The 144,179-nt window shown below is 43.0% G+C and overlaps 1 protein-coding gene across 1 annotated transcript; it reads right to left on the bottom strand.

Annotated features, from left to right (window-relative positions):
- Positions 1–52,351: 52,351 nt before the first annotated feature.
- LOC126336138 (venom carboxylesterase-6-like) lies at positions 52,352–128,362 on the bottom strand. The gene is made up of 10 exons (XM_049999629.1): positions 128,273–128,362; positions 116,079–116,213; positions 98,514–98,808; positions 94,385–94,570; positions 82,664–82,863; positions 75,029–75,194; positions 67,886–68,076; positions 67,141–67,273; positions 60,074–60,203; positions 52,352–52,945 (listed from the first exon to the last, which is right to left on the bottom strand). Exons 1-10 carry the CDS (start codon positions 128,324–128,326, stop codon positions 52,795–52,797), a joined length of 1,641 nt encoding a protein of 546 aa, XP_049855586.1. The 5' UTR covers positions 128,327–128,362; the 3' UTR covers positions 52,352–52,794.
- Between the last annotated feature and the right edge of the window lie 15,817 nt (positions 128,363–144,179).

Raw genomic sequence — 144,179 nt, 5'->3', positions numbered from 1 at the left:
GAATGTGCAGTAGTATGGGACTTACTGGCAAATTAAAACTGTGTACCCGACCGAGATTCGAACTCGAGACCTTTGAAGTAGAATACTTACCTGTGAAAAGCAAAGGTCCGAAGTTCGAGTCGCGGTCGGGCATGCAGTTTTAATCTGCCAGGAAGTTTCACATGAGCGGACATTCCGCTTCAGAGTGAAAATTTCATACTGGAAACATCCCCTAGGCTGTGGCTAAGCCGTGTGTACTCAGTATCCTTTCTTCCAGGAGTGCTAGTGTTGCAAGTTTCGCAGGAGAACTTCTGTGAGGTTTGGAAGGTAGGAAACAAAATAGTGCCTGAAGTAAGCTGTGAGAAGGTATCATGTATTGTGCGCGGATAACTCAGTCGGTAGAACACTTGTTTTCCCACGAAAGGTTCGAGTCTCGGTTCAGCACACAATTTTAACCTGCCAGGGAGTTTCTTAGTAAAAGGTTTTGATGATGAATTGAAGAATACACTATTGGAATTCAATAGTAATATGGCAAATGAGTGATGATGTACAGCTGAAATGATTTTTTTTGCTACAGCAACATCAATGAATCTCTAGGTAATGTAAAAAACGCACTGTACCTAGCAGCAGCAGTTCTACAACGCACTGTGTTATGGATCATCAGGTCAGTCACATAGCCGTACTGGACTACTCTGTGGTTGCAGGCGCATCTGAGAACAGGCTCTTGCTAGCTGCCATTGAGAACACTAACGCAGCCTTTCTTCTATGCCTGTCAACTTGTTTTGTAAAGGGCGCTTCCTGAAATCAGTAATGACCTATAGTATCCCGCCGTTAGGTGCAAGGTACTTCTATGCTGTGAACTCACTCATCACCACAAAGAACGTTTTCAAACATTCAGGAAAGACCGTCCGGTAAGGCACTCAACCCTGTACCCCACCTCGATGTGTACTCACATGTTTTCGACCCTCTTAATGGTGGGTCCAGTGTCAAACCTCTTCCGAAATTTATTGCTGCTAAAAGGTGTGCATTAGTGTCCATAAACTGCTGAGGAGGACAAATATTGACTTACACGGTCACTTCTGGCTTGCGATAGACATTACCACAGTCTTGCAGTGCTTACACGTATGTACAACTCATCTAATGACTACGTGCATTATAACTTCATTGGCATCTCATTCCCCATTAAAATCCAACCTACATCGAAATTTCAGAATTGGAACCCTGACTATTCAATACATGTTTGTGGCCTGCATGTACATAAAAACAAGCCAGATAGTGAAGAACATACTGTGCAGAAAGGAGTAATAAATGAGGTAATTGAACCCCTCTACTTCTTCAAAGTAGTCGTCCAGTGTTCCAAACACGTAGATTTGTTGCTATCATCCGAGGTGAGAAGCAACACTATGCCTGGGTAAAACACATGTCCAATCTACTTTCCTCCTAATTGAGTTAAAATGATCATAAACGATCATTTTGTCACAGAAGCCTTAACTCTTTTTATGAAAAGCAAGTATCTAGAAACGCATGTGATTGGTTGCTAGAGCACGGAACTGGTACGTTTGGAAATGCCTACTGAGGATATAAAGTTCTTACCATGTAAGAATCTTCACCACCAGGATCACTGCCACATCAATGTGTATGCTGATTTTGAGTATTTACAGGCCCCTGTGGCGTACTGTGAAGGTGATCCAACTGCCTCTCGTAACACATTCGTAGAACGGCATGTACCGCACGTGGCAGTGTATCAAGTTGTATGCTCATATAACTCTACTGTCAATCAATTCGAATCATACATTAACGGTAATCCTGTGAGAGGCTTGCTCTCTGAGCTCAAAAAATTTACATGGAGTGTGGATGCTCTTTATAGCAAAACTATTTCCAAGACCAAATTGCACGAGAATGATGCCTCATACGAACAGGCTGTTGACTGTTATATTTGTGGACTGATGGTGGATACGGAGGTGAAAACTTCGCATAAAGCCCATTACCATCTAATGGGTAAGTTCTGTAGTGCAGCTCACAATGTAAGCAATTTGAAATACCAGCTGCCATGACACATATCTGATTTGTTCTATGATTTGAGTCAGTATGATTTTCACTTTCTTGTCGAGCACTTTGGCGATTGCGGCATGAAAAATGGCAAGATCACTTTCTTAGCTGACAGCGTGGAGACCTTCATTTCATTTTCCAAACGAATCATGCCAAGCATAAAGGTCTGCTTCTTGGATTCATTATGTTTCATGCATGCATCGCTTCAGAAACTTGTTGAGACATTGTGTCCGGTGCATACACATAGCATCTGAGCTGCATATCTCGATGATGCACAGTTTCAGCTTGTGACAAAGGAGGAGGTTCGTTGGAGAGGCTCAATGAATCCACCCAGTTGGCCAGTAAGCTCACAGGCACTGCCATAACAGAAGCAGAGAATAGGCACGTGTTGAATGTTTTGCAGGAGTTCAACACCTCTGATTTTGGGGGTTATGGCAGACTGTAAATGGACACTGACGTATCCCTGCTTGTCGACATTTCAAGAAATTCCAGAGTGCATACACACTGAATCCTGCCTTCTGTTAAATCGCTCCTGGATTTTTGTTGGCTCCAGTGTTAAAAACGGCACATGTCGACATCAGACTGTTGACCAATGTTGTAATGTTGCTACTTTTCTGAATATAGCGTTCGTGGAGACTTTGCCGGTGTGTGAACAAGTACGCCAAGGCGAATAGCTCGTGAACAAACGAAGAGGAGTACAAGCCATCTGACGATTTGAGTTACATCCTTTACTTCGATGTAAACTATTTTTACAAGGATTCCATGCAAAAATCCCTTCCATTCGGAGGATTTCAGTATCTGCCCCAAAAGGAAATCGTCTGACTGCAGATAAAGACAGAACATGTGGCTGCAGATTCAGGTGAAAGATGTGCCTTGGAGGTAGAACTGCCAATTTCAACCCATATGCACAATGCTTACAGTGTTTTGCCACTGTGTCTGAGGCACCTAGCCCCACGAAATGTTTCCATCCCAAAGCTGATGAAAACACTGGGAAATAAGCAGAGATACATTCTGCACTACAGGAATGTCCACCAATTTCTCATTTTGTTAATGAAATGTATTACAATCATGTGTGCCTTTCCCTTCAAGCAGCGTCCCTGGTTGACGGAGTACATTTTGGTACATACTGAAAAGAGGAATGTCATGACAGGTCACACTGAAAAGGATTTTTGTAAACTAATGAATAACTCTGTTTTCGGCAAAACTGTTGAAAACGTAAGAAACCACCATGAAATTAATTTAGTTTACCATTGTGAGAGGCGTTATGATGCAAGAGACAACATCGCCAATCCAAATTTTAAGTAGGGCTATTACTGTGGAGATGGCTACATTTTAGTACAGTTCAAGAAACATGTCTATGCCGGTATGTGTGTTATAGACCTCTCAAAATTCCACCTGCACCGATTCCACTATGAGCTTTCAAAGCCAAACATCCCCAGTCCCTAGCTGCTTTATGTGGATACAGAGTTTCATTTACTAAGTGAAAGGCTCCAATCAGTGTGAAGTAATTACGCACAGTTCAGTAATATTCGACACTTTTGGATATGTGACTGGTAATCCTTACGACATAACTTCTCAGAACAAGAGTGTTATCGGTCTCATGAGAGATGAGACAAAAGGATCGCATGTGATTCTTCAATTTCTCCAGGCGTATTTTATGACGAAATAAATCTCGGGTGAACAGCCTGGTATGAGTGTGGATAGGACACAATATTTCGACAATCGACCACGTTACTATCATCAGGTGCCCTGATGTACTGACCGGCGGTGGGCCGGCGCCATGCGTATATAGGACAATCCCCGTCCCGCCCCTCCCTCAGGCGCTTCCTATGAGTCGGTGCGGTCCGCGCCCTGCGCTGTCCAGGTACAGCGTCCGTTCTCCCACCGTCCAGGGGCTGCGTCCTAGGTCTTATCGTCACATAATTTGCGAGGTGATTCTACATGTGAAAACAAACAGGTAAGTTTCTATGAATATATGTCCGATTTTCGATCATTATGGAACTTGAGTGCATTGAAGACTACACACATCCTTGAATGGACACGAATACAAGTGTGAATATTACTTATCAAAATGCTGTGTAGGCGCAGTGGTGGACAGAATAATGGTGGCACAGGTGACTGATCCTTTCTACAAGTGTTTTAGAGTTCTCCAACAGGAGGCAACACTGTGATGTCAACTAAGGCAACAGCTGAAAGCATACCCACTATGCAATTATGGGTTGCATCAGTGCACAGTCGTGAGGCCATGTGTGTGTGTGATGCCAGAGTTATGTTCAACTAAGGAAGTCCAATGCATCCATGAATACCAACATGCCACATATGTTCACCCATGCACAATACACAGACATGCTGTTTGTGTACAGGTACTCTAGTGGCAGTTCCAATGCAGCTGTGATAGAATACCAGAGATATTTCCCTATTCAACGTACCACTTGTGCCAAGTTATTTCCAAGGGTTTCTCAAACTTTACATGAATTCAGAACAATAGCCAGTGTAATGTAACATCAGAATATGAGGCTGTCCAATCAGCCGATGAAAGGGACGACATTACTGCAATGGTACAACGGAGTCCCACCACCAGTACACAGTGAATTAGCCATCAGCTCGATATTTTACGAATGGGAGTGTGGTGTAATTTACATTCTGAGGGCTTGTACCCATTCCATGTGTAACCTGTGCAACATCTGCATCCAGGTGACTCAGTAAGCAGACAACAATTTTGTGAATGTACACAGAAATGTCGTGTAATACACTTTATTTACAGGTGAGGCTACATGTGTACGCAATTATATCATGAAAACAACTCTCATAAATTGCTTGATGGAGAATCCACATGACACTATGGAAACGAGATTCCAAGTTAGGTTCTCAGTGAATGTCTGGTGTTGTATGGTTGATGAACTGGTGCCACCAAATCACATGACAGCATCAGCATACACACATTTCCTGATAGAAGACCTACCTGCGCTTTTGGAAGACATGACATTAGAGCAATGATGGCAATTGTACCTGCAACATGATGGATCACTGATTTACTGTACCAGACAAGTATCCCAGTATCTCAATAACACAATTGCTCAATAGTGAATAGCTGTGGCGGACCCATTAACTGGGCTGGCAGATCACCTGACCTAACACCATCAGACTTCTGTTTTGGGTTTGGTTAGGGGGGATTTTTTCGCTATGAAGGTGGATACATGTGAAGAACTTGTTGCTCGTATCACCGATGCTGTTGCTCACATTAAAGCCCGATGAGATTATGTCCAATGTGCAACAACAACACACACCGTCCAACGAATGAACAAGTGGATTGAGACCGGGGGGGGGGGGGGGGACACGACTTCTTGAACACTTCTTGTAGAATGGATCAGTCATCTGTCCCACCATTATTCAGTCCACCACAGCGTTCATGTAGCAGTCTGGGATGTAATATTCACACTTATCACGTCAAAGATTATGTGACATTGCTCCTGAAGCACTCTGTATATTGTGTGCACTTTGTACAGAACTGCATATATATATATATATATATATATATATATATATATATATATATATATATATAGAGAGAGAGAGAGAGAGAGAGAATGTGTTTATTGTTTTCTTCACCTGCTGCTGTTAGTTCCTGTTTCCTGAACATTTTATATAAAAAACAATTGGAAAGTAATGATTAAATGAAGAAACTGTATAGAAAGGTACATGGATAGAAAATTAAATGGGGAAGTTGTATATAGTTGTTCTACTAGTTTTAGTATAAATATTATGTATATGTACCTGATAGTGTTAATTTAAAAATGTATATATGTCAACTTTAAAGTACAATAATATCATTTATTGTTAATTGGCATTGTAAGTATAAGGTAATACCGAAAAACTTTGACTAAATGTTAACGAAATATGCTGCAAACAAAACTTGTTAATAACAAACCATTAGTTACTTTGTAATATCACTGTTATTATTTGAAGAGACGCCAATACCTCACTGCAGAGTACAAATGCAACTGCACGAAATGAAGACGTCATCTTAACATCACATAGCTAATTATTTATAACGTGGAGTTACATCTGCATTACATGCATCTTTTCTACAATAATGGATGCATTTACGCAGCCACACATAGTGTTGCGAGGTGACATTCGATGTTAGGTAAATGTAGGTATTGGGATTAATTCTTTATCTTTATATACTATGTACAGTTACACCTGCATGACAAGCGTTTTTTTCTACAAGAATGGACGCATTTAGACATCAGACAGGTACAACAGAACATCAGTAATTCAAATTAATTATGGTCCAGTTACTACAGAGCACAGGCCTTAAATGATCCCTACTGGATGTCCTGATCTTCTCACTGTGGTACACACATGTGTCGAATTGCTCTGGAGAGAAAAATTATGGAGACTTACAAGTTATTGTTATTAAACAATATATATTAACATTTACAGATAAATACGCAAATAGAGCTTATCCTTCCACTACAGAACACAGACAGAACTGATGGTCCCTTCACTTCAGGGCACAGACCTCGAATAACTCCTACTGGTTGAGAGCAGTGGAGACTTCTAGCGATTAGCCAACAGCAAGATGATGTCGATGTTTCGTGATTGGTCTCCAGGGGTGACAATATAATAAGCACAATTGCTTCTGCTGTAACATGAGAATACTGACATTGGCGATTTTCGGACAAGAGTCGGCAGTGCTATCCTATTTATATATGGCGCACAGCTAAGACCATCTTCACACGGAGCCAATGAGAAGCGCTTCTCGGTGGCGCCTCCATTGGTTTTGATTAAATGTGTGCCTTGAGAGGCGCAGCCACTCAATGTAGGTGATGCAGAAGCGCCACTAGGCCATTGCAGGTGCAACATTGCTTCCAATAACGACCTTCACACGACACCACTCGCTCATGCTGGTGACTGGTCAAGCAGTGGGTAATGCCGTGTGTTAACAATCGGCTCGTGCCGTATTCAAATTCCTGCTTACTCGTATTTGGTAGTAAGATGGAGTGTGACGAATATTAATATAAACTGCAGAAAACTAAAGTTTTCACCAGACGTTGGAAACAAACGTTCTTCAGAGAAGACGAATAGTGGCGAGCCTCACCCGCAATTCTCCACTTATCTCGGATCTATTGACATGTTATGTAACAGACAAGTACTCAGAGCGTCTTCAAACCTGTATCTTTTCGATTAAAAAAAAAAAAAAAAACAGTGCAACACACAGCGAGTTTTCATAATATCCTCAGCAAATTCTGGAGATACATCCGAAAGCCGATCAAAATTCTGAACTCTAGCAATAATGCCAAAAATACATTCAACGTATTTGTAGCCCTTTAGACACTGTATCTGAAGACTTTGGCAATAAACTGTCTCCGTATTAACGTAGTAATGAAGATGACATATCGAAACGTTAATCAGCAACGATTACAAGAGGAAAGTCATCACAGCCTTGATACAACTGCCTGCTTTGAGAAAATTTAGTTCATTGTCAATTAATGTCTATGAAGCAATCGATTCTTGAACACAGAGTCAATCTGGCGATCTTCTATTTCAGGTCGTGGTGGGAATCACACATGGCCAGCAACAACTTCGAGAAAATGTTTTTGAATGTTGTAATAAAGGGACCCACAGTCAGCTGCTTGAAGACATGCATATTGTATTGTATTGTATGGAACTGAGGACCTGGAAACGACGGAGAGGCTTCGTCGCCGCCGCAGGCCTCAGTGGTTCACAACCCCACAACAGGCTACATCAGTCCAATCAACTCACCGCCGCCCCACACTTAATCCGGGGTTATTGTCATGTTCGGCCCCCAGTGGATGCCCCCCCCCCCTCCCCCCGGGAAAGTCTCACACCAGACGAATGTAAATTCAAATGTTGGCGTGGTAGAGTAATTATAGTGTACACGTACGTGGAGACAGTGTTTGCGCAGCAATCGCCGACATAGTGTAACTGAGGCGGAATAAGGGAAACGAGCGCGCATTCGTCGAGGCAGATGGAAAACCACCTTAGAAACCATCCACAGACTGGCCGGCACACCGGACCTCGTCACTAATTCGCCGGGCTGATTCGTGCCGGGGACCGGCACGCATTCCCGCCCGGAAAGCAGTGCGTTAGACCGCATGTCTAACCGGCCGGGCCGACATTCATATGTCTACCATTTGTAGCAAAATGGTTCAAATGGCTCTGAGTACTATGGGAATTAACTGCTGTGGTTATCAGTCCCCTAGAACTTAGAACTACTTAAACCTAACTAACCTAAAGACATCACACACAACCATGCCCGAGGCAGGATTCGAACCTGCGACCGTAGCGGTCGCACAGTTCCAGACTGTAACGCCTAGAACCGCTCGGCCACTCCGGCCGGCGATTTGTAGCAGCCATCACACAGTTGGATAAACTGACTACCTTTTTAGCGAGCCTTTAACTAATCCTCCTTCGAAGAATAGTGGCAGCCAGAATTTTACTTTTAAATTACCTGTTTTTAATTTTCTTATTCGTTTAGAGACGTGAAGGGGAGGCGTCCTACTCATCAGACTCCAGTGATGGAACCAAAATATGGAGGCGCAGCAGCAGCAGCAGATGAAAGCAGCGCATCATGGTGGGAAAGGAGCCGCTTCTCTTTCCATTAGCACTATGCAATGCCGTGTGAAGGCTCGGCGTGCTGCAGAGAAGCGCTTCCCAGTGGATCGTCGGGCTTCACCATCTTGCCCCCCCCTTAGCAAGGCCACTGCTGAGCTCAAGACACTTCTTTCAGTGCCCATTGTTGGCGGGAGCTGAATATTCACAGAGTACTACATCTGTGTATTGCAATTCAAGTGTTATTAAAAATAGTTACTAAAATGAAACCATGTAACAGCTTACAATTAGAGAAAAGTGAAATGTGAATTAGTCACCGCCAGGAAGAATGCCACACATTTAAGAACAATATCATTTGACTGACAAGCGAGGTGACATGTAGTTCGCCTAGGAGTATATGATAACAAACTCAGATTAAATCGATAATACATGCCGTAGTAAAGGACGCACAAACATTTGCATTGTATCAAAACACAGTGTACCCCCTTCTGGTGGCAATGCAGTCATGTATTTTCGCTTGTACATGATGATAAAAGTGTTGAATGTCATGCTGCAACAGATTGTCCCAAACATCTTGCAGGTTTTGTTGCAGTTCGGCTTTGGTTCTTGCAGGCCTTGGAGAATGAGTGAGTTTCCAATTCATCATGTCCTATACATGTTCAGTAGGAGAGAGATTTGGTGGTTTTCTACCCAGGGCAGTTGGATCACAGCAGTCATATGTGTATGTGCACTTTCTTGCTGTAAAAACGCGTCACCTTCCTGTTGAAGAAATAGCAACAGCATGGGAATAACGCCCACTGAAAGGAGTGACAGAATACACAAGGAGTCGAGCAGGAAACTTGCGGGAAGTGATCTCAGTTGGCGAAAAGAGCAAACGAATGATGTTAAATATAAAATTCTGCTAGATTCCTAGGAATAACGCTTTGTCAGAGTAAGGTTACATGCATCCCAGGAACGGAAGCTACAAAAATGAAGCAAGAAGTTCGACAGGGTATCTACATCCCTGAAGCATTAGTGACCATGTGAAACGAAACCTGCGTTACTAGCGTGCTGAACACTCAAAGAGAATAAATGCGGATATTAATATTTGAGGTACTCACAGAGCCAGCCAGTACCTTCCCCAAGCAGTTGTAAAATCCGATAGCTGAAAGCTAAGCCAAAAAGCTATGGTAATAGAGACATAGTATTTTAAAGGAAAACGTGTGGACATACCGTTTAAACTGAGAATATAAGAAATCCATTGAAGAGTTGTATGGTCTCCTACAGTGACGTATTCCACTTACCCAGAGATGTACTAACACATAGCACTTTGGTGGAGCACAAGATACTTCTAATACCGGAAGCAGAAGGTATGTTTATTAATCAAATACCTTACCAGACTCTTCACACCTAGAAGGACGCCAATGGAATAATATCACCCAGTAAAAGACCATGGAATTTTCCATTAATTATGAGACCCAAGAAACTAAATGATAGTGGACAGCAGCCATGGAAAGTGGTAGCCAACTACAGAAAACTAAACAATAACACATGATAAACCCGCTCCCACAGACAGATAAAATCCTGGATAACCTAGACGTAGCCAAAGGACGTTACCAACTGCTGATAGATAAACAAGATTGGAAGAAAACTGCTTTTAGCACACTCAGCGGTCACCTCAAATACAACAAAATGGCAATGCGGCTAAAGGCCACTCCTTCAACGTTTCTGAAGTTAATGAAAGCAGTGCTAATAGGATAGAGGTTAATGAGGTTTTTGCGTATCTAGATGGTGTGGTTGTTGTAGGAGCTTCACTTCAGGAGCATAGCAGCTGACTCGGAAAGGTGTTCAGTTGCTTAAGATGGGACAGTCTGAAATTTTAAGTAGACAAATGTGAATTTTTGAGGAAAGAGATCACCTTTTTTGGGGCATGTGTTGACAGCCAAGGGACTTCAGCTTGACCCTGGCAAAGTCAAAGCAATCAAATAATATTTACATTCTAAAACTCCAATACAACTAAAGGCATGTCTTGGTCTCATCGAATATTATGAAAAGTACCTAAGTAATTTTAGCAAAATTACTAAGTTATTGTATGAGGTGTTGAAGAAGGGAGTCCCATATACATGGTGAGCTCCACAAGAAGAAGCTTTTCAACAATTAAAAGAAAAACTGATAAGTCCACCGATACCACAATTACTCGACTTTAGACAAGAGTTAACAGTGAGAACGGACGCCAGTCCGTACGTAGTTGGTGCAATACTAAGACAGGCACAAATGACAACACTTTGCTGGTAACAATCATCTCGTGAATTCTCTACTAGGTGGACCAAAACACTCGCTATTGCGTGGCAGTAAAATATTTTAGACCCGATCTGTTTGGCAGGCAATTGAAAATATTAAATAGTCACAATCCTCTTACGTGGCTGAGCAGTATTTCAGATCCTTCTTCCTCTTTAAGGTTATAGTTAGAGGCATGATACTATGCAAAGAGGGCAAGCAAAATCAGGTGCCAGATACTTTATCACTCTTTAGAAACATATGTGAAATAACTAGTTAACTGACACCCTTCACAAGGGGAAGCACAGAGTGTATGGAATATTACGTTGTTGACACTAGCAGCACAGCCGAGGCAGTGGCGTCGGGCACGTGTGTCGACCCAGCTGTAACTGAAATAACAGCTGTACTCGATGACAAGGGTCGGCAGATGCAAAAATCGCAGTTAGAAGTCCCGCTGGAGAAACTATAAGTGGTGGAACAGGAACCTATATTGAGTTCCAAAGACAAATTAGCCATTCTAACACAAATGCAAATTTCTCCAATTACAGGACATTACGGATGTGTAGAGAGAGTTGTAATGAGGATGTTGTCTGTCCCCTTCCCCAAGTAATCGCTATATCATGACCTTTTAGGGCTCACTGACAAATTTTGTCGTGTCAGAACACAAACAGATAGGACGCATATACCATCACATGAAGGCTAATCGAGGTCGTTATCCTGAAATTTAGATACCTAAGTAGTGCTGAGTGACACTGTGAGCATGAATTGGAAACTGGTAAAATACAGACTAGCAGTTACCACTAGTAGAGTAAACGCACCAAACCTTAACCAAAATGCTTCGACAATACATCAACAGGGACCAAGTGCATTGGGACTGAAGGGTGCAGTATGCCACTTTAGTACATACACTGAGGTGAAAATAGTCATAATATAATATTGTGATGGACCTCCTTTTGCCAGGTGTAGCGCAGCAGCTAAATGTGGCATGGACTCAACAGGTTGTTGGAAGTCCTCGCAGAAAAATTGAGCCATGTTGCTTCTATAGCCACCCATAAATGCCAAAGTCTTGCTGATGCGGGATTTTGTACTTGAAATTACCTCTCGATTATGTCCCATAAGGCGGCCGGAGTGGCCGTCCTGTTCTAGGCGCTCGGGTCTGGAACCGAGCGACCTCTACGGTCGCAGGCTCGAATCCTGCCTCGGGCATGGATGTGTGTGATGTCCTTAGGTTAGTTAGGTTTAATTAGTTCTAAGTTCTAGGCGACTGATGACTTCAGCAGTTACGTCGCATAGTGCTCAGAGCCATTTGAACCATTTGTCCCATAAATTTTCAATGGCTGGCTCGAATAATCAAGAATGTTCTTCAAACTAGGTGTGAAAAATGGTGGCCCAGTAACATGGCGCATTATCATCCAGCCCCTGCAGCTTGCACAGTGCCTTGATTGACCTCTTGATTTCATTGCTTCATGGGGTCGGGGCCACACTTTAACCCTACCATCAGCTCTTACTAGCTGAAATTGGGACTCATCTGGACAGGCCAAGGTTTTCCAATCGTCTAGGGCCAACCGATATGGTCACAAGCCCAGGAGAGGCAGTGCAGACGATGTTGTGCTTTTAGCATAGGCAATTGCGTCTGTCGGCTGCTGCCATACCCCATTAACGCCAGATTTCGACACATTGTCTTTAACAGATACGTTCGTCACACATTTGATATTGATTTCTGTAGTTATTTCACGCAGAGTTGCTTGTCTGTTAGCACTGACAATTCTGTGCAAACGCCGCTGCTCTTGGTCGTTAAGTGAAAGCCTTGACATTGTGGATCTTGCAATACTGCATTACCTAACGATTTCCGAAATGGGACATTACATGCGTCTAGCTCAGACTACCATTTCGGGTTAAAAATCTGTTAATTCCCAACGTGCGGCCATAATCACGTTGGAAACCTTATCACATGAATCGTCTGAGTACAAATGTCAGCCCTGGCAAAGCACATCCCTTTTATACCTAGCTTAAGCGATATTACCTTTATCCTTAAAAGCGCCTATTGCTATACCATGATTTTTTTCAACTCACTGTAATATCACGCACCATAGAACAATAAGACATACAGCGCTTGAACTGTTATTTCGCAGGACATGCAATCTAGCGGGCTTACTGCAATGAAAGCCTTCGAATGTTATTTCTAATTACCAAATCTATGTCACCAAAATATGTGAGAGAATGCAGTACCTCCATCAGGAAGCCCGTGCAATAAGAAAGAAACAAAGCACTAAACTCGAAGTCCTAAAAGTCTAAAAACTTCCGGAGTACTCTTATTTAATGAAAGAGCTGACCAAGAGACTCTGATTGTCAGGGGAAAGATTCCCATGCAGTAGTCGATTTAAAAGGACCCTACGCAGAAAAATTAAAATAAAATGTTAGATATATGTAAAGGTCCATGCAAATAGACTGAAGGAATTCTTTTCATTCTACACCACAAGTGTATGGGAATTATGATGATTATTATTTATCAGATGCATGGTGGACAGCAGACCGAGTGGGATGCCGCAATACATACAGTTGCAACAATTCTAGTAAGTGCCAGAAACGTACTATGATAAACAAGGAACGGTCAGTCTATATCGTACAATGCTGTGTATTGTATCTTATTTTAATTTGTAAGGATTACATGACAAGTTTGAAAAAAAAACAACATAAGCAGCAACCCGTGCAGTGTCACACTGCATAATAAGATTGAATACAACGAAGTTAAGTATTGTCAAATGCGACGATGTGCAACGTAGTAACATGGCATGCAGAGAAAATAAAGTAAGCTAAAGAGTTGATAGGCCAGTTGGCTGGACATGAACACTCCAGACCAAGAAGGGGAGTTTTGAATTTCATTGGTGAGACGAGCAAATTTCTCTTTTGTAACCCAGACGAAGAGGACCCGTCGTGCCTAAAGGCGAAAACAGGTGTTCTGGAGCAACAGCATTCGGAATTCTTAAGGTTATCAAAGGAGCAAGTAATGATTGTAAGGGCATCCCCAGTGAGTTTCAGTCAGACGGTCAATGCTGTCAACGCTTTCACGAAGAATGAACGGATAACAGCAAACGGAATTTGGAAGCTAATCACACATACAGAGGATTTCGAGAACAGTACGAGCAAAAAGATGCAACAAGTCGTGATTTGGATGACGATGACCAAACAACCATGCAACTAACTTTGGTGAAGAGAATATGATTTAATGATCAAGACAATAGTAAAAGTAAAGAAAGGTTTGTTAGAATCTCACTTAATCCAAACCGTACAGATTTTAAGATACTTGGAATTAATCAAAGATGACCTCAAAGATAAGACGTTTCCGATCGAAGTCACTGGTCACAGGGCTACCAATTGCTACGTATTGTAGATTTAGATGTATTTTTAGCTAGCCGTACTCTAGGTTACGTGTTAAATATACCGTTAGTAGATAGGAATGAATACAGCTTGTATAAAATGAGGGAATTACCCGCTGAATTCTAGAAAACAAAATGATTGTTTACCTATATTGCTCCAGAAAAGGAATTCCTAATGATTGATCAATCCAGGAAGTGCAACTGTCCAGTCACAAATTAATCTGTAAGAGTGTCACAGCTAAGTGTCAAATACGTAAAAAATTATTTTGTATTGATATCAACTTATGACCATGAAAGATGTGAAGCACGTGGCTACAGCCAGTGAGAGAAGTACTTATAGATTGCAATCTAAAGTATATTATACCGAATGAAAATATCTGTACCTAGATATGCCACAATGAGTGGCATTTTTGGGTTCCAAGGACGAAGGTTTAGCCGTCCTATGTAATGAATTATCGTCCGCTGACTTAATCGTGAAGGGCACAGGCAAGTTGAAGTGTTTAGGGAAATGTGAAGGATATGATAATTTTTCAATCTGAACAAGTGATTCGTACAAATGTAAGTAACGAGAATATAGTACCAGAATTAAACTTAGAAATAGACTGTTGTGAAATTGAGCAATAGAAGCAGAAAATATCAGAGATACCAGTGTTTTTAACTTTAGAGCACGTGGTTCTGAAGTTGGCTTATTTGAAGACCACAGGGCACAAGCGATGAGTTGCGGAATGAAAGTATCAGCAAAGAACAATGCTCGAAGGCTGGTCTATGAGTGGGTAATCCGTATGGGAATTCTCCGGATTTGTTATTGTATGTACTGTATGTCCATGAACCATGGACCTTGCCGTTGGTGGGGAGGCTTGCGTGCCTCAGCGATACAGATGGCCGTATCGTAGGTGCAACCACAACGGAGGGGTATCTGTTGGGAGGCCAGACAAACATGTGGTTCCTGAAAAGGGGCAGCAGCTTTTTCAGTAGTTGCAGGGGCAACAGTCTGGATGATTAACTGATCTGGCCTTGCAGCATTAACCAAAACGGCCTTGCTGTGCTGGTACTGCGAACGGCTGAAAGCAAGGGGAAACTACAGCCGTAATTTTTCCCGAGGACATGCATCTTTACTGTATGATTAAATGATGATGGCCTCCTCTTGGGTAAAATATTCCGGAGGTAAAATAGTCCCCCATTCAGATATCCGGGCGGGGATTACTCAGGAGGACGTCGTTATCAGGAGAAAGAAAACTGGCGCTCTAGGGATCGGAGCGTGGAATGTCAGATCCCTTAATCGGGCAGGTAGGTTAGAAAATTTAAAAAGGGAAATGGATAGGTTAAAGTTAGATATAGTGGGAATTAGTGAAGTTCGGTGGCAGGAGGAACAAGACTTTTGGTCAGGTGAATACAGGGTTATAAATACAAAATCAAATAGGGATAATGCAGGAGTAGGTTTAATAATGAATAAAAAAATAGGAGTGCGGGTAAGCTACTACAAACAGCATAGTGAACGCATTATTGTGGCCAAGATAGACACAAAGCCCATGCCTACTACAGTAGTACAATTTTATATGCCAACTAGCTCTGCAGATGATGAAGAAATTGATGAAATGTATGATGAGATAAAAGAAATTATTCAGGTAGTGAAGGGAGACGAAAATTTAATAGTCATGGGTGACTGGAATTCGTCAGTAGGAAAAGGGAGAGAAGGAAACATAGTAGGTGATTATGGATTGGGGCTAAGAAATGAAAGAGGAAGCCGTCTGGTACAATTTTGCACAGAGCACAACTTAATCATAGCTAACACTTGGTTAAAGAATCATAAAAGAAGGTTGTATACATGGAAGAATCCTGGAGATACTAAAAGATATCAGATAGATTATATAATGGTAAGACAGAGATTTAGGAATCAGGTTTTAAATTGTAGGACATTTCCAGGGGCAGATGTGGACTCTGACCACAATCTATTGGTTATGACCTGTAGATTAAAACTGAAGAAACTGCAAAAAGGTGGGAATTTAAGGAGATGGGACCTGGATAAACTGACTAAACCAAAGGTTGTACAGAGTTTCAGGAAGAGCATAAGGGAACAATTGACAGGAATGGGGGAAAGAAATACAGTAGAAGAAGAATGGGTAGCTTTGAGGGACGAAGTAGTGAAGGCAGCAGAGGATCACGTACGTAAAAAGACAACGGCTAGTAGAAATCCTTAGGTAACAGAAGAAATTTAATTGATGAAAGGAGAAAATATAAAAATGCAGTAAAGGAAGCAGGCAAAAAGGAATACAAACGTCTCAAAAATGAGATCGACAGGAAGTGCAAAATGGCTAAGCAGGGCTGGCTAGAGGACAAATGTAAGGATGTAGAAGCTTATCTCACTAGGGGTAAGATAGAAACTGCCTACAGGAATATTAAAGAGACCTTTGGAGAGAAGGGAACCACGTGTATGAATATCAAGAGCTCAGATGGCAAATCAGTTCTAAGCAAAGAAGGGAAGGCAGAAAGGTGGAAGGAGTATATAGAAGGTTTATATAAGGGCGATGTACTTGAGGGCAATATTATGGAAATGGAAGAGGATGTAGATGAAGACGAAATGGGAGGTACGATACTGCGTGAAGAGTGTGACAGAGCACTGAAAGACCTGAGTCGAAACAAGGCCCCCGAGTAGACAACATTCCATTAGAACTACTGACGGCCTTGGGAGAGCCAGTCATGACAAAACTCTACCAGCTGGTGAGCAAGATGTATGAGACAGGTGAAATACCCTCAGACTTCAAGAAGAATATAATAATTCCAATCCCAAAGAAAGCAGGTGCTGACAGATGTGAAAATTATCGAACTATCAGTTTAATAAGTCACAGCTGCAAAATACTAACGCGAATTCTTTACAGACGAATGGAAAAACTGGTAGATGCGGACCTCGGGGAGGATCAGTTTGGATTCCGTAGAAATGTTGGAACACGTGAGGCAATACTGACCTTACGACTTATCTTAGAAGAAAGATTAAGAAAAGGCAAACCTACGTTTCTAGCATTTGTAGACTTAGAGAAAGCTTTTGGCAATGTTGACTGGAATACTCTCTTTCAAATTCTGAAGGTGGCAGGGGTAAAATACAGGGAGCGAAAGGCTATTTACAATTTGTACAGAAACCAGATGGCAGTTATTAGAGTCGAGGGGCATGAAAGGGAAGAAGTGGTTGGGAAAGGAATGAGAGAAGGTTTTAGCCTCTCCCCGATGTTATTCAATCTGTATATTGAGCAAGCAGTAAAGGAAACAAAAGAAAAATTTGGAGTGGTATTAAAATTCATGGAGAAGAAGTAAAAACTTTGAGGTTCGCCGATGACATTGTAATTCTGTCAGAGACGGCAAAGGACTTGGAAGAGCAGCTGAACGGAATGGACAGTGTCTTGAAAAGAGGATATAAGATGAACATCAACAAAAGCAAAACGAGGATAATGGAATGTAGTCAAATTAAATCGGGTGATGCTGAGGGAATTAGATTAGGAAATGAGACACTTAAAGTAGTAAAGGAGTTTTGCTATTTAGGAAGTAAAATAACTGATGATGGTCGAAGTAGAGAGGATATAAAATGTAGACTGGCAATGGCAAGCAGGCGTTTCTGAAGAAAAGAAATTTGTTAACATCGAATATAGATTTACGTATCAGGAAGTCGTTTCTGAAAGTATTTGTTTGGAGTGTAGCCATGTATGGAAGTGAAACATGGAAGATAACTAGTTTGGACAAGAAGAGAATAGAAGCTTTCGAAATGTGGTGCTACAGAGGAATGCTGAAGATTAGATGGGTAGATCACGTAGCTAATGAGGAGGTATTGAATAGGATTGGGGAGAAGAGAAGTTTGTGGCACAACTTGACTAGAAGAAGGAATCGGTTGGTAGGACATGTTTTGAGGCATCAAGGGAACACAAATTTAGCATTGGAGGGCAGCGTGGAGGGTAAAAATCGTAGAGGCAGTCCAAGATATGAAAAGACTAAGCAGATTCAGAAGGATGTAGGTTGCAGTAGGTACTGGGAGATGAAGCAGCTTGCACAGGATAGAGTAGCATGGAGAGCTGCATCAAACCAGTCTCAGGACTGAAGACAACAACAACAACAACATGTATAATAATAATAATAATAATAATAATAATAATATGTTGATTATATATATGTCGTTAAGTGTTATATGAATTGTAGGTACAGGTATGTGTAAAGTAATGAATCAAGACTGTTGTGTTAGAATCTTCCTAACAAATAACATTGTAAACAAAAGCCTCCAGATTTAGTTGTTAAGCGTACCCGCTATCACCGACCTAAAGTAAAAGACGGTGAGAACGAATTATTCGAGTGTGAACTAAGATCAGACAAGCATTCATCATTCACAAACAAAGCATGGTTCAAAGAACACAGTCTGACTTCTCAGTGAACTAGGGAAATAGATCCCATTAAGCCAGTAATGGACTCAATATACACTCCTGGAAATTGAAATAAGAACACCGTGAATTCATTGTCCCAGGAAGGGGAAACTTTATTGACACATTCCTGGGGTCAGATACATCACATGATCACACTGACAGAACCACAGGCACATAGACACAGGCAACAAAGCATGCACAATGTCGGCACTAGTACTGTGTATATCCACCTTTCTCAGCAATGCTGGCTGCTATTCTCTCATGGAGACGATCGTAGAGATGCTGGATGTAGTCCTGTGGAACGGCTTGCCATGCCATTTCCACCTGACGCCTCAGTTGGACCAGCGTTCGTGCTGGACGTGCAGACCGCGTGAGACGACGCTTCATCCAGTCCCAAACATGCTCAGTGGGGGACAGATCCGGAGATCTTGCTGGCCAGGGTAGTTGACTTACACCTTCTACAGCACGTTTGGTGGCACGGGATACATGCAGGCGTGCATTGTCCTGTTGGAACAGCAAGTTCCCTTGCCGGTCTAGGAATGGTAGAACGGTGGGTTCGATGACGGTTTGGATGTACCATGCACTATTCAGTGTCCCCTCGACGATCACCAGAGGTGTACGGCCAGTGTAGGAGATCGCTCCCCACACCATGATGCCGGGTGTTGGCCCTGTGTGCCTCGGTCGTATGCAGTCCTGATTGTGGCGCTCACCTGCACGGCGCCAAACACGCATACGACCATCATTGGCACCAAGGCAGAAGCGACTCTCATCGCTGAAGACGACACGTCTTCATTCGTCCCTCCATTCACGCCTGTCGCGACACCACTGGAGGCGGGCTGCACGATGTTGGGGCGTGAGCGGAAGACGGCCTAACGGTGTGCGGGACCGTAGCCCAGCTTCATGGAGACGGTTGCGAATGGTCCTCGCTGATACCCCAGGAGCAACAGTGTCCCTAATTTGCTGGGAAGTGGCGATGCGGTCCCCTACGGCACGCGTAGGATCCTACGGTCTTGGCGTGCATCCGTGCTTCGCTGCGGTCCGGTCCCAGGTCGACGGGCACGTGCACCTTCCGCCGACCACTGGCGACAACATCGATGTACTGTGGAGACCTCACATCCCACGTGTTGAGCAATTCGGCGGTACGTCCACCCGGCCTCCCGCATGCCCACTATACGCCCTAGCTCAAAGTCCGTCAACTGCACATACGGTTCACGTCCACGCTGTCGCGGCATGCTACCAGTGTTAAAGACTGCGGTGGAGCTCCGTATGCCACGGCAAACTGGCTGACACTGACGGCGGCGGTGCACAAATGCTGCGCAGGTAGCGCCATTCGACGGCCAACACCGCGGTTCCTGGTGTGTCCGCTGTGCCGTGCGTGTGATCATTGCTTGTACAGCCCTCTCGCAGTGTCCGGAGCAAGTATAGTGGGTCTGACACACCGGTGTCAATGTGTTCTTTTTTCCATTTCCAGGAGTGTAGTTATGCACAGATAAAAGGTAAGTCTCAATCAGAAACTGATAAAGATCTAAAAAAAAGTGCTACATCTGCTAAGTAATTTCGTTGTATATGTATAGACACTAGACTAACAGGGAAGAAAATTAAACTGTTACTTTGTTTTCAGGGATACCGCAATCACTTTTTATGCAATGTTACTTATAATCGGTCTTAATTGCAAAATATATGTTCACACGACCGGTTTCGGTTCCTCTGGAATCATCATCAGATCTGCAATTTCGGTTATAGGAGTAACCTGTCCACACGCAGCATACTTCACATGATGTGTGACGCAACATGTGAAGGTTGCGAAGTGTGGACAGGTTACTCTTGTAACCGAAATTGCAGATCTGAAGATGGTTCTAGAGGAACCGAAACCGGTCGTGTGAATAAATATTTTGCAATCAAGACGGATTATAAGTAACATTGCATAACCTTATACTGTTTAGATGTACATTTAGACAATGTTGTGGGTAACTAATTAATAGTTATGTGGAATGAACTAAAGGAAACGACATTTATGTGTGAATAGTAATCAGAATGAACTTTAATTTCAGAGGTAAGGATTAAAGTGATACTAATGTCATAATAAAGACCGGATGTATTGTTTTGTAACCTTATTGTCTACGAAGTTTTACGTAACATTACCACAGAGTTGATAACCATGAAAACTATAGAACTTGTAAGTAAGCTGTTTAGGTTTTTTTTGTTGGTAACGCCACACAGCGCTCTGTATGAAGAATCACTGGCTGTGCTGTGTGCAGTCAGTGGCTGGTTGGCATTGTTGTAATACTCGCCATTGTAGTGTTGGGCGGCTGGATGTTAACAGCGCGTAGCGTTGCGCAGTTGGAGGTGAGCCGCCAGCAGTGGTGGATGTGGGCAGAGAGATGGCGGAGTTTTAAAATTTGTAAGACTGGATGTCATGAACTGCTACATATATTTGACTATAAAGGTAAATACATTGTTTGTTCTCTATTAAAATCTTTCATTCGCTATCTATGCCTATCAGTAGTTAGTGCCTTCCGTAGTTTGAATCTTGTATTTAGCTGGCAGTAGTGGCGCTCGCTGTATTGCAGTAGTTCGAGTAACCAAGATTTTTGTGAGGTAAGCGATTTGTGAAACGTATAGGTTCATGTTAGTCAGGGCCATTCTTTTGTAGGGATTTTTGAAAGTCAGATTGCGATGCGCTAAAAATAATATGTGTCAGTTTGAGCACAGTTATGTATAATTGTTCTAAGGGGACGTATAAACTGATAATCATGACAGGATGTAACTATGCAAAGGAATTGAAATAAAAGGGATAGGACAACAAAAATTTTATAGCCTCTGAGGAAGGGGTCTGTAACAGTTTTGCCTACGTGACGCGAATCCCGATCTCGTCAGAGGATAGTAGTAACGAACTCAGTAATTGTTGCGAGAACCTAATGGCTGGCAGCCAGAGCCAGTCACGGCGTTGCGACATCGTTTGAACAGGCATTCCAGCCAGCCGACATACTGATGCTGCGGCCAGACAGGGATTCTACACACTGATGAACTGAGTCGAGCACAGAGGAATGTCAGAGGGGATGTTCCAGAAGCTGCCTATTACGGCTGCCTATTACGGTATGGTCCAAGAAAGCAACCTTTGCGAACAATATAAGTAAGGGTCCGTCCGTAACACAAGGGAGAACAGGTCTATAGTAGTGAGGAAACACTACCCCTGTGCCCCTTGTTGCTTGGTCTAGGACTTTAGACGGTTTGTTACTATCGGTATGCTGCTGTTGAGAACAAAATAAATCCTGAAAAGTAGTTACCAGACATATATCGGCACGAATTCAGAGCTAGACATGGAATCAGCTGACGTCTTAGCCACAGAGTAGTGGCTGTAGCGTGCATTTCTTTGAACCCAAATGTTTGCGACTTTAGTATTGTCAAGCGAGAACTCACTGGGGTCAGGGTGGAGGTCTGTTGTGTTTTTTGATGAAAGACGGTTCTATCTTGGTGCCAGTGACGGACTTGTGTTGGTTAGGCGGAGGCCAACTGAGGGCCAGCAACCGATCTATCTACGTGTTAGACACATTGGACCTACGCCTGTAGCTAATGTCTGGGGTGCGATTTCTTGTAACAGTAGGAACAGTCTAGTGGGTATTTCACGAACCCTAATTTGTACCTCAATCTAGCGATTCGACCTGGTGTGCTGCCATTCTTGAAAGGATTCCAGGGGGTGTTTTCCAACAGGATAACGCTCGCCCACATATCGCTGTTGTAACCCCCAATATGCTCTACAGAGTGTCGTTATGTTGCCTTGGCCTGTTCGATCACTAGATCTGTCTCCAGTCGAGCATAAATCGGACATTACCAGACGACAGCTCCAGCGTCATCCATAATCAGCATTAACCCCCCCACCCATGTATCGACCGATCAACTGCAACATACACAGAACTCAGTTTCACAAAATGACATCTGACAGGCGTTCAAGACATTGCATGCTTGTTTGCATGTCTACACTCAGCATTCTGACGCCTACACTGGTTATTAATGTACCAACATTTCAAATTTGCAATGGCCTATCTCGCGCTTACATTAACCTGTTATTCTGGAATGTTAAGCACTTAAGAATATTGCCTAGACAAATGTGTTTCCGAAATTTCATTACTATAAATTAATTATTTTTTGGTGTTGCTGTTTTTTTCCGGTCAGTCAAAAACGTTGTAGGTTTCACAATGGCATCAACGCATTAATTATGTACAAATCCACACTATAACTATGACCTGTAATGGAAGTTGTGGTCGAACTCTAGCCTTATATTACTATGTGTTTCTTAAGAAAGCATGCGATATATAGCGTATTTTACCTTTATCCCTTTGCTACTTGCTGTGTTATGTCAGTTTTGTCAACACTATTTTAACACGAAGATTATTTATATATTTTTTTAAATTGGGAAGATTTGTCAATAAATTGTGCAATTTCACTGTAGCATTTATGTAACCATTACCTACTTATGTTATATTGTATATACTTGTTTGTAGCCTTCGAAAATGATGCAATACTGAAGCTCTTAGGCAATTTTCATCCAATAAAACTGTGACTGAGAGAAGTGAAGTTTGAAGTGGAAACAGGGTCACGACGTCTTACACTACGGTTTTTCAGGACATCAGGGCCTTAAATTAGGGTAATAGGCAAAGAAAAGTTTTAAAAACATTGGAAAGCGATTTGCTGCAGCTTCCACATAAATCTGCTAAATATCGTGTTTCTACTTCACGTCGTTAGACTGCGGTTATTTGTCTAATTTCGTAACTACGCGAGGCTTATGGTATGGAGCCAATTAATTCATTTTACCTGATCTTCTTGTAGGGCTGTAACTTTGGCTTCTTGGTCCATGTTTTGAACGTTGCCTTGTTCTGTCGATGTTACTTTTTCACCAGTGACAGCCAATCTGATGTTGAAGCACCTGTAGACAGACATCGTAATAGTAAAGGTACTATCAGTACCGTTCTAGGAGTTCCAAAGACGCATGATCTCGTTCAGGTAACTGTGAACGAATTCATCTTTTAACGGATGTTATTATCCTTATTATTATAAGTCATACAATCTCCACCTAAACATTTACAACTGGAAGTGCATCACCTAACTCTCTGAAACAATATAATTCAGTCATTAAAACAAAAAAGTCCCTGAATTTCTGGAAACCTCCTGTTAAACAAAAACGCTCAAAATGGAGAAAAAAGAATGAAAAATTATTTAAAAAAATTCTCATACCAAAATGCATAGGAAGCAGTCAAGAAATCAAACAGTACTCAGATTGTCACAATAACATTAGAAAACGCAGATTAAAATTTTACAGCCATATCAAGACAATGAAATTAGAGAAACTACAGGACAAAAAGATGAAACTTTTGAAACTAGGAATAAAGCAGGAAATGAGACCATGAAATGAATCAGAGTGATTAAAATGACATGCAAGATTGACTAGGATCACAGAAGAACGCATCCAGAACAGAGAAATTGTGATGTTGACCTGGAAGAAAAACCAAAGACTAAGATCAGGGAACTTATCTAAAGCGAGGAAACAACACTAGTAAAAGACTGGAAGGAATATTTGCACAGAAGAAGGTCAAACGGATATTCTAAGTATTTTATGCCATTGTAACAAAAATTTCACACACAAAACCATGACGTTAAAATCATTATCGTTGTTTTCCCATATTATAGAGTGAAAAGTTTTATTTATATAAAAAATTGAATAAATAAATATGTAAGTGAAATAATCAATATCACCATTCTGCGCTCGTCGCAACAAGAGAAGGTTAGACTTGCACAACTCAAGGAAACAAACGCATGTGTTCTCAAAAAATAACCAAAGGCGAAACTGACAAACATTTTCTACTTTTTGTACTAATGGCTCTGTTTACAAATTCGATTTATTGCCTAACACTACCCTACACTGTGGAGAATAATTGTGAAGGTAGTTCGACGAACCCTCTGTCAGGCACTTACGTGTGATTTGCAGCGTAGCCATGTAGATGTAGAATTTCATGCACACTGATAAGACAATAAAAACAAAAATATTGCTGTTAACACTCGATAATAAAGAGTGATGATACATCAAAGCAAAAATATCTCAGTCTAAAAACGAAATAACTTACTTTATTTACTACTAAAAATGAATTTCTACCTGCCTTAGAAATAAGACTAAGAAATGCTGAAATTTTTTTTATAGATTAGAATGAAAGCAATGTATCACACGGTACACAGAAATTCTTCCGGTATAAACGTGATTCAAAAGTAAAAGACAGCGTTTTGCAGGAGTTCGAATGAAAGAATTTAGCACTTATTCCGTCATTTAAAAAAATCGACACGATTACGACGAAACAAAAAAGAAATGAAATCATAGATTGCTACAGGAAGGGCTTTTCCCGGCGAAACATGATTTAGCAAGCTGAATATTAATGAAGATTCGTTTCCCATATTTACATTTGGATTTCGTTACTGAATACGTATGTGTAGTAATGAATGTCTTAACTATGGAGACGAGATAAAAAGGTATATGGGACTCACCTACGAGGTGAAACAATTGTTGTTTCGGAATGAAAGAAGCTAACGAGGATAACAAAGAAACGTCGAGCTCTTTTTTCAGTATTATATTTGGGTATATACTGAAAGAATTGTGAAATGCAACTAAAAAAGAAATCTGAGCGTAATTTGTTTATATTGGTGGACAACAAAGTGTTTTTCAAGACAAATTTTAATGTCATTGTTTAGTTTATTTAATAAGGAATTGCAATATGTGGTACCTAATGGAAATGATGGAGTACCACATAAATACAATATGTGATAGAGATTTGTATCAAATAAAAATTTGATCTGGATGATTACAATATCTACCACTGCCAGTTTTGATCGATGCTCTGCAAAAAGACGTTGCACGTGCATGAGATTTCAAGCATTTGGTTCACCACTCTTAAGGACAGGGAACAAGCACATCCTCACAATGGTGTACATAAGCGGCCACCTGCACATGTGCACCTCTGCCTAAGGCCACATTATAATGCATAGAGATTAGCTTGGGCGCAGGAGCAGTTCCATTGGACACTTTAAAATTGAAAAAGAGTCATTTTTGCCAGATGTGCGTGCAGTTCCCACTGCATGAGGCAGGTTAACTTAGTTAATCGTTTGTACTTTTACCTGTATCGATTTCCATATTTTTCATCTGAATACCAGGGACACAATATCGTGAGAATTACAACTATCGAAAATAGAAATAAATTCTTTAAAAAATTACAAGCCTCGTTTAACACATACACGTTTCCGAGGGTAGGCAATTTGGACTGGTTTATTGAAAAACTGGTTGTGAAATAAGCAATCCTGACCTAGCAGATAGTGTCGGAAGCTCCATGCGGCTTTTCGCGGATGATGCTGTAGTATACAGAGAAGTTGCAGAATTAAAAAATTGCATCGAAATGCAGGAAGGCACTTGGTGCAGGAAGTGGCAACTGGCCCTTAACATAGACAAATGTAATGTATTGCGAATACATAGAAAGAAGGATCCTTTATTGTATGATTATATGATAGCGGAACAAACACTGGTAGCAGTTACTTCTGTAAAATATCTGGGAGTGTGCGTGCGGAACGATTTAAAGTGGAACGATAATATAAAATTAATTGTTGGTAAAGCGGGTACCAGGTTGAGATTCCTTGGGAGAGTCCTTAGAAAATGTAGTCCATCAACAAAGGAGGTGGCTTACAAAACACTCGTTCGACCTATATTTGAGTATTGCTCATCACTGTGCGATCCGTACCAGATAGGGTTGACGGAGGAGATAGAGAAGATCCAAAGAAGAGCGGCGCGTTTCGTCACAGGGTTATTTGATAAGCGTGATAGCGTTACGGAGATGTTTAGCAAACTCAAGTGGCAGACTCTGCAAGAGAGGCGTTCTGCATCGCGGTGTAGCTTGCTGTCCAGGTTTCGAGAGGGTGCGTTTCTGGATGAGGTATCGAATATATTGCTTCCCCCTACTTATACCTCCCGTGGAGATCACGAATGTGATATTAGAGAGATTCGAGCGCGCACGGAGGCTTTCCGGCAGTCGTTCTTCCCGCGAACCATACTCGACTGGAAAAGAAAAGGGATGTAATGACAGTGGCACGTAACGTGCCCTCCGCCACACACCGTTGGGTGGCTTGCGGAGTATGAATGTAGATGTAAATTTCAGACGCACATTCACCAACCGACTGTACCTGCTTCCAACAATATATTATGTTTTTCGTTAGTCCATTGACTCAACAGGGAAGGTACTAACTGAGGGAAGGCAACATAGAAGGGGAAAGATAAATGAAAGATTGATAGCCTTTAAAGCAAAGGAATTGAGAAAAGGTCACATAGAAGGGGAAAAATGGCACAGACAATAACTTCCAAAAATGTACAGAAAGTTGAGTGAAGGCAACACAGGACCGGAAAGATAACAGAAAAACGGACTGCCCTTAGAGTATAGGAAGTTGAGCGGAGGCAAAATAGAAATGGAAAGATAACAGGAGGACTGACTACCCCTGAAGTACAGGAAGTTGATGGAAGGAAACACAGAAGGAGAAACATGACAAAAAGTCTTCCCGCCCCCAGAGTAGAGGAAGTTGAGAGAGGGCAACACAAAATTGGAAAGGTAACAGGAAAAACTGGAGGCCGCTAAAATACAGGAAGATGATGGAAACCAGCACAGAGTTGGAACGGTAATAGAAAGACTGTGAGCTCCTAAAGAACGGCATGTTGAGAAAAGGAAACACAGAAGGTGAAATTTAACAGAAAGACAGACTGTCTCTAAAGTACAGGAAGTTGACGGAAGTAAACACAGAACTGAAAAGATAACAGAAATTCTGACTGCCCTTAAAGTACAGGAAGTTGAGAGAAGGCAACACTGGATTGGGAATATAACAGAAAGATTGTTTGCCGCTAAAATACAGGAAGGTGAGGGGAGGGCATTACAGAACTGGAAAGGTAACAGAAAGACTGACTGCCCCTAGTACGAGAATTTGAGGGAAGGGAACACAGAATTGGAAAAATGACAGAAAGACTGACTGCCTTAAAGTACAGGAAGTTGAGTGAAGACAACGCAGATGGTAAAAAATAATAGAGCTACCGACTGTCCCTAAAGTACAGGAAGTTGATGAGAGGCAACACAGAGGGAGAAAGATTAAAGGAAGACTGCCAATAAAGTGCAGGAAGTTGAGGGAATTTTATTGAAATAAAACTACTAGTGTTATTTGCTTGAGTTGTATAGCATTCTAAGGACGCAGCATCCCTTGGGCACCGCATACACGTCGAGTGGACAGGACCCCACATTTGCCGACGAGGTCTCAACAGTTACCACGAGCAATTATATGGAGAAAAGGCTAGTGTATAATTGTTTTTGTATGTTTTAGGTAAAGTTTTTCTGTTTGTATTCGTTGCATCTTCTAAACAGTAGTTGCAGATAACGCAAAATGCGAGACACACGTTCTGGTACTATGGGTGAGATTGTTGTGTGGCAGATCAAGTACACGCACTGTAAAATGTGAGTTCCCAGCAACAGCAGTATAATTTTGAGTTATGTAGGCAGGTTGACGCCTTAAAATGTTTTCAGAACAGTTGCAACAGCGCTTAGGGGAAGCTAAGGCAGTGAAAAGTCCATCGGCAGGTAGCTTAATAACGCCTTTCTATGGCTAAATGACCGGAGGTATAGCCACGTTCATTAACTATGTTATGGCTACCGGCGCAATGACTGATTGGTCAGAAGAGACTTGTCGCTATGTGGCTTATTTCGGTTGACTGGCGAAGCTTAAGCGTATGTTTAACATAACGAAGTAGTTAGCAGGGCTCAGACGTTTCAACACGTGGCTGACGATTTACGTCAGCGTTATCATATGCAGAATACCGCAAGGTTCTTTATTGTTTGAAAAATGTTTGTTTTCCGAGATGAATCTCAATTATCACCGCAAGAAGAGAATGTAACTTGTATTTAGATGACCTCTACCGCTGCGTACATCGAAGAATGATTCTGTCTTCTTCGGAAGTCAAAGCACCGTATTTGATTATCTGTATTCTTTCAAATTTTTATATTTATAACAGGTTGTCGAGTGATAATGTTGGGAATGTAAAAATGTAAAACGGTTTTTTCTGCCTGTCCCGTGAATCTGCCAGCACGGCATTATTTCATTCTAATTTGTCTTAAGTTTCAACAATGAAAATGGTCAATGCAGTGATTCGTGAAGAAGAACCAATTTCACTTTCGGTGCAAGGAGTAAATGATCAAACCACAATGGATTGAACTTACAGTTACAAATAAAAATAAGAGTACTGTTACTACTTTGACGATTTCCATGATACAGTATTTTCGCAGTGACGTGGACGTTAATACTTGGTCAACGCTCTACACCGATCTGTAAATAAACAAGTTCGGAGTGGCGTCAGGCTCCTGGTGAACTCCAATATAGAATTTACAAAAAAACAAGAAAAAGGAGACGTACGTGCTTTAGGATGTATCTGAGTATCGCTATAATTTTACAGCACATAAAGTAATAGGAAAAAATAACAGTTTTTGAAACAAAGTTTGATTCCTCTGCCACATTTTTCTCACGAACATCGTAGATAACTTTATACACTGTATCGTTAAAGTTGATGTAATAACATTAATAATCAAGTTGAAAGCAACAAGGCTATTGGTTAATAAACGATTTCTGAACAACATTTTTTATTTAAAAATAATTAAGATTTCTAGTTTTCGTTAAATGTGGGAACCGAGGTTCATTCTTTTCCATTTCACAAAACTCAGTTTTTGTGAAGTGGAACGCGATTTGGAGTAATGCAAGGAAAAATCAAACTTGATAAATCAGTCTCTCTCCCATCCTAAGCATGTGTTTCTGGTAGACTGTTCTAAATAACATCTCAGTTTGGATTCATTTAGGCCATTCTTTCTGGATCTCGCAGTTATCACCAACGTTGTGTTTACTATGACTGTCGTCCAAATTATAACTGCTGTATGATATAGCTGGCTAGGGTGTTGGAAATTTCTCTATGCTTGCAGCTGTTAAGTATTTTCGCGCCTTGTGTGTTTTTTGTTTTTATAGATAAGCCATAAAGATGACTTCGCTGAGAGTACGTAAAGGGTAGTGTCTGAGGGATTGATGACAATTTGAGGAAGATGGGAGTAGATGAAAACCCCTGCCTTCCGAATAGGACCGGTGGAGCCTCCATATATGGCGCCCCCACCCGACGGACAGATCGTTAACAATGCTTCCAGAGCCCGCTCACTAACAGACTGTAGAGAGGTGTGCAGTCCAGTGATCACGCGGCCATCACATCTTCTTCCTTTGTGGACAAAAACTAGTGATGACAATTTCTTGTTCAACCAAGATTCGAGTAAACAACCTCTGGTCGTCATCGTCTTTGAAAATGGAGACGAGCTGTAAATGATAGGCTACAGATCGTAAATGGAACTGATGACAGATTTCTAAGTCTGCAACATTACTAATCAAACGTGTTTGGCAAGGATATTAAGTTGATGGTGGTTGGAGAAAGATAGGATGACGAAATAATCCACTACGATACGTATTTCAAAAGAGTTTCATTCTATTTGTAGAAGTTCTTCGTAGCTACTTATACGACATACTCGTTTCAGCTCATTTGGGGGATCTTATGATCTCTGGCCAAAGGAGGTCAGCCACTTAATTCGTATTCTGACAGAGTTTCAAATCCCCTTATGAGCTTTAAATAGGCTAAACGGGGAACTGTAATATAAGGTCGTGCTGATATTAACCGTCGGTTCTGAATAGCGACGCACTTCATATACGACAGACGTTGTAAGCAACATGGTAACTGTATACTATTAGTATGAGATTGGTGCACCAAGTTTGTACCGTTACTGTTTTCCACGTTAGTAATCCGGTTGTTTTGGATTTATTTACGTATTGTCACTTCTTATTTGAGTTTACGAATTACCATTTCGTCATTTGGAGGTAGTGAGTGGAGCCGTGGACGCTATAAAATCAAGTGTCAATTGGAGAAATCGGAATATTTACGACATGTTCTTGAGCCGGACGCGGTGGCCGCGCGGTTCTAGGCGCTTAAGTCCGGAACCGGGCGACTGCTACGGTTGCAGGTTCGAATCCTGCCTCGGGCATGGATGTGTGTAATGTCCTTCGGTCAGTTAGGTTTAAGTAGTTCTAAGTTCTAGGGGACTGATGACCTCTGATGTTAAGTCCCACAGTGCTCAGAGCCATTTGAACCATTTTTGAACATGTTCTTGAGTTTGAGTTCAATAAAGGGGAGACAGCAGAGGAGGCAACCAGAAACATTTGCGCCGTGTGTGGGGCAATGCTACAGCGCAGAGCACGGCAAGAAAATCGTTTTCTCGTTTTAAGGAGCATCTTTTTGACTTTCGTGACTCTCCACGTTCACGTGGGGTTTGATAAAGGTCGTTTATAAGCATTAATCTGCAATGATTCACGTCAGAATATTCGAGAACTGGCAAATGTGATGAACTGTGATCGTTCCACCACCATGCGACATTTGCATGGGGAAGGTAGAGAAACCGTGTGTATGGGTGCCGTATGCTCTAAGCCAAAATCACAAAATCCAGCGGGTGGCCATATATGTATCTCAACAGCTACTATAAAATAATAGCGTGGTGTGTCACTAGTAGATTGTAGCAGGTAACGCCAAAGGTTCCCAACCAATACTAGACGTGTGCGGTACAGAACACTGTTTTGGTGTACACAGACTATCTCGCACGTGTCAAAAGTGGATGAGAAACGCAGCGACTTTAATTAACGGCTTTCAAAATTCATTTGACAGAATTAGTCTCGCTTATCAGAAGAAGGCAATAATGATGATGATGTCTGGTTTGTGGAGTGCTCAACTGCGCGCTCATCAGCGCCCGTACAAAATGCCAGTTTTTTTCACAGTCCAATTTTGCCACTGTCACAAATGATGATGATTATGAAGTGATGAAGAGGACACAAACATCCAGTTCCCGCGCAGAGAAAATCCCCAACCCTGCCGGGAATCGAACCCGGGAACCCGTGATCTAGAGGTAGCAACGGTAGCCTCTAGACCACGAGCTGCAGACTGAAAAATGCAATGATCAGAATGAGATTTGGTACCAAGTTTACGACCATCATTCAGAACAGACTCGGAAATGCCACATCGAGGGTCATTATCAATAGCTGCCTGAGCGACAAAATCGTGGGTCGTTACTTGTTTGTCACATGGAAAAATAAATATTCACTGGTCCCTGTACTAAACCATCAATCCGTATCGAAGCGCTTCGTCGAAAACGTTTTTCTGTGGATAACAAAATAGTCGACTTCTAAATCGAAAGCTCATGACAGAAATATGGAATACAAAATAATTTAACTTGACACCCGAGATAAATTTTCACCTCGAGAGGTTTACATCCTGCTTGGAAATCGAATGAATCTTAAATAAAGGAAGTAGAAGTTTTCTTCCAGCTGTCCTACAGGTCGAGTCTTAGGCAATGTCATTCAGTAGACCAGCCGCTTGTCCCCAGTAAACAAAGAGATATGTATCTGAGTGTTCACCACACTAAACAACGACGGAACACTTTTGAGACAAGTTGCCTGCGTCTATTTTTATGACAGAACTCTTCCAATTGAGTGTTAAATAATGAAAAAAAAATAGACCACATGGAGCATAAAAAAAGTAAAGAGGAACGTCGGACAGCACAGTAGATCACGAAATGACATTAAACGAAGCGAAAAGCGATCACGAAAGAAATGGTTCAAATTTCTCTGAGCTCTATGGGACTTAACGTCTGAGGTCATCAGTCCCCTAGAACTTAGAACTACCTAAACCTAACTAACCTAAGGACATCACACACATCCATGCCCGGGACAGGATTCGAACCTGCGACCGTATCGGTCACGCGGTTCCAGACCGTAGCGCCTAGAACCGCACTGCCACTCCGGCCGGCGATCACGAAAGAAAAATTAGTACAAATAAATTATAGTCCCATATCCCCATACGCTTTTTGCAAGAAATTTGCAAAGGTTTCGTTTTACTTTCTTTCTTGTTTGTTCCATACCGTCCTCATTCCACAAATATTCGAAGAAATCCAATTTATCAGACATTTGGGGGAGAATATGGGGTGAATTGTGTGTTCCATAATTCAGATTGTAGCATTTTTCTTTGTTTTTGGGTATGGGTTCCACTGCGGCACGATACCCCTCTGGCACTGTGATGTGATTCATTGCGACTCTGTTTATAAATCTCAGCATGTTTCTTGCGTGTCCCAGATAATACGAAATTTACAACATACAAAGCTATGTTCGATTGTATCCTCTCCTGTACACATGTCGCAGTCACTTGATCAGAGTAAGTGATTTGAATAGAGTTTAGAGTTTGTTGGAATAAAGCGATTTACGACCTTGTACCACGTTGCACGCACGTTCCCAAATAGAACCTTGGAGTCTAGATTTTTCCACACAGTTTTGTGCTTGTGCTCTGGCAGTCGCAACTTCTTTTTGTTCCCGACAGGATATCCACGAAGTGCGGTAGCGATGTCGCTCACTCTGTTCCCTCTCGGGTCACTATGTAGAAGATAGTTGGAGTCGAGATAAAATCGACGCACGAAGTTGAGTGCATAGGGTATGTTGCTGATTTGTGGCCGGAATTTATGAAATAATGTTGCTGTTGGACTGCAAGAACCGTTTTCGATCAAGGCTTTGATGCGTTTGATGAAAAGCGACGCACATTTGACTTGGAAGTCTATTAACCCCAGACCACCGTCTTCAAGACTCAGTCAGGGTGCAAGTCTGCATAGAGACCTTAAAGATGTTCCCCCTCCACAGCAACTAATATGTGGTCTGTTTAATCACACGTGCTAGTTGTTTGGGCACTGGCAGAACTTGGCCGAGCGATTCTAGGCGCTACAATCTGGAACCGCACGACTGCTACGGTCGCAGGTTCGAATCCTGCCTCGAGCATGGATGTGTGTGATGCCCCTTGGTTAGTTAGGTTTAAGTAGTTCTAAGTTCTAGGTGACTGATGATCTAAGATGCTGAGTCCCATAGTGCTCAGAGCCATTTGAACCATTTTGAAGTGGCAGAACTTGAGCCAGGTACCAGACCTCCGCTCGGATCTAGGTGTTAATGATCTACGCACTTCCGTGAAGTTCCTAGGTCCTGACCGAGTGTATTCTGGATTCCGCTCTGCTTTTGTGCCGAGTGGTGTGGTACGCCAGTTGAGCGCCTCCATTCTCTGAGGGTTATCCGTCACGAAGACTCCGACGACTTTGTGCTGTGCCGGGACGCAGAACCAGTTCCACTGAAAATTCCACCCTCGACGTGTGAGGGGCGTGGTGGGGTAACACTGTCTTTGTAGGACTGACAATCGCCCATGTTGCCTTCCCAGGCTGACGGAGTATAGTGTATAGCCTGTCCATATCGGCTGGCCGTTCCACGAGAACTCCGAGGTCATCGGCGTAACCCCTACAAATAAGCCGGTCGTTGCCCACCGTGATCCTCCGGCATTTGTGGGATACATGTCAGAGGATCGGATCTAATGCTATCGCGTACAAAGCCATCGGCAGTGGGCATCCTTGCCGTACTGACCTAGTGTTTTAAACTCTTATGATGGACCGCCAGTTCGTCTATCTGTTGCTAACAGTGTTTTGCCCTATGTTCTACTATCTTGCCTTAAAAAGAACAGTACGTAAAAATATTCCTAAATTTGCATTATGAAGAAATACACTTTCTGTTTTGGTATACATGATCAAGACTTCAGTCCTCAAAAAAGGAACACTCGTCACGCCACGGCACATGTGCTCTGAGGAACACTTACAATTTTATTTCATACATGTTTCATGATTTCATTTCTTATTCCTGTGAAGGCGACTAGATTATGAATCACAGTCTGTCGGAACATGATATTTACGTTTAAATTTAACTAAAGCATTGAAGTTGGCCGACGAAGACACCTTTGGAGAACGCAAGAAAGGGCTATGAGAGGAGAAAGGAGGCTCTATAAATAAATAAATAAATAATCTACTTGCTCATCATCAATTGGCGTTACTGGTGACGAGAAATGGTGTCTTGATGGCAACGCAAACAAAAGAAAGGAATGGCTGATCCCAGAACAAAGTAGCAACTCCCCATACAAAGACCTGCATGCACTCACAAAAGATAATTTTACGAACCAGGGTCCGCAGCTCGTGGTCTAGTGGCTAGCGTTGCTGCCTCTGGATCACGGGGTCTCGGGTTCGATTTCCGGCCGGGTTGGGGATTTTCTCTGTCTGGGGACCGTGTGTTTGTGTCGTCCTCATCATTTCATCTGCATCACCATCGTGATTGTGGCTAGACTGCATTGTGTAAAAATTGAACTGTGTCAAAATTGGGGCTTTGTACGGAAGCTGATGACCGTGCAGTTGAGCGCCCCACAAACCAAATATCATCGTCATTACGAATCTGATGGAAGACTGATGATGTGGTGTACTGCGAATTGTTTCCCGAGGCGTAATCATCACGGCTGACATTTATTGTCAACAACTGAGGCGTCTTGCAGGCGCAATTCAAGGAAACCAACTAGAATGACTACGTGAAGTGATGCTACTCCACTATAACTGCGTTCTGCTAGACTGACAAGAACACTATATAGGAACTGGGTTGGGAAGTCACTGCGCACCCACCTTTTTCACCTGATCTTGCGCCCTCAGATTTTCCCCTTTTTCGTTCTGTAAAGGAACTTCCTTTCTGGATGAAAATGTACTCCTCCTCAAAACGACGTGATTTCTACAGGCACGGAATCAAAAGGTTACTCCAGCGTTTTCAGATCCTTGTAAATAATAGAGAATACGTTACTGATGACAAAATTCTGTGTTATCTGTATCTGTTATGTTTACTGAACTTATGGAAAAACGCAACGAAGTAATTCACCAACCAAATGTTATTACCCTTCGTCCACACATTGGTGCCAACTCTGGCGGCAGAATTGCTCAATATTTATGGGACAGGACCCACGCAATGGAGCTAACATTAAGTTGAATTCCTACAGAGCCAACGTGGACCTGTCTGCCGCACAGGTCGCGGCCGATGCATTTGCGGTTTCGAGCGTGAATCATTTTGTTGCACTGGTCCTGAGATATTTCGACAAACGTAACCTGGAAATAAACATGACGGCGACGAACGAAAGAACGAACGAATCCGATTTCGAAGCGGCAGAGACAGAAAAGAATCAATGTTGGTGCCAATACGCGGTCGGTGTATCGATACTGGCCCACGTCGTTTCCTGTTTGGTCGGGATACCGACTGGCAAAGTAGTCGTACCATCATTGAGGCTGACATTGGTTCGAAGGGTATTACATCGATCCACGCGCTGGACGAACATTGTCGGCGCCAACGTTGGTCCCTACGTGTGGACTCGGTCTTAGCGATTTTGAAACACAAACAGTATAGACAGGTTTGATTACGGGAATCTATAACATAGAGAAAAATAGTTCTAATTATAGCTAGTATCATAAATTACGTATAAATAAAAGAAACATTTCGTGGAAAGAACTCGAATCGAGTATCGTAATAACAGATATTATAACAGCAATAGACATCACCACGAACAGTACGGATTAAAGAATAATTTGTCGAAAATGAGTCGTCGCGTATCGTAAAATGCACATTAGCGGATATTGTGAAAAAGCCATTGCAGTTAAACAGTATGAATTTAAGGAAACCATTGGTCGTAAAGAAAAAATTATAATAAATCGACTAAATAGTACAGTTCCTTTCGGAAAAGGAGAGAGAGAATTTTGTTTCTCATGCATAGTAGAGATTAAAAATATTTCTCTCAAAACCAACGAAAATATTACAGAAAATAGCGCTATAAAGATTTGCAATTAAAAATGTGCACCAAGAAGTGACGTCACTACAGTTATCACCATAACGTCAGTGGTCAAAGTGGACGTTTAGTATCGTAAATCCTCTTAATCTTTTAACTTAGGGCAACTGCGAGGATGAGTCGTTAGGAACAGACACAGCCGACCTTGTTCTCCACACTTTCCAATCCGAGTTAGTGCTTTGCCGTCAACAGGAAATTAACTCTAATATTCTTTTCTCGTGCCTGAATTTCGACCTCATTTATGTAAGCTAGGTGAAAAATTACTTGACTCTGCTAACAAAACTACCAGAGGTAGACATATAACTGTTTCTGGAGAGAGATAATAATGACAGACGGGCCTAATACTTCAGCTTTAACATAGTATAAAAGCGAAGACCAACAGAAAATCACCACTTTGTATTTCTGACACCTCCTTACCGTTGACAACTTGAACCCCGTTTTCCATTGAGAAGTATGCAGCAATATTTTTGCTGAAGTAACCTGTCGTCCCATCAATATCTCACAAAGCCGCACGGAATTGTCTACGTAGCTTACTCTAAGCATAAAATACCATCCGAGCTAAACGAACGAAAAATGTACTTGAGGTACTGAACTATTCTCATATAATTAACAGAAACAATGTGCTATGCTAAATTCATATTATTTTCTTCGTAACAACATTTAAAAATAAGCGAATGGTTTAGATGTTACACCTTTGACATGTATTAACTACAAGTAATAGTTTATGATACTGTAAGATGAAAAAGTAACTTACTTACGTAGCCAGTAATTTGAAAATCAATAACGACAATGCGCTTGGCTTTCTATTTAGTCAAACGCATGATCCTAACAAATCTCTGCGATTCCAAATAATCCGGCTATCTTCATGTGAATTTCATTGTTAGGATCCAGTACTTCCCAATAACATCAGTAGCGTTTTCTCACACTACTTATGCTGTGATCATAACCATTGTCTCACCAAAGAATTTCGTTACTAACCTTTAAGAAAGCCCCGTTAAAGATATCGTTTGAGAGTAAAGATTTTTTTGACCAGAGATACTCATGTGTTGCTAAGCTTTCCAATAACGGTATTGTTATCAGTACTATGAATAATTTAAACTTCTTTTAGGAGCTGCGGCCTTCGTTCAGCTGATAACCAGTTCGTTAACATTTCTTCTACCTAGTTGCCCAGTTGAAGAAAGACCTCACGCAGCAATGAGTTATATCTTGATCTACCTCAGTGCTTGTAAAGGCCAAATCCGCAAACCACTGTACATGGTATCGTTCATTGCATCCAGTAACGGATAGAAACAGGGAAGCGTAACTGCCAACTGCACAAGCATATTTCCAGAAAATTCGATATTGTAGTTATAACTTGCTTGTGAATGCCTTTGACTGCTTTATATCGAGTGTCTTGTAGAGCTACAAAGAGGGATTCCCAATATTGTTGATGTGGTGATGTGGTTAACTCATGTTTCTACAGTGGTGGCGCCGTTATTTATATTTCATCAATTCCACATGCCTTCAGATGGTTAAAATGGCTCTGAGCACTATGGGACTTAACATCTGAGGTCATCAGTCCCCTAGAACTTAGAACTACTTAAACCTAACTAACCTAAGGACATCACACACACCCATGCCCGAAGCAGGATTCGAACCTGCGACCTTAGCGGTCGCGCGGTTCCGGACTGAAGCGCCTAGAACCGCTCGGCCACCACGGCCGGCCCATATAGTGTTACTCAGTGCTATATAAATACTTTCTGTCACCAGCTGAATTCACTCTGACTTGAAAGCAATTTAACTGCCTATATTTTGGTCGAGCTCTTCATGTAATGGGATTATCTCGCGATTTCAGGACCAGCCATTCTCTAAATGACTTACAACATTCTGATGGCCCATACGAGCTGTCACATTTTTTATTTTGCAACTATATCTCTAGCCTCGGCTAAATTAATGCTGGAAAAACAACGGTACCTGAATGAGATTTTCACTCTGCAGCGGAGTGTGCGCTGATATGAAACTTCCTGGCAGATTAAAACTGTGTGACCGACCGAGACTAGAACTCGGGACCTTTGCCTTTCGCGGGCAAGTGCTCTACCATCTGAGCTACCGAAGCACGACTCACGCTCGGTACTCACAGCTTTACTTCTGCCAGTACCTCATCTCCTACCTTCCAAACTTTACAGAAGCTCTCCTGCGAACCATGCAGAACTAGCACTCCTGAAAGAAAGGATATTGCGGAGACATGGCTTAGCCACAGCCTGGGGGATGTTTCCAGAATGAGATTTTCCCTCTGCAGTGGAGTGTGCGCTGATATGAAACTTCCTGGCAAATTAAAACTGTGTGCCCGAACGAGACTCGAACTCGGGACCTTTGCCTTTTGCGGGCAAGTGCTCTACCATCTGAGCTACCGAAGCACGACTCACGCCCGCTACTCACAGCTTTACTTCTGCCAGTATAGAGCACTTGACCTCGAAAGACAAAGGTCCCGAGTTCGAGTCTCGGTCGGGCACACAGTTTTAATCTGCCAGGAAGTTTCACAACTGTACCTGTTTCGTATGTCCTTTGCGTTTTTCTGAGGCATTCACTGTCACTTGCAAATGCCGCACTTAATGTCCCGAACGATTCCATGAAAAGAAATGTTGACTTTGTCTTAGGAACGCCGTTACACGATCCACGCATTTATGCGTAACGTGACAACGTGTTTCTTTCCGACTGGTTATTATATTCACATTATTTCTGAAAATATTCAAATTGACGCTCTTCTGATGTGATCGATAAATAAAGATTCAATACTAGTGATCAGAGAACCATTTCTTAGAAACACCTGAGAGATTGCACCGTGGACATTTGATTTTCTTACGACATAACTAACCTCTGTTGTAAGTGCTTGTGCTTGTGCTTATGAGAATGAGGCAAACCACACATCGTTCCAGATGTTTTTTGTTCAATAGTTCACTGCCCGTGTCCACAGTTACTATCTCCTTCTCCGCCCCTCCTCCCAACCCCTCCCAAATATACACTCCTGGAAATTGAAATAAGAACACCGTGAATTCATTGTCCCAGGAAGGGGAAACATTATTGACACATTCCTTGGGTCAGATACATCACATGATCACACTGACAGAACCACAGGCACATAGACACAGGCAACAGAGCATGCACAATGTCGGCACTAGTACAGTGTATATCCACCTTTCGCAGCAATGCACGCTGCTATTCTCCCATGGAGACGATCATAGAGATGCTGGATGTAGTCCTGTGGAACGGCTTGCCATGCCATTTCCACCTGGCGCCTCAGTTGGACCAGCGTTCGTGCTGGACGTGCAGACCGCCTGAGACGACGCTTCATCCAGTCCCAAACATGCTCAATGGGGGACAGATCCGGAGATCTTGCTGGCCAGGGTAGTTGACTTACACCTTCTAGAGCACGTTGGGTGGCATGGGATACATGCGGACGTGCATTGTCCTGTTGGAACAGCAAGTTCCCTTGCCGGTCTAGGAATGGTAGAACGATGGGTTCGACGACGGTTTGGATGTACCGTGCACTATTCAGTGTCCCCTCGACGATCACCAGAGGTGTACGGCCCGTGTAGGAGATCGCTCCCCACACCATGATGCCGGGTGTTGGCCCTGTGTGCCTCGGTCGTATGCAGTCCTGATTGTGGCGCTCACCTGCACGGCGCCAAACACGCATACGACCATCATTGGCACCAAGGCAGAAGCGACTCTCATCGCTGAAGACGACACGTCTCCATTCGTCCCTCCATTCACGCCTGTCGCGACACCACTGGAGGTGAGCTGCACGATACTGGGGCGTGAGCGGAAGACGGCCTAACGGTGTGCGGGACCGTAGCCCAGCTTCATGGAGACGGTTGCGAATGGTCCTCGCCGATACCCCAGGAGCAACAGTGTCCCTAATTTGCTGGGAAGTGGCGGTGCGGTCCCCTACGGCACTGCGTAGGATCCTACGGTCCTGGCGTGCATCCGTGCGTCGCTGCGGTCCGGTCCCAGGTCGACGGGCACGTGCACCTTCCGCCGACCACTGGCGACAACATCGATGTACTGTGGAGACCTCACGCCCCACGTGTTGAGCAATTCGGTGGTACGTCCACCTGGCCTCCCGCATGCCCACTATACGCCCTCGCTCAAAGTCCGTCAACTGCACATACGGTTCACGTCCACGCTGTCGCGGCATGCTACCAGTGTTAAAGACTACGATGGAGCTCCGTATGCCACAGCAAACTGGCTGACACTGACGGCGGCGGTGCACAAATGCTGCGCGGCTAGCGCCATTCGGCGGCCAACACCGCGGTTCCTGGTGTGTCCGCTGTGCCGTGCGTGTGATCATTGCTTGTACAGCCCTCTCGCAGTGTCCGGAGCAAGTATAGTGGGTCTGACACACCGGTGTCAATGTGTTCTTTTTTCCATTTCCAGGAGTGTATATTTTTTCAAAATAATAATAAATTGTTTACAACTTATTTAGCATACTGATTTGGAACGAATGGGCTTGCTTTTGCCGCTTTGGTGATGATGTTTGTTTTGTGGGGCGTCTAACAGCGCGGTCATCATCGCCCTGCCACTTCGGTGAGTAAGCATCAGCCTGGCTGCCGACTTAATATTTTGTAGACGTGCGTTTTAAACATTGTGTAGGTATATGTTTTGTTTCTTGTAGAAACAGTTTCTTTTTTGCATTTTTTGGTGTATTAACTTGTAACGAGGAACTGTCATGTTACTCCGTAACGTTATGTAAGGTACAATTTTAATTTAATTTTCAATGCTCTTACATGAATTGTCTGTGTGGTTCTAGAAGCAGAGTAATTTGCAGAGCAGTTTAATTAATTTGTTAAAGGAGGGTCAGTTTCACGGGTGGTGAAAGGAGAATGAATCTGGAAGACATCAGGAACAGTGTCATAGAGACAGAGAACGCTGTTACTTTATCTGGAGGGGAGACTCGAACGTGGTCCATTCGTAAAGATGATTGCAGCGCCATTGTTGCTACAAAGTACTATACTTCGGGAAGAAGATTTTATTTTTTGGATACCATCATAGAAGAGGACTCGCAACCGTTGAAGATGTCGGAAAAGAGAGATGAAGTCACGAACAAGAAGATTGTAGAATATCATCACAGAATACAACGAGAAGAAGTAGTTGAAATTCGTTAACAGTTGATTGCACGAAGTAATCACATCAGTAACGCGCGAGCCTACCGTGACCTCTTGTATCAACAAACTGAACTGCGTATTTTCTTGGCATTACGACAGCAAAGAGACCGTGTGATTTTGCAGTTTTACTTGCGAGTGCAAGTCGATCCATAGTGTTCTGTGCATCGAACTGTGAACTGTTTCGATTACTCCTGTGTTTGGAACAGTGCTAGAGCCAAGGTTACGGTCAACTAATTTTGAGTGAAATAACAAACCTTCGATTTGCTATACAGGGTGAGACAGGAGGAAAGCTACGGGCCTTGAGGGGTGATAGTAATTCTGACCACAAAACTTCACATGGTCATATGCGCTAATCCAAATGGTTTCGGAGATAAAATATATTTAACGTTTTTGTACGTTTTTCTTGAATAACTCGAAAACTGCACCCTCTAGAGGAAACGTATCGCAGTACAAAATGAAACTACATTAAATTTGCTACAAAAAGGTCCTATTCACTTTTTATCTAGGACTAAACAGTTCGCGCCAATAACGAACGAGAACACTGAAAATCTCGCGCGATGCGTAAGCGCCGTAGTTAGGGAATTTTTTGTAGGCCAGTTTGAGGTAGTTCCAAGACTTGATAGATCACACATATCCTGGTTCAAACGGTTGGTCTCAACTTCCTTTACGATAATGAGGTCAGTGTTGCCAACAAGACTGAACCAAATGTCGCTAGACTCAAGGTGAAAAAGTCGGTAAAATAATTTCAAGGGATTGACGAATTGAAACACAAAAATATTTATATATACTTTCATTAATTCAGATTTTTTTCGTGTATGTGTCAATTGGGAATTTCTTTGAAAGTAAACGAAGAAAAGAACTCGAAAATATTTTATTCATCATCATCGTCGAAATTATCAATTAGACAGATTAAAGGGAGTTGAGGGCTGTTCATGAGTATCATCTTTACTCCTAAATGAGTTTGATTTGTTGGTTCCAATAATTCTTAGTACATTTGTTGGTAATCCACACTCAAATCACTTTTACTCATTCTTATTAAGGTGCTTTTTACATCAAAACAGAATTCAATGAAGTGAGACCAAGGTGATTGCGAAGTTTTGATTTGACCATATTCATGGCACTAAGAATTTGTTATAGCTTTGCCTTTGAATGTGGTAATGCCAATACAGTAAATGCAAGAGTACACAATATTGTAAACGGATTTCGATTTCCAGCGTCTTTATATGATGGAACTTCAATCCAAATATCAACTATATTCTCGATGTTTTACCATCGAATGAAACTGATATTATTCTAGATTTTTTCTAATACATTGATATCATTATATTCCAATCCTTTTGCAAGGTCAATGACCTCATGAATTGGCCTGCTTGTTTTAGATCGCAAAACTTCTCTTAAAGACAAATTGTTCAGCGTAATTAAAACTGCAATATCGTATGGAACTCTACCTTTAAATTTTTTAATAAGTTTCACAGTAAAGTCAATGCCACTTTTTGTTGCCAATTTGATACTGTCTTCAGATATATGTTCAACTTGCTAGCACAGTTTTCAAAAGCACAGCCGAGTGTAGTATAGGGATTAACGTGACTGTCTTGAAAAGATGTAATTAAGACGTTCATGCTAGTGACAGAGTCGTAAATCACTCTTTTATAAACTGATCGCAAAACTGTAAGCGTGTCCAACGATTTTGTGGGATCGAAGTTTTCACTCTCAAATGATTTCATATCTGTCTGGACTTTAGCTAAAACACTTTGTAAATAAGTTAAGTACAACCAGTTGTTTGGACCTTCGAACACGGGATGGAGAAGTTCCGTTGTGTAACAATTTTTTCTAGTCTACATGTAGAGACATGCAATTTCAGTTCATCCCATTATTGAAAAATGAGACAGACTGCTGGCTGCGTGAGAAAACATCGCATTGTACATACTTTAAATATTTTCAATGGTGCTTTGGCGCAATATATTGTTTCAAATATTTATTTACATTTTCCTTGAGGAACTGGAGATAGACAAAAGCAGTTGTAAGTTTCTCTTATCGGAATGTTTCAGGGAATAGTGTTTTCTGAGGCGTGACTCAGTGCCACAGATTTGCAGTCCATAATCAGTTTTTAAAATCTGTGTAGACTATTATTGACTCTTGTCATAACTGGCATTGTCTGTACCTATTCCAATCTTTTCTGTATCCAGGTTGCGGTCTTTTAAACTACTACGACTGCATCGGCCAGACCTTTCGCATTCGCTTTTTCGACGGAAGTTAGCTATAAAAATGTAGAACTATATTTTTTGTTACCGATATCAGCTCGCAGTACTGCCTTGAAACGTGGACCCAACACTTCACTTACTATGTTTGAACATTTCGTTGGATGCAATTGTAAGTCCGTGGTGGATTCAGAGTCAAAAACATGCTTTTACACAATTGTCCCAAATGTTCCCCAGTCATAAGGAACAATGTTAAGCAACGAACGATGAAAATGATGCTTCTGTCTTACTAGAACGTCTAATATTGTCCATTTTTTGTGCTGGTACGGTATACTGTACCGATTTTATGTCAAATCTCACACTTTTTCAGTGTGTTTCTTTTATATCGCTCAGTTTAATATAAAATCCAGTTTGGCGGTAGCGACATGCGTCTTTACTATCGTTTCCAGGAACTGGCGTCAACCATCGTTTAAATTTTATTCTGCTGTTCTTTTTTGAATTTTTGAGTGCAGCACTTTTTCTTCACTGGTAATTCCATCACATCACACTGCATTCACTCACCATACGCTCCCAACACAAAGAAAAGAATATGTGCAAAAATACACTTGAGCCTAGCCTTAGCGTTAAGAATGTCGTCCCAAGCTCCTCGAATATTTCTGAAATGACATGAGACAACTATCTATTCCAAGCTACCCGAACAGTTCCGAAGTGCCACGAGACAAATGCCGATTTCAGAGTGCCTTTCTCTAGCTTTTTGAAGTATCAGACAGCTGTTGTTTTGGAGTTTGGTTAACGTTTTCCAGTAGAACTGAGAGTTGGGGCGTATTTATTCTCCGGAAAAACTGGATAAACGCAGTTCAGAAAGTCGCCATTAAAGTAGCTAAAAAAATTTAGTCGCTAATCAGCTTTAAAATGGTTCTTTTGATGTTAAAATGTCGCTTAGTCTAGTGACAAAGTTGCTAAACTGGCAACGCTGACTGTGGTACATTGTAAACAATGGCAAAGTTTGAATAATACTGAAAATAAATGAAAAGTACGGTCAACGTGTTCTGTTTCTGAAACCATTCGAAATATGACATACACCCTTATGACGTTTTTTACTTAGAATCGCATCTACTATCACACCTCAAAACATGCACCTTTCCTTCTGACTCATCCTGTATACATCTACATCTACATCTACCTGATTACTGTGCTATTCGCAATAAAATGCCTGACAGAGTGCTGAATGAATCACCTTCATGCTGTCTCTCTACCTTTCCACTCTCTAAATCTACATCTACATCTACATCCATACTCCGCAAGCCACCTGACGCTGTGTGGCGGAGGGTACCTTGAGTACCTCTATCGGTGCTCCCTTATATTCCAGTCTCGTATTGTTCGCAGAAAGAAGGACTGTCGGTATGCCTCTGTGTGGGCTCTAATCTCTCTGATTTTATTCTTATGGTCTCTTCGCGAGATATACGTAGTAGGGAGCAATATATTGCTTGACTCCTCGGTGAAGGTATGTTCTCGAAACTTCAACAAAAGCCGGTACCGAGCTGCTGAGCGTCTCTCCTGCAGAGTCTTCCACTGGAGTTTATCTATCATCTCCGTAACGCTTTCGCGATTACTAAATGATCCTGTACCGAAGCGCGCTGCTCTCCGTTGGATCTTCTCTATCTCTTCTATCAACCCTATCTGGTACGGATCCCACACTGCTGAGCAGTATTGAAGCAGTGGGCGAACAAGCGTACTGTAACCTACTTCCTTTGTTTTCGGATTGCATTTCCTTAGGATTCTTCCAATGAATCTCAGTCTGGCATCTGCTTTACCGACGATCAACTTTATATGACCATTCCATTTTAAATCACTCATAATGCGTACTCCCAGATAATTTATGGAATTAACTGCTTCCAGTTGCTGACCTGCTATATTGTAGCTAAATGATAAAAGATCTTTCTTTCTATGTATTCACAGCACATTAGACTTGTCTACATTGAGATTCAATTGCCATTCCGTGCACCATGCGTCAATTCGCTGCAGATCCTCCTGCATTTCAGTACAATTTTCCATTGTTGCAACCTCTCGATACACCACAGCATCATCTGCAAAAAGCCTCAGTGAACTTCCGATGTCATCCACCAGGTCATTTATGTATACTGTGAATAGCAACGGTCCCATGACACTCCCCTGCGGCACACCTGAAATCACTCTTACTTCGGAAGACTTCTCTCCATTGAGAATGACATGCTGCGTTCTGTTATCTAGGAACTCCTCAATCCAATCACACAATTGGTCTGATAGTCCGTATGCTCTTACTTTGTTCATTAAACGAGTGTGGGGAACTGTATCGAACGCCTTGAGGAAGTCAAGAAACACGGCATCTACCTGGGAACCCGGATCTATGGCCCTCTGAGTCTCGTGGACGAATAGCGCGAGCTGGGTTTCACACGATCGTCTTTTTTGAAACCCATGCTGATTCGTACAGAGTAGATACTCGAACATAATACGTATTCCAAAATTCTACAACTGATCGACGTTAGAGTATAGGTCTATAGTTCTGCCCATCTGTTTGACGTCCCTTCTTGAAAACGGGGATGACCTGTGCCCTTTTCCAATCCTTTGGAACGCTACGCTCTTCTATAGAGCTACGGTACACCGAGGCAAGAAGGGGGGCAAGTTCCTTCGCGTACTCTGTGTAAAATCGAACTGGTATGCCATCAGGTCCAGCGGCCTTTCCTCTTTTGAGCGATTTTAATTGTTTCTCTACCCCTCTGTCGTCTATTTCGATATCTACCATTTTGTTATCTGTGCGACAATCTAGAGAAGGAACTACAGTGCAGTCTTCCTCTGTGAAACAGCTTTGGAAAAAGACATTTAGTATTTCGGCCTTTAGTCTATCATCCTCTGTTTCAGTACCATTTTGGTCACAGAGTGTCTGAACATTTTGTTTTGATGCACCTACCGCTTTGACATAAGACCAAAATTTCTTAGGATTTTCTGCCAAGTCAGTACACAGAACTTTACTTTCGAATTCTCGCGGGAATTCGAATGGCATGCGGGAAAAACAAGCGGGCCCTAATTTCTCTTATTTTATCGTGATGATCATTTCTCCCTATGTAGTCAGGTGCCAACAGAATGTTTTCGCAATCGGAGGAGAAAACTAGTGATTGAAATTTCATGATAAGATCCCGTCGCAACGAAAAAGCCTTTGTTTTAATGATTTCCACTCTAGTTCATGTATCATGTCTGTGACACTATCTCCTCTATTTCGCGATAATACTAAACGAGCTGCTCTTCTTTGTACTTTTTCGATGTCGTCCGTTAGTCTCACGTGATGTGGATCCCACACTGCACAGCAATACTCTAGAATACGGCTGACAAGTGTAGTGTAAGCAGTCTCTTTGGGGGATCTGTTGCACCTTCTGAGTGTTCTGACAATGAATCGCAGTGTTTGGTTTGCTTTACCCACAATAGTATCTATGTGATCGTTCCAATTAATGTTATTTGTAATCGTAATCTCTAAGTATTTAGTTGAATTTACAGCCCTCAGATTTGTGTGGCTTATTGCGTAATCGAAATTTAGCTGATTTCTTTTAGTACTCATGTGAATAACTTCACATTTTTCTTTATTCAGGGTCAATTGTCACTTTTCGCACCATACAGACATCTTATCTATATCGTTTTGCACGTCGTTTTGATCATCTGATGACTTTACAAGACGGTAAATGACAGCATCATCTGCAAACAATCTAAGACGGCTACTCAGATTGTCTCCTATGTCGTTAATGTAGATCAGGAACAACAGAATGCCTATAACACTTCCTTGGGGAACGCCGGATACTACTTCTGTTTTACTCGATGACTTTCCGTCATCTATGTTAATGTTGTGTTTCGTGATGTTCTCCAGTGACGTCAGGAAGTGTGATTTTAATCATGTCCTGGACTTGTACATAGTGTTGCTGTCTGTGACTGTTTTATGCTACTCTGCCCATCGCAACTTTTATGCTCCGGCCGTACTTCACCTTTCGTTTTTTCTAATCGTCACTGTGTGTGGTGTTTTGTGTTCGCTTTTTAGATCTTTATTACCATTTTCCAGTCACTCCCTTTTTACCCTGCCTTCCACTATGTTTCCCCTTTTTATGTCTTTTTCGCCATATTTCCTCCTTTATGTTGTTTTAAATGTTGCCTTGTTATGTACTGTCTCTTGGCCGAATAGTGGTGCCTATGCTGCTGCCAGCCCGCCCCATATGGGACACATCGAAATTCAATAAAGAAAACAAAGCTGGAGCGTCAGTCACCTGGGTTACTCTGAATATGGCTGGACGGTATACAGCAGACACATTATAAGAAGAAGGTGAATTTGTGTGACTGCACTCCCGAAATTTTATGGAACAGTCTTTGCACCACGAAAATATGAACACGCACACAATATAATTTGTTTAACGAGACCTGTATATTAACTTGTCTACAATGGCAGATTTCAGTGTGGATTCTAAGAGATGCTAGATTTGGATCGTGTATACTTCCTACTACACTATATGTACAGAATAAGGAAATTGTATAAGTGTGTGGTGTCTGTTCTTTTGGATATGTCCGGATATGTTCTTTCGCATATGCACAAACATGTGGGAATCTCGGAAGAGCGAATATTGAGAAAATGGGCAGGGGCTGTGGATATGTGGCGCTCGGTGGGAGTGTGTCGAGTTGAGATAGTCCGTGCAGTTGCTATACCACTGAGTCTCTGATAGCGCAGGAGTTAACGCACCTGCCTTCTATGCCAGAGATCCCGGGTTCGACATCCAGTCCGGTATACATTTCCATTTGTCGCCGCCGATTTTGCGTAATGTCCCACTGCGGCTGACAGTGGTGATCCCTCCCATTTCCTTTCCTTTTTTCTCCCTCTCCACTTTCAATTTAGATACAACAAGTAAAATTTCGTGTTGCAGTCCTAACTGCCAACCATGTAACACTGCATGAAAACACTTTGCCAAAAAATTAATAAAGGAATTGAAACACATCATTCGCTTAATGATAGGGTATGTTATTTTATACATATCCACATTTTACACGTGCCCACGAAGGGGCAAGGCAAGGCAGCTGTCCCTCCTCAACTCCTAGAAATGAACTATGTCCTTCGCAAAAAGCATGCACGTCTTGCCCGGCCATACTGATAAATGTTTCAGCTCTGTATTCGTTTCAAGAAACCCATATCATGTAATGGGTATTCATGGTAGCAAGTGTGCGCAAGCGAACTGAGTAAAATCGGAAAATTGTTTCATCATTCACTACTGCTCTCGTTGGAACTGATAATGTCACTGACTTTGAGTTGAAAAAGTGTGTACTTTGATTTCGCGACGTTTGTGTAATCGTTCAATGCAAAAAGCTATTAAAATACGAAGGTAGAAAAATTCACACTTATCTGAACTTTACCTGCCTGACACGAACGTACTAAGTATCATTCTCATTTGAAACTATACTGTCTCATTTCAGTATGTAATAAGTACCTATTAGATAGTGGTAGTATTTGTATTTCAGTAGTTTAAAGCTTTATTTTTTTACTATCAACTCCCCCACCCTTCCTGTCATCTCCCTCGCCTCCTGCCGTATCTGATACGTAGCCTGAATGATCTTGTACAGCGTGATTCAGCTTCCCCTACTGCTGGGTTTTATGTAGCCCACTTCGCCTTCAAATACCACACAGAAGATTTTTATGTTCTCTTGCTCCCTATGTTCACACTATTAATCATACACAAAAAAGGACATGATCTTTTTGCACGAAATGGAATTAGTTAAATTTTGTACTGGGATACGTTTTTGCTGGAGGCCGTGTTTTTAGAGTTATTCAAGAAAAACGCATTTGAAGTTTACTTTTGTGCATTTTTGTTGTATAATTCGAAGACTATGGCCTCTAGCGGAAATGCATCCCAGTATAAAGTTAGATTTCCACAAAAAGGTCCTATTCATTTTTTTATGTAGAAGTAATGGTTCACATGTAGTGCCCAAGAGAACAGGAAAATCTTGCATGTGGTTCTTGAAGGTGTTACATGTTACATAAAACCCAATAGGGGTAGCTGAGTCACTCTGTATACTGCCATATTACAATGTTTAGAATATTTGGAGTCAGGAAACACGCCACTGCGTCTTCTCTCCTTCTTTTGATGATTTATCAATGCTATTTAAATGAGGAACACACAATATCAGTGGGAATTCACTCTCACATCCACCACTACATCCTAATCGATTTAAAAAGGAAGTGTAGGAAAAATAAGCAATATAAATATTACAGACATTTGACTACACACATTAAGTGAAAATGCTTATTTTACTATTGTTTCAATTCATGTAGTAGGTTATACCAGCAGTCAGTGGTGCTTCTTAAACCATGGCAGTTCGATTAATCGCTGCTGGCCTCTTGATTTCACATAGTGATAAATTGTCGATAAATTCAATTTATCGTTTTAGTAGATGTAATTTCAGTCAAATCATTTTAGATTTACTTTTTAAAGCAATGGTTGTGTAAATAACAATTATGTGTCAGATCCTGTCATATCTTAAAAACAAGATAATAATATTTTTATTAATTGTTTACCAATCACTGCATAAGTAAATTAAAATGTTTGAAATGTTTTAAATAATTTTTTCATTCCATAAAATTAACTTTTGTACATTCAAAGTATTGTAACATATATGCAACAGACTTAAAACGAAAATTATTGTGTTTGTTAACTCATGAAAATCTTCATATTTCACTTACTTCTTGTGTTAGCTATATCTTTGAATGTAATCCTTTTGTGTCGAGACATTTGGGTGTGAATTAAATTTGTGCGGACTGTGCTGCATGCAGTATGGCATAATGGTTACTGTCGCTGGCTGACGTCCTGTCGCTTGTCAGTTCAAATCTAGCGCTGTCAATTACTTGTTACTACGTATTTTTAATTTCTGTAAGGTCCTTGAAAATCTTCATTAATGTAATATTTGTAAGTTCTGGAATATTGGACATTTATGTAAATAGCAGCACTCTCCAATCAGGACTTCAGCTCTGTTCCATTTACAACGGTAGGACAAAAGAAGGAAACACTGCAAGAAATGCATACTTGAACATATATGAAGATGCCAGCCCAGCCTGCAGCTTGCACCGTTGTACTTGACAACTAAAGGCACCTGTCCAGTGTTCTGAGTACGTTGCAAGTATTACTCGTGATCGGAACAGTGTTCTCTGTAGTTGCGAGTGCATTATGTCAGAGATAAGTGGATTAAAACATGGGCCAATTGTTAGTGCTTCCGTTTCCAAGGAAGCCTGTCTGCAGCTCATGGTCTAGTGGCTATCTTTGCTGCCCCTGGATCCCGGGATCCCGGGTTCGTTTCCCGGCCAGGTTGGGGATTTTCTCTGCCCAGGGACTGAGTGGTTGTGTTGTCCTAATCATTGCATCATCATTCGACCTAGTGGCTAGACTGGACTGCGTAAAAAATTGGGGTGCGAACAAATTGGGGCTTTGTATGGGAACTAACGACTGGGCAGTTCAGCGCCCCACAAACCAAACATTATCATCATTACCAAGGAAGCCGACCTGCTCGGTATTTCAAGAAGCATAGTATGGAAGATTTATACTGCATACCGGAAAAGCGGAAAAACATCATCAGCTAAGTCTCAAGAGTGTTGTGAGAGATCGGGACAGACGGTCAGTTTAGAAGATTAAGGAACATTATCTACAAAAGTCACTGCAGAACTGAACGTCGCACTCGCGAACCCCGTCGGCACCAAAATAGCACGAAGAGAACTCCAAAAGCAGGGTACTGCAGGGCAAGGTGGAATTCCAAAACCACTCATCAATGATGCAAATGCCCGTAACAGCCAGGTTTTGTGCCGAAGTCATAAAACCTGGACTATGGAGCAATGGGAGAGAGTCTTCTGGTTTGATGAGTCTTGTTTCACACTGCTTCCAACTTCTGGCCGAGATTACGTCCCAAGAGTGAAACATGGTGGATGTTCAGTGATGGTTTCGATAACCATACCTTAGTATTCCATGACCGCCATCAACCTCTACCACTATATGTGAACTTGCTGCTATTATCAAGAAGAATGATATAAGATTCCCTTGAAAACCATATGAGACCTGTATTTATCCATTCCGAGACGTCGATTGGAAGCTGTTTTGAATGTCAACGTTTTTCCTACGCTGTATTAGGCATGGTAATGTCTTATGTTTATAATGTTTCCATATTTTTTTGTCCACCTCCTGTATAAGTTGGTGTTTGTAAGGAATGTCCCTTCGGTAGTAAGTATTTTGCTTCACTGACAACACTGCTTTCCTATTTGGATTTAACTTTAGATGGCGCTTAATAATATGATAAGCATTGCGTGAGTTTAAGTTTTACATTAATTAATAAATGGGAATTGTAATTAATTCGTAAAATGACCAGTTCCACACAAGTAAAAAGGCTGGTGTCTGATAGAATGACTACACTCAACTCTCTAAGAGAACAGCGATAAAAAAATTATGTTTCACTTCCTTTTCTCCAATATCTTTAACAACATTAAACAAAATTCGTTTTTAGGGTAAGTTACAATTACAGCTGAAGTTTCAATAATCCAATAGTTGGAAAAGGCACTTTTTTATTCGCTCCTTAGTCAAGAAACACAATGTACATAAAGTAATAAGTGAGAAACATGCTTACACAAGTGACAAAATACTAACACATGGAGTAATTAAATTAGGGAATGATTAGTCATAATAAAATTTTCCTATCCTGCTTTCCAATGATGGATGCTACTGTGGAGGGCGACTTTCATTGCGCCGATATACACGAAAGTATTTGAATAAATACCTATTACGACGATGCAGCGCTAAAATACAGGAAGATGTATGTATTGGGAGACGATTGACATGTGTGAAATAGATCTAGTTGCAAAATGAAGGATCGAATGTTCGAAATGCAGCAGCTAAGTTAACAGCTGTATGCTGTAACGTCTCATCTCCTCATCTAATACACAGGGATATTCTGGTGCCAGAAGTCCATCCGCTCCTGGTTGACGTTCTGCTCCATTGTGAAAGTGTCCGTAATGTGCAGGTAGTTGAGGTCGGCGTTGTTGAATGGCGTCCACACAATGGGTTCTCCCTCTGGTGACGGTGTCCTGTAACAAAGGACGAGGCGTCAGCCATAGTCGAAGATGTGTCGTTTCTGCACGTTGAAAAGAAAGAGGGGGAAAAATGGTTTTCTTACAGCACAGACTAGATACACAATACTCGAGGTTGAAAGGATAAAAGTAGGAAACGTTTTCACCATTGAGTCTTAATAGAATGTTTAAGATAATTCTCATTTATTGTTCCGTCTCATTTGCATCTTTTGAATTACATTACATGTCTCGATCACTCTGGATCATCTTCAGATCCAAGCAGTTGCGTCAGCAACCCGTCTTGTCAACACAGAACCACGTATCAGAGCAGTGTCGTAACACAGCTACTTAGATCTGAAAATGATCCAGAGTGATCAAAACATGTAATTTAATCAAAACTGTCCAACTGAGACGGAACAGGAAACGATAACTATGTTAAATATCTATACAGTTGCTGAATCTCCCAATATGAGTATGTTGACTATTGCGTGAACACAATGTTTTGGTTGAGGACAGTCAATCAATTAGATTAGGGAATGAGACACTTAAAGTAGTAAAGGAGTTTTGCTATTTGGGGAGCAAAATAACTGTGATGGTCGAAGTAGAGAGGATATAAAATGTAGACTGGCAATGGCAAGGAAAGCGTTTCTGAAGAAGAGAAATTTGTTAACATCGAGTATAGATTTAAGTGTCAGGAAGTCATTTCTGAAAGTATTTGTATGGAGTGTAGCCATGTACGGAAGTGAAACATGGACGATAAATAGTTTGGACAAGAAGAGAATAGAAGCTTTCGAAATGTGGTGCTACAGAAGAATGCTGAAGATCAGATGGGTAGATCACATAACTCATGAGGAAGTATTGAATAGGATTGGGGAGAAGAGAAGTTTGTGGCACAACTTGACCAGAAGAAGGGATCGGTTGGTAGGACATGTTCTGAGGCATCAGGGGATCACCAGTTTAGTATTGGAGGGCAGCGTGGAGGGTAAAAATCGTAGAGGGAGACCAAGAAATGAACACACTAAGCAGATTCAGAAGGATGTAGGGTGCAGTAGGTACTGGGAGATGAAGAAGCTTGCACAGGATAGAGTAGCATGGAGAGCTGCATCAAACCAGTCTCAGTACTGAAGACCACAACAACAACAGTCAATCTACTTCCGTCTTTGGATTCTATGTTCCTAAGACATTCGCGGTTCTGTTAACGGAAGCGATACTTCGTGAAACGGAATGTCTGAATCACTATCTAGGACATCATTTGTATCTTTTACAATGTCTGCATCACTTGCATATCCAGGCAGTAAGCTTTGAATACTAACCAGGCATTGCTCTCCTGGGTGTCGTGGTTAGTAATTACTTTTCTCCAAAGTGTTACGAAATTCGATTTGTGTATTTATATCGTGTCGAGAGTGTGTGAATAGCATTCTGAGGTCTCTCTGTTGTTACGTAATTTGAAAGAAAAGCGAATAGCGAAACTCGATGACGGCACATTGCACAATCCTATGGAAATTTAACCTCCATAGTCCGGGGGTCCACATATGTGCACTTCGTGGTTTTTATTTCGTAAAGGTCGTTAACAGTTTTCTATCGTTTAAGGACCTCTAGTTCACGTTTGTGGAAGTTTCGTAGTTTCAGTCCATGCCATTATAATGCACCACAGTCGGCTCGCTGTGAAGGTAATTAAAAGTAATACCTTGTTCTATACGCTAAATTTACCTTCTTTCTTGATTTAATATGTAAAAAGAGTCACAAATGTTATTTATATATGTTTTTATAAAATTCTCTCTTACTGTGAATACAGTGGACATCGAAAGTCGAAGTATGCTTATGTGTACTTCAGGTATCAACCTCAAAATTTTTTTGTTTATCTTGTTGATTGTGAAGTTTTAGTTTTTATGGTATTGTGTGAGAAAATCCTCATAATTATACAATTATTATGGCAAAAATGTTATATAATTTTTAGGATATGGATTGTTTAAACATCAACAATTAATGTATGGTGTTATTTTAAGTAATCAACGATAAGAAATACTTAGGATAGTGGAGAAGAGTGAATTCAGTTCACTTTCAGACTATGGGAGTCAACTATTTTCGGATAAGGAGGATGTTTCTGAATCTGCTGTCACTACTGAATAATGCAGAAATGGAAATAGAAGACACTACGCCTGACAGGTCGCAGGTCAGTGGACGTAAACATAATTTACAATGGACTTGCTCAAAAATGGAAAACAAGGAACCTGATGAAGATAATTTCTCATATCTGACGGATGGTGTGGTCAAGGATCCTGCTGAATGCTGTTTTGAGTATTATGATAAGAATTTCCAAAAGGTTCTTGCGGAACAAACAAATCTATATTATGGGCCAAGTAATAGTACGAATTTAAACGCAGATGTGAACGGAATTCTTTCCTTTGTTGGCACTGCAATTATGATGGGTAAACTCCCATAAACCAAGATGTGCTGGAGTAGACTACTTGACCTGCCCCTCATCAATGATATTATGATTTAGGGCAGGTATTTCAAGTTACGAAATAATTTGAATTTCGTAAATGATTTACACTATCATAATAGGAGTGAAAAACTTCGGAATGTGAGGCCCGTGATTAATTTTTTTCAGGAATAAGTGTCTCGCCTTGCCACGATCTAAACATATCTCAACTGATGAGTAGATGACTCCATTCTCTGGCAGATGTGCAATGAGGACGTATGTGCCAGCTAAGCCTAATCCTCTTGGGTTGAAGAACTGTGTTTTGGCTTCTTCAGATGGTTTAGTTCTTGACTTAATAGCATATACTGGCAAAGGAACAATGCCTGACACTGAAGTAAAAGAAACAGGTTTAGCTGCAGTGTAATTAAGCTTTTGACTGTGAGAGTTCCAAATGAACAGCATGTAATATACAGGGCGTTTCAAAATGAATGTGCGGGTTCTATGGCTTTGTAACATTTATACATTCAACTTACAGTTATAAGTAATACATAAAATGAAAGAGCAGCTGAAACAGTTTTTCTTACAAGTGTTCAATGAGAGCACCATTCATCTGACATCGAGTCAGTATGGGAGTTCTTCCCAAACCTTGGTCATCATGCAGCAACGTTTCGTTTGCGAAATTGACACATAAACCGTTCGCTGCAGGCTTTTTACAGCTTGTAACAACTTTAGGTGATAATGACGTAGTTTTACGCGTCTCCTTAAAGGTCCCACAGAGACATCACGGTAAATGCTAAATCACGAGTAGCCATCCGAACTGATTTCTTTTTGCTGCGCGTGAAAGGTTCTCACTCGTTCAAAACGTTCTTCAGTCACTCTTAATCGTTCCAGTCTCTTCCCTTTACGTACACAAGACTATTTGAGTTTCTCTTTCATTTGATGTATTACTTATATTTGTAAGGTGAACGTAATGAGTGCTTAAAAGCCTTAATACCCGTATATTCATTTTGAAACATCCAGTATAGTGACAGATTTTTTACAGGCATTAAGTCAGTTGAGCTTCTCTTAGGCAACAATACATATCAAACGGGGACTGTAGTGAAAAACAGAATTTCTGACATGGTTTCATAATTCAAAACTGATTGTGATCTAAACAGAGGTGAATGGAATGAATATGTGAGGGAAGACAAAAAGGTGTGTGCACGTAAATGGAAAGATAACAAGTCTGTTATTTTGGTATCATCTTGTGTTGGGAGTGAATCGAAAGTTACTTATAAGTGATGGTAAAAGGCTCAGAAAAGATGTATTGATCTACAACAACCAGCTATTGTGAAGAGTTGAAATTGAAGCATGGGTGGTATTGACCTATGTGACTGATTCATGGCTTACTACAGGTCAGACATCAGAGCAAGAAAATGGACAATCAGACTATTTAACCATTTTACTGATTTAGTTATTATTAATTGCTGGATTATGTACAAAAGGACCTGTGCAGAAAAGACGTACCAAAGTGTAACTAAATGTTCATTATAAACTTCAGACTGAATTTGGCTAATGTACTAATCAGGTGTTCTAATGTCCGAAGTTTCTCACAACTCTCGAAACCTTGGATTAACAGATCACTGACAGTTCAGGAGAAGATGAAGAAAAGTTGTTTCCATGCCAAGGAAGCCAACTTGACTCGTGCATAGAGGCAAAAAATGCTTCTAAATGTCGATTTGAAGGTTGAAAATCCCTCACAAGAATTTTATGCAAGAAATGTAATGTTTATTTATGTATGACAATTATATCATAAAATTTCATCAACACACACTTTAATAAGTTTTTCAATGTATTATATATTTACCAGTTAAGGCCTGAAGTCCTCATATGTGTACCTCAAATATAACAAAAATTACAAGTAATGTAATCCTGAATGTAATCATGTGTAAGACTAATAAAAATTACACTGAAAACAATTTTCCTCACTTAATTTATTTACGGGACTCAAGAGGTTAAAGAAAAGGGGTCTCGTTTCTTCTTTTGGATACACCAGATCAAATTTAAACTGTAAAGTCACGGTTTCAAATAACGGAAAAATTATGGAAAGTAGATGAGAATATGACGCCTTATCGATGTGGTGAAGGTGGTAATCCAGTGCCCAGTACGTCGAACACGAGTTTAGTGTCATATCCATCATATTTTTGCTCTGTTTCTAAATGGCAGGATTCAGTGAATTATAGGGGTATAATATTATTGTGGGCGGTGTTACAGTCATTTATGCTGTATTTTCTCTTATGTGTTACCTTGCTTTTGCAAATTGACCCACAACTCTAGTTTTCTAAGTCCTGATGCGTGTGGACTAACGCGCTACAATCGTTCGTCATAACACAGTGAACTGCATTCAGTTTCAGGCCAGTAATACCTGGTAGTACATTAATGGCTGTTTCACATTTCCATTTTTACTGCATAAACCCATGCTGCGCATTTCAGTTAATGATCTATGTGAACATTAACTGCATATCTTTAACTAGTTTTATAACTGAAATATTACAAGCTTACAGCGAGGGTTTCCTATAGTTTGGACACCGAAATTTCTAGTGCAATTTGCTGCAGTCTTGTCTGAAAGCTATTCACATACCGATCAGGTACATTTGTAGACATTTTTAGATCTTGTCTCTCAAACATAAACTGAAGAAGGTGGCAGTTACGCAACAAGATTCTGTGTAAGTAACTTGTACACATGTTGAACAATAGGGGAGACAATGGAGGCCCTGACTCTATGGGTTTTCTACCACTCTTGATTTATAACTGTCAATTAGACAGGAGGAGTGGTAGATAGGGAGAAACCCTGTCAAGAACTCCATGTGTAACTACACTGCCCAGTCACTTTAATGTGACCACCTATCAAAAGCCTGAATAACCACCTTTTGAAGCGCGGACATGCAGGAAGAGAGACAGTGACGTTTTGGAAGCTACCGACAAGGATATGGAGCCATGCCGACTCCAGTTTCATGGCCAGCAGCACTAAGTTTCACAGTTGAGGACCCATTAAGCACAGGGCACGATCGAATTGGTTCCAAAAATTCTGTACTGGGTTTGAATCCAGAGAGTATGGTGGACAGGGCAGTACTGAAACTCATCCTGGCGCTCTTCGAACCACGCACGAACACTGAGCCGTATGGCACGTTGCATTGTCCTACTGGAAGAAGTCATTCTACCGAGGAGAAACAAACTGCATTTAAGGGTGGACTTATGGTAATCCATTGTGACTTCTAGAATGACGATATCACCCAGGGAGTGTCAGGAAAACATTCCCCAGACCGTAACACTCCCACCCCTGGCATGGCCCTTTCCGACGACTGTTGCAGGACCATGCACGCCAAGGGGTATCTGTGATTCATCTGAGAAGGCCACGCGTAACCACCAAGTGAAAGTCAAGTTCCGATACTGGCTTGCTAATTCCACCCTTCGTCACCTACGAACAGTAGTCAGCATGGGTGCATACACCAAATGCTTGCTGCAAAGGCCCATACGAAGCTACGTTCACTAAACGGTCGTTGAGGATACGTTGCTGGTAGCCCCATTCCTTATCTGGACTGTCAGTTGCACATCTATTCGCCTGTACACATCTTCGTAACCGCCGTGCACACCTGTCACATATGGTGACGGTACCCCACAGTTGCGTCGGCGCCGGTTTTGGATAGCGCCATTTTACCATGCACGGTATACTTTAACTACGGCGGAATGGAAACAGTTTAAAAACTTAGCCGTTTCGGAAATGCTTCCACCCTTGGCCCGAATGCCAACGATCACACGCTTTTGGACGTCAGATAAATCGCTCCGTTTCCGCATAACGACAACGATTGTATTGTTGACCACGTACCCCCGACACGCTTTACCTGTATATAGCCTCCACTACTAGCGCTGCCTGCTACATGTCGACACTGAGTAGTTATTTGACGTAGGCATCAAACACAGACGGTGGTGACATTAATGTCATTGGTTCGTGAATGTACTTTTTAGTACGGTCATACACACATCATAGACGCTCATGACATCTGAATATAGTGCCATTAAGTAGTTCTCCCTGCTGCTACATCGATGTATATTTCTCGACTGTAAGTTGAAATAAAGTTTCCTGTGCCCATATCACATCTGAAACAGATGTTTCTCAAAAGAAACCTAATACCATGTTCTGAAATAATGTTTTATTTGTGCACTAGATAGTGCCACATGTTCCTCCAAATAATCGTAACAGAAAACACACACAAATGTCATACTACCAATGTAAATCCACCTGATGGTAGAGGTTTAAACCCTTGAAACGCGTCCTGGAGTGAAATAAACAGTGGCTGGTAGCTGTAAACTTGTTGTTTCATTTAATGTTGAGTATATTTGCTTTCCTAATGACGACAGGTGTTGTAACGCACTACAATGTGTACGTTGTCTGATCTCGGTGCAGTTTCTCTCCCATGAATTTCCATGATCCTCTCCATCTCCGGAGTACCCAGAAGCTGCAATAGCTCATGATACGACATTAAGAGGTTTCACAGCACGTAGGGAATTCAAGCCATCTCATAAAGATATTTACCGCTTTTTAATAGTAGTTATTTGTATAGAATCATACTCTACGTGGTGTTTAAATCATGCCCTTGTCTCATTCTTTGTGTCAGAACATTACAAAAGTGAGTATACAAATGGAATAATCTATGAAACTAGAGGTAAGTAACACTTATGCGTACCCATACTTGATGAAGTTGCTCCAGAGTCTCACCAAATTGCTTCTCATGAGTCCAAATGTTGTGTTCGCATCTGGTGGGGACTCATCGGGGCGCAACCAGAGCAGCTCTGCGTCAGCAGCATGCGGCGTTCCTTCGGGGGGAGAAGTAGTTTATAAGCTCAATATCTCATCCAGATTTTGCAGTAAAAAGCGTCTACTTTCTAAAAAAATGAATACTTTTTCTTAAATTAGTTTTTCAGAATGCCTGCAGACTACGATACACGCACGTTGCCATATCATAAGCATCCGAATTACATTTTATGGACGATTAAATATTACAAATTCCCACTAAGTCAAAATACATTACTGGACATTAAAATTGCTACACCAGGAAGAAATACAGATGATAAACGGATATTCATTGGACAAATGTATTATACTAGAACTGACTTGTGATTACATTTTCACGCAATTTGGGTGCATAGATCCTCAGAAATCAGTACCCAGAAAAAGCACCTCTGGCCGTAATAACGGCCTTGATACGCCTGGGCATTGAGTCAAACAGAGCTTGGATGCCGTGTACAGGTACAGCTGCCCATGCAGCTTCAACACGATACCACAGTTCATGAAGAGTAGTGACTGGCGTATTGTGACGAGCCAGTTGCTTTGTGACGAGCCAGTTGCTCGGCCACCATTGACCAGACGTTTTCAATTGGCGAGAGATCTGGAGAATGTGCTGGCTAGGGCAGCAGTCGAACATTTTCTGTATACAGAAAGGCCCGTACAAGAACTCCAACACGCGGTCGTGCATTATCCTGCTGAAATGTAGGGTTTCGCAGGGATCGAATGAAGGATACAGCCACGGGTCGTAACACATCTGAAATGTAACGTGCACTATTAAAAGTGTCGTCAATGCGAGCAAGAGGTGACCGAGACGTGTAACCAATGGCAACCCATACCATCACGCCAGGTGATACGCCAGTATGGCGATGACGATTACACGCTTCCAATGTGCGTTCACCGCGATGTCGCGAAACAAGGATGCGTCCATCATGATGCTGTGAACAGAACCTGGATTCATCCGAAAAACTGACGTTTTGCCATTCGTGCACCCAAGTTCGTCGTTGCGTACACCATCGCAGGCGCTCCTGTCTGTGATGCAGCGTCAAGGTTAACGGCAGCCATGGCCTCCGAGCTGATGCAAACGTCGTCGTACTGTTCGTGCAGATGCTTGTTGTCTTGCAAACGTCCCCATCTGTTGACTCTGGGGTCGAGACGTGGCTGCACGATCCGCTACAGCTATGCGGATAAGGTGCCTGTCATCTCGACTCCTAGTGATACGAGGCCGTTGGGATCCAGCACGGCGTTCCTTATTACCCTCCTGAACCCACCGGCTCCACATTCTGCTAACAGTCAGTTGATCTCGACCAACGCGAGCAGCAATGGCACGATACTATAAACCGCAATCTCGATAGGCTACAATCCGACGTTTATCAAAGTCGGAAAGGTGATGGTAAGCATTTCTCCTCCTTACCCGAGGCATCGCAACAACGTTTCACCAGTCAACGCCGGTCAACTGCTGATTGTGTATGAGAAATCGGTTGGAATCTTTCCTCATGTCAGCACGTGGTAGGTGTCGCCACCGGCGTCAACCTTGTGTGAATGCTCTGAAAAGCTAATCATTTGCATTTCATAGCATCTTCTTCCTGTCGGTTACATTTCGCATCTGTAGCACGTAATCTTCCTGGTGTAGCAATTTTAATTGCCAGTAGTGTATATCTATTCTTAGGTACAAAGCTAAACTGAAACTTAACTGTGAGGAAAGTTGACTGGAGTTGTACAAGTTGTTGTGCCTCGTGACGGAAATAAATCGCAACGCAAAAAAAGATGTAGAATAATGAAATTTGTCTAGGTTACATACTTAAGTGATTAAAATTACAAGTTAATGGAAGCGCTAGATACGCTATTCCAAAAGTGAAATACTTTTAAATTAATAAAGTGCCGGACGTCACATTGTAGGAATGAATTGTATGCTTGTTACCCTTGGCCGGTCCATAAAGGGGCGGTTAATGATGTTTGTGGATGACGAATGAGTTGTCATCCGATGACGTCCCATATGTACTGCGGTAGAGACAGATCTGGCGGCAGATCAGGCCAAGGAAACATGTTGACACTCTGTTGAGAATATTACAACAGCGGTCTGTGCGCGAGCTTTATCCTGTTGGACAACATCCTCTGGAATGCTGGTAATGAATGGAAGCACAACAGTTCAAGTCACAAGACGTACAAATTTGCAGTCAGGGTGCGTGCGATAACCACGAGAGTGCTCCTGCTGTCATACGAAATCGCACCCCAGGCCATAACTCCAGGCGTAGGTTCATTGCGTCTAGCACGCAGACAGGTTGGTCCGGGCCCTCACCTGGCTTCCTCCTGACCAACATAAGGCACCGGGGCAGAACGAGCTTTCGTCAGGAAACACAACAGACCTCTTCCATGCCCTCCAATGAGCTCTCAGTGGACACCACAGAAGCCAAAAATGGCTGTGGAAAACATGCTACAGGGCATCCGGATGAAGCTGGCCTTGAAGTCACCGAGTTGTAGCAGTTCATTGTGTCACCGTGTCAAATATTTCTCAGTTTGCTGCTGCAGATGCAATACGATGAGCCAAGGCCATAGGTCAAACACTCTGGTCTTCCCTCACGGTAGTGCCACGTGACTGTCCGGAACCTGGTCCATTTGCGAATTGCCGGCCGGAGTGGCCGAGCGGTTCTAGGCGCTACAGCCTGGAACCGCGCGACCGCTACGGTCGCAGGTTCGAATCCTGCCTCGGGCATGGATGTGTGTGATGTCCTTAGGTTTAAGTAGTTCTAAGTTCTAGGGGACTGATGACCTCAGATGTTAAGTCCTATAGTGCTCAGAGCCATTTGAACCAAACTTGCGAACTTACATCTTCATAACAGCTGCTGCCAGCAGTCATGTACAGTAGTTACATTCCTGCCACGTCTTTCTGCAATATGTCAGAATGAACATCCTACTTTCAGAAGGCATATTACAAGACTTCGTTCAAAGTCAGTGAGGTGTTGATAATGGCATCTTTGTCGCCGTAAACGCCTTCACGGCTAACATTAGCTCACCACGTCCAGTCTGAAACATAATTAGCGTTCATGACCATTACAGTACATCCTTAAACCCAAGCTGATTTGCATCCTCATAGTGGTGCTACTGCCGCGAAATCTGAATAGACATCATCTTCCAGATGTAGAAACACGCGTCAGAACTTCCATTTATGTTACATGCCTCTTTGTCGGTGTTGTGACTTTCTTCTGTCAAATGGCTCTGAGCACTATGGTACTCAATTGCTGAGGTCATTAGTCACCTAGAACTTAGAACTAGTTAAACCTAACTAACCTAAGGACATCAGACACATCCATGCCCGAGGCAGGATTCGAACCTGCGACCGTAGCGGTCACGCGGTTCCAGACTGCAGCGCCTAGAACCACACGGCCACTTCGGCCGGCTTTCTTTTGTCAGTGTAACTCTATTTGTACAGGGTAAATCAGATCTCCAACGATATTTCGAAGCTTGTTCAGTGTTATTTTCTGTGTATTTTGTTACAACAGACCTGTGTATCGTTTTTCAGCGGCTCGTTACTGCGTAATAACGTAATTATTATTTTTCGGCTTGTTACCCCAGTTATATTTGTTTCTGTGAAAATACCTTTACAACAGAGAAGAAACATGTAATATGCAATCACCACAATGGGAAAACCAAACCATAGACTGACGCAAAAGCCCCAAGTGCTCGTTATGGCTGCCGTCGCTGTAGCAACAGTTCATCATAGCGTCCTCTTGTTGCTCTTCCACTGCAGTTAGTGGACCCACACACGAGGTGCGTATCACCCAACTCTACGCTAAACTTACCCACACTTCTGTGTCTCAGTCTTGAGGTAACAATAACACTGCGGGAGGAGCGCTGAATACAAACTTCACGACCAAGAGTAAAAACGGTATTAGCGTTGTCGCAGCATACCGCACTACCAATGCAGAGATAAACGGAGTAAGAAATCACACGAAATGAAATTACTCTGTAACGAGTCACCAGAGGCCAAGCGTCCGTTCTACCACAATAAGCGCCCCTGAACATCCTTCAAAATTTTGTCGGTGGAGGTTTGGTTCACCCTATACACAGATATATCTACACCATCTATTAGATTGTAATATTCCATTTACTTTGAATCGATGTCACCACATCTGCATACACAGATTTTCCTTTGCTCTAGAAAAATTGCGACATCATCAAGCACTTGCAAGAGATTACTCTCTAAATTTTTCTACAAGGATAAGGTATGTGAAGTGTGCATAAACCAACTAAAAAAGGCGGAAGGCGATACTGATACTAAGAGGCGCATTTTTTCAAAGCTAATATGGTATCGTAGCTCCTCGAAATATTCAGGGGGATTTCGAGATGAGGTTGCAAACTTTCACGGATGCTGGAAATGGGTGAATATATCTGTTTGAAGTAAGTGATCCAGGACCGAAAATGACCGAGTCGAAATTTATAAGCGGAAATTGTTGAGACACCTTTGATAGTGGAATACCTGTCCCTACGACTTGGGGATAGGCAACTTTCAGAGATGGTAGTATAGACCAAAACTAGATAAAATTGTGGTAAATATAGGCTCTAAGATGCATACGCCAACAGCTATGAGCACTCGTACGTCGTCTCTACTGCGGAACACATGTCTTCTACTGAGAGAGTGCTCATAGCTCTTAAAATATGCATTTAAGAGCTCAGATATACTGGATTTTTTGTTGTCGTTTTCGCCCATACTGTCATTTCTGAAAGTGGACTACCCTACAACCGTAACAACAACAATACCTATACATATATTCCACTGCCATAGGTAACTTAACTTGTAAGTTTCGACTCGGTTGTGTCCGAACCAGAGACCCTTACCTCAGATTGATACATTTACCATTCTCCATCATCCATGAAAGTCTGTACCATCATCGCGAAGTCACCTTATATATAAGGCGTGTTTCTTTTATGGTTCCCAGGAAATGAAAGACGACTACCTCATCGCCTTCGGACGAAAGAAGATAGCAGCAGCTATACATCTGCTCTAAGTTCAGCTGAGCGGGGAAAGATTGTCATGAAATAACCAGCGCATCTAAAAGGAGAGACCACTGTCTTTGATGTAGGTGTATATATCAGATGCACCCTTGTGTGAGTAATGTTTTATGGTTTGCACACGGCTGATCGCTTCCTGTGCACAGCGCACTCTTGAAGCTCTCTGTATAGTGTATGGACGACGTCACCCATGGGGCTTGTGCAGTACACTTACACTGCTGGTCGCTAAAACTGCAACACCGTGAAGGCAGTGTGCAATAAATATCAAAATGGCATGAAGTTCACTACATAATTGGATACGCAAATGATTTGCAGTTATTGGGACAGCAAAAAGTAGGTACTTATTCTACATCCAGCACATAGTGGATGAGAATTATACGCGTGTCTAATTCTGAAATAGCATTTGACTGTTGTCTGTTTGTGATGAAATTACGGTATGTCTCGTGTCAGAAGGGGAAGTGTCTATTGAAACTGGTCGGAATTACACAGCGGCAACATTACCGAGACTGTCTTTTATAGCTTGCTACCGTTTCTCTCCTTGATCGGCTTCACGCGACTGTCTTGCGCATGTGCAGTCAATGGATTCTGAAGGTTTGTACGCAACGCCATGCACGATCTCGATGTCGCCATGCGAATAGCGCCTGGCGGTGCCATGCGACGACCTGCAGAGGGACACACACACTATAGATCGGCTCTCCTGTACAGGATCGTATAGGATCGTCACGAAACTTGAGTTAGAAAATGGGTATATTTTGAGGAAGATACGTATCCGCATGGGGATGAAAGAACGGGCTGTCTGAATGGAGATAATTGGAGCGACTACTCTTGGTACAGTAGTGGCTTTCGCGCTGTAGCAGGTGAGCACTAGACTCCAGCCTTGGAGATCACTGGTTCAATCCTGAGTAGGGGGGGGGGGGGGGGGAGGGGAGATGTTGTGTCGCTTTAGTCACCTCAGAGCGGCCCCAGTTCCACCCACCCTCCTGTCAAAACGAATATAGATGATCTTTCTGGGGCAAAAGGTGGCGTAACCCCCTCCCCCCCTTCTAGTGTCGCGGCATATGTGCTACACTCTGCCTGCAGTTACGCTGATATCCCGGTCACAGGACTGCGCCACAGGCTTTACTTTACCCTACATCTTGACTCGGCAGTAGACAGAGCCGTGCCAACAGCGGTGCACCGAACATGAGCAATGGACACAGAAGCAGTACGACATCGTCTTTTCAGACGGATCCCGGTTCTGCGTACTCTATCACGATGAACTTATCCGTATGTGGAGGCACCGAGAAGAACGATCGTGGTCAGATTACATTCGTCACAGCACACAGACCTAGAATCCGGTTTGTTGGAATAGGGTGCCACTCGTTACACAACACGGTCACCTCTGGTTTGCATAGCTCGTAATTTGGACAGAAGGCGTTAAATTCATGGGATGTTAAGGCCAGTGTGCCCTATCTCCGAGGGCTCTGTGACGTCATCTCTCAATAAGATAGCACAATGCCTCACGTTGCTCGTGTTGTCGTGACTTATCTCGACAGACAGTGTTGGAGTGTGCCTCAGCTAAGATGTTCTTCAGATACCCCATCAACTGAAAACATCTGCTTGCCGAGAGAGCAGAACGCCACTGCTCACCAGCCAATGCTATTGATGAAGTCTGGCATAGACCTGGAGCAGCGTGGCGCGTCATAGCCGTCTCTGTCATTAAGTATCAGCTGGACTCGATGCTCATCCGGGTATGAGGCATTGTTTCTGCCAGGGCTGAAAGTTCTGTGTCACTTTATATACGTCTAAATGTCTTACAAATTAATCGTGTGTTTTTCCTCCCATAATGTACTCAAACAAAAGTAAAATCATATTCTTTAGCATCCTTGTCGATGTCGCAATTTAAATGACAGGCAGTGTAGTTTCTCACGGCTTTCTGACTGATATCGACCATTAGGAACACAAATTGCAATTACTTACCATATGTTGAGTTCCCTAATTCTGGACCCCGATAGTCAAACTGGTAATAATACAGAGGTCCAGCGTCGGAATGGTTGGCGATGATCCGCACGGCTGAGTCCGCTGGTTCCACAAAGAATATGTCACTTGTCATCTGTGGAAAGAGTTTCTTGCTAATGTTACATATAAAAAAATGAGAAAAATTCTGCTATGTATAAATCAATAGGAGTGGTTCTGAATGTTTCAATGCACTTGAATATCGATATACTCTGACGACAGAAGAATATTCCTCAAAATAGTTTCCTTCCCAGCGACGATGCTGAATGTTCCTTAATCCAATGAAAATTACACTAAAATTTAAGCACAGACGTATAAGTCAGTAGAATTATAGTGTGTGTATAAATATCTGGACTATTTGGTCGCCACTGTAGTGATGTCTCAGGGACAATCGTGGCGCGATCGCTAGAAAACACGTATGTAGTGTATCGTTGACAGCAAGCTGTTATCTGACGATATGGGCTATTCATGATAACAGTGAAAGCTCTAGCTGTACAGAACATCACACCAACGTCGTTGCTTTCATATGGGACATGATTTGAAAGGAATATGCGTTGAAACCAAATGATATGGGCTATGATTAAGGCAATGTTCCCGCATTCGGATAGTTAGGAGTCAAACATAGTCTGTTAGGTGTAATTTAACACGTTGATCGTCGTTACCAGTTATCGCTGGCAGTGTTACGAGGGATAGGAGGTTAGTAACTCACGTCGACGAGTGCCTGGGCGTCGTCCAGCGTGATGTTCTCGTGGCCGAAGTAGAAGTCCCGCAGCTGCAGCGCGGCCTGCTCGCGCTCCGCTGCCGTGGGCCGGTGAACCAGGGTGGACACGGCCTCCACGAAGTGGTCGCTCAGCTGCTGCAGCAGGGCCGCGTCCTCCAGGTACGCAGGCTCCAGCGGAGCTGCCAAAACGGTCACCATGCAGATCCGCATCCGTGTGGCAACGTATTTGGATAAATACATTCCCCATACTTTACGGAGACTAAGACGCACTTTTTTTTCAAAAAAAAAGCTCTCCAAAATTCAGGTGCATCTTATACTAAAAATTAACATAAGGGTGTCCAATGTTCGATTTAAAATCCCCACCAGTCTTAAAAATGGCTATATGCAGGGTGATTGACGAAGATATACAAATATTCTAATATGTCTCTAGCCGCTATAGTCTGGAGCCACGCGACCGCTACGGTCGCAGGTTCGAATCCTGCCTTGGGTATGGATGTGTGTGATGTCCTTAGGTTAGTTAGGTTGAAGTAGTTCTAAGTTCCAGGGGACTGATGACCTTAGAAATTAAGTCCGATCATGCTCAGAGCCATTTAATATGTTATTCTGCAAGTAAAAGTAAACAAAAAAGTTAATATAAACATAGGTCCGCAAATGTTTAGTTACGGTGTTACGGCTAATAAAAGATTTTGCCTGAAGTTTACCGTCTTCGCTACTAATATGAAGCCATTGTAAAACTGTAGGGAGTGAAAGTAAAGCACGATTTCCATTTATTTTGTTGTTATTCATCTGGCGAATCTAATGAAACATATCCCAGTCGTGTGTCGGCAGTAGTTTTCCAGAACACCCCGGACCCCGTGCGGGAAGTGAGAAGGGTACCGCAAGACCGCGAGCTACGGGCTTCATCAATGGGGCAAGATGAAACTACCGGGTGATCAAAAAGTCAGTATAAATTTGAAAACTGATTAAATCACGGAATAATGGAGATAGAGAGGTACAAATTGACACGCATGCTTGGAATGACATAGGGATTTACTAGAAGCAAAAAAATATAAAAGTTCAAAAAAATGTCCGACAGATGGCGCTTCATCTGATCAGAATAGCAATAATTAGCATAACAAAGTAAGACAAAGCAAAGATGATGTTCTATACAGGAAATGCTCAATATGTCCTCCATCATTCCTCAAGAATAGCTGTAGTCGAGGAATAATGTTGTGAACAGCACTGAAAGCATGTTGGGAGTTATGGTGAGGCATTGGCGTCGGATGTTGTCTTTCAGCATCCTTAGAGATGTCGGTCGATCACGATACACTTGCGACTTCAGGTAACCCCAAAGCCAATAATCGCATGGAGTGAGGTCTGGGGACCTGGGAGGCCAAGCAGGACGAAAGTGACGGCTGAGCACACGATCATCACCAAACGACGCGCGCAAGAGATCTTTCATGCCTCTAGCAATATGGGGTGGAGCGCCATCCTGCATAAACATCATACGTTCCAGCAGGTGTTTATCAGCCAGGCTTAATATGATGCGATTCTGTAACACATCGGCGTACCTCTCACCCGTCACGGTAGCAGTTAGAAAACCAGAATCACGCATTTCCTCTAAGAAAAACGGCCCGATAACTGTAGATGTGGTAAATCCAAGCCATACCGTGACTTTCTCGTCGTGCAATAGAGTTTCCACGACAGTTCTAGGATTTTCGGTAGCCCAAATTCCGCAGTTGCGGGCGTTGACAGACCCTCGGAGCGTGAAATGAGCTTCGTCGGTCCACAACACGTTACCCAACCAATCGTCATCTTCCGCCATCTTTTGAAACACCCACACCGCAGATACCTTCCACTTCACCAAATCGCCAGGTAACAGTTTATGATGCCGATGGATTTTGTACGGATAGCATCGGAGGGCACGCCTCAGTGCCAACCAAACAGTAGAGTATGGAATGCCGGTGCGACGTGCAACTGCACGAGCGCTGACTTCCCCGTGCATAGACGAACCCGCTACAGTCTCCATTTCTTCCTGAACTGTCTCAGCAGCATTACGCCTTGTGCTCGGTCGGCCACGACGGGGTCTATCGTCTACACAACCCGTGGCTTCGAACTTCGAAATCATCCTCGCCACAGCTGCATTTGTCAACGGACCTTGAAGCTTACGATAGGATCGTAACGCTGAACTAGCACATTCCCCGTTCTGCTACTACAGCTTCACTAAAACCACCTTTTCAGGTAACGTCAACATGCTGCGACTGCTGGCGCATCTGATTCTCTCTCTCATTACAGCTTCTTTTATACACGATTGTCATCCGCAATCTCTGACGTTTTGCTGTCCAGCGCCATCTGTCGGACATTTTGTGAGCTTTTTTTTTTTGGTTCTAATAAAACCCCTTGTCATTCCAAGCCTGTGTGTCAATTTTTACCTATCTACATTATTCTGTGGTCTATTAAGTTTTAAATCTATACTGACTTTTTGGTCACCCGTGATATGCGACACTGGGATTCAAACCCGGGTCTCCTGCTTACTAAGCAGATGCGCTGCCCGTACCCGATCCGGATACAGTAGTCAGGACAGTCGCACCGACTATCCTAGCATTCATCCCGTCAGACACATATTCTCAACGTAAATCACACACCACCGATGTGGTGCCCCTCCTCATTAGCCCCATAACTCCAAGCACGTCGCCAGTTTCCGTAAGCGATCAAGCTTGGTGTACACCTGCACTGAAGTGATCATTGGTCATCAATGCCGTAATTATATATGTGGATATGTCCGAAAGAACATACACTCCTGGAAATGGAAAAAAGAACACATTGACACCGGTGTGTCAGACCCACCATACTTGCTCCGGACACTGCGACAGGGCTGTACAAGCAATGATCACATGCACGGCACAGCGGACACACCAGGAACCGCGGTGTTGGCCGTCGAATGGCGCTAGCTGCGCAGCATTTGTGCACCGCCGCCGTCAGTGTCAGCCAGTTTGCCGTGGCATACGGAGCTCCATCGCAGTCTTTAACACTGGTAGCATGCCGCGACAGCGTGGACGTGAACCGTATGTGCAGTTGACGGACTTTGAGCGAGGGCGTATAGTGGGCATGCGGGAGGCCGGGTGGACGTACCGCCGAATTGCTCAACACGTGGGGCGTGAGGTCTCCACAGTACATCGATGTTGTCGCCAGTGGTCGGCGGAAGGTGCACGTGCCCGTCGACCTGGGACCGGACCGCAGCGACGCACGGATGCACGCCAAGACCGTAGGATCCTACGCAGTGCCGTAGGGGACCACACCGCCACTTTCCAGCAAATTAGGGACACTGTTGCTCCTGGGGTATCGGCGAGGATCATTCGCAACCGTCTCCATGAAGCTGGGCTACGGTCCCGCACACCGTTAGGCCGTCTTCCGCTCACGCCCCAACATCGTGCAGCCCGCCTCCAGTGGTGTCGCGACAGGCGTGAATGGAGGGACGAATGGAGACGTGTCGTCTTCAGCGATGAGAGTCGCTTCTGCCTTGGTGCCAATGATGGTCGTATGCGTGTTTGGCGCCGTGCAGGTGAGCGCCACAATCAGGACTGCATACGACCGAGGCACACAGGGCCAACACCCAGCATCATGGTGTGGGGAACGATCTCCTACACTGGCCGTACACCTCTGGTGATCGTCGAGGGGACACTGAATAGTGCACGGTACATCCAAATCGTCATCGAACCCATCGTTCTACCATTCCTAGATCGGCAAGGGAACTTGCTGTTCCAACAGGACAATGCACGTCTGCTTGTATCCCGTGCCACCCAACGTGCTCTAGAAGGTGTAAGTCAACTACCCTGGCCAGCAAGATCTCCGGATCTGTCCCCCACTGAGCATGTTTGGGACTGGATGAAGCGTCGTCTCACGCGGTCTGCACATCCAGCACGAACGCTGGTCCAACTGAGGCGCCAGGTGGAAATGGCATGGCAAGCCGTTCCACAGGACTACATCCAGCATCTCTACGATCGTCTCCATGGGAGAATAGCAGCCTGCATTGCTGCGAAAGGTGGATATACACTGTACTAGTGCCGACATTGTGCATGCTCTGTTGCCTGTGTCTATGTGCCTGTGGTTCTGTCAGTGTGATCATGTGATGCATCCGACCCCATGAATGTGTCAATAAAGTTTCCCCTTACTGGGACAATGAATTCACGGTGTTCTTATTTCAATTTCCAGGAGTGTACATCACATATATAATTACAGTGATGACGGCCAATGATCTCTTCAGTGCAGATGCACCCCAAGCTCTAACTCTTAAAGGAATCGTCGCGAGATACTGCGAGTAATGAAGCTAAAGAACTAGGGCACTACATCAGTAATGTGCAGTTTAAGTTGAGAATTTGCGTCTGACTGGCGGCATGCTCGGGTAGTCTGTGTAGGTGTGACAACCACTGTGCCCAGAAGTCGTAGTGGTAAGCACATATGCTTAGTGAGCAGAAGACCAGGGTTCGAATCGTATTCTGACGCAAATTGCCTCTTTAATATAAATCAATGCCCACAAGAAGCTTATGTCTCTAACTCCTTTGTGTCTTGATTCATAGTGGCTGCAGGATGAAATGGTGGAGACTACTCGCGGTGAAGTTGGCCACACATAATTTAAGAAACAGAATTACTTGAAACCGGAAATAGAGAGTGCGGGAAATTTCAGTGACACTAGAAACGTACATCTGACTAAGACACTAAATTTCCAAGGAGGAATAAAACTGAATTCGAATATGGTCAAGGCTGTTCGGTATCGGTGAATGTAGGTTAACTATCGAATGTTTCCAGCGGCCGCATTATTCGAAAACATCGGTCATAGCATCACTGAAATACAGCCTAAACCTGCTAGTACGGAAATACCTCGAGGATACGGCAGTAGTAGGCGGTGACATTGACTTCGCGGCAGAGAAGCGACAACCGCATATGATGGAGGTGGTAAGGGACAAAGTTTTGTGAAGTAGCTCTGAACGTGTTATCTATCCCGAGCAATCAGAAGCGAGGAAAGACAGAAAAACAAGTTTATAGAGAACAATGTGCCAGAGATCAACGACAGAGAAAGTTATAGGAACAGAGAATCACCGGCGGAGCAGTCATGAGACGAGGATACAGCAGATCTCAGTAGAAAAATAGAAGAGAGAGAAGATGATAAAAGAGGTTCTGGGAGAAAAGGGAAACGCAAGTCATGAAAGCACTATCCGTGATTCTAAAGATGCCTCAGTGAAACAAGGGGAAGATGAAAACAATCTAATTCTCACTCTTCCTGCAGGAATCTCATGATGTTTGAATGCATTTCTACTAACAGATGAGTAATCGAGGTAGTAATAGAACTCAGAAACAGTCTTTGAGAAAATCAAAGACTTAAGTATCGACAAAAGCGTAGTATGTAGTACAGTTTATTGCATATGGTGGAATTTCGTAGAAGAAGGCCGCAGTGCTGAAGGCACCAGGAGGAGAGTTGCCTCTAGCAGAATCTACTAGTCCTTACTGGATAGAATCATATTACACTACTGGCCACAAAAATTGCTACACCAAGAAGAAATGCAGATGATAAACGGGTATTCATTGGACAAATATATTATACTAGAACTGACATGTGAGGCCGGCCGCGGTGGTCTCGCGGTTAAGGCGCTCAGTCCGGAACCGCGTGACTGCTACGGTCGCAGGTTAGTTAGGTTTAAGTAGTTCTAAGTTCTAGGGGACTGATGACCACAGATGTGAAGTCCCATAGTGCTCAGAGTCATATTTTTGACATGTGAGTACATTTTCACGGAATTTGGGTGCATAGATCCTGAGAAATCAGAACCCAGAAAAACCACCACTGGCCGTAATAACGGCCTTCATACGCCTGGGAATTGACTCAAACAGAGCCCCGATGGTGTGTACAGGTACAGCTGCCCATGCAGCTTCAACACGATACCACAGTTCATCAAGAGTACTGACTGGCGTATTGTGGCGAACCAGTTGTTCGGCCACCATTGAGAAGACGTTTTCAATTGGTGAGAGATCGGGAAAAAGTGCTATCCAGGGCAGCAGGCGAACATTTTCTCTATCCAGAAAGGTCCGTACAGGACCTGCAACATGCAGTCGTGCATTATCCTGCTGAAATGTAGGGTTTCGTGGGGTTCGAATGAAGGGTAGAGCCACGGGTCACAACACATCTGTCATGTAACGTCCACTGTTCAAAGTGCCGTCAATGCGAACAAGAAGTGACCGAGACGTGTAACCAATGGCATCCCATACCGTCACGACGGATGTACGCCTGTATGGCGATGACGAATACACGCTTCCAATGTGCGTTCACCGCGATGTCGCCAAACGCGGATGCGATCTTCATGATGCTGTAAACAGAACCTGGATTCATGCGAAAAAATGACGTTTTGACATTCGTGCACCCAGGTTCGTCGTTCATTACACCATCGCAGGCGCTCCTGTCTGTGATGCAGCGTCAAGGGTAACCGCAGCCATGGTCTCCGAGCTGATAGTCCACGCTGCTGCAAACTTCGTCGAACTGTTGGTGCAGATGGTTGTTGTCTTGCAAACGTCCCCATCTGTTGACTCAGGGAACGAGACGTGGCTGCACGATCCGTTGGAGCCTTGCGGATAAGATGTCCGTCATCTCGACCACTAGTGATACGAGGCTGTTGGGATCCAGCACGGCGTTCCGTCTTACCCCTCTGAACCCACCGAGCCCATATTCTGCTAACAGTCATTGGATCTCGAACAACGCGAGCAGCAATGTCGCGATACTATAAACCGCAGTCGCGATAGACTACAATCCGACGTATATCAAAGTCAGAAACGTGATAGTACGCATTTCTCCTCCTTACACGAGGCATCACAACAACGTTTCACCAGGCAACGCCGGTCAACTGCTGTTCGTGTATGAGAAATCGGTTGGAAACTTTGCTCATGTCAGCACGTTGTAGGTGTCGCCACCGGCGCCAACCTTGTGTGAATGCTCTGAAAAGGTAATCATTTGCATATGACAGCATCTTCTTCCTGTCGGTTAAATTTCGCGTTTTTAGCACGTCATCTTCGTGGTGTAGCAATTTTAATGGCCAGCAGTGTAATTTACAGAATTAAAAACAACCCGTACACTGAGGCGCGACACAAGTACTTAAGTAAACAGCTTACGGCCTAATAAGACGGTTCCCTCTCCAGACGTTGCTCCCTCCAGCACCGGCACCTTGTTGAAGCGACCTGCCCTGAGGTTGTTGGCAGGCCTGTCTGTCATGAAAGCACCTTCCAAGTTGGGCTCAACCACTGGCAGGAACACCATCGGATTCATGGACAGCCTCTCCTGTGGACCAACACATGACATGAATAACGCTAAAAAGCGAACTCAGGTATCAGCAGATGTATCAAATTACGTCTACACATATGTTTCACAAATAGTACACACAGTACTTAGTGAGTTACTCGTCACTCCCTTGCTGTCTATGACTGAGGTGACTGATGACACGGCCGTCCATATCCAACCATAATTGCACAGGTATCTGTTCTGCTGTACTAAACTTATTAAAAAATACTATGGAGCTAGTAGAATTGATTTTCGAGGGCAAGCTGAAAACTTCGCTCGCGGCTCAGAGATAGTAGTACAGATATAATTAAAGTTCTGTTATATTTGTAGAACTAAAACTGTTGTCAACTTGAATTTCGCAATAGATTTGTTCATTTAAGTTTTTGTAGCCGATGTGGTCGTGTGTGTGTGTGTGTGTGTGTGTGTGTGTGTGTGTGTGTGTGTAAACAGTGTGTAATGCTGTGCCTTCACAAATTCCATTGTTTTAGATTTATATCGCGGACACAAATATGTACAAAGTAAATGGAGGTTAGTGGTCAGTTTGTCCTTCCGTTTTCAACAGTTAAGAAACGGGCAGCTGAAGTCAAATGTGGCAGCAGCCCGGCAATTCTGACCTCTTTCTCTACGTAATATAAAGCAGAGAAAACTAAAGCCAGGATTGATTCCTCAAGTTGAAATAAGATGTTGGAAGTCTTACTTATAGTAGTAAAAGAGATGAGGAGAAACAAGTGGTCTACATTATCTAAAATAGCGCATCTAGTGAAAGAAAGCAAAATGGCGTAAAACTCTTTGGTAGGACTACATGTGTAGGCAGAATATAGGAATAAATGAAACAAAGGCGAATAAAGAGGAGGATAAGGGGTATCTAAACTATCAGAGTATCTGAGACAATAAATCGAAGAACTCTGTTGCCTAAAATACAAATAACGTACAAGTGCCCGAAGTGCGGAATATGTCACAAGTTGATTGGTGCTGGAGAAGGAAACTTTCTTCAATCAAAGACATTTTAAGGTATCAAATATTGTCACAGAGAACGGAAGAATCCAAAGGGATGTTCTTATCTCTGATATTGACGTGTTTCTGAAGATAAAAAAATTATTGGTACAATTTCTTTATGCATGATGGAGAGTGAATTATCTGGAACGGGATTTCTAGAACATAATGTTGTATTGCAAACAAGATTTAAAAAAGTTGAGCAGAAGAAGATGGAAAAATTTTAAACGGGATATTACACCAGGATTCATTTGATTTCATGTGAGTGTTGTGGGGGAATTGATAACAGTTTTCGGAACAACGTAGTCGAATCGTGCTCTTTGCGCTTCGCTGATTTTTCTCGATTTTTGTGCTGCACATGCTGATCGTATTCGTAGGACATTATATCGTACGTTATCTGACGGCAGCGTAAAGCCTGTGCAATGGTCTGCATAGAAAACTACAGGGTGGCCCGGGAGGAACAGTCAGTATTCACGGATGTAACAGGAACGATCACTGGAAGCAAAAGTCTCTGATAAGCGTGGACTCTGAAGTGTATATCTTAAGAGGTGTGAGCATTTGTTCGTCTTCGCTACATGAAAGACATCTCTTATACTGAACAAGTGCTCATAGCTCTTAAGATATCTGTTTTAGAGGCCATGTTTACTAGACAATGTTGTATTGTTTCGATCCATACTACGTCCTCCCAGAATGTGGAAAGCATAGAGCTTGCAGTAGAAGAGCTTTGTTTCACCGTATCGAAGGTCAAGATGTGTTCATAGCTCTTACAGTACGCAATTTGGAGCCCGTGTTTAGCAGCCTTTCTTGTTTATCTTTCGTGTTGTATCCCTAAACATTGACTATGTCTCCTGCGATACCCAGATGCGCAGAGTGTTAACTCATTTGATTAATTAGTGTTGACAGTAAATCATAGCGTCGAAAGGAGGGTAAAAGTGAGTTTATCGGTCTTAGAGGTGAGTGATTAGAGAAGAGCAGTCAAATAATTCGAATTTGTATCGTCGGTAATTTATATGTTATGGACATTAGGCATTGGTCTAAGGCATATTTATGTTCCTGATATCTCCCCTCTAAAAACTAGAGATATTCCTAGAAGCTCTAAAGTTGATTTTCAAACTTAGGCAAGCTCAGCGACTCCGTTTACATATAACCAAGCAATTTTCTAGACAACCCAGATAAACCGCGAGGCGGCAGCAGATTAATCTCTGGGACCGCGAAAGCACTACATTAGATTGTCCGATACTGTTGTTATATCAGGATCCAATCACTAGTACTTTAGAATTTACAGACAGGCCACAGAAATTAAAAATACAGAAACAACTTTAATAATAGAAGAGGAATGCAGATGTTAGGCAAGTTGTGGAACCTAGTGCCAAAGAAAAGTAACAGCGGCAACACTTCTGCAATACAAAGCTGTCGTTACACCGAACGAGGCAGCTCAAGTCGACGTGAACGCGGACGGCAAATCCAACGTCACGAGAGATGGCGCCGTTGGCACATGGGACGAGCTGATCTTTCGTACCCAGCGCTCTGAAGCGGCAGTTAGAGGCTTTATTTGGCTTGCAAACCACACAGTTCGGTTAACGAAAACGGACGCGTTCAAAATATTTGCATTAGCTCTATTAAAACTTACATTTCCTCCCTTTTCCGTATGCTAGTCAAGTTGTTCTGTTTGTAGAACGCATAAATAAAACTTTCAATGTCCATGAACATGTAATAAGACGAAAAACGAAAGATACATATCCAGTCAGTAAGGACACCAGTTTATAAATGTTGACAAGATCAGGAAAACGGACTCCTGACAGAGAGTGCACTTACATTTACGCAACTTAAAATATTAAGGACATTGTGTCTATTAACTTAATAAGAAAGCGGCACAACCTTTTAGAAGGTGAAAAAGAAAGTACTGGTACAGAGGGACGCCAACCCCCTACCCACTGTTTCGTAACGTGGCAAACCTGCTATCTACGCTACGCTGAAGTTATGCAAAGGTCGACCATGTATTTTATGTTACGATCTTCTCAAGACTTCAGTCACCGATTTTTTATTAACTAACATTTAATTATGACAAGGCGCTGAAGGAGATGAGGAATAGGAAGGCATGTCGATAGTACTAGGGCCGGACACTGTGGCCGAGCGGTTCTAGGCGCTTCAGTCCGGAACGGCGCGACCGCTACGGTCGCAGGTTCGAATCCTGCCTCGGGCATGGATGTGTGTGATGTCCTTAGGTTAGTTAGGTTCAAGTAGTTCTAAGTTATAGGGGACTAATGCCACAAGAGGTTTAGCCCCATAGTGCTCAGAGCCATTTGAACCATTTGAAGGCATGTGGAATTGATGATTTGCCAGCAGAACTGTTGAAGAGTCTGGGAAACAAGGCAAGAGAAGAAATAGTCTACCTCTTTAACGAGATATATGACAAAGGGGAATGACCTGAGGACTTCCTTGCAACTGTTAAGATACAAACAGAGAAAAAGAGAAACACTAAAAAATGTGAAGAGCATAGGACCATCAGTTTAATTTCTCCTGCAGCTAATGTCTTGCTGAGAGTTGAATAGAAGGCTATATGGCAAGCTGGATAGAGCGATTGCAGAGGAGCAGTTCGAATTTAGAAGAGGAAAAGGAACAAGAGACGCTATTTGCCTGTTAAGAACTACAGGGGAAAGATATATGCGGAAAGGTAGAGAAATCTTTGCTGTTTTTATGGATTTAGAAAAGGCTTTTGACAAAGTTAAGTGGAACAAGCTGATGGATATTTTGAAGAAGAAAGGAGTAGATTGGAGACGACTGATACAGTATCTATATTTACACCAGAAATTAAGGGTAGGGACAGAAAATGAAATGTCAGAGGGAAGCAGCATGGAAGAGGTGTTATACAAGGTTGTTGCCTTTCCACACTGTTGTTTAACGCATACCTTGAAGAGATTATTGCGAAAGTCTTAGAACGGAAAAGAGGAATATGTATTCGTGGAAAGAGAATAGAATGTATAAGATTTCCTGATGACATTGTATTAGTGGCAGAAAGTGAGTGGACAGTAAATAATGTGCTGAAAGATCTGAATGAAGCTTGTGTGGAATATGGGGTGCAAATAAACACAGCAAAAACAAGGAGTATGGTCATCAGTACAAGACGGAGACTGTCCAATATTAAGATAGGACAATCTAAAATTAGCCAAGTAAGTGAATTTAAATATCTTGGAAGCACAATAACTGAAGACTTGAGATATAATCAGGAGGTGAAAACTCGAACTGCCATAGCGAAGGAGGCATTCAACAGAAAGAGGAGACTCTTATGTGGCAAATGATATAAAGGTCTAAGGAAAAGGCTTGGCAAATGTTGTGTCTGGAGTGTGGCACTATATGGGGCAGGAACATGGACGGTGAGACGAGAGGATGAAAAAAGGTTAGAAGCTTTTGAGATGTGGATGTGGAAGAGAATCGAATAATAAGCTAAATGGAAATAGTGGGTAATGAAAGAGTATTGGAAAGTGAAACCTCCGCATATCCTTTCTTTCAGGAGTGCTAGTTCTGCAAGGTTCGCAGGAGAGCTTCTGTAAAGTTAGGACCGGGGGGGGGGGGGGGGGGGGGGGCGGCGTGCTTGGGTAGCTCAGATGGTAGAGCATAGAGCACTTGCCAGCGAGAGGCAAAGGTTCCGAGTTCGAGTCTCGTTCCGGCACACAGTTTTAATCTGCCAGGATGTTTCATATCAGCACACACTCCGCTGCAGAGTGAAAATCTCATTTCAGTATTGGAAAGTGTTGGTGAGAGAAGATGTCTGTTGAAGGTTGTAAGAGAAAGTAAAAAGAACTGGTTGGGACATTCATTGAGATAGGAGTGTTTGCTAGCAGACGCTTTGGATGGATTGGCTTGTGGGAGAAGACTGAGAGGAAGAAGGAGATAAAAGATGAAAGGCGACATAAAGGAAAGAGGAAATTATGCAGACCTGAAGAGGATGGCAAGAGACCGGACAGCCTGGAGAACTACCATGTGAAAACCTGTCTTTTGGCAGACCACTGATGGTGATGCATTATAACAAAGTCTACCAAGAATGACACATTTTTGACGAGTCTCCAATGTCACGTTGGCTTAAAATGGTGCACTTTCCGAATATGCGAATTATAATACGAAACTATCTAAATTCGAAAGTTTTTTAACCACCAGTATGACGTTTCTGGTCATTTTATTACAATAAATCGTGTCAATAACACTATTGGAGAATCTTCTCCAGAGGTTCAATGTGCTGTTGCTTAGAAACAACATATATTCATAGGGTGTAAGTTATAACATAAAACACAACAAATAAGAGCGTCATCTGAACGCGACAATTACAATATTGTGTCTCACAAATTCTGCTTGTGACATAGAGAGCATTTTTGTTTCCCACTGGTTCTATGTCAGGTGGCACGTAGCCGAAATAACGTGTTTCACGTAACGAAATGTCTGCTCAACGTGGAAGAGCAAGAACTGACGTCGCAAAAATCGTAAAGCGTCACGTCAACGGTAGCTAACTCGTCGCATGTGATGACGGCATCAATTCCGTAACACTCGACGGCGCGACTCTACGATTTTTGACAGCGGTCAGATGACGTCACATTTGCGTCGTTACCTATAAACTGTACAGCTTGCTGAGCTTGTGTACGTTTGAAAATCAGCTATGGCTTAATAGTTCTGTGAAAGTCTCCAGCGTTAGGACACGAAACATGAAGCACGGAAGCATGTCTCAGAACTCGGCCTAATAACGCCAATAAAACAGAAATCATCAGAGATGTAAAGCTGCAACGTATTCTCAGTTCGATTTTGCTCTTTCAGTAACTGCTGTTATCATGCAGAACGAAAGTAGTGAGGCAGAATTGTCATGTCAAAAGGGAACTTTTGTACTACTTGTAGTTTTGCATTTTCATGAGTCCTTTGGGAGACGGGAAACTATGCTGTGACATTAAACAAGGAAGTAACGAAGGGCCGTCGTCACAACAATACAGAATAATAAACAAAGGATTTATCCTTTCATTTCAAGTAAGAAGAAGAAACACACAAAAATCAAAAGAGACTTATCCTCTTATAGAGCAAACGATCGGAAATCTCGCGACTTGTTATCCCATTCTTCACACGCCTATACAGCTGTATCCAATAGCTGTTTTAAGTTTTTGTTATGGCCAAACCAAGTAGGTGGTTATTCCATCATTACATCATACTATGATAGCGAAGTGATCGGAGTACTGTTTCAGACAGCTTTTATTACCTTGCCACAGATCGGTATTTAAAAGCGGACAGATAATGTATGACATGTGAGCTACTATAAGGGGCGATCATAAAGTTTCATTCGAGGGCGTTGCTGCACCGCGTACGCAACGTAGCATGACTTCGATGTGGGTATATAAGCATCAACTTGTAGGTAAGGTACTAGTGTGGCATTCGAATTTTTCCGAGGTGCGTGCAGTAAATGCAGAACAATGGCGACGTTATTACCAAATGCATCCAGAAGGACCAACGCGCTGTTATTCATTTCTCGGATGCCGAAGAATAAACACCGGTTGACATTCACCGGAGAATTAAGAATGTGTACAGGGCAGCTCGTCTGTCGGAAACTACCGTTGCTGAACGATGCGACAAGGAGTGTTGCTGCTTCATGATAACTCATGTCCCCAAATCGCAAATATCGTGACCCAAAAGTACTGCCAATTTTAGTGGAAGACGCGGTTCTAGGCGCTACAGTATGGAATCGCGAGACCGCTGCGGTCGCAGGTTCGAATCCTGCCTCGGGCATGGATGTGTGTGATGTCCTTAGGTTAGCTAGGTTTAAGTAGTTCTAAGTTCTAGCGGACTGATGACCTCAGAAGTTGAGCCCCATAGCGCTCAGAGCCATTCACGTGGAAGACACGCAAACATCCGCCCTGTAGCACTGATCGCTCCCCATGCGATTATCGAGCCTTCGGTCTCTTAAAAGAGGCCTTGAAGCGTCGACAATTCCTTTCTGACGAGGATGTACAGCAGAAAGACGCGGATTTTTTCACACAGCAGGACATGGTGTTTAACCAAACGGTTATCTTCAAAGTGGTGCGTCGGTGGGATGACTGGCTCAGTGCTTACGGCGTTTTTCCCTCATTGACATACCAAGTATGCACTGCACGGCATTCGAACAGAAACTTTTTGATCGCTCCTTATGCAAAGAAAATGTAAGGATAACTTAAAAATATTTACCAGGGAAGGAAATAAGTTAATGGACTATGCGTCTAATTATCTGTACGATCATAAAAATATTGCAGTCTGTGAATCAGATTATCACAACTTTGAATATAGCCGTTATGCAAAGACGAAAAGAGCACCTGAGCCTAGGTATAAGTGGTGGATACTATCAAACCACTAAAATATTGATGTCTATAAAAAATCTGAAACTAACTGAATGTAATCAGTTTAAAGCACTTGTCTGAGGTCCATGCACTGCGTATAGTGTTAGCAGGCGGCCACTTAGGCAGAGAACTCACAGCTTCTGTTTGGACGTCCGCGTCGTGGGCCACGAGTTCATGCGCATCCTGCGTCCTCAGGAAGTCCAGCAGCTCCCTGGAGTCATTGGTGGAGAATCCCAGGACCTCACCCAGGCGGAACGCCTTCTCTCTTGCTACGCTCGTCACGCCGTAAGGAGAGACTGACTCACCACTCTCTATGGTCACTGACCGGAAGAGTCCTGTTGGAAGTCGCAGTGACAGCTAAAGTACTAGTCTATTGCCTTTCCTCTGTGACACAGTTCGAATATTTCACCACACATTTGGACTAGTGTATGGTGGACAATACAGTCAGTTCCACAAGAAAGTGGCGCCGATATCTCTATGAAATAAAAGACACTATTATAAATATATGTTTACATGAAAATTCATGTTATTACCAATTGCACATTTACCTAATAGCTCAATTGCCGCCATTATCGATTATAGGTTGGTACCTTTTTGGAGTGCTTTTCACCAGATTTTCGGCACATTCTTTCGTTAAGGATCTCCATACCGTCTTGATTTTATATGACAGTTGCTTCAAAGCATATATTTTCTTTCCTTTAAGCTTCATCTTAATACACGACCAAAAATTTTCGATCGGATTCGCATTCGGAAATACTGCAGGCCAATCCATCGTGGGACACCCCATTGCCTTGTTTTCACGCTGTACGGAGACGGCTACCATGTTTCACATCGTTATCCTCTTGAAGCACCCAGTTTGCCTCGTTCTAACCAAACAGATGCATAACGGATCTCAGACGGCATTTTTGATAAACATTGCAATTTTTTGCACTGACTCGTGACGCTTCAGATTTTTTGCAGTCATTTTAAACTGCAATCTAGGAAACAAAACATTCAACTCTCAGACAGTTTATCTATTCACCGTGCAAAAACCCACTGAGTACAGATTCGAGACCACGTTACATTACAGAATTGTGACGCACACTTTATTGTGGAAATGACTGTCCATTACTGAATTCCATAAAGTAATTGTAAAAAAAATAGTCACGAGACGATCTAAAATCGTATGAAGAAAGGTTTAAGGCAACAGAACAATAACACACAGTAACAAACCCGTACGTCTTGAGGCTGCTCCACGTAGAGATTCCCGACTCTCTAGGTTCTGTTCCTGAACGACTCGCATGTTCCAACGAATCGGTATCGACATGCATTACCTTTATAAATGTTGGTTAAAAGGCAAAAACACTTACCGTCTATCAGCGAACAATGAGGGTGGGTGCCTTTTTATCATTGATGATAGAAGCATTACACAAAAATGGGAAAAGTGCTAAAAAGTTAGTGGATGATGAAGGAAGTGATATACTTTTCTTGTTGGCTATTATACAGGGTGTTTCAAAAAGAATATACGTATTTCGAATGCATATATTTATTAAATTTTAAAACGTACGAATATGAAGTTTTACGCACATATTTAGGAACCTCTGAAGTTCCTTATTCCGGATGTTCGATATGTCCTCCATCAGCGACATGAACAATATCACATCGATACTCAAATTCCTTCAGTTCTCAGGCAAGCATGTCTTTCGTCACTGATGTTATGGCAGTACGGATCCGGTTCATCAACTCTTCCAGGTTCTGTGGCAGTGGTGGTACATAAACACGATGCATTGTGCGAAAATGTTATCGTTGTCAATAGCATCAAGAATCTCGTTACAAAATGCCACACTTTTGGATTTGCCGTCAGGATGCAGACCTTGGACGGCTCCATAACCAACGGCTCCGCCACAAAACAGGCCAAATTGTTGTTGTAGGAAGTTGCACCTCCCTACTGGCACGGCGAGTTGATTTTGAAGGACTACGTTCGAAACAGTTGGAATTCGTGCAACATTTTCTTCAGGAACACGAGGGTGGCTGGGACTCTTTCCCTTACATACACATCCTGTACCTAGAAACTGTCAATACCATCTGTGAACGTTCCACCCATTCGGAGGATCAATTTGGCACCTCAACCAGAAACGTCTTTGCACTGTAATCAAGGAGTTTCACTTCGCAAACTCGAGAACGCAACATGATTTCTCCTGTGGAGTAGCCATTTTAAATATATGAGCAAAACCGAAGACAACTGACATCTATGGGCTATTAATATAAACTAGACTATGTATTCGTTTATCCAACAGCCGAGCCGCGCGCATGTATTAAATTCTCAATGGAGTGTTGTACTGTAACATGCAGTAAAAATGAGGTACCACATTATCCGGCGAGAGTGCAGCTTCAGTAGAGTTGTAACGGAGAGTTGCATTTATACAGAAAACATAATCCATTTAATCTACTGGTATTAATTTTGAAGTACCGTCACGCCACTCACTGGAACAGCATATTGTTGTATATTAGCAGCGTTTGAAACATGCGCGGCCGTCATTGTGTATTAAATAACGACTTGCGTTACTAATCAGCATTCCACTGTGTACTGGCGCGTCTAATGAGGCTTGGGATGCAGTTACATATTGTGTCAGGCATACTGCTCATTCCTTAGACCTATAATGAGAAAATTCTCGTGAATGTGGGACTTGTGAGAAAGCGTGACATAGAAGGCAAAACATTTTGTGGTTGCTTCCAAGCTACTAAAATCCAGTTTTCCTCAATAATGGAGATCTTTTTTTAGCAACATAAGTGTTCATCAGTGTTTATACGTACTATTCTCAGCGTTAGCACTGATTTCGTAAACTTAATTATTGGTTAGAACAAATGGTATATGATTTGCAACTATTTTCATTGAGTGTTCGAATCCTGAAAACCAGTTTTTGTTATATTGATGTCTTTAAACAGGTTTGTACAGGGCTTTTTTTGATGTCACATCACAAATGCTTCTGGTCTGAAGAGACATTAGCGCGGCTTGGAAACTTTCTACGAAAGATAACAGCACAAGTTAAGAAATGGTTCAAATGGCTCTGAGCACTATGGGACTTAACATCTGTGGTTATCAGTCCCCTAGAACTTAGAACTACTTAAACCTAACTAACCTAAGGACATCACACACATCCATGCTCGAAACAGGATTCGAACCCGCGACAGTAGCGGTCACGCGGTTCCAGACTGTAGCGCCTAGAACCGCTCGGCCACACCGAACAGCATAAGTCTTTACGGAATAAACAGAACTGACAGACACCACTTTTAATTTTTATTTTTGTGCCCCCTACCTTTTACGAAATTCACACTCCAAACAATACTCAAAAATAAAGTTTTGGTTCTATAACTCCTGTCTTACTCGAGTTCTGAAATAACGAATCCACCGCCTCAAGATATGTGGTATACAGGACGGTCATAAACTGATAAGCTTGCAAGCATGTTGAAGGGTAAGTTGTGCTGAGAAATAATTGTTAAGAAAAAGTTTCGATACGTTGTACCGTTTCCGAGTTAATTAACGTTGAAGTTAGCCGCAGCCCGTTGCAGGCCCAAATTCAAGCGGCCCGTCAGGTACAGTTAAATGTCAGCTGTTATCATAGCTTAGATGGTAACGCACGAGACTGTTCAGCTCGGGGTCGATCCTTACTACCATCCCATGTCCAATTTTTGAATCATACACGTTTGGTGATACCGTCTCCTACGGGCCCCTTGAATTTGACCGCCCAACACCTGATTGGCCAACTTCAGTCCTAATCAATTACGAAATGGTGCAACGTAACACATTATTTTCTTAATAATTATTTCTCAGCACAACCTACCCTGCAAAACCATCATAAGCTTTTCAGACTGTTTCTGACCACCGTGTGTATTGCAGATCGAGTGCGCAGAGTGAAAATACGAGCATGAACAGTAATTAAGGTGATACCTATGAGTATATCCGCGCTCCCTCTACATACACATCTAACTAAATAGAAAATATAGAGAACGCAGTGACGTGAAATTTTTGATGCCTGTGTACAGTGAGTCTCACCCTCAGTGAAAACGACCATTATAATGTTAAGATTTGTTCTCATCGTCTCAGCAACAGTCAATCACAGCTGCCTTTTTCTACCTGCTGAGTGTCGAATGACAACATAGTAGCAGGTACTTCCGTGGTGTAGTACTGTTGCGTTGTTGTGAATTACTACAAAATAAACTAGCAAGAAAAGAGGAGACTCGGTGAGAAGATACAAAGAAATTTGGAGCTTTACCCGGGACGCTGGTACAAGTGTCTGGCTATCGTAAACTGTACGCCACCATATCGTCATCTGAATCAGATCCGTTCAGTAGGCGGCCGCTGTGACCTAGCGATTCTAGGCACTTCACTCCGGAACCGCGCTGCTGCTACTGTGGCAGGTTCGAATCCTGCCTCGGGCATTGATGTGTGTGATGTCCTTAGGTTAGTTAGGTTTAAGCAGTTCTAACTCTAGGGGACTTATGACCTCAGGTGTTAAGTCCCATAGCGCTCAGAGCCATTTGCACCTGTTCAGGAGGAGGCTAGGAGAGCACGACTTCTCACGCTCGCTCGTCGCCTGGGTAATGAGCGCTCGCGGTGAACTGTGGCTCTCAGATGCCATTATGACGAGCAAGGTCAGTGCAAACTGTGTGCTGTCTTCAGAGGAGTGACCGTGTCTTACGTTCGCCGCTGCCTTAAACACATGGGTAGATACTTAATGGCACAGTGCTTAAAGTGAAGAGTACCTTTTTTTTTAATCTATGAAAAGCAGCGTTATGACTGGATTGGGAATTTGAAAGTGGTCATCAATCACACCAGCATCAATTTACAAGGTGCCAGTGCAGAATACCTAGCTACAGTTAGCATTACAGTGTGACAGGCACTTGAGTGATACATTTGATAATAAAGTAACATTTGTAGACACACAAGAATTTTCTCTGGCGTAAGTTTCCAGCTACGATTCTGTCGATGTTTTGACCTATATACTCCCGTGAGCAACTCTATCCGCAGTGAAGACAAAGTAACTAACTGACAATTAGTGTTTTTACGTTTAAGGTATGAATAAAATAGTCACGAAATACAGTTTGATTATAAATTAAACTTCGTCCGAAAACGACATTTGTCCTAAGGCTGGATCAGTCATACGACACTCTTGTTTCGTAATTACCTCCACCTGGTTATTCGTCTCATCAATTAAAAGAAATGCAATATTTATTTCGCTATCATTCCCCATCAACGCAACAGTCTTACTAAATAAATTTGCCATCAAAGTCAACGATATGCCTCGAAAAGCACCTCGTCGTCGTCATTCTAAAATGGCTACCGTGCAACGATTTCTCCATCCGACGAAAGTGGAGTAATGCAGGCTCCAAGTAAAATTTGATAGACCAAAGAATCGGCATGTGAGACTGTGTCCTGCGCAGCACGAGTTTGGGAGTTGTCTTGAAGCCACAACCTCGCTTGCCTTCGATAACACGGCAGGTTCAAATAACACATAACACTGTGGTTGGTTCTTCATCTTTTTCATCTGTAGTGGATCCAAATATTTCTACTACTTGTGTTTCTCCTTTGTCTCTGTGTCACTGTGGTAGGCCTCTCACTCGTCCAGGTCATCAAGCAGCTAGCAGCTAAAGACGTCGTCTGGATTGGACTCTCATATCTGCAACATTCCTGCTGCCGACTTAGTTCGTTTTTTTTTTTTTTTGTGCGTATGAGCTGTTGGTGGAATTGAGGAAGCTGTGACATCTGTCGTGCTCATAATATCTTGCAAGATGTGGGAAACTGATCCACAAGTGATTTTCAGTTTTTTCATCACTGCCTCGGTTGTGGAACATCAGTGTTCGGGCTTCAGGGTCTTCTCTAAACTTGCAGTTCCCAGGTCTTCATATAAAGATGGTCTGACACTTCGAGCTACATCTACATCCACATCTGTGAACCACTGTGAGGTGCATGGCAGAGACTACGTCTAACTCTACCAGTTATTAGTTTTTTTTCGATTCCGTTCAGGTATGAAACACAGGAAGAACGATTGTACAGAGAGGCAGTGACAGTCTTGCACTGATATCTTTGTAAATCTGAATCTCTGTCAATGTGCAAACCAAACCTTTTCTCCTTCCGTCATTCACTAACTTCACATTTTATACATAAAAATAGCACTTGCAGGCTTGTCTAAGAGCCAATTCCAGACCCACGATTCTGAACCTTGTCTTTATGTCATGATTTGTTTCTTCTGACACAGTCCCTTTCCCAAGTTTTAATTTAGATGCACTTGGAGACAAACTAATGTTTACATCTGCAGGTCCGACCCTAACTTCAACATCAGTTTCTCGCTTTACATTGGAAATATGAGACTTACTATATTATTTTTAAATACTTTACCAGGCCTAGACAATGTAAAAAACAATTAATATATTCAACCTTGCACAAAGAATGACACAATAACTGTAACTTTTCTCAAATTCCTCTAAACAGCACAAAACTTGTTTAAAAAGTAGCAAAGCCTTCTATACCACACTGCATGGACCACGAAATGGCTCCACAGCCTTCTATACAACACTGATGTCATCATCATCATCATCATCATCATCATTTAAGATTGAGTCTGGAGCATAGCCCCCTTATAAAATTCTTCCATGTTCCCTATTCAGTGCTAACATTAGTGCCTCTTCTGATGTTAAACCTATTACTTTAAAATCATTCTTAACCGAATCCAGGTACCTTCTCCTTGGTCTGCCCCGACTCCTCCTACCCTCTACTGCTGAACCTATGAGTCTCTTGGGCAACCTTGCTTCTCCCATGCGTGTAACATGACCCCATCATATAAGCCTTTTCTCGCTGACTGCTACGTCTATAGAGTTCATTCCCAGTTTTTCTTTGATTTCCTCATTGTGGACACCCTCCTGCCATTGTTCCCATCCATTAGTACCTGCAATCATCCCAGCTACTTTCATATCCGTAACCTCAACCTTGTTGATAAGGTAACCTGAATCCACCCAGCTTTCGCTCCCATACAACAAAGTTGGTCGAAAGATTGAACGGTGCACAGATAACTTAGTCTTGGTATTGACTTCCTTCTTGCAGAAGAGAATAGATCGTAGCTGAGCGCTCACTGCATTAGCTTTGCTACACCTCGCTTCCAGTTCTTTCAGTATGTTGCCATCCTGTGAGAATATGCATCCTAAGTACTTGAAACCGTCCATCTGTTCTAACTTTGTTCCTCCTATTTGGCACTCAATCTGTTTATATTTCTTTCCCACTGACATTACTTTCGTTTTGGAAACACTAATCTTCATACCATAGTCCTTACATTTCTTATCTAGTTCTGAAATATTACTTTGCAAACTATCAATCGAATCTGCCATCACAACTAAGTCATCCGCATATGCAAGACTGCTTATTTTGTGTTCACATATCTTAATCTCACCCAGCCAGTCTATTGTTTTCAACATATGATCCATAAATAATATGAACAACAGTGGAGAAAGGTTGCAGCCTTGTCTTACCCCTGAAACTACTCTGAACCATGAACTCAATTTACCGTCAACTCTAACTGCTGCCCGACTATCCATGTAAAGACCTTTAATTGCTTGCAAAAGTTTGCCTCCTATTCCATAATCTCGTAGAACAGACAATAACTTCCTCCTAGGAAATATGCCATTTCTACATCTATAAAGCATAGATACAATTCCCTGTTCCACTCATAGCACTTCTCCATAATTTGCGGTAAGCTAAAGATCTGGTCCTGACAACCTCTAAGAGGCCTAAACCCACTCTGATTTTCATCCAATTGGTCCTGAACTAATACTCGCACAATCCTTTCAACAATATCTGAGAAGATTTTACCCACAACGCTGATTAAAGAGATACCTCTGTAGTTGTTACAAACTTTTCCGTTTCCATGTGGAAACATTGGTATGATTACTGCTTTTCTCCAGTCTGGTGGAACCTGTCCGGACTCCCAGGCCATTTCAATTATCCTGTGTAGCCATTTAAGACCTGACATTCCACTGTATTTGATGAGTTCCGACTTAATTTCATCCACCCCAGCTGCTTTATTGCACTGCAATCTATTGACCATTTTCTCCACTTCCTCAAATGTGATCCTATTTCCATCATCATTCCTATCCCATTGTACATCGAAATCTGAAACATTACTGATTGTATTTTCACCTACATTGAGCAACTCTTCAAAATATTCCCTCCATCTGCCCAAGGCATCCACAGGGTACACCAACTATCCAAAATACTTGTCATTTTCTTCTTACCTCCCTTTCGAAGACTGCTAATTACACTCCAGAATGGTTTTCTAGCAGCTTGACCCCTAGTTTCCAACCTGTATCCAAAGTCTTCCCAAGATTTCTTCCTGGATGCTCCAATTATCTGTTTGGCTTTGTTTCTTTCTTCAACATCACTTTCTCCGTCTACCCGAGTTCTAGCATGTAGCCTTTTTTGATAGGCCTTCTTTTTCCTTTTACAGGCTGCCTTGATTGTGTCATTCCACCAAGCTGTTTGCAACATCCTACTTTTACACACTACTGTTCCAAGTCATTCTTTAGCCACTTCTAGTACTGTGTCCCTCTACCTTGTCCATTCCTTTTCCATTGACTGTAATTGACTACATTCAACTAACTGGTACCTTTCTGAGACCGCTGTTATGTACGTGTGCCTGATTTCCTTATCCTGAAGTTTCTCCACTCTTATCCTCCTACGTATGGACCTGACCTCCTGCACTTTCGGCCTCACAATCCCAATTTCACTGCAGATTAAATAATGATCAGTGTCATAAAAGAATTCCCTGAATACACGTGTGTCCCTCACAGCCTTCCTGAATTTCTGATCTGTTATTATATAGTCATTGACAGATCTGGTTCCCCTGCCTTCCCAAGTATACCGGTGAAAGTTCTTATGTTTAAAAAAGGAGTTTGTAATTACTAAGCCCATACTGTCTCAGAAATCCAAGAGTTGTTTCCCGTTCCTGTTGGCCTCCATATCCTCTCCAAAATTACCTATAACCTTTTCATACCCTTCTGTTCGATTTCCAATGCTGGCGTTAAAATCACCAATGAGGAGAACACTGTCCTTGTCCTTTACTCTAACAACTACATCACTGAGTGCCTTATAAAAACTATCCATCTTATTTTGAACTGTCCCTTCACAATGCGAATATACTGACACAATCCTAATTTTCTTGCTAGACACTGTCAAATCTATCCACATCAGTCGTTCGTTTACATACCTTTTTGCAACTACGCTGGGTTCCATTTCTTTCCTGATGTAAAGCCCTACACCCCATTGCGCTATTCCAGCTTTGACTCCTGACAGGTAGACCTTGTATTCTCCCACTTCCTCTTCTTTCTCACCCCTTACCCGAATGTCACTAACAGCTAAAACGTCCAGCCCCATCTTACTTGCAGCCTCTGTCAGTCTGACAAGTAGTGTTTTAGGAGTCCCTGGTTTGTCAGTTAGAGGTGGGACTCCGTCACCTCCAAAGGTCCGAGGCATTTTGCTCTGATTGTTGCCAGAATCATATTTGAAGTACGAGGGAAGCAGGTTGCTAACCTTACTTGCCCCGAGTCCCATTGGGTTTTACCCCTAACGGTTGAGGGACTAACCGGTGGATTTGGTAGTCTTTGCCGTATGAGCACGAAGGTGACCACGACTCAGAATATGTCCGAGATGCCCAGCCTTATTCCAAAGTAACTGGTATCCCGACTGTCGGGACCACTTACTTGGCCAGTCATACGTTGCCCGTGGTTCATGAACTAGGTCATGACTACAGGAACCCACACCATGAACCACTCACATTGATGTGTTGTATACAAAAAATCATAGCCTTCTAAAGCTATATTTTCCAGATTCAGGGGAACTGCTTATAGTTTAAATTTTCTTATGCCATTTGTAGGTCGAATTTTAAAGAAAAGATTTGGGATAATAATGTCAATTATATTTACTGTCAAATAAGCAGATAAATAAACATGTGAATTTTTCATTATTCCTGCCACTGTCCTCTGTAGACCACCGTGCGTGCTGGAATTAATCTGATCGTATCCTTATGAGCCCTACAGGAGTGATAAGTAAGAGGTTGTAGTATACTTCTAGAGTCACGTTTTAAAGCTGGTTCTTGAAACTTTATAAGTAGGCTTTCTCTGGACTGTGTATGTCTATCTTCAAGAATCTGCAAATTAAGCTTCTTTAGCATCTCTGTGACACTCTGCTATGGATCAAACAAACCTTAGGCCATTCGTACTGTCATTCTCTGTATGCATTCAATATCCTCTGTTAGTCCTATTTGGTATGAATCCCACATACTACAGCAATATTCGACGATGAATCACATGAGAGATTTATAAGCAATTTCCTTCGTAGGCTGATTGCATTTCCCCTGTATTCTACTAATAAAGCGAAGTGTAAGAACTGCTTTACTCACGACTGAGTTTACGTTATCACTGTTGACATATTCCAGCCCTAAATTCTTTAGTCAAAGGACCCCACGCTTTTTTTTCGTTTTCTGAAGAGCACAATTTTACATTTCTGAATATGTAGAGCAATTTGCCTATCTTTGCACCAGTTTCAAATCTTGTCAAGATCTAACTGAATATTTATGCAGGCAATACTTCATTATAGATAACTAAACAATCTGCAAAAAATCTAGTATCAATACTGACTGCAAGATCATTAATATTCAACAAAGACAGTAAGGATACGACACATTTTCCTGGGTCACAACTGACGTTAACTTCCGCATCCCTCGATGATTCTACATTCCAGATAACTACGTCATTCAAACTTGTAAAATATTTTGTTTATTTATAGACGCAATCACATTCTTATGAAACAGTAATAACCGGTTTCGGCCATACAGTGACCATCTTTAGACTCTAAAGGCGGCATAAAATGAACACAGGTTCATGCGTTTCGGCCATACAATGACCATCTTCAGATTCTAAAGGCGGCATAAAATGAACACAGGTTCATGCGTTGTTAAAAGGTAATCTAATCTAATCTAATCTAATCTAAAAACAACGCATGAACCTGTGTTCAGTGTGTTCATGCATTGTTAAACTTCTAACAACTCATGAACCTGTGTTCAGCGTATGCCGCCTTTATAATCTGAAGATGGTCACTGTATGACCGAAACAGGTTATGACTGTAATAAGAATGTGATTGCGTCTTTAAATAAACAAAATATTTTTACAAAATAATCAATCACTCGCTCCATTGACAAAATGTCGTTTTTTCATTCAAACTTGTTTGAGTACACTTTAAACTCCTGCGGCACCTAACTACTGTGTCATATGATGGTGGATTGCAGCCAAGCACTTTGACGTAACCAGTGTGGAATGTTAAAGCGTTGTTCCCCTTAAAACGCAAAGAAACGATTAGCCTACGACACCTTACTTTATCGATAAGGAACGTCATTTTGTTCTGGCTGTTACAGAGGCGTTCTGCTGTACTCTGGCGGGGAGATATCAATATATCCTACGCTCCCATGCAAGTAGCCGCAAAAAAAGCTTTATATGATATGATATGATATGATAAGTAAATTTTTATCACTATCCCGTGTACCTCCAGGAAGAGAAAGTTTAACATGCATTTAGCAACGAAGTCATTAGAAGAGACCAGTGCAGTAACGTACATTAGCAACCTCAGCTACAACAGCATTAAAATATTCGAAAACTCGTCGTGTTATCTCTGCAGCATTTACGTCGTGGATTAGATCGTGAAATATAGCTGCACCTTATTTCTTGCAGTTCTAGCAGTATTTCTAAATCGGTAAGAAAGGACAGTACGAAATACTCTATGCAGATTACTTCAGTTTCTCCTTAGTTTTAGCACGGCAGGATGGGAATGTGACTCGCCTGCGGAGCTGGGCGATATGAGGTGGTGGGCCGCCGAGCTGCCGCCAGCGCTCTCCCCGCCGACTGTCACTTTTTGCGGGTCAGCGCCGAAGGCTGCGACGTTCTGCTGCAGCCACCGCAGGGCCATCACCTGGTCCTTCAGGCCCGCGTTGCCAGGGATAACCTCGTCCTCAGTGCTGAGAAATCCTGTAGAAAAACATCTTTTCTCAAGTTGCACTTCAAATATTCATGTAATAGTTAAATCTGAAAGGCGACCAGTGTAGTGTAAGTCGATCAGTAGTTCGAGTAATTGCAGCAGCGTGCATAGACGAGCGACAAGAAGATCGAAAGAAGAATAACAACAGGGGAAATAAAATAATGGAGTCCTTAGACATGGAGGGATGTCAATTTTCACAAAGACAATTACCTGTCTGTATAGCTCATTAACTTTTTTGTTTTAAATTTTAAATACGACAGAAAGTCGTGTCTGAGGTTTGCGACCAGATTGATACTTACAAAAATTGTAACCAATGCTGATAGGTCGCTAATAACAGTCATAGGATGTTAACTGAATTTATTTATTGGTTTAAGCGTCTCGGGCGTAGCCCAAAATCAGACGATCAAAATTCGAAGTTCAGAACGAAGTTTTTCGCGACTGGACTTGTTGTGTAAAACATTCTCGGTCTTCTGGTCGAGTCAGCTCAGGGTAAAATCTCCAGCTTTCGACCATTACCTCCATCGTCTGGAACAACTACTGTCAAACTGATTCTGTGATGGCCTTGTATAGCGCAAATATGACTTGTGATTGGTTGGTAATTATGTCACGCTGTCGCAGACGGTGTCAGCGTCTACGCTCGTGGCGCCACCGCTCCCTCCGTAGAATAAACATAGCGACGAATATCTCTGGCTCTTCTCTGCACCGAGAAATCGCTTCCATGCACCTCTAATGTTAAATCCGCTATCACGACCGAAGAGTTCTCAAACATTCTCGCTTCTATCGTCTCTTCATTTACAGAGTCCCAGTGTGTAGCAACCTGGAACAAATCTTTAGTTTAATCAAACAGTATATTATGTTTGTTTGTGAGCTTATGCTAAGCAGTTGAAGGTTTCTCCAGTTCTCGACTTTTAATATGGCGCTGATGTTTTGTATAGCGACCGGAAACAGTGTGGATGGACTGACCGATGGAATTGTTTTCGGGCTCACAATGGGTGTTATAACTCCCAGGAATCCTGAGTCTGAAACTGTCCTTAACAGGTGTAGTATCTCCTTTATCTTCTTAGGATGTCGGAAAATAGATTAGATACCTTGTCTTCCCCGGAGTCTGTCTGTTTTGCAGGATGTAGCTCCGCAGAGGGGAAGGAATGCAGTCGGTGGCTCATCACGTGGATGTTCAACATTTTCACGTTTCCTTTTGTTGAGAACACTGACTTCACATCAGCGAGAGCATGACGTAAATACTGACCAATCAGAAATTTGACATTCTGTTGCTCTTGAGGAAAAAATGGTTCAAATGGCTCTGAGCACTATGGGACTTAACTTCTGAGGTCATCAGTCCCCTAGAACTTAGAACTACTGAAACCTAACTAACCTAAGGACATCACACACAGCCATGTCCGAGGCTGGATTCTAACCTGCGACCGTAGCTCCTGATGAGAGACGTTGAAGATAACTGTCGAATGCTCGAGGTTCTTCCTTGAACTGACACGACAAGAAATCTAAGAATGTTTTATACAAAATACAAAGTTCATAGGAACGTTTTAGACACAAACAATGTAGGTCAAGTCATCAACATCAACGTGAATACCTCCCACCATCAGGGATCCTCGCCCATCCCAATCCTTTATTACACCTTCTTCCCAATCAGCCCACGGCTAGGAGACCAAACTAGAAGTCAATATGAAGGAAACAAAGTACACTTACATTAGACTGACATCAGAAATCGCGAGTTAAAATGTCAGAAGGAAACACAAAGAAGAGGAGTCAGAAGGTGATACAAGTATTCGAAGATACCTGTTATGCTTCGTCTGATGGAATTATATTAGGAAATAAGACACTTAAAGTAGTAAATGAGTTTTGCGATTTGGGAACCAACATAACTGATCATGGTCGAAGTAGGGAGGATATAAAATGTAGACTGGCAATGGAAAGAAAAACTTTTCTGAAGAAGAGAAATTTTTAGACATCAAATAAAGATTTAAGTGTCAGGAAGTATTTTCTGGAAGTATTAGTATGGAGTTTAGCTTTATATGGAAGTGAAACATGGACGATAAACTATTAAGACAAGAAGAGAATAGAAGCTTTCGAAATATGGTGCTACAGAAGAATGCTCAATATTAGACGGCTAGTTCATCTAACTAATTATAAGGTACTGAACAGAACTGGGGAGAAGAAAAATTTGTGGCACAGCCTGACTAGGAGAAGGGATCGTTTGGTAGAACACATTGTGAGGCATCAAGGGGTCACCAATTTAGTACTGGAGGGAAGCGTGCGGGATAAAAATCGTAGAGGGAGACCAAGAGATGAATACAGTACGCAGATTCGGAAAGACGTAGGTTGCAGTAGTTAAACGAATCATTAACATAAATGATTAAAATGATAGGATACTCCTCAAGATGAAGACGTTCGAGATAGGACGAAAGGAAAAGTGTTTGAATACGACGGCATTTAATTAGAAATTGAAGCTGGAGGAAAAATAATTCATAACAAACATGCATATTTGTACTAACTGTGGTGTCACCGCCAGACACCACACTTACTAGGTGGTAGCCTTTAAATCGTCCGCGGTCCGGTAGTATACGTCGGACCTGCGTGTCGCCACTATCAGTGATTGCAGACCGAGCGCCGCCCAACGGCAGGTCTAGAGAGACATCCAAGCACTCGCGCCAGTTGTAGAACCGACTTTGCTAGCGATGGTTCACTGACAAAATACTCTCTCATTTGCCGAGACGATAGTTAGCATAGCCTTTAGCTACGTTATTTGCTACGACCTAGCAAGGCGCCTTATCTGTTACTATTGGTATTGTGATTCATGTAGTGTCACGAGCGACGTTCGTCATTAATGGATTAAAATTAAGTATTCCATCAGCTACGTCCGTGTTTCTCAATTCTAATTCCCTTGTCATGTTCCAGACCTCATGCCAGCCTGCGTGAGCTAAAACGCGTGCATTTCGGCCTCCTTTAGTAATACGGTGTTGGCTCTCCTGCCAACCACAACACTAACCGTTTTTGAAATATAAGGCACTGATTCAAGCAGTGGTACTGTTCTTCCTATATGGGAATAATCACAAATTCTGACTGAAAGAGGAGTCCATCAAGGACATTCTTCATTACCAACACTGTTGTTAGCAGCCTTAAATCGAAACGAATAGCCTTTCCTTCTTTCACTGGCGCCTTTATCCCACAATGTTCGCAGGGTTGGCGTGGTTACAACTGATTTAGCAAGGTTAATATTTAAAGGGGTGGCCGGATGCTCTTCCTGCTGCCACCCCATAGCCCCCCCCCCCCCCCCTCCAGGACGGAATCAGTGTACCCCAGCTGTCTGCGTCTAGTGTAAACCATGAAATAGTGCGGAAGTGTTACAAATGTCTGCGTGTCGTGTAACTGAGGCGGGATGTGGGGACCAGCTCGGTATTCACCTAGCGGGATGTGGAAAACCGCCTAAAAACCACATTCAGGCTGGCCGACACACTGGCCCACGTCGTTAATCCGCCGGGCGGATTCGATCCGGGGTCAGTGCGCCTACCCGAGTCCAGGAAGCAGCGCATCAGCGCTCTCGGCTAACGTGGCGGATTAAAACGAAACGAATAGTAATAATATAAATTTATCAATGGAACGTACCAGAACACCAACCTTTCCCTCATGAAATTATATCGTCCGCCTTTAGCGCGGATTAACAGCAGCTAATGGCAAAACTTTACACAGTAAGTTTAAAAGTAGCTTCGAAAATAATATATTATGGAAAAAATTATGTATAATCGACATATCAAAATAAAAATTGTTCATATTCGCAACGAAGTTGACAGTGTTTATAACAGTGAAGGACTGAGATTGGACGGAAATTTTGAAGATTTAACAGGAGACTAAATCTGGCATGAAGTGCATTTACACTGCCACATTGTGATTAAGCACCATAAGTGAAGGTTGTCTCACCTAGAGCTCCAAGGCGGTAGTTGACAGTGACCGCAGCGATACCTTCTTCTATGAGGAGGTCTGGCCCATACTGAGCGACGGTGCCACTGCCAACATAGTAGGCGCCTCCCGGCATCCAGACGTACACTGGGGGCGGCTCAGTGGTGTTGAGCGGCACGTACAAGTTGAGGACGAGGCAGTCCTCGTCGCCGGGGTCTCTGGCCGTTGGGACATCCGGAAGCGGCACCTGTGTGCAGGCCGGCCCCTCCTCCAGGGCGTCGCGAACGCCCGACCAGCTCGCGGCCGGCTGCGGCGCCTGCAGGACATAAAATGTGGTTCCTCATTTGCAAAGCCTAGTCTCAGTGCTGCATAAACTGTCTGACATATAATGGTCGGGTAAGAGACATGAAGATATGTTTCGTCCATATGAATAACGATCTGATCTGTCATCAATGGCCAGATAGGCGCAATTTAAACTAAATGCCAATAAGTGCCAAGTAATTATAGTGTCCCATCAGAAATTAATTAGTTCTGAATTGCGTGAATGATTGTTTCCATAGTTTCATCAACGATATCCCAATATCACATCAGTAAACAGTGAAGAACCTGAATGTACACTACTGTGTGGAAAACGTGAAACTCTCAGAGGCAATGGTCTACAGCACTCCACCATAAGGGGACGTGTAGAACAGATTGACTTAAATGGCAGAGAGGTGGGGTGCACGTAGGCCTATCAGCGCCCTCTTGTGTGAGCGGACAGGTCAGTCTTACTCAACGCCCCGCTGGTGCGGAGCCGTCGTGCGAGGTGGAAACGTGGAATCAACTGCCACTATGCCTCGCCGTCATGACGATGATGGAATATTGGCATGCTGAGTGCGTTCGAACGGGAGACCGATCTGTCGTTCCACGACACTGAGGCTTCAACAGAGAGACGTATGTGGGGCTTGTGAAGAGGCCATACACAGCGCTGAAAGGCTACTGGGCGACACAATATCACAACAGCGCCGGCCGAGGTGGCCGAGCGGTTCTAGGCGCTATAGTCTGGAACCGCACGACCGCTCCGATCGCAGGTTCGAGTCCTGCCTCGGGCATGGATGTGACTGATGTCCTTAGGTTAGTTAGGTTTAAGTAGTTCTAAATTCTAGGGGACTGATGACCTCAGATGTTAAGTCCCATAGTGTTCAGAGCCATTTGAATCATCACCACAACGCGAGGTGACCGCCATATTGTCTGCTTGGCCTTAATGGGTAAAACAGCTTCGTTAACATTGTTGGCGCGACGTTGGATCACTGCAGCGGATCTGGACATGACTGCGCCGACGTTCGACTCCGTATTTTGCTCGCTGGACTGGTGTCAGGCACGTAATTGCGTCAGCTTCCAATGACTGGAACCCACCAAAGGTAGAGACTACAATGGGCACTTGAGAGCCGACACTGCAGTGCTGTGTGGAAAAATGTGTTGGTTGTGGATGACTCCCGCTGCGACTTGTCCTGCCGTGATGACCGAGACTTTGCTGCTCCTGCAGGCCGTCCCACTTGCCATATTTCAGTAGTACAACGCCTGGAAGCAAGTGGCGAGGAATCTGCAAGCCTTCTTCGAAGAACGACGGGTACCACTGCTTCCCTCACCTGCTCATTCGCCTGACCTGCCGTCCAGCGAACATATCTGATATAGATGCCTGAATGGGAATAGTGTTTAATCAGTAGAATTTCTGATCACTATCTCGTTTGAAGTAGCTATCCGTTGGAAGAATGTTGTCTATTGGGAGAGGGTACTGTTCCTTTTTTTGTGTTTGATGGGTTATTTGAACTGATAAAGCGTCAATTGCAAAGAGATGAAACGGAAGCTACTGTCGTTGTTTACCAGATAGTTCAGTGATTGTGTAAATTAATTAATGTAGAAAAAGTCATATTACTCTCTTCTCTGATGGTATCGAGAAACTCTAGAAAAATTAGTGACAAAGCTATTTTCAACTTAAAGGAAGTGCAGTAATGGTTATCCACGGTCTAGTGTAACAAATTTCTGGGGATGGTTATTGTTCGCGAACGTCTGAAGCAGGTGAGATTTGTTACTAAAATTTGTAATTGATAGGGTTAACGTTTGGGTGGAAAGTGACTTCTTTATGGCAGAAAAGGCCAAGTTTTTATCATTGGAGAACACAGTGGGGCTGAATGGCAACGAATGGGGATAGCAGACAAGGAAAATAAATTTGAGTGTAGATTCTAGTTAGAGCTCAAACCATACAGTAAGGCAAAAAAAAAAAAGAAAAAGAAAATAAAGACTACAAGAAAGCCCTAACAACTACGCAAGTAAGAGACAGAAAAAGTGTCAACTTGGATAATGTGATACGCTGTTAACTGTGCACTTATAATTAACTCTGAGATTAAGAAAAAAAATATAAGACAAGCAGTCAAATACGCATTAACGAAAAAAATCTGCAAAGGAAAAGAAAGTGTTAATAATATTTCTTGTTTATAAAGGAATAGTGTTAACAAATAACCAGAAATTAGTGCGAGTTGTCTCTGACAGGGAAGGGATAACCTTCCAGAGTTTTGCTACGTTTTGATTCAGATTTATTCCATAATACCTGATTTTCGTAATGTTCAGTCAAATCTGAAAAGAGGATTTATTTACTACTAAACTACGGCAATGTAAACAGAAAACCTTTTCATTGGCGAAGTAAGGCCTGTAGTTTAAAATACACTCCTGGAAATGGAAAAAAGAACACATTGACACCGCTGTGTCAGACCCACCATACTTGCTCCGAACACTGCGAGAGGGCTGTACAAGCAATGATCACACGCACGGCACAGCGGACACACCAGGAACCGCGGTGTTGGCCGTCGAATGGCGCTAGCTGCGCAGCATTTGTGCACCGCCGCCGTCAGTGTCAGCCAGTTTGCCGTGGCATACGGAGCTCCATCGCAGTCTTTAACACTGGTAGCATGCCGCGACAGCGTGGACGTGAACCGTATGTGCAGTTGACGGACTTTGAGCGAGGGCGTATAGTGGGCATGCGGGAGGCCGGGTGGACGTACAGCCGAATTGCTCAACACGTGGGGCGTGAGGTCTCCACAGTACATCGACGTTGTCGCCAGTGGTCGGCGGAAGATGCACGTGCCCGTCGACCTGGGACCGGACCGCAGCGACGCACGGATGCACGCCAAGACCGTAGGATCCTACGCAGTGCCGTAGGGGACCGCACCGCCACTTCCCATCAAATTAGGGACACTGTTGCTCCTGGGGTATCGGCAAGGACCATTCGCAACCGTCTCCATGAAGCTGGGGTACGGTCCCACACACCGTTAGGCCGTCTTCCGCTCACGCCCCAACATCGTGCAGCCCGCCTCCAGTGGTGTCGCGACAGGCGTGAATGGAGGGACGAATGGAGACGTGTCGTCTTCAGCGATGAGAGTCGCTTCTGCCTTGGTGCCAATGATGGTCGTATGCGTGTTTGGCGCCGTGCAGGTGAGCGCCACAATTAGGACTGCATACGACCGAGGCACACAGGGCCAACACCCGGCATCATGGTGTGGGGACCGATCTCCTACACTGGCCGTACACCTCTGGTGATCGTCGAGGGGACACTGAATAGAGCACGGTACATCCAAACCGTCATCGAACCGATCGTTCTACCATTCCTAGACCGGCAAGGGAACTTGCTGTTCCAACAGGACAATGCACGTCCGCATGTATCCCGTGCCACCCAACGTGCTCTAGAAGGTGTAAGTCAACTACCCTGGCCAGCAAGATCTCCGGATCTGTCTCCCATTGAGCATGTTTGGGACTGGATGAAGCGTCGTCTCACGCGGTCTGCACGTCCAGCACGAACGCTGGTACAAGTGAGGTGCCAGGTGTAAATGGCATGGCAAGCCGTTCCACAGGACTACATCCAGCATCTCTACGATCGTCTCCATGGGAGAATAGCAGCCTGCATTGCTGCGAAAGGTGGATATACACTGTACTAGAGCCGACATTGTGCATGCTCTGTTGCCTGTGTCTATGTGCCTGTGGTTCTGCCAGTGTGATCATGTGATGTATCTAACCCCAGGAATGTGTCAATAAAGTTTCCCCTTCCTGGGACAATGAATTCACGGTGTTCTTATTTCAATTTCCAGGAGTGTAGTATACAGTTAGCAACATATAAGCCTACCATAGTTCCGACTATTGTGAACAAATTCACAACATTAATGTTCCTAATACTCCTGTTTCTTAAAAAATTACGCAATCGGAGCCATGTACGCGGATTAAATCAGTGGTTCAGGAAGTGTGGAATAATTTTTTTCTATTTGATCACAAAACATTTGCGTCATTTGCGATTTCGGTCAACGATGACCATCTTCAGATCTGTTTTACATCGCCTAGTATAACGTAGCCACTATGGCTTCATTATATTAGGATATGTCTGAACCCGCCCAATCCAAATAGCCCAACGTATTTACGTGAGAGCCGGCCGCGGTGGTCTCGCGGTTCTAGGCGCGCAGTCCGGAACCGTGCGACTGCTACGGTCGCAGGTTCGAATCCTGCCTCGGGCATGGATGTGTGTGATGTCCTTAGGTTAGTTAGGTTTAAGTAGTTCTAAATTCTAGGGCACTAATGACCACAGCAGTTGAGTCCCATAGTGCTCAGAGCCATTTGAACCATTTACGTGAGACGCCGAAAAAAGACGAGTTAGGCAGAATCGTAACGACGAGTAGCTCAAAGTGTAAATTATAGGTACGGGAAACGATTTGTTAGGCGAACAGCTCTTTTCTGTGAAACAGACGTAGAAGGTGATAAAACGAGAGACAAAGAAGGAGGATGGAAGGCATAGAGAAACAGGCGGTGCTCGTCTTTCGGAGATTCAAACGTTCTCTCGCGTCTTATGTAATGGGGTCGTCACTGTTGTAGCGGAATCAACAATCTGTCGAGAATCTGAAATTGCTCTTAAAGGATTTTACGTCAGCTGCAGACATCCAAAAGAAACTAGAAGAGATGCATAAATATCTTGAAAATAATCTTCTTCTAAATAGACTAGAGGACCTCAACACATTCAAAGTAGACCTGCGTCACATTACTCACATGGGATACCAAAAATATGATTGTGATTTTTCCGATCTCTGAAGTGATTGACAAAATGCAGTTGAAAGTGAACAACCTGCCAACTAACTTACGACAATCCTGAAACAAGCGTTCACCAGGAGAAAAAAAAAAGCTGCTTGACCTGGAACGAACTTCCAGACTTTGTCGTGGCGCGTGGTCAGATCTGTTTTGATACCTCCCACTGTCTGTGGAAATCTCGTGTGTTTACTCGACATTCTTGACATATGCGGTCATTAAAAATAAATGCTGTGCACTATGCGATAGTAATGACTGAAATAAGTAAGTTAATCGAAGATTGGGAGACAGCCGTTGCAAAGCACGGTAATGCTCCTCAGCTTCCAATTCACTTAAGGGCAATTGTAAGTGATCCAAATGAAAAACAGTACTTTTCAAAAAATTTGTATTCAAGAAAAAAAGTTCCAAACTTTGTGAAGAACATGCTGCAACAGTAACTCTAAGGTCCTCACACCGTAGACTAACACGAACGAGCATTTACGTGCAAAGCTCAAAAATGGTTGAAATGGCTCTGAGCACTATGTGACTGAACTGCCGAGGTCATAAGTCCCCTATAACTTAGAACCACTTAAACCTAACTAACCTAAGGACATCACACTCATCCATGCCCGAGGCAGGATTCGAACCTGTGACAGAAGCGGTCGCGAGGTTCCAGACTGTAGCGCCTAGAACCGCTCGGCCACTTCGGCCGGCCGTGCAAAGTTCACACAACATTAAACTATATATTAATAGACAGGGAAATGTGACACATTATGTACAGGGTTCGTCACAAATCTGCTTAACAGCGATGGACGCTTGCGCAAAATCCGCGCTATGGTAAAGTCGTGTGACGGATGAGCGTGGAATACAAAAGCAGGAAGCAATTAATGAAAAAAACCTCCATGTGCTGAACTGGGCAGACTCTCCAGCCGCGTACGAAAACAGTGTTGATACCGCAACCAACAACGGCATCATATCGGTCTGCAGATAACAAAATCAACTCCAGAAGAACCTCTCAGCGCCGCGCAGGATTAGCCGCACGGTCTTGGGCGCAGTTGTCATGGACTGTGCGGCTGGTCCCGGCGGAGGTTCGAGTCCTTAGGATAATTTAGGTTAAGTAGTGTGTAAGCTTAGGGACTGATGATCTTAGCAGTTAAGTCCCATAAGATTTCACACACACATTGAATCTCTCAGCATGCTACTGGAAGTGACCACCGTACGATATTGATAGATTTGTTGGTTCTGGCTTAACAAAGGAGTATGGGATAGGAACATAATCAACTTCGTTAAAATTTTTAAAAGTCTGATTGGGAAAACTTAGTGTAGAAACTGATCGTCAAATATCAGAAGATCCTGACCACGGCGTAGCCTGCATAGCATATAGACACTTACCAACTGCCTTACAAAACGCACAAAATGTGTGTATTACAGTATAGAAAACTCCTAGACATTGTAGTACATCTTGGAGTGCGGAGCTTACAGATCTGAATATATACAACAACTGCGCAAATTTTATCAAAGTGCTTTGAGACACGACGAGAGAGAGAGAGAGAGAGAGAGAGAGAGAGAGAGAGAGAGAGAGAGAGAGGCTAGACTGCTGTTGTAAAGATCAATGAAATCCGAATACGCAGCTGTCATAGATAGTACGTAGAAAAATCATTGGGAAGAATACGTTCAAAGGCAACTAGTAATAGATGCATGAGCGACTCCATTTAGAACAGAAAGAGAAAAAATAAAAGCACCAAGTGTATGGCGTGAACAGGGAGGGACTATTACAGCAGGTTGGAGAGGCTCCGCTGCGTATCTGCTGCGGTCGCTTCTTCCGGAAGACTACAGTGAAAATGGTGTCGATCTTAAAAGAGAGGCACGAGAAAATATATATGTCCCCACATGAAATTCCAGAACTCGTTGTACCATTTGTACAAGAAGAAATTGCGTTTGTTATCAATCAACTAAAGAATGGAAAGACCATGGCCCCGATTACAATCATAACGAAACGCCGAAAGCAACAATGAACAAAACTTTCCCATTCATCACACACTTATTAAATGAATCACCAAAACAAAGAAGAATTCCTGCGGTGTGGAAGTATATGCAAGCTGTAATAATCCAGAAGTGCATGGGTAGATTTCCAGTGGTCCCTAAGAGGTAAAATCCAATCAGTCTTTTTAGCGCCTTCGGAAAAGCAAAGGAGCGCTTGATGTGCAACAGATTACGGACTCAAAGGGAGCTACATGCCCTCTAACGGAGCCAGTCCGGCTTCATAAGGAGCAGATCTATAGATGACGCAGTAAGCTGCAACTGTAGCAGCTAGTATGTCGTAGGCATCAAACTTGACATTGCGGACGCGTTAGTCCAGTTATAGCGGTCCACTATCTTTGCCCGCCTTAGACAGGTACAGGTCCCAAAATGTTTGTATCAGAGCCTCCCAGGTTACTGTGAAGGATTTACTGTGGAGTGGGACACAGCATCCAGAAACTAGTGAGGCGAGTAACTAATGGTTGTGCACAGGGATCTATATGTCGACCAATTTTTTGGGAGCTTACTCTTGAGACATTGCTAACAATGAACGAAAACGCTTAATTATTTGTAGTATTGACGATGATGCGTTATGGCCACAGAGAACTCAAGAGCCAGTCTGGATGGAGACGCGAGTAATGTGCTTGCTCAGAGACAAAAATGGTGCTCAGATAATAAATTAGAAATCGTACCAAAATAAGACCATCTACATGCTACTCAAAAGCAGCCTCTCTCACCCGCAGAATCCTACTATCAGAATTGGGGGGAACTCCGGTGCGACGCAGTGAGGTTTGTAAGTATTTTGGGATACAGGGGGTATGTAAAATAACATGTACAGTGGTGGCAATGGGATGGTCAACAGCGTAGGTAAGGCACGTGTCACGTTGGACTAAGCGCGTTCAGTACGGACTAAGCACCAGTGCAAGTTGTTTACGAGTAGTTCACACTTCGTATTTACATTCAGAGGCGAGGTCGATGTGCAATGAAAGACCTAACAGAGTTCCAAAGAGGGCAGATTGTGGGGGCCAGATTAACTGGAGCATCAGCAACCAAGACAGTCAACTCTCAAGAGCAGCTGTTGCAGCATCATGACAGCCTACACAAAACATGGAAAGACATCATCGTGTAATCGTAACAGTGGGAGCATATCAAAACTAAATGACAGAGATCGTCGTATGCTAACTCGAATTGTGTCAAAAGAACACAAAACTATGGCGGCTAAAGTGGCTGCAGAGCTCAGTAGCCACCCCGTATCTCTTAATACTGTCCGCCGAGAGCGCCAAAAAGGGAATATTCATGGACGGAGTGCTATATCGAAACCATTAGCGACGTAAACCAACGCAAAGAAGCGTAAAGCATGGTGTCAGGAGCATAAATCCTGGTAACTGAACAGTGGAAACACGTCATATGGTCTGCCGAGTCAACGTTTTCGTTATTTCCAAAGTAGGGCCGGGTTTACTTCTGGAGAACGCGAAAAAAAAGCCTACAATCCTGATTGCTTGATTCCGATGGCTAAGCATGGGGGATGAAGTCTGATAGTGTGGGCAGCTATATCATGATATTCTCCTGGTCCCATCATTACTCTCAAAGGCTTCGTTGCAGCCAAAGATTATATGAACATTTTAGGTGATCAGGTGCACCCCATGATTCAAATGTTGTTCCCCAACAATGATGCCGTATTTCAGGACGATAACGAAACCATTCACACAGCCAAGACAGTACAATCGTGGTATGGGGAGCACGCAACTGAAGTTCAGCGTCGTCCCTGACCAGCACAGTCCCCGGACTTGAACATTATCTCTTGTGGACGGTATTGGAGCGCAGACATCGGAGCAGATTTCCGCCTCCCTCGATATTCCAGGAATTAGAAGAGTGGCATAACATTCCACAGTGGACTATACAATTATTGTATGCCAGTATTCCAAGAAGAATCGCAGCTGTATTACGGTCAGATGGGGGTCCAACCCTTATTAATAAACCATTCCCAAGCAAATACAGTGTTCACATTATTGTGCCTATCCCCTGTATATATGAACTAGAATTACTACTTTCACACACAATGTATTTCACATATGTCATAAAGATATTAACGTTATGCATAAATTTCCAAGACTGGACCCCACTTACTTTAAGATCTCTCTAATTTACTTAGACTCTATCATGATACAATCCTCACTGCTATATAGAATTTCTCGTCATCCCATGGAGACACAAACCGTGCTGAACCACTGCAAGTCAACGCTAAGGCACACACAAGACCGTGTGCTGCTGAGGCTATAGGAAAACATCCATAGAGGTGCTATTAGTCGTACTAGGCTTATGCTGCTCTTGGACACAGCGGCTCATGGGTCAGGAAATAACAGCCAAACGAGAGCTAAAAGCATAGAAAGCGGCAAAGAGGCTGGAAACATTTCGCAGTAGTAAAACGAGAAACCAGCCTAAAGGTCCAAATTTTACCTTTTTTTTTTATTTACTCGATGAGTAGATTCGGGCCAAGACCCACTTTCAAATCATCCTAACATAGTAAAAAATGCCATTTTCGAAGGTGTGAAAAAAACGTCAGACATTTGCAACTTACAGTTTCAGCGCATACAGCGCATACTTAGAGAATAAGAGAAACCCAACTGTAAGTGATTATGGGGAAGTGAATAATATGAGTGAGTGAGTGGCGATTGCTGAGGACAACCAGTAGCAGTGGATATGTGACCACAGTGTATCAGCTATGGGAGAAGCGGAGGAGTGAATGGGATCTTATATGTGACTTATAAAGGTGTCCCAGCAAGGGCAGGCTGGAGTGAGGTTGATGGGGTGAATCCGTTGGGGTCCACTATTTGACTTCACTGGGACTGTGGATGATGGTGCTAACTCACCAGTGGCCCCAGCTTAGGACTGACAGGTGGTGGATTCTAGACTGTTTGGGGATAATATGGGTTTCTGGAACTCAGGCCTGGAGATGTAGCATGCTGTCCACAGCAGTTGGGGACTCACTTGCGTAGACGTAAGTAATGGTAGAATGGATTATAGCTGTAGAATTCTGCAACAGGAGCTTCCTGAAGAATATACTTTTCTTGACAGTGATGTTTTCCTGTGGTTAAGATAGGTAACTGCCAGTAAGCCATCTACCGTAATAGTAGTGTAGATGACTGATAAATGTGGCATCATGGTTTAAGGGTTTTCGAAGGCTGTTTTCTTTTTTATTTAATACTTCGTAAATTTTATATTTCCTTTATAATTAATTTCACGAATTATTGAAAATTTTGAAATTGCAAATCGTAAAATAAATTTTAATATTAGCTGTATAAATCTTCCTGTAGCTATGTGAAAATACGGCCTGCATAGGTTTCCCGTAGGTAGGTGTCGAAAATGTAAGCAATAATAAACAAATAGATATATAATTACACAACCTTGCATAGTGAGGTCATGTGGCCAAGGTTAGTTATCCATGGGTGGTGTCATAACGACGTTATAGTAAAGAGGCTGTGACTTGCTGAAACATGGAGGGCAACTTTTTAAGGTTACAGGCAACTTGTTACAATTTTAGTGGAATTTATAACAATTTTGGAGAAACTTTTTACTGTTCTGGGGAATCTTCTTGCTGTTTGGAGCACTTTATTGGCTGAAAGAGGGAAGGAAACTTGTTACAGTTTCACTGTAATATGGGGCAACTTGTCAGAGTTTTGCTGTAACAGGAAGGGCAGCCCCAGCAGCTGACATTCCCGGTAGATGACCCCTCCCAGTAGTTCACACCCTCTGTAGTTGACCGCCAGTGCACGTACACATTGTCAGGTTCTGGAGTTACTGTGCAATTTTAAGATCGATTATGTGAAATGCGCTGTCAGGTTGCAGAACGTATACTGCCAAGTTAAAACACATACGTTGCCACTTTCAGGTTATAGAATACTTTTCAGTTCTGAATGCTTATTTGTTTGTGTCAACTGCCGCTGCCTTGCCCATCTAGCACTAAGAACAGAAAATGACAAGCGTTCTGTACTGCAAAATAAAATTAAAATAACCTAGTATGGAAAACTTACAGAAAAATGTAACTGCCATTTGACTGTGTGATACACTTTATTACACAATATAGATTTCAGTCTAAAGCCATTATCAAGTGGTACAAATGTCAAAAATCATCTGACCTGTGTGGATTTTTAACATTTGTGACGCTTGATGATCTTGATGATGGCCTTAGACTGAAATCAAGGTCGAGTAATAAAGTACATCACACAGTCAAATGGTGACTATACCTTCCTGTAAGTTAATACGACTGTTGCTGCATATGAAGGAAAAATCACTCTAGAATGGATTCACCATGATGTTAGGTTGACTTTTAAACTGAGTAGTTGAAAACATAGCAACACTTGTTTCTTACCATTGCAAATGTGTCTTAACACTAGTGTGTGACAGCACATGTTAACATTGTTAGCAAAGATGTTTTGTGTTGCTTGATAAAGTTGCTATCCTAACATGAGAGTGAGTATCAGGTCTGGCATTTTCAACAGAACATTGCAAACGTTTTGTACTACAAAATAAAATTAATACCCTAGTATGGAGACGCTGTAATGCATGGGTGATTTTGAAAATGTAGCAACCATAGTTTTATACCTGTGCCAACTGCCTTATTACTGTTCAGTATGCTCTTTCATCGAAGTGTCATGTAGTTTACGCTATCAAACAGCAGAAGGTAACAAAAATTTTCAGCAGAAAGACGAAGTTAATACTCAAGTATGGGATCACTATAATTTTTGTCTGACCTTGATATCGGTTTTAGAGACGAGATTGTGAAGAATTTAGATGAAGAAATAACATTGTTTACTTTGGAAATTCTCATTGACAAGTGTACTTTAAGCTGTGGCTTAGATCATTAGTATTATTGGCGAATGTAACGTGTGGTACAAAATTCGATCTATGCTTATATGCTAACCTGTGATTTATTTCTCTAGGGCAAATACCGAGCCGTTGTGGCCGAGCGGTTCTAGGCGCTTCAGTCCGGAGCCGCGCTGCTGCTACGGTCGCAGGTTCGAATCCTGCCTCGGGTATGGATGTGTGTGTTGTCCTTAGGTTAGTTAGGTTTAAGTAGTTCTATGTCCCCTAGACTTTGATCTAGGGGACTGATGATCTCAGATGTGAAGTCCCATAGTGCTCAGAGCCAAATACGCGAGCAGCGTGTGTTGTGCTTGCAAAATGTGGTACAACAGTCAAACATTCGTCGTTGACTTGTGTGCTTAACCCATCAGTTTCATCAATAGTGTTAGTAGCCAGACTATGAGTATTTTTTAAATCTTACTAAACATTTAAGTTATGACAGCAGTGGTCCATGTGTTTATTCGAAAACTTGCATATTTTGCGAAACATTACAATTTTGTTTTCCTGCAAAGGTCGAATTTTTGTTCGCAAAGAGATCTGTAATTATACTTTCATATTTCGATAAGAAACATGTAAAGTGTGTGTGTGTGTGTGTGTGTGTGTGTATGCATGTGTGTTTTCTGTACTCAAAATCGTTACTTATTAGGATGAATAATTTTAATTCCTTGGCAAAGATTGTATTTTAGAGACTTAACACTATTCATATGTATCTTATTCCACCACCATATTTGGTCATGTTGTACAGCATGTAAACTTTACATATTGTGTAGTTTTGTGTAGTTCTCCTTGTGTATTACAGTAGGATGTAGTTCAAGGGTTATATTAGAAAAAGTATCCCTTCAAAATACCTTTATTCCATCCCAAAACATGCTTGGTCGTTTTATTTGTTTTTTTTTTTCAAGTTGTGTGTTTTTACAGTGTGTATTTTTATTAGATATTTGGTAATATTTAACAGCTGATTATGGGAAATACAGTCTGTTAATATTTTACAGAGTCTTTGTATCTTAGTTCCGATTGGTAAATATTGCAGCTTTCTACGAAATTCGTTTTTGTACTTAACCTCAGTTAGACATGAATCATTTGCAATAAATGCAATAACTGCCAAACAACATCCATCGACGATTATATTTTTCTGACCTTACTACAGTAGATGTTGAAAGTGACCACCATTCATCTCTTTGCACTTTTGGGCCTTGATCAGCAAGCTGCTGAAGGTGGATCGAAGCTGGACTGCTGGAACCGCTACAATCTTGTTCGAAATGTTCTGCTGCAGTTTTTGAAGTCTATGAGGGTTGTTGCCATACACGCTTGATGGCTCCTCACATAAAGTAATCGCACGTTGACAGACCAGATGGCCTGGTTGATCAGCTACGGCGGCGACCAGACAAACATCTGCTAATATCTCTGTCAGACATGAAAACTGTGTAATTGTGCTCCAATGTTCGGTCGGACGAATGGGCAGTTGCACCATCCTTTTGGAAGTAACAGTACGTCACGGAGTGTGGTTATATGCATTGTCTGACATCCAATCGTATTCACACGTCCAGGCCACCGTTATTTACTTCATTCTGTATAAGCACTGATTATTTGGGAATGGAATTTTGATCTATCTTCCTAGATGATAGTGAAAGAGAGAATATAACCACTCTGTTTCCTCAGCACAGAGCACAATAACTCTTGAATACTAAAATCAGGTGATTAATAAGGAAATCGAAGACATGGGCTTCCTTTATCATGTACAAATTATATTAATAACCATTAGAGAATTTATCCTCTTGGAACATTTCATTTCTACCTAGAGGCAATGACATCCTTAAGGAATATGTGTAGCTAGCAGAAGTCTAAGGTCATTAGCACGCACCTCATATGTGCTTATGACCACAAGAAACAGGTACAAACATATTATTGAGGTTGCACATTATTCTTGGATGAAGAGAATGTGGACTGCAAATTTTCTCTTGAGCTTTACCCATTTAAACGTGGGATACGATGAGAAAAGGACTACAAGTAGGTTCGTCAGACATCAGGACACTGGTTTCTTTAATTCTAGACTCTGAAAGCAGTATGTTAAGTTCTGCCGCAGCTGCATGGCTTTTATTATACCAGAACCGGTTTCATGTTTGCGTTATTTAGTACATACTCATGAACGGAGAGATCACGGTAAACTACAACGCACTTTTTCAGCACGCACAGTGGTACGTCTTTCGACAGTTGTGGCTACCCAAACGTTGAAAGGAAATTTCGACTTTTGGTGTGTGCTGTAGATCTGTGATCGTAGACATGGATGCATCTACTTTATATACACGTAATCTCTGTCCTTGAAAGAACAATACACACTGAGCCGTGGTAAAAATTTGCTGTTTTCAAGAGTCCGCCGCAGCGCATAGTGTGAAGCAGTCGCCCTCCACTTCTGGTGGTGGCGCCGCTGTGGCAGTCGCAGCTTTGGTTTCTCCCTCTGGTGGAAAAGGGGAAAGGTTGACAGTTCACGTGCATTTAAGGGGTTCTATAAGCTCGCCAAGGGGTCAGTCTCGGCGAATGTGGGTAGTTGGTCAGCCTGAGTCGGTGCAGTGTGAGGAGTCTAGTCAAGGGGTCAGTCCGAGTGAGGCTGGATCTGTCTCGGGACTCCAGTTGCTGGTCTGTCTCTCGTTTGCATTTGTGCGGCAGTTAGTGTCTGTCTGTCGTCCGGAGTGATAGTACGTGTTAGGCCGCCAGTCTGCTCGAGTTTGTCCAGGCAATAGTCACTGGCGGTTGGATCGATCGGTTGGTCGATCGCGCACTGAGACACAAGATGACTTGCCCGGCTTGAGTGTCGGCGCATCTGAGATCGCCACGTCAGTCCAGTGGGCTGCGCCGCATAGCGAGGGGTAGTGGCTTCGCGGCCGACACGAGAGCAACAGGAGCCAACCCACGACATCGGTCTGGCCGGTGCGAGCTGCGACGACGTGAGACGGGAGATCGGCGCGCCTTCCTGCGTCCGTTGAAGCGGCTGGCAGCGGACGGTTCGAGAGAGCGTTGGAGGTGCTGCGCCAGGTCCTCGTCAGACATCGCAGTTTGTTAGAAGTTAAGTGGTTCGCGATATGTTGTTTCATTTTCTTGTTAAATTCTACTTCTTGTCTTGGTCCGTCACTCGACACCAGCTTGCTCGTCTGTCTCTCGTCCGCATTTGTTAGGCAGTTGGTGTCTGTCTGCCTGTCGGTGTGCCATACGTTAATAGCTGCCTCTGTCATGTTGTCGGATTCGGTGTTAACTAATTTATTGCTTAAGGTGTAAAGGCCGAATACGTTTTTATCTTGCCTATCATCTTGAGAGGCGGTATATGTGTAACGTAGAGCATGTTTGTATATTTTATGTAAGACTGCATTTCATGCGTTTTTATTTAAATGGTCATTTTAGTATATAAAGTTGCCAACTTGCCACCGTAACAGTTTCTTTTAAGAACAAGTTGCACTCTCGGTGCCAAATAATTTTTAATGTGAGGGTTTTGGTAACATTTCCATCCCTCTTACGGGGTGCATAGTTTATGTGTTTGTGTGAGTTGTTAAAATTTTTAGTTGAAAGTAATCTGGTGTGATGCAGATTTTCACCAGTGTAGTCTTTCAGAGGTTGTTGCTAGCGGTCGTGACTACGGCCGTGTTAAAAGGGAGTGGTAAGGTTCTCAGCCCAAAAACTCATACTATTTAAACATTCATGGTGGTGTCTGATTGTACTATATCGTGTCTCCCTACCACTTTCGCGCAACGGCGCTCTGAGCGTGTTTTTTAGGGAATTAACTAGTTTGAACCTGGGACCTGTTGCTGGTAAGGAGACGCCAGACTACACATGACATGTAGAATTCAGAAGAGTTCAGTGAGACTAGCGATGATATAACCAAATACTAAATGATCTCAGCGTCAGCTCCACTGCAATCCCTGTAAAAGAATCTTAATAGTAACTAAATTTAGTGGAAAGGGTTCAAGGCTTTCCTACTTTTAGTTAGCTGGTAAAATAACGTCGAAAAAGCAGTTAAGTTTACCATTGGACATTTTATTCTACTCACAAAACATCGTTTATAAATTGCACTATTGATAAAAGGAAATGTAAAAACCAACTGCGTTCAACAAAAATGTGAACGAATATTCCCTGAATGGGTTTCCAAGTTCTACAATCGATCGAAGGATGACCTATGCCATATCACGTCTATAATCTCGGTTTAATTTAAGTTTCACACAAGAGAAAACTATCAAAATGGTCTACAACTATCAAAATGGTCTACAGTGACCCTCAATTATCTTTAATTACTTATTTAACTTGTCGTAAATTACAGTGGCTGATGTGGCTTCTCAATAAGTATATAAAAGAAAAATCATCGCGTTTCAGATCTGTTCTTCAAGTGGCAAATGTGAACACCATGAGTTTTAATTAACGATCACCATTAGTATTACGCAAAAAGGGGCTGTAACAGATGAGACTTCTGCAGTTCTGAGTGAAGCCTTATGCGCTCAAAAATGCGGCATCGCATGCGTTCATTACCTTGTCGGTGTCTAAACAGCGTCAGGGCGGCAGCGGCCGGCGCAGCAGCCATCCAGCCCGCCGTGGGGCAATGTTTTTAAAGTTTGCAAAGTAACAGAGACGCTAAAAAGTCTCACGCTAAAACGTGTGGGTGGTGTGGTCCTTTTTGTGTTATCGTAAGATCTATACTGCTTTTCTGGAGACCTCTAGCTTTTAACATGGGCTGGGGGTGATCCTTGACGTACCTGAGACGCGAAAAAGCCTCACGCTAAAACGTGCAGGTTGTATAGTCGTACAGGTAGGCTCGCGGCGTGGGTGCCCAGCCCCTCCCTTATCTAGCTTAACACGGTTCTGCTCTCGGCTTCTGTCCTCGTTTCTCCCCTCGGAACTGCGTCTGCCTCACGGTGTGAAGGTACGACATGCATTTAGGCATTCTTGTGTCAGTCTGTGGTATTCCATTTGCTCACTCGTTACTCGTATTACTTTGGTTAATTTAATGTCACGATTTATTCCGAGCTATGTGACATACTACTGGATTTGCTTATCATGTCAGGGTTTTCATGTAAGGTGTTGGATTTGCCTGACACCTTACAACTATCTATAAAATAGTTGTTTTTTCTGCCTCTGAATAAATTGTAACTTGATATTTACAGGGTGATTCCTGATTATAATTTTTAAATCTGTTTTTTTAAAGGGCTTTTAGGAATAAAATTTCCATTTATTTAAAAAAGAAAAAAATTAATTTGTTTCACCAGTTACCCATTGGCAGCTAATTCCACGCTCACAGAGTGTGATTAAATGTTTTAATGTTGTTGATGAATCGCTAGTAAATAAAGTAAATTCTTAAGAAAAAGGTTTTGAAAGTAAATTCACGGTTCACACGCAACGGTCACTGTTGTACTGACCGCTCAGAATGATTCCGCTGATATTATGAAACGAGGTAACAACTACAGGCAAGCATGTTAGAGGGAACTCATCTGTGCAAAGATTCATCGGATTTTCCCTGTGGTTCCCATTTCGCGGATGATTGGACCTTACTTTCCAAACAGTCGTATTAATGATGTCGGTGTCCAGTGTTCAGCCCCGTTACATTGGTACCAGTTGATCCAGCAATGCGCAAACGCTCAGCGTGATGCCCACCTGGAACCGAAGTTCTCCCAGTGGAGGTGTGGCGTAGGGGACCCCTCTGAAGGCGGCGTACGGCGTGCCCAGCTTGCTGGTGACTACGCTGCCCTTCAGCACGCCCTGCTCCACTGTCACCAGCACGTCCTGAGCCTGTCAAAACGAGACACCACAACTTTAATGGCACATTTTACTTCTAGCTTCCTTGGTCCTAACCCTTTGGTACATATAATTGCGTAGGCTTCCGCGGCCAGAGTAAGTCGACTTGACCCAGAAGAAGGCCGCTGTAGCCGTGGTCGAAACGTTGGTTTTTCTCCAGCAGCAGTAGTTTTTACAGTGCACTGAATAGCTTTAAATGCCACTTGTCTGGCGTTTTCACTCAGTCATGAGCCTGCAAATGCTTGTAGGGCACAAAACTATTAAGGAGTGCCCACAGCAGTGTGGTGTGTGCAATTGCAGTCTCAGGACTAGCTGAAAACGCCAAAGATGCGACTGTTAACAGCTATCCAATGTAGTGGACGTTGTGCGCCACAGGACTAACAATGCCAAGCAAGACACGTGGTAAACGTTTGAGCTTTCAGGTAAACGAGGAACACTTCAGCACCAAGGCATACACATTAACTGACATACAGGGTGCAAAGTATTTAAACAGACAAACTCTGGGAGGTTGTAGGGGATATCAAAACAAATATTTTTCCCTAATGCCATTTTTTACTATGAGGAGTATTAAAACCGGTAGAAGAAGATTTCTCTGGCGGTAAATTAATTAAACCAACAAACACTTTTCCATTTTTCTGTGACCAAGAGACAAGACATTAAGGCAACCCAATTTCGTTTACAGTAGATTTTCAAAAATGCCTCCATTGACACGTAAACACTGGTTACACCGTCAGATCATGTTTATTTATTTTATTTTATTTATTTACATGTCAAGTTCCGTAGGACCAAATTGAGGAGCAAATCTCCAAGGTCATGCAACGTGTCAGTGCATGAACTTACAACATAAAAGTAATAACAGATAAAAATAAGTGTTAATGAACCTGAAAGAAAATCAGTCCATAAGTTTAAGCAAACGCTACCAGCAATACAATGATAATCGGTTTAATTTTTCAAGGAACTCCTCGACAGAATAGAAGGAGTGACCCATGAGGAAACTCTTCAGTTTCGATTTGAAAGCGCATGGATTACTGCTAAGATTTTTGAATTCGAGTGGCAGCTTATTGAAAATGGATGCAACAGTATACCGCACACCTTTCTGCACAAGAGTTAAGGAAGTCCGATACAAATGGAGGTTTGATTTCTGCCGAGTAGTAACCGAGTGAAAGCTGCTTATTGTTGGAAATAAACTAATATTGGTAACAAGAAACAACAATAAGGAATATACATATTGAGAGGCCAATGTCAAAATACCCAGACTCGTGAACAGAGGTCGACAAGAAGTTCGTGAACTCACACAACTTATTGCCCGAACTGCCTGTTTCTGAGCCAAAAATATCCTTCTAGAATGGGAAGAGTTACCCCAAAACATAATACCATACGACATAAGTGAATGAAAATAAGCAAAGTAGACTAATTTACGTGTCGAAGTATCACTCACACGCGATACCGTTCGAATAGTGAAAATGGCTGTATTATGTCTTTGAACAAGCTCCTGAACGTGGGCTTTCCACGACAGCTTACTATCTATCTGAACACCTAGGAATTTGAACTGTTCAGTTTCTAATCATATGCCAGTTCTGTGAGATTAAAACGTCAGGTTTTGTTGAATTGTGTGTTAGAAACTGAGTCTTACTGTGATTTAACGTTAGTTAATTTTCTACGAGCCATGAACTGAGGTCATGTACTGCACTACTTGAAACCGAGTCAATGTTGCACACATCCTTTACTACCAAGCTAGTGTCATCAGCAAACAGAAATATTTTAGAGTTACCCATAATACTAGAGGGCTTATTATTTATATATATTCTGTCTGATATGGGCAGAAACCCCAGGAGTATCCTGAATTAATCCTGGTGCTGTTACTATCCAGGCAACCAGATCCTCTTCTGATACAACAGGAGTTGCGTAAACAAGGTTGCGCATCTCTTCCCATACAAAAAGTCCAGAGGGGACATATCTGGGGATATTCTTCCTCAAATTAAGGCCGGTATTTGATATTAGTAGACTTCTCTTGGTCAGAAATGCCTTTTTTGCCATAGCGAGTCTGCTTTTGATGTGAACATAAAAAACCTTACTACTCCAAAAATATAATTATATACCCTTAAACACATATAATACAAACAGAAAAATTAGATTTTACTTTCATCGAAGTATCCTCCATTCGATTTAATAATCGCCTCACGAATACGAGGTAAGTGGTCAAAATGTAGTTAAAAAATGGTTCAAATGGCTCTGAGTACTATGGAACTTACCAATTATGGTCATCAGTCCCCTAGAACTTGGAACTACTAAAACCTAACTAACCTAAGGACAGCACACAACACCCAGCCATCACGAGGCAGAGAAAATCCCTGACCCCGCAGGGAAACGAACCCGGGAACCCGGGCTTGGGAAGCGAGAACGCTACCGCACGACCACGAGATGCGGGCCAATATGTAGTGCGAGTCTATATGATACCACTCGTTCTTAACGACATTCCAGAGATGTTCCTTGCTTCTTATGTGAACTCTCAGGATACGTCTGTGCGCTTCATCCCACAACATTTCAGTAAGATTACAATTAAGGCTTCGGGACAGCCACGCCATATCTTTCAGTCCCTTGTGTTTTTCCTTTGATGCTATTTACTTCTTACAGAACGCCGGACGATGTTTCGGCTCATTATCCTCTCGTAATTTGAACCCTTTCCACATTAAGCGCAAACCACATGGTATCGAACAACAATGAAGAGCTCGTCTGCGGAAGTAATGCTTCTGGTCTATGCACCCTTCTAGTTTCACAGTGTTGATATCTCCTGAAAAACACCTCCAAACTATCATAGAACCACTATCGTGTTTAACTGTAGGTAGAATACACTGCTGGGCCATTCTTTCTCCTACGGATCGCCGAGCAATGCGCTCCTAGGATTCACGAAATTTTCCTGGCGTCAAGAGCATTCCAAGTGGTTTCTGGGTTGCAGCCGGATGACGTCGACTTTTTGCCACGATATTCCGGTTGACAACCTTTCAGCCATCTTCAGGTGAATGTTTTGCACTGGATATTGTTGGTTCACATCGCTAACTTCATGCTAAAAGTTGGCGCGAAGACGCGTGCGTAAAGGCGCTCGCTACGGTAGTGCCCTCGCCGATTTTAGGTCCCTCTTCGAATTCTGCTCCATCTATGGCACAAAGGCGCATTACGGTGACACTACATGCGATTACGGTGATAACACATACACGCTCGTTGTCGGAATGAGGACTTGCGGAGTTAAAACTCAGATGGCAAATTAATAAAATTAATTGTCATTAGAAGTGTCACTAGCCATAAATTGTTCCCTTTCCATAGAAATTAGAGAAATCACAGGGTCCCACGCCTTACCCAGTTGAGAGCCGCCATCACTATTAATCAAATCTTTTGCGTTCCGTATTTCCATCAATTTCTTCATAACTATAATTCTTAATTATCTCCTCGAAGACAAGATTTCCGTGGCAGAATAATGCATATAAAATCCTGTAGAAATGTAGTGTTAGGCTAAGGCTAACATATAGGGCTGCGGAAGGTGAGTGTGGCGAACACATTCAACGCACCTGTTAGGTGCTGTGCATGTCGTCTGATCAATGTACAGTGGCAAGGTATTACGTAGATTTCAGCCTTCCAAAATCACAGATTGTCCTTTACTGAGCCGAAAAGAACAGAAGCGTTTGTAGGTGGCCAGAAGGTAACATTCACATAATAAGTTATTTCCTAAGGTTTCTGCCTGATTTCGAAGAAATTTCGTCAAAGGGTAGCTTGGCTTGTTATCAAAACGTCCTGATCCCGGGTAGGAACCGAGACACTTCCCCCGTTTTGAATAAAAATCATCAGCAACCGATGACTTCCAGCATAAGAAGTTGCCCTCGTTCCACTGACGGTCTTGTCTAAGAGACCGAAGGGTCGGACAGAGTTTCAGAGCAGTTTCTTGTCCTTGTGCTGGGAAACTTCCCTATCAGGAGAAAGAATAAACAATGATCAACAGCATGAGTGTGCAGAGGGCAATGGAAACCCCTGCGATGAAGACATGTAATGTGTAATCACAGGACAAGTGACCTGTAACTGAAAAAGTAACATAATGACCTCTCCATCGGCAAAAGATTACTGAATAATCTCCCATTCGGATCTCCGGGACGGGACTGGCAAGGAGGAAGTGAACATGAGGAGAAGATGAAACAACCAACGAAATGGTAACATTCTGCGAGTCGGAGCGTGGAATGTAATAAGCCTGAACGTGATAGGAAGGCTAAAAAATCTCAAAATGGAAATGCAGAGACTCAATCAAGGTACAGAAGTGGTCAGAGAAGTAAAATGGAAAGAAAAATAACGATTTATGGTTAGGCGAATATAGGGTGATAACAACAGCTGCAGAAAAGAAGTGTGACGCCAGTAGAATTCGTCATGAATAGGAAGGCTGGGCAGAGAATGAGTTACTATGAACAGTTCAGTGACGGGGTTGTTTCCGTAAAATTCGAGAGAAAACAACGACCACGAGAATATTTCAGGTGTACACGCCGATTTCGTAATCAGAAAATGAAGAGACAGAGAAAATAAACGAAGGTATTGTACGGGTAGTTCGGTACGTAAAGGGAGATGATAATCTAACAATCACGGGGGTTGGAACGCGGTTGTAGGAGAAAGAATTCAAGAAGAGTGACGGGTAATACGGGCATGCCAGAAGGAATGAGATAGGAGAAAGGGTAATTAAATTCTGCAATGATTTTCAGATGGTAATAGCTAATACTCTGTTCTAGAATCACAAGAGCAGCAAGTGTAATTGGAAAGGGAGCAGAGACATGAAAAGATTCCCGCTGGATTAACTAATAGAGTCAGATTCAGAAATCGGACATTGGATTGTATGATGTACCCAGGAGCAGATACAGACTCAAATTACAATTTAGTAATGATGAACAGTAGGCTGAAGTTCAAGAAAATCGTCCAGATGAATCTATGTGGAAGGTAGTGGGATACTGAGACCGCCCGGCTAGCCGCGTGGTCTAACTCGCTGCTTTCCGAGCTGGAAGGTCCCTGGCACGAATCCGCCCGGCGGAATAGTGTCGAGGTCCGGTGTGCCTGCCAGCCTGTGGATGGTTTTTAAACAGGTTTTCCATCTGCCTGGGCCAATGCGGACTGGTTCCCCTTATTCCACCTCAGTTACGCTATGTCGGCGATTGTTGCGCAAACACTGTCTCCAAGTAAGCTTATACCATAATTACTCTACCATGCAAACATTTGGGGTTACGCTCGTCTGGTTTGGGACGTTCCCGGGGGATCCACTGGGGGACGAACCGCACAATTACCCTGGGTTCGGTGAGAGGCGGTGGTGGGATGGGTGGAGTGCTGAGTCTGTTGTGGGGCTGAGAGTCACAGAGGGCTACGGCGGGGACGAAGCCTCACCCTCGTTTCTAGGTCTCCAGTTCAATACAGAATACACACAGCATAATGGGATACTGAAGCACTGAGATACGATGAAACGCGCTTGAAGTTCTCTAAGTGTGTGGACATTACGATAGGCAATATAACGTAGGCAGTTCAGTTGAAGAGACCTGTAAAAACAGTAACCACGGATGCTGGCTAGGCAACAGGAAGTTAACAGCCAGTAAATTTTGGCTAACAGAGGAAATACTTCAACTGATAGACAAAAGAAGTAAGGAAAAGTTCCAAAATCTTCAGGGGAAGACAGGAATACTGCAATATAAATCACTTAAGAATGAAATAAACAGGGAGTACAGGGAACCCAAGGTGAAATGGGTGCAGAAAAAAAAATGTGAAGAATCGAAAAAGAAATGATTTTTAGAAGAGCTGACATAGCCTATAGGAAAGTCAAAACAACCTTCGATGAAATTAAAATTAAGGACGGCAAAATTAAGAGCGCGTTGGGAATTCCATTGTTGAACACGAGAGTGCGAATAGATGGAAAGAGACACTGAAAGCCTCTATGACTGATAAGTGTATAGAAGAAGAAATTGGAGACGATATCGACGACATAGGAAACCCAATATTAGTGTCTATGACGTGTCGAGAGGCACGTTAGCTCTGCCCGCGGCCAGAGATTCATGCTTGGCTTCGTTTAGTGCTGGGACCGCGAGACAGCCCTGAGCACCGCTGGGGCCATGGTGCGACGGGGGAGCAGAGAGGACAAGTCAGTTGCCGCGAGTGGAGGCCAGCTCCGACGCCATGGTGTAAGCGGAGAACAAGCCTGTGGTGCCTCGACAGGAGCCTTAATGACCCATCGAGCGAGGTGTCTCTAACGTCGGGCTGGACCCAAAGGGGTTGGAGTGAGTCACTCGCTGCACGGAGACGAACGAGACACCCTCTTCAAGCTGGTACGCCATGGAACTGCCAACGGGACACCCCTCATTTTCAGCATGGGGTATGGCTGCAGTCTGGGCACAAACTGCCCTGTGGAGCAGCTAGCGTCTTTCCCTGGGACAGAGGTCAGTAATTCCATATGAGGCTTCTGCATTTCGAAGGGAGAACTCTCTGATTGCTTTAGTAGCTGACGGTTGCATCTAGGACGGTAAGTGATGCAATATACGAGGGCTGTTCGGAAAGTAAGGAACGAGCGGTCGCGAAATGGTAACCACAGTGAAGATTCTATGAAGCTTTGAACATATTTGTTGGGCAGTGTCTTTAGTATGCCCGCAGATAGCATCACGTAACTCCTTTCAGTTCTGAGCGCACAACGGGTGCGTGAAAATGCCTAGAAATTAGTGTGTCCCACAATGCCGAGACGTCTCTACCACTTTCACGCGACCCCACATAACGTAACTCTCATACATTTCCTTCTTCCTGACAGTTCCCAGGTGCTCACTGCAGGGGTCATAGAGATGCTCCTGCAGCGTTTTCCCGGCCTTGTGTCGTTCTGATTTTCATATCTGGTCAGATTAACCGCTGCCTATGAAGACAACATTTTGGCATAGACTACGAGCTGCAGTCCAACGTAGAAAATTGCCGGAAAGCACAGGAGGCTGCCTTCTACGATGAGAGTACTGGAAAGCTGGACTAACGCTATGGCAAATGTCTAAGTTGGAGCAGCGGCTATGTAGAGAAGTAGCTGGAAAGTATAGCTGCTGCAAAAACAAGAGTTTTGATTTTCACTGTGGTTTCTATTTTCGGCCTATCGTCCTTTACCTTTCTAATGGCTTTCGTACTGGACAGTTACAGTATCAACCCAACTGTTACAGGCAAGCTGATGCTGTCCGAGAAGCCACCGGTACCCAGCTGCAGCCGCCGAGTCACACCGCCCCACAATGTCAATGGTATTCGCCTGCATGATACCCACTACTAACCAAGCCTGCCCCTGCACCACCTGTCGCAGGCAGAAAGAAAACCGCTACTGCTCTTAGAACCCGAAAAACGGCTACTGCTCTTACAACTCGACCCACCTATCGCAGAGGTTTTTTCCCTTGGCTCTTGCCTTGGCACTCCCCCACCCTGCAAATCAAACTGCTACCCTTCGTTCAACTTTCGACCCAATCTATCTCAAGATGGGAGCGTATTAATGATTAATCATAACCAGGCATACGGAAACATTGCAGTACACACATCCATTGAGACCTCACTTACTGAAAACTAAACAATACGCAAAGGTGGCAGTAGAGCATTTGTGTTGGCCATCATGCCGATGTGGCCGTGCAGGAGCTCCACTCTCTCCCTATTCACACGAAAAGGCCGTGGCTATAGTGCGATGTGTTATGATTGTTCTGTGATGGCACACCGGGCGTACGAATCTGTTCTCTAAAAGTGAGAACCAACTTGATTTCGTTCATTACACCCAGTGAGCGTGGTTGATTTGTACGTTTTCTGGTAGAGAAGATGATGTTGCCTTTAGGAGTCTGTGAGCGTGATATTGTTTTGGTTTGAGTGAATAATTTCTGTGCTTCATTTTAGAGAAGAATTTGTTATGATATATGCGTAGGTGTTTCTGTAGACGGCGGACAGTAGCTTTTCGTTGTAGCTAGTTGGTGCTGGGAGTAACCCTACACAAATCCTTAGCCGCATGTTTTGTGGATGATCTTAATTACGTTGATAGATGCCTTAGTAACCTACGATTAATTGTTGAAGCTATATTTATTGTCTTTTCCAGTCTATGGACATTGACCATATGTTGTTTTTATTACTGATGTTGCCCCACTGTCTTTGGGCAAAAATGATCTTAATCTTATTTCACTGAATTCTGTTACATTATGCAGACAGTAATTTATGTGTTATTCTGTTATTCTCTTGATTGAGCCCTGTATTCAGAAATTACTTGTGCTACTTGTTAAGTTATATAATTGTCACTTTTCTGCTGTCAAGAAGATTTTATAGTTAAGAAATTCTTTTCTGAATTGAGCCCACGCTCCACGCAAATCCTACGCTACAAGTCAGACTTAAAAGGAGATTTGGAAGACTTGATATCAAATAAGGTAGAAGTGACAGATAACATTCCTTCGTAATTTCTAAAATCAATGAAGAAATTGGCAACTGATGCATAGAATCAGTGAGACTGGCAGATTTTCGGAAAATATCATCCATACTATTACAAAGATAGGAAGGCAGATACGTGCCGGAACCATCGCATAATCAGCATAACGACTCATGTACCTAAGCTGCTGACAAGAATGATACATGAATGAGAAAGAAAACTGAAGATCAGTCAGGTGATTATCAATTTGGCTTTGGGAATGATAAAGACACCAAAGAGGCAGATATGACTATGAGCTTGATAACGGAAGCAACACTGAAGAAACATCACGACATACTCATAGGATTTGTCTGTCCAGCAAAAGTGTTAAAGAGAGTAAAATAGTGTAAACTGTTCGAAATTCTTAGTAAAATACGCAGATCCTGTAGGAAAAGAAGATAATAAGCAGTATATACAAGAATCAAATGGCAACAATGAGACTGGAAGACCAGTAACGAAATGCTCAGATTAAAAACGGTGTAACACTATGATGGAGTTTTCGCCCCTACCGTACAATCTATACATCGGAGATGCATTGATGGAAATAAAAGAAAGATTCAAGAGTGGTATTAAAATTTAGAATGAAACGATATGAATGATAAAATTCGCTGATGGCATTGCCATCCTCAGCGAAAGTGAAGACGAACTACAATATCTGTTAAATGGAATGAACGGTCTGAGTACAGAAAATAGAAGAGAGTAAACGGAAGAAAGACAAAAGTAATGAGAAGTAGCAGAAACGAGAATTGGTAGAAGCTTAACATCAAAGTTCATGATCACGAAGGAGACGAAGTTAAGGAATTCTGCCACCCTGAAAGCAACCAGTGACGGACAGAGAAAGCAGGAATTAAAAGCAGACAAGAAAAGGCGAGGCGGCATTCCTGGCCAAGCGAAGTGTACAGGTATCAAACATAGGCCTTAATTTGAGGAATTACTTTCCAAGAATGTACGCAGTGTATGATAGTGAAACATGGACTGTGGGAAAACCAGAATAAAACAAAATAGAAGCACTTGAAATGTGTTACTACAGAAGAATGTTGGAAATTAGGTGAGTCGATATGGAATGAGGAGGTTCTTCACAGAATCCGCGAGGAAAGGAATATGAGGAAGACACAGACAAGAAGAAGGTACAGGATGACGGTACATCTGTTTAGACACCAGGGAATAACTCCCATGGTACAACAGGGTAAAAGATATGGAGAAAGATAGAGACGGAAATACATCTATCAAATAATTGAGGAAGTAGGCTGCAAGTGCTGCTATGAAATGAAGAGGTTTGCAAAGGACAGGAATTCTTGGCGAGTTCCTTCAGACCAGTGAGAATAGTGATGTTAATAAAAATTGGGTAACTGCCTCAATCTTTTATAATAATTCTTAACAGGAAAAATAAATTTTGTGTGTGGATCCACAAAAATTATACAGTTAGAATAAAACTTTTTAAATAAATATTTTACATAATTTAAAACGAAAAACATTTTGCCGTTAATAGAACCAAACACGCAAACATAACAAATAATCCTACGTTTACAAGTTTGAACAAATAAGACTGCGACAAAAAGCAATCAGCATAACATTCTTGTACAAACAGCTACTAATTATTCCTACATACATAACGATATTGAAAACAGTATTCATAAGAACAATAATGAAGCTGATGTTACATTCAGGGTTGTACCTCAAAATTGGTCACTGAGTACCGCGACGGGAATACAGCTGAATGTGCTAAAGATGTGCGGTGCTCAAGTTGCCAACAGAACATCAAAGCGCTGAAGTCCAAGAACGAGGCCGTATTATATTTAAACCTACACTAGCTCACCGAAACGGCCGACGCAGTGAACCTTACAATATGTGATCAGATGACAAAACTTCTTATAACATGTTGCCTGACCACCGGAGAAATATGTACCGATCGTACTGCTTCCATACAATTTCAGGATTTTCAAGCTGTTGGCCCTGCTCTCGCATGACATCACTCTTCTCACGACTGTTGGGTAGTCAGTGCCTCCCACGCATCGTACTGTCCTGATGGCTTAGTGGTGTCAGGGGCACCGGAGTATGGCATGGCTGTGCGGCAAACGGGGATTTAAGAAGTTATATGTGTGATGTCTGTTCTTTGGTACATGTCAGAAAGAACAGAGACAATTCTGATCCTGCACCTGTTATCAAATCAAGACACGAAAGAATTACGACACGTAGCTGCTAGGGCGCATTGATTTCCATTAATGGGAAAAATTTATGCTGTATCGGGATTCGAACTCGGGTCTGTTGCTTAATAGGTAGATGCACTTACCACTTAGCCATCCGGACACAGTGGTCATCCCTGCTGCGCAGACTACCCTAGCACGTCCCCCGTCAGACTCAAATTCTCAACTTACCTACACACTACTGACATAGGGCCCCTGTCCATTCCCTCATTATTCGCGGCGTTCCTCCGATTCCCGTAAGATCTCGGCCGTCGTGGGCAGTTGCACTGAAAGAATCACTGGCCAGTCTCGACTTAATTATATGAGTAGCGACTGTTCTTTCGCATAAGATGAGAATTTGGGTCTGGCGGAAGGGGTGTTAGTGTAATCCGTACAGGCTCAGTGACCGGAACATCTGCCTAGTAATCAGGAGACATGGGTTCGAATTCCAGTCTGGAAAAAAAACTTCGCCCATTGATTTCACAAACAGCTCCACGTCGTAATTCCTTTGTATCTTGAATTTAAGAAGTACCGAAAGTGAGATACAAAGTTATTCAACGGTAGCCTTACTGAACAGAACGAAAATACCCTATGTATGCGGTAGTAGTAGGAGTGACTAACTTGCACAGTATCGGATGGGAAACATACGATAATGGCTATAAGGACGAACATTCTTTCTGATTAATACTGCCTCAAACAACTAGTGCGACAACTCAGTCGTGAAAGAAATATTTTAGGCCCCCTGACTACAAACTGAGTCAGTGTTTTCGAGATTTTCACAATGACAGAAGGATTGGCGACTATGGTTCTAATGCATTAATAATAGTTACCAATGGCAAAGGGCTCATCAAGAATGCTTGGTTGAGCTGACCAGCTGTCACTGAAAACTTGTTTAAAGGAGGAACTGAGAATTTTTAGTACAAACTGCTACACTCGCTGCAACAGGGAGTACTGGGAAATGCAGAAAATTTGAAACCAGCTCATAAGAAGAGCCATCCATGAAGACTAATGACAGATCCTGATCAAAGATCTGTCAATTTTGGAAGTTCACCTCATATATAAATTCACTGAACGGATCTAAATTTTCCACAGCATCTTAGGTGGATCTGTATGATTATGAAATTGAAAACAGTAGAGCATTCCGTAGCACTCGAAGAGAGTGATGTATCAACCTGTAAGTAAAGGAACTTTCTCAGTTGGAGAGATTGAGTTGCAAAAGCCAGAGTGTTTATTTACCCCAAGCCCAACGTAAAGTGTAATGTACATTGCATTCCAACAACTATTTCAGATGTAACGGCAAGTCTCAGTGTATTATGTTTTTACAACATGAACGTTTTGATTATGTATAAAGATTAGTGTCACGTGTTTTGTTCTGAATCTATTTTTGTAATAAATATACGAATAGGCTTGCTTACCACAACGGCCGAGGCCACCACAGAGAAAAGGAACCAAGCCAAACGCGCGGACATGTCAGTTGGTTTCAGCTCTTCCACGGATAAGATTGACAGCGTCAGCATCGAACTCTTATAGTAACTTTCCCCACTCCAAGTCCTTTTATATCGGCTGGTTCACTAATCTCAGAATGTCAAGAGTATTACAAAACTGCTCCATTTACTGATTTCGACCAAACTGTTCCAAGCGTGATATGATAAGCGTGTCGTTGGATAACAGACAGATAACACTCGCTTTCTTTCATTCCCACGAGGTGTGATCACCCGCTGTGGCTATTGCCTCACGTCACAACTTACATTCTTGCGATGAGAATGTCTTGATGGGCGTTTTCCGTCGGTTCACCGTACAACAATTGACATTGCATTCATAGGACAGCGGTATTATGTCACCAGGGGAAACAGTGATGTGTTGTAATTTTATAAACAAAACTCAGCCTAGATCATAATTTTCTTGGTGTGAAAAGTTTCGGCTAAATTTGGGAATGTTCATATTTACAGTGAATTAATGAAAAGAAGAAACAAAAAAAGCTATTACCTATCATACAAAATATTTGAATGTAGTACGTGAAAGGAAACGCAGATTTATCAGGTTACCTAAAATATGCAGAGTAGTTCCGCTGATATGTGTCATCAACACTGAGTCAGCATGAATGGCTCAGTAATTTTATACGAAATGGAAATAACGACGGAACAATGTCGTTACTATCCAAAAGATTAAACTATATACAGGGTAGTCGGAAATTCCCGTTACAGACTTCTAGGACTTGTAGAGGGGAGTGAGTACATCGTATTTTGAATAGGAACCCATGTCCGGAAACGTCATCCAACGAGACTGCAGAGCGTCAAAGTTACAGGCGCGGGCGTCTGTAAATGTATGTATACACGGGGTGTTTCTGTGATGATGTTACAGACTTTCTAGGATGATGGAGAACGATAAATGTATTAATTTGAAGTAAGGATCCCTGTACCGAGTCGAAAGTTATCAACGAAAACCGTCCTGATAGCTCTGACAATTGAATACATGTACCGGTTCTTGTGTTGCGAAGAGCATAGGGTTGGCAACTTTCGGTGGTGGTAGTGTGGACAAAAACTAGAAAAAATATCCAGTAAACGTGGTCTCTAAAGTGTGTACCTTAATAGCTATGAACACTTGCGCAATAGAGGAGATGTGTTTCACATTAGCGAAGATGAACGAATGGTCATAGCTCCTCAGGTATCCAATTTAGAGCCCACTTTCATTGGACTTTTCTTCTAGTTTATGTCCGCACTACCACCACTGAAAGTTATCAACCCTAGACTCTTCGCAGCACAGGAACCGGTATATTTATTCAACTGTCAGAGCTATCAGAACGGTTTTCGTTTATAACTTTCGACTCGTTCGTTTCCGGTACAGGTATCCTTACTTCAAATTAATACATTTATCGAACTCCATCATCCTGGAAAGTCTGTAACATCATCACCGAATCACCCCGTGTATACGTTCATTTACAGACGCCCGCGCCTATAACTTTGACGATCTGTAGTCTCGTTGGATGACATTTTCGGACACGGGTTCCTATTCAAAATACGATGTACTCACTCCCCTCTACTAGTCCTAGAAGTCTGCAAAGGGAATTTCCGACCAACCTGTATATGCCGATGTACACATTTGTATTATCTGTACTTCTATTACAAAAACAACATATGAACAATATAACCTACTGGCCATTAAAACTGCTACACCAAGAAGAAATGCAGATGATAAACGAGTATTCATTGAACAAATATATTTTACTAGAACTGACATGTGATTACATTTTCACGCAATTTGGGTGCATAGATCCTGAGAAATCAGTACCCTGAACAACCACCTCTGGCCGTAATAACGGCCATGATACACCTAGGCATTGAGTCAAACAGAGCTTGGATGGCGTGTACAGGTACAGTTGCCCATGCAGCTTCTACACGATACCACGGTTCATCAAAAGTTGTGACTGGCGTATTGTGACGAACCAGTTGCTCGGTCACCATTGACCAGACGTTTTCAACTGGTGAGATCTGGAGAATGTGCTGGCCAGGGCAGCCAGCAGTCGAACATTTTCTGTATCCAGAAAGGCCCGTACAGGACCTGCTGAAACGTAGGGTTTCTCCGCGATCGAATGAAGGGTAGAGCCACGGGTCGTAACACATCTGAAATGTAACGTCCACTCTTAAAAGTGTCGTCAATGCGAACAAGAGGTGACCGAGACGTGTAACCAATGTGCGTTCACCGCGATGTCGCCAAAATGGATGCGACCAGAATGATGCTGTAAACAGAACCTGGATTCATTAGAAAAAAGGACGTTTTGCCATTCATGCACCCAGTTTCGTCATTAAGTACACCATCGCAGGCGCTCCTGTCTGTGATGCAGCGACAAGGGTAACCGCAGCCATGGCCTCCTATCTGATAGTCCATGCTGCTTGAAACGTCGTCGAACTGTTCGTACAGATGGTTGTTGTCTTGCAAACGTCCCCATCTGTTGACTCAGGGATCGACACGTGGCTACACGATCCGTTACAGCCATGCGCATAAGATGCCTGTTATCTCGACTGCTAGTGACACGAGGCCGTTGAGATCCAGCACGGCGTTCCCTATTACCCTCCTGAACCCACCGATTCCATATTCTGCTAACAATCATTGGATCTCGACAAACGAGAGCAGCAATGTCGCGATACGATAAACCGCAATCGCGGTAGGCTACAATCCGCCCTTTATCAAAGTCGGAAACGTGATGGTACGCATTTCTCCTCCTTACACGAGGCATCACAACAACGTTTCACCAGGCAACACCGGTCAACTGCTGTTTGTGTATGAGAAACCGGTTGGAAACTTTTCTCACGACAGCCCGTTGTAAGTGTCACCACCGGCGCCAACCTTGTGTAAATTCTCTGAAACGCTAATCATTTGCATAACACAGCATCTTCTTCCTGTCGGTTAAATTTCGCGTCTGTAGCACGTCATCTTCGTGGTGTAGCAGTTTTAATGGCCAGGAGGGTATGTTAAAACAGCGTTCATAATGGCATGTCGTTTTACGGCATGGTAGTTAGGTTGTCCGAGTCAGCTATTTTGCACATAGGCGTAATTACGAAACTGTTACGCAAATTGTTAGATTAAAATTTACTAAAACAATTCTGATGCCGTACAATAAAAGACAATATGTGAACTTCCGTAATACGTGGTAACTTGTGATATTTTCACTGTACCGTATGCATTGATATAGTTTTAACGTCCTCCAATAGAGCACTCATAACAGAGTGTAACAATTGTTTACTTCCGAAAAGTCTCGCAGGCACAGACTCAATGGTAGTGTTATCAGTGGAGTGAACGTGTGTCCTCATGTTGCCTTTGTCCTACGTGAGCGACGTGACGTGAACACAGCGTGCGACAGGATCGTATGAATATTCCAACGACCAAGCACGAAGTGCTGTGATGTCGTCACTCTGTCCTACGTGGGCAGCACAGTCTTAAGGAGAACTAGCGGCGAAGCACTGGGCGGATGTCCCAGCCACTGTGGAATATTTAAGAACCAACTTTAAGAAAACTATTTGGTGAAAAAAAATTGATTCTTTTGCATCTTACAGCCTGGTTTCTTCGATCAGTAAGCAATAGAATTTCTTTTCGATATTCGTCATAGTTACTTTGTTGCTCAAAATTAAGTAAATCATTGCATGAGATTTTCAGTGTTCGCGGAGGTATAAAAGACATTGCATAGAGTAATCATATGTTTCATATGAAATGTAGCCAACGTATCGAAATTATATTTAAATCAGAGAGCAGAGTGATATTTAACTCCGTTCTCGAGATATCGGTTTGTATATCTGAGGGAGAGTCACGTACGGTGCATCCAGTTCTGTCCATATGCAGCGTGAATCATATGGTTGTGTCGCTTATTGTATTTCATTCAAGGTTGAAAATATCGAAACGAGGTTTTTCTTTTTTTTTAAATGGTAGCACACAACGAGGTGTGTATTTTCCATATGTTTAATGCTCAAACTTTTCTTATCCATTGATATATGGAACCAACTGTAGGTTTTTTCGATGGAACGATGAGCTTACATTAACAGCATTTAATATTTCGTTGAAGAATACCGAGGAACTGCAAACGTAAATATTGATAATAATCTATTTGGGCTACTTAGCTTTAAACGAAACGTGTTTGTTGCTATATCACATGATGTAATCAGAGAGTAACTACATCTTTTAACAATTTCGGTTTGCTTCAACACCATTGTTTATAACTATATGTAATGATATCAGCTGGCTAACTTGTCTATTCAGCAATGTTACTTAAATTGTCTTTATACAGAGGTACCACATCTAGTACTCTATTTCATTTCTTTTATCCTTTGATCTCAAGTACTAAATATGATAGCTCGTACCCATCTTGAGGATTCACTCGTCCTGTAGGACAATACAGCATAATATATGAGCAGTTCCAGTGATCAACGACTGATTAGTAGTTATTTAGGGCCACAATTAGCTTAAATGTGTCCACTTTAACTGTAATGATACAAAGCTAACTCGCCACTTGAATGCCAAAATGCAGAATGTACTTTTGATTAACCTACATGCACAAGGTAGATAACCGTTAAAAATAGTTTCACATGACATAAGTGCCTCCTTCGATCGACCTGCGTTTGGTTAAACGCTACGTGGAGTTAGCAGAAAAAGCTCTCCTGCACAAAATACGTGAGTGGACGTGTACAATGGGACTTACCCTCTGCCATGCACTTCACAGTGATTTGCAATGTATAGTTGTAGACGAAAACAATGTTCTTGAACAGAACTGATCCAAATTTCAGACATTACAATTTGAAATACAGACCGCAAATTGCGTCCACTTCCTGTGAAAATACTGAACCAACTGATCACTTCTTCTTTGCGTCGGGCGTCGCACGATTCCCCGTACTTGTACGCTCACGTAGAACAATTCAACTGCTGGCGGCCGTTTGATATTTCCGCGCCGTGCCGAGTTCACAAAAGTTCGCTCACGGCTGGCACTTTGGGCTGTTCAAAATGGCTGTGAGCACTATGGGACTTAACATCTTAGGTCATCAGTCCCCTAGAACTTAGGACTACTTAAACCTAACTAACCTAAGGACATCACACAACATCCAGCCATCACGAGGCAGAGAAAATCTCTGACCCCGCCGGGAATCGAACCCGGGAACCCGGGCCTGGGAAGCGCTTTGGGCTGTCCACATCCATGCTGATGCGCAGCACGAAAATCTTATCGGAACAAAGGGCTCTTTTTCAAAACTCAGAATATTGTTAGTACTTTTATCGATAAACCCAGTGTTTTGTGGTAATGCCTTTGTAAATATCAAAACACAATGGCGTCTTTCAAAATAGCAAAGTCACGTAACATGCAAATAGCGAAATTTTATTTAATGGGCCTATATCCTATGGTGGTAAGAAAACGTTATTAAATTTGTAGGTGATTCAGGGAATACAGAGTGCGAATTTAATTCACAGAGGTGCCTCATCTGGCAGAAGCAATGCCTCTAACTCGATTGGGCTTCGAGACGATAAGCTTGGATGACAGATACAGGAATATCATTCTTAGCTGCCTCATCTCTACGTTAGGGATGATCAGTCATAGAGGGTGGTGAGTGCTTGTGTGCCAGTCAAGACTGTGGTACCACGTATCGATATCACCCCCACGGGCATCGATGTTGGTGCCAGAATTACAGGTTTCTTTACGAAGCTGATGGTGGTCTACGGGATCTAGCGGACCCAATGGAACGCACCTGCTGAGAGACATCTCCAGTGGTTCTGGTCTACAGCGCCCTCTGTTTCCGAAATATAGTACGGCCGGCGCCAGGTACTGAGCCCGCTCATACTCGGTGCCACTTCGCAAAGTGATGCTACGCAGACGCCGTCTCGTCATGCCTCTATCTTCATTGTTCGTTCTTTAGTTGGTTGGTTGGGTTGATTTGAGGGAAGAGACCAAACAGCGAGGTCATCGGTTTCATCGTATTAGGAAAGGATGGGGAAGGAAGTCATCCGTGCCCTGGAAAAGGAACCATCTCAGTATTTGCCTGAAGCGATTTAGGAAAATCACGGAAAACCTAAATCAAGTTGGCGGACGCGGGATTGAACCGTTGTCGTCCCGAATGCGAGTCCAGTGAACTAACCACTGCGCCACCCCGCTCGGTCCGTTCTTTAGCACAGAGAGACTTTTCCTGGTGGACATCGTGATAGCTAGGCTCTGTTCCTTGCTGCATTATTTGTAACGAGTCTTCGTCTGCCTCGAGAAATGCAAGGTAAGTAAATCTTCTGTTTGTTGCGGTGTCTGTTTGCTATTCATTTCTGGTCCCGTCCAGCTTTTCTACGACGACTGTGGACGCATCACTCTGTAGCCGACCTCTCTTTACCGTTGATTACGAAGTCATACACAGTGTCTGAGGAGGAGTTATCGAGCCTAGTTGTGGCAGTCACCGAATTGCTTTCTTCCTGCTCTCTCGTCTTGTTGGTTGGCTTTTGCTGTTATTGGTTGTTTTTTCGGTTCTCTGCTTTCTGGGTACCCAATGTTGCACTTGGCTGTGCTCTTTATGATGTAGCTTGCGTTGTTGCTGCTTTTGCACCTCTTTTCGTTTTCTCTGTGCTTATTTATCTTGTTGCTTTCGCTTTTCGCTGTTGGTATTTATGCACTGCGTAATTTGCAATGACTACTTCGTCGCAATGTCCTGCTGCTCCACCTGCGGTTCACCTAACACAGTTTATCGGTTTATTTAGTTCCAGTGTCAACAAATGGCGCAATTGCTTGAAGTGCGTAGACTTTACGCCAATTTATTTCTCACGCCCCATACGAACACTTGCTCCAAGTGCTTACAAAGTATTATGTGGTTTGTTGGTTGACTTGGGTGAGGGGACCAAACAGTGAGATCATCGGTCCAATCGGTTTAGTTAAGGATTGGGAAGAAAGTCGGCCGTGCCCTTTCAAAGGAACCACGGGAAACATAAATGCGGATGGCCGGACGCGGGTTTGAACCGTCGTCCTCCCGAATGCGAGATATTACGGGGACATGGTTCAAGTGGCGGCTGCCTGTTACAAATTCCTTAGGTTGCGTTAGAAACAAGGGCAGACATACAGTCAGTGGGTGTCTGAATTGCAAGACCTCACTAGACAGTGCAGTTTTGAATATAAGTGTGGCAAATACTACAGTGATACAATGGTTCGTTACGCTATCACGGATAATGTAGGTGACTGTCGGATTTGGGAACACTTTTTATGTACCTAGACCCTTACTTGAAACAGGCTCTTCAGATTCTAGATTACTACGATTGCTGCGAAACTGCAGCAGACAGTGCCACAGCCAAAGCGCTTGCATAAACACTTGTCACGTCCGGCACAAGGTGTGAAGCCATGCCCTTACTGTAATACGGCACATCATCGCCGATATTACCCTCGCGTGAAGCGAGGCAAACATGGACAGGTATAGTGTGTGTTACAGAAGTGCAAGGAACCCCTCTTGCTACTCCTGCATGCAAATCTAAGTCACTGTGTGTAGCCCGACAGTATTGTCAGTGTAAAACTGCACTATAAAAGCCTGTCAGGAAAGAATCCCCGCAGTGTTATGTGAGGGCGGCAAAGTTTTTGTCTCTCTCAATATTGCTGGACAATCAGTCCATTTGCAACTCGACACTGACGCTTAAGTTACTTTGTTCTACTGTAGCACTTCCGAATTGCTTGTGTAGCAGTTCTGGTACTGAATGCAACTGGGTTTTCTATTGTGATGCTAGTCAATTTTCAGGATGAGCATTCTGATGCATTATGTCAGGGTGAAAATACTAGATAAATTAATTTTTCTCTCTTAACAACATGTAGGCAGAGTGGGTTCTTCCTTGGCTCGGGTATGAGGTAGAATGAAACAGCATTTTTACATAAAATAACTGTTATTGAAGATTTGTACAACGGTTTTCTTACTGGATTGTACTGGCTCGGAGAGCGGCAGCTGTGTCGTTTGTGAAGCCTTCTGTTGCTGCAGCGGCGACGCCCGATTACGCGTGGCAGTGTGTATCTCGTGTCGCCGTCTCGCCCAGCTGACTGGAGACGCGCAGCGCGAGGTGGCCCGTTTAATTATTGCGAGCGAAGTCGTGGATCGGATGGTGATATCTTGGATGTTGCGTCGCAGTGTTTCTCTTCTCTAAGCGGCCGCGTGTGTTGTGTTTCGGCCAGCGGAGCGGCGCGGCGGGGGAAGGCCAGTATCCCGGACTCGAACAACGGACTCCCACTTGCCAGTCTTCGTCTGTCAGATCTTCATCCCAGCTCACAGGTGACTGCTGATGTGAGGCCGTCTCCTTCCCGTCCTCACGAGTCACACGGGTTCGTAAAAATCAGACTTCAAATACCTTTTAACTTCTGTCTTCTGGCGCCGAGGCTGCTGTTTGCTATTCCATTACAGCGGCGGACTTGGTGCGTCTGTGCATGATGTAGTCTCTTCTTGCATGACGGTCTTCAGCACCGAAACTGAAGGCTACTGCTACTCTTCTCTTCTTCCTTCGTCTTCTTCGTCCTCTTCGCCTGTCGGGCCCACTGCGTCTCTCGTATTTATTCACTTTAGTCCATTGGAGGTGAACGACTTCACGGTCATTGCCTCGTCTGTCACGTTGAAAAGCTTCTCAAAGAATCTTCTTAACGTCGGTCATTGGCTCTTGGAATGTAGGCGAGGGCCTTTGATCACTTGTGACGACTGAGAAACACGTGAGCCGGTCATTGCCTCTTCTGTCACGTTGAAAAGCTTCTCGAAGAATCTTCTTAACGTCGGTCATTGGCTCTTGGAATGTAGGCGAGGGCCTTTGCTCACGTGTGACAACTGAAAAACACGTGAGCCGGTCGGGCGATGCCCTGACGGCTGAATCTACAGCGTCCGCTTATGTGGAACTTGCTGACTTCACGGTCATTGTCTCTTCTGCTCTGCTGTTCTACCCGCTGTTTGCCAGTATGTAACTCTCTAAACTAAACCAAGTTTTTCATTTATTCTAATTTCTACTTCACTTTGATTTCACTAATTTATTTACTTAAGTACCACTCAACACTTGTAAAATCAAAGTTGTGCACATCGCACCACGCGATGATGGCGTATAACGTCCAACACATTCACATCTTAGGCACTTGTAACCTTCCTCCCGTTTCCCGAAATGTGACGAAGAAACTGACATTTACAGTGTTTTTCTCCCGAGATAGTGCTACTCTTTTTGGCCTGGACTTTCTTGATTTGTTTGGGTTAAGCATTCAGCACAATGTACTTTTCCGTTTATTCCTTTGACATTCGAGGAATTGTTGATAGGTAATGTGCAGAATTTCCGTATGGTTTTCTGAGAGTTTGGGAAAAGTTAATAATTTCGTTACTCATGTGGCAATGAAGGACAATGAACAAAGACGATTCGTCGAAGCTCGCCTTGTTTGTCACGCTCTTTGAGAACAGGTGACTCAGGAAGTAATTGCTTTGTAAGACAGCGGGGTCGCAGCACGCATTACTGCCAGTCAGTGGACGTCCCCTACTGTTATTCTAAAGCAGCTGTCCGGCAGACCCCGGCTGTGCGCCGATTTTAAGAAAACTATGAATCCTGAAACAGTCATTGACAGTTATCCCTTGCCACTTAAGGAAGACTTGTTGGGTGCATTGGGTGTCAGTCATTACCTCTTTAAAAGTGATTTTTAGGACGCTTACTTACAAATACCTCTGGATGAGTGATCGAAGCAAGTCTCTCTCAATTAATACTCATCTGGACTCTTCAAATTTTTGAAACATCCGTTTTGCAGTGCTTCCGCACCCGCCCTATTTCAGTGCTTTCTGGAGCAACTGACTGGAAAAGGTCCTTTTCGCTTAAATTATTTAGATGATATTGTCATCCCCCCTCCTGAAGAAATTAGCAATCTTCGCACTCCGTTTCTAATGTTGTCTTTAGCTGGACTCAAATGTGACAGAGACAGAAGCGCGCTTCTTTCACATGGAACTTGATTTCTTAGCAAGTGGCATTAATAGACCGGGTGTTTATCCGTTGCAATCACATCGGCTTGTTATCCGTGGCCTTCCACCCCCACAAATTGTACGGGAATTTTAATGTGTGTTAGGGATGCTCAGGTACTACATCCCATTTATTCATTATGTCAGTGAAATTGCGGCTCACTTTCATCGCTTGCACAGGAAGAAATTTCGGTTTGTTTGGTTAGTCTGCATTGTTTAATCATCGATGCCTTCTTCATTTTGATACAGGCAAACCTGTAGTTTTGGCTGTGGATGTTGATTCTTAAGCATAGATGAAGTTTTGTCGAATGAATTCTGGTTCTATTGATAGGCTGTTGAAGCTGTTGAACAGAGCTCAATGTGACTATTCGCAATTGAAAACGAGGCTCGTGCCATTGTCTATGGTGTCAATGAGTTACAGCAGTATCTTTTTGTCATAACATTTTTCTAGGTAACTGACCATAAACCACTACAACCTTTGTTTTAGCATTTCTTAGTCAGTCCCAACTCGCAGAGCGCAGAAGCTGCAACGGTGGGCTCTTCGTTTGCCAAATTACCAATGAGAGATGTTGTAGCAGCCCTTCTAAGCAAGCCAACGCAGATGCTCTTTTTCACCTCCCTGTTGGCCCAAATTCTTCATCCCACGGACGCTCTCCTTCTTGTTGCTATATTGATGTGGAGGACACAGATGTTTTGCGTAGCTTTTCACTTAACCGCGGAAAATTGCCTACGTCAAGTAGCGGATTTTGATTTGCAGATTCTGTTGCACTACGTCCGCGCTGGTTGGCTACATTCAGACAAACATATTCGTAGCAGCTTGAGGGATGTCATTACACTTGGCACGGACTGGTTGCTCAAATTAAACAGTTGACTTTACAGTGCCAAGCCTGTGCTGGACATCAGTCCGCCCCACCTCAGCAGTTCTTTGAGTGGCTCAAATCTCAAAAACATTGGCAACGTTTGCACTTGGATTTCGCGGTTCGTTACTGGAATACTTGTTGGGTCACCGTCACTGACAATTTGCAAATTTCCGTTCGTGGTTACTATACAGTCTACTACGGCTAGTTCGTCAACCTTTGTTCGAGGGATGGCCTGAAGTGATACCTGACAATGGACCCCAATTCGTTGCCGCCGAGTTTGAACAGTTTTGCACCATTGCAACATTAAACACGAGTGCACCGGTCCAGCCGCAATCCAACGGCGAAGATGAACGCTTTTTGCAAATATTTAAGTATACAGATGGAAAAATTTTGTGCCTCCTTCACATCCTCCAGTGCTGTTGCTCTTCTTGCCTTACTGCCGCACCCAGCCATGCGACAGGCTTTTGCCGACGGAGTTGTTACATAGACGGCGCCATCACACCTTCCTTGAGTTGCTGCACCGCCACGGCAGGCGACGTCCACTCCACCCAGATAGGCAATGAATTACACTAATGATTCGGTTTTTACAGACTGTATGGCGGGTGGAGCCATTGTATAACGTATTGAACGTTCTATGTTCCTCCTGTAGGGACCCAGAGGATAGCTGCAACGTCACCAGACTCAATTTCGTCAATGTGAATTGCATGATCCTGCTCCACCCCCATTAAGCCATGCTTCCAGTGGCTCTACTTTTTGAGCTCCTTCTGCTGCCGGAATATGGGACGTCTGGTGGTTACTCAGCCTACTCGCGGACAGTCACTTTGCAACACGATGCTACGCAGACACCTTCTAGTAGCGTTTGTGGTTCCACCGTTCGTGCTTTAGTGCAGAGAGACGTCACGTCTTTGGGCCAGGAGTTTAATAGAACGGTTTGAGGGACACAGTGATGTATTCCAATTGATGTACTGGCCCCCAACTCACCAGATTAGAAACCGATCGAACGTATCTGGGATGTGTCAGAGCTCGCCTTCCCCCTCCCCGGAATTTACGGGAATTTGGTCACTTGTGTGTGCAGATGTGATGCCAATATGTGTGTGTGTGACTTCTTGAGATTTTTTTATCACAACATTTTATCAAATTAAGTCTTATTATCAAATTTATAAAAATAAATTATATTTAAAAATGGGTATATAAAGATAGACTCGTATTCCCGTGCAACGTTGTGTCAAAATTTTGAAGCAATCGGTCGTAAACTTTCGGCGATTTGGGATCGAAACGTCTACGTTTTCTATATAAATACATATGCGGATGTTTGTTTCTATAAAATCTCAAGCCCTAAAAGTTTTTCATGAACTGCTCTGAAATTCTGACACAACGTCGCATTCGAATACTCAAGTGTTTTAATATAACTATTGGAACCCGCCTGGTATATAAGTAATAAAGTGGTAAACGTGTTAAATGTTGGCTTGCTCAAAATCGTTGCCCTTCGAAAGTTTTTGAGACATTGCTTTGAAATTTTGACACATCGTAGAATTCTAATACGGGCTTGTTTATAGGTGCTTAAGTCTTTAATGTATGTCGTATAATATACTAATCTGTATATGAAAAAAAATGAAAATGAGCCTTTGGCGTCATTGGCAGGGAGACCCCTTACGGGGCAGTTCCGGCCGCCTTGGTGCAGGTCTTACTACATTCGACGCCACATTGGCCGACCTGCGCGCCGGATGGGGATGAAATGATGATGAAGGCAACAGAACACCCAGTCCCTGAGCGGAGAAAATCCTCGACCCAGCAGGGAGTCGAACCTGGGACCGTAGGACGGGAATCCGTCATGCTGACCGCTTAGCTATCGTGGCGGACCCAAATCTGTATACGTAATATATGAAGCGAAGGCAGTGTTACTGAAAGTCTCAAGATTTACCTTTCCGTTTACGTCAAATTTTTGCACGTCACTCTGATAAGTATTTAGACGCATATACGCTATATTTTTTCTAATATACAAATGTTTATAAAATAGATAATAGTGAAACGTTGCTAACAAACGCGAAAGCATTTTATGATTAGAACTACTACACAATCTCAATTTCCAGTAGAAATAAACGAGGTCTCAGAGAGAAAGTGAGAGAGAGAGAGAGAGAGAGAGAGAGAAAGTGGGGGGGGGGGGGGCGGAATCGGAGATGGACAGGGGAATGGGAGGAAATGGATATACACTCCTGGAAATGGAAAAAAGAACACATTGACACCGGTGTGTCAGACCCACCATACTTGCTCCGGACACTGCGAGAGGGCTGTACAAGCAATGATCACACGCACGGCACAGCGGACACACCAGGAACCGCGGTGTTGGCCGTCGAATGGCGCTAGCTGCGCAGCATTTGTGCACCGCCGTCGTCAGTGTCAGCCAGTTTGCCGTGGCATACGGAGCTCCATCGCAGTCTTTAACACTGGTAGCATGCCGCGACAGCGTGGACGTGAACCGTATGTGCAGTTGACGGACTTTGAGCGAGGGCGTATAGTGGGCATGCGGGAGGCCGGGTGGACGTACCGCCGAATTGCTCAACACGTGGGGCGTGAGGTCTCCACAGTACATCGATGTGGTCGCCAGTGGTCGGCGGAAGGTGCACGTGCCCGTCGACCTGGGACCGGACCGCAGCGACCCACGGATGCACGCCAAGACCGTAGGATCCTACGCAGTGCCGTAGGGGACCGCACCGCCACTTCCCAGCAAATTAGGGACACTGTTGCTCCTGGGGTATCGGCGAGGACCATTCGCAACCGTCTCCATGAAGCTGGGCTACGGTCCCGCACACCGTTAGGCCGTCTTCCGCTCACGCCCCAACATCGTGCAGCCCGCCTCCAGTGGTGTCGCGACAGGCGTGAATGGAGGGACGAATGGAGACGTGTCGTCTTCAGCGATGAGAGTCGCTTCTGCCTTGGTGCCAATGATGGTCGTATGCGTGTTTGGCGCCGTGCAGGTGAGCGTCACATTCAGGACTGCATACGACATAGGTACACAGGGCCAACACCCGGCATCATGGTGTGGGGAGCGATCTCCTACACTGGCCGTACACCTCTGGTGATCGTCGAGTGGACACTGAATAGTGCACGGTACATCCAAACCGTCATCGAACCCATCGTTCTACCATTCCTAGACCGGCAAGGGAACTTGCTGTTCCAACAGGACAATGCACGTCCGCATGTATCCCGTGCCACCCAACGTGCTCTAGAAGGAGTAAGTCAACTACCCTGGCCAGCAAGATCTCCGGATCTGTCCCCCATTGAGCATGTTTGGGACTGGATGAAGCGTCGTCTCACGCGGTCTGCACGTCCAGCACGAACGCTGGTCCAACTGAGGCGCCAGGTGGAAATGGCATGGCAAGCCGTTCCACAGGACTACATCCAGCATCTCTACGATCGTCTCCATGGGAGAATAGCAGCCTGCATTGCTGCGAAAGGTGGATATACACTGTACTAGTGCCGACATTGTGCATGCTCTGTTGCCTGTGTGTATGTGCTTGTGGTTCTGTCAGTGTGATCATGTGATGTATCTGACCCCAGGAATGTGTCAATAAAGTTTCCCCTTCCTGGGACAATGAATTCACGGTGTTCTTATTTCAATTTCCAGGAGTGTAGAAACAGAGAGGAGGAGATGGACAGAGAGATGGGAGGGGGTGATGGAGAGAGAGGGCGGGATGAGGTGATGGACAGAGAGAGGGGGAAGGAGGAGGAGATGGACAATAAGAGAATAAAAGATTTTGAAGTGTGGTGCTTCAGGAGAATGCTGAATGTTAGATGGGTAGAGCGAGTACCTAATGAAGGGATGCAGAATCTAACTGGGGAGAAGGGAGTTTAAGACACTGCTTGACTAAAAGAAATACTAGGTTGATAGGACATATACTTAGGAATTATGGAACAGTTATTTGCTAATGGTGGAAGATGAGGCGGTAAGTACTGTGGAGGCTATGCTAGATGTTAGGTGAAGAGATGAATGATCTTACACAGGAGAGAATAGGCGGAGACCTCCATTAACTCTTCCGACTGTCGACTACAATAAGAATAATAGCGTATAGAGTCAGCGTACAGTTGCCGTCATATATTGTTTGATTCGGAAGGACAGTGTTAGGCACAGATGACTCAATGTCAAGCGATAAAACATAGTATAAAGGTGAAAACAAATTCTAAAATAATCTACGTCAAGTACTTCATTATTAGAATATGAGTTCCGCGGGACAAAAAGTTCAGTCCGATAAAGAGAATTTCTCATGCCGTGTTGGTACAATTAGGCGAGTGTGGAATTGGTGGTTCTAAGGGGGTTCTAAACAACGATGAACGAATAGTGGAGCATCGATTGTGTCCGGCCTGATGCTTGATTTCTTTCGCAGTGCTGCTTCGACATTGGAGCATTGCATACATGATCTTATCATAAGTATCCGGGTACTCACATTTAACGCGTAATTGACCACTAGATGTCTTGAGAGTCAGACCCGCTTGCATAGAAGGATGCCGACAGCGTTGTCAGTAGAGAAACGGTAGTAGCAGAACATGTTCGTTAGGTGAACACAGCGACTTTGAGCGTGGACTATTCGTTGGATGTCACCCGAGTAACAAACCCACTAGGGGACATTTCAACCCTTCTAAAGCTGCCCAAGTCGATTATAATTATACTGAGCTAAACCAAGATCTGGCCAACGGGCTTGCCGCAGTGGTGACACTGGTTTCTGTCTAATCACCGGTGTTCAGCGCTTTCGGGCTGGGGTATCACTTGGATGGGTGACCATCCGATCTGCCGAAATCTGTTAGCAAATGGGGGGGGGGGGGGGGGGTGCTCAGCCCTTTAGGGGCAAACTGAGGAGCTACTTCATTTGTGAAGTAGCGACTCCGGTCTCGTAAACAGACATACAGCCGGGAGAGCGGTGTGCTTACCACATGCCCCCCCCCCCCCCCCCCCCCCTCATATCCGCATCCAGTGACGCCTTTGTGCTCAGGATGACATGGCGTCCGGTCGGCACAATTGGGCC

This window comes from Schistocerca gregaria, chromosome 2 (genome assembly GCF_023897955.1).
Source record: "Schistocerca gregaria isolate iqSchGreg1 chromosome 2, iqSchGreg1.2, whole genome shotgun sequence".
Lineage (NCBI taxonomy): Eukaryota > Metazoa > Arthropoda > Insecta > Orthoptera > Acrididae > Schistocerca > Schistocerca gregaria.
Note: the sequence above shows the minus strand (reverse complement) of the source record. Positions and strands in the feature narration are given on the sequence as shown.

What these genes read in the sequence shown, in the direction of transcription:
- LOC126336138 (XM_049999629.1), bottom strand. Translation starts at nt 128,326, where the DNA reads ATGTCCGCGCGTTTGGCTTGGTTCCTTTTCTCTGTGGTGGCCTCGGCC. An exon ending in CTACCGCCTTGGAGCTCTAG is followed by an intron (nt 94,571 to 98,513) that starts GTGAGACAACCT and finishes GTTTTTCTACAG; the next exon opens with GATTTCTCAGCACTGAGGAC. An exon ending in ACGCCCAGGCACTCGTCGAC is followed by an intron (nt 67,274 to 67,885) that starts GTGAGTTACTAA and finishes CTCTTTCCACAG; the next exon opens with ATGACAAGTGACATATTCTT.